Raw genomic sequence first — 144179 nt, forward strand, 5'->3', positions numbered from 1 at the left:
GGTATTCAGGACATAATTATTTGCCTCAATCAAAATGCAAATTCAATAGCATGGGGGGGGGAGGCGGCTTTTTGGTAAAAGCCAACGAATTAACTGAAAGAAGCCCTAGAACAGAATAAAAAGAGAAATAACAATACAGAATGTTTATGATGTTGATAGGCTAACGTGATTGGCAGACTCTATATAGTATTCAGTCAATTTCTCATAAAAGGCCGACACGAAAAAAAGTGAAGAAAGGGGGGTAAATTAACCCCCTAAAGTACTTTAAAAGGTTAATCGTGCTCAAAGAACATTGAACGTATTTGTGAGAACTAATTGACTCTTTTCGCTTTGCCCGTAATAAGGCAAATATTGGTTCGCATTGGAAATAAAAAAAAAAGGTGAGGATTCGGCAGACCAATATTCACATCTCGGTGCAGCCTCTCTTCTCCGGCTAAATAGATATTGATTTCAGCACACATCAAATAATCCAACATGCTGGTCTATATTCCGAGGGTCCAACGATAACATCCCCGATAAAATAATTGTCCTGATTTAGCTATAAACTAAGAAATACTATTGTGATCTTATGAATATTTTTTTACTTTAAAGATTTATTTTGAAGAAAAAAGTACATAAACTGTCTTTTTTATTTTACCATCGTGTAGACCTACAGTACATGTATGTCCAAGATTTAAAAAAAATCCGAATTTAAGTATAAACAAAGAAATACTGTTGTGATCCTTGACTATCTTTTAAAACCAACGGTGTATTTCAAAATAAAAAATAAATCAAGCGTTTATAACAAGCATTTATATTCTATCCTATTTTGTTTCGTATATTTAATGTATTAAGTATTTTTTTACGAATGGATAGAACTCAAGATGTTGACTTGATACGTTAGCAAGAACACACCTTTTTTCCTTATGTGTTGAATTAGGCTTCTCTAAAATAAAATGAATTATCAATTATTGGGTAAAAAGGTGACATGCATGTTTGTTTGGTAAATACTGTGTAATTTTTACCTAACATCGCATTAGAATTTAAGTATAGAACATGAAAATTTGGCTTAATATGGGACAAAATCCTACCACATGCACAGATAAACAATGTTCCTTCTCTACTTAATATTAGGCACAGTTTTACTCAATATTTTGCACTGTTGCACGAGCATTGTAAATTTAGCAATTTTCTATACTCAAATATAGCAGTTTCCATTCACAGGTCACTATGGCAGTATTACAGTCACACAAAACAATATGACGACGGGACCCAGTCGATCAGAGGTATCGCACTAAGTTGAATGATCCACGATTGCTTGTTTTGGAGTCGCTTTCGTTCGCGTGACTGTGATACAAAACCTTTAAGGTATCTTTTCGAAACTCTATCGATTAAACAAAGGTGTGTTTAAGAGGAAAGACGAAAAAAAGGTAGTCCATCTTCTACTTTCGTTTAATAAAGTTCTTTGTAAAGAGGGTTTTTGTTGAATGAATTTTGAAGTATGTACTTGAGTTGTATGTTATTAGTTGTTAATAACGATCCCAGTAAAAGTTCATCTTATCCTATTTTTTGTCGTCTCTTTATTCTCTCTTTCTCTCTCGTTCCCTCTCACATTCTTTTCCTTGAGCTATGAATCTATCTCACCATCACCCTCACACATCCAAACTCACACTTAAAGTGATTGGTTAACATTGGTTTGACTTTTAAAAAATCTGAGCTAGAAGGTCACACTTGTCACCTGTGTCTGTGATATGTTACAAAAATGAAGCCCCCCAAAAATTGCGTTCGAAAATAATTATTAAGTGCTTCAAAAATTGAAATATAAAATGACCGAAAACACCATCTTAATTTCATCCCATACACTTATGTGTACTATTTAGGCGTCTATAAGACGCCTATTTACAAAATCAGGGTTTGCCTTGTAGTTTTAGCTTTTCATTCTCAATAATGGTTGTTTTGAGGGTTTATTAGTTCTAATACATGCACTTGTACACATGTTTCATCTTGGTTTGAGAATTTTTTAAATCGGCTGCTCACAAAGTTAAACAATACCTTTAAGGCCTACACAAACGCCATCATTCCTGGCACGCACAATTATAGCCCACAGAGTCACGCGCCCTCCCCTCCTCTCTCTCATACACACTCACACACACACACAACACCCCCACACCCCCACCCCAGCATCAATCAATCCTAACACGCACACTCATTGGTCACACACACCCATCAATCCTCACACACACTCGAGCATCGCCCCCACACACCCTCCCGAAACCATTCCCTCACTCTAACACGCACGCTCATCACCCACACACGCAATCGAGCGCACACATTGCCACATACCCTCAGGCAACACACACGCACCCTCATCGGTCTATACACACACCATCACCCCCCACACACACCATCTCATCGCTCCAATCACACTATTCCTCACGTTAACTCAATTGCCCTGGAAAGCGGGGGTGAAGCACCCCGAAGATTTTCCTGGGGGTGCTGCGTGTGTTATTCTACGTAGTCAGCACCTTCTGGAATTCTGGTAGGTATGGCAAAATCGAGAAATGTAGCCAATTTAAATGACCTACATTTTGCAGTGACTTGTAGTGAAACCCTTTTTTCTTGTCAAAATTTACATCAGCACCCCTATAAAAAAAAAACAGTTCCCAAGGCCCTGGTAAACTAACCCCTTACATAAGCACTCATCACCCATACAGAGCCATACTTAGACTATATGAACATAATGGAGGGAGGAACGATGAAAAATATGCGCTTTTATGCCTTATCTATTTCTGTTCTATTGCATCGCCCCCGTCGTTTTGTCAAATCGAGACTTTCCCTTTAAAAGTTAAAATATTTACCTCATGGAGGTTTAATTTAAATCGACAATCTTTTTCAAAGTTGAAATATTTACGTCATAGAGGTTTAATTCAATCAATAATTGAATACATACGCTCAGACAAAACGATCAGAGAATAAAATTGATTGCGAAATTCATTAATTCAGATTTTATGATCAACTATGGCTGTACACACAAATTTACCTACCTGCCTACTGTTAAGGAAAAAGAAGTTGTAGGCTAACGATGTAAAGGAAAACAAATTACCTCTTAAAAAATACTATAAGATATATCAAAGAATACAGCAAATATTTTAAGGTTTGTGAATCAATTACTTGAACATTTTACACTTATTCGAAACTAAAACTAAAGTAAAATGATAATGAAAAGTGCTTTTATAACACGTTGCAGCCTGTCTAACGCTTCTGTGAAGGGTCAGTAGCGTCAACTAGACTCGAGTGTCATATCGTGAGTTACAATAGTAATCACTGAATTCCCTTTTTACCCATTAGAATGACTTTTCTTCCGGCCGTGAGGATTCAAATTTAAATCTAGCACGCTTTCTCTTTTATGTTATTTTAGAATAGCCGTTTGATCACTTATTTTGAATATTTAGTCATTGGATATTAGAATTCTACTGACAAAGAGTACATAATAAAATTTCTGACCATTCCATGCTTGAGAAGGTGATTTATAAAATCAAGACAAAAATACGCAGATATTTTATTCTGATCGGCCACAAAATCGGTAAATTTTTCCAATAAATACATTTTTAGTTCATTTCTTTCAAACCACAAACGTTTTGGTGCTCATTCATGTAATCAAGTATTGAAATTGAATAGTGATAAATATTTTTGGAGAAAAAAAAACTTAAGATAGGCTTTTCATGTAATAACATGAAAAAAAGGAAAGTGGGGATGTGACATCATCAGCCCACCTAATGAATATTCATGAAGACATGCCTAGAACTGTTTCACCGGAATAATGCACATTTTAAAAATTCAATAACTTTGTTATTTGTAATCCAATTTCGATGGAATTTTCAGCATTTGCTCTTTTTAGTTTACTCTATTTATTCAAATACAAATATACTCAGCCCGGAGTATCCCTTTAATGATTGTTTGGATAGAATCTGTAATATAATAACTGAGTCATAGATTTTTAATTTTAATTAAATGACGTTAAACACGAACGGCTCTCCCAAATATATTTTGATGTATAAAGAACCACCACTTTTCAGAAAATTGATAATGGCTTTGCAATGGCCATGCGGTATATTATCATGAGAGTGATAAGTCACAATTCACATACGCTTATATGAAAAAGGAAATGTGAAAATGTGATAAAGGAGCATGGGAATTCATAAAAATTATATTACTAATACACGCTAAGTGAGGAAGCTGCTTGCTTGTGACTATAAATGACGTAACAAAATCAAGACAAAAAAAAATCATAGTGCTTAGACTTTGATTGATTGCCGTCAAACCTAAGCTAACACCTTACTCAATTTGTTCTTATTTGATAAAACATTATTTTCAGATTGAATTTTCCATTATATTGATACATATTACTTCCGGTCATCGGATTTTGGTTTGTACGTACACAAGTAGACATTTTCTTCACTCCATGGCGAGCACTCCAGCAATATTTTTGAAGCTCAAATGCTAGGAATACTAGGGAAACTTTTAGAATAATCCCCATGGAGTGGAGAAGGTGCATACATAGCGTGGACATGTCAGAATCAGATGACCTGTCTAACGACACATTTCTGAAAAGCGACATAGACGCAGCGTGGTTGCAATTGCAATAAAAGCGAAATATCATGACTATCATTGTCAAATTGCTTACCACAATTTGGGTAGACAAGAATTAACAAATTAACTAGGGACATTACCGATGGAACAATCATTTAACCTTGCTATCACTCATAAAAATGAACACAAGAGTTTCAAAAAATGTCACTCAAATTCCTTGATTATGCATTGAAAAAAAAAACCTTTCCATATTAACCGAATATCTCCTTTTTAATGGAATTTCGTTATCCAATTCATTATTTTTTTACGGCCAAATCTTTTAAAGTATCAGAAGAAATTCCATACAAAATACAAATTCGTTCTTGAATTAATGTTAAATCATACGGAATCAAAGGAATTATAAATGAAATGGATCCTTCATACGGTCTTTGCTACTCAAAAGAGAGAATTTTCGTCCATCAAAATAAAAATCACTCTGGCTCGAAACAGTTTCAATTTGATTTGCCTGGACATTAATTCCGTAAATGGGGCGAGGGTGTTGATGAAAATGCAATTAGGCTTTGTGTCATCAAGTCATCAAATTGTCAATAGGAATGAAAGTTTCTTAACCAAATCCTCTTTCCCACCCAACCATTATTTTTTGACCCATCACCTCTTCTTTCCAACCACTCTGCTTTTCTCTATTTTTATTTGTTGTTCCTTTTCATGTTTTTGTAGTTCTTCTTTTTCTTGTTCTTACTATTCTGTCGTTGTTCTTCTTCTTTGACTTCTTCTTCTTATTCATCTTCTTCTTCTTTTCTTCTCTTCTTCTTCTTATATTCCTTTCTTCCTCCTCCCCCTCCTCTCATTCCTTTTCTTCTTCTTCTTCTCCCTCATCCTTTTCATCATAATCATTTAACCCCTTTTTTGTTAATTCCTTTTATCTTAAAATAATATCAGTTTTTGTTCTGGTTCTTGGTCTTGTTTTGTTATTGCTGTTGTTGTTCTTCATTGCGTTTTTATTTAATTTTCGTGGCTCTTCCTTCTTACTATTATTTTCATTCTTCTTTATTAGGTATCTTCCACCAAAGAGCTTAAAGATTCTTGCAGATATTATTGAATGAATGTATAAGGGTAACTGGGTTTTTTCTTTCATTCTCCCTCTCTTTATCTATCTCCTACTCTCTCTAATTTCCCCCTCTCCTCTCTCCATCCTTCGTATCCTACATTATCTCTCCACATTCTCTAACTCCCTTTCTCTTCATATGTAATTCAAAATGTTTCTTTGTCAATTACTCTTTGATACAAGATGCAATTTCTCGCAAATAAGATGAGCGACCGAGCTCCCATTGTGTTGACAAAAAAGCATCATGAAGAACAGACAAGATCGGCAACATCTTGCCCCTTTTTATATAACTGTTTCTTTTTCTCTTGTTCTATTATATGACAATGATTTGGTTAGGAATTCGATCTCCTCAACCAGCTATGCTCTATTGACCGGAGGTGTCAATGCAGAGAAGATCAAACCTTTTCAACAACAGAAAGTCGTGTGTTCTTTTCATTTTCCTTGGTGCGAATTTGATGCGATTTGTGTTGATTTGGTGATTTTTATGTGACGCGTGATTATCACTGCCCACCCCTATAATTCCATTGAGGTTAATGAACCCATATAAGATTGATAGGAAAACAGGTAATAATCGAAAGTCACGCCAGCGAAGAGGCGGTATAGAGGTTACAGTAGTTTCGTTCACATTTTGGCTTCCCGTTCCATAACCATGATAACTGAGCGTTTACTTGTAATTTCAGCCCGTGTGAACGGACTGGTTCTAATTCGACAACAAGGGGCCCTGTTGATAAATGACTTATGATTATGGTAACTTAACAATTACGGTAACTACCATGGTAACGGCGCTCAGCAGCCAATCACAATCAAGGTTTCCAGGGTAGCTACCATATCGAGAAAGTTACGACAATGGCAAATACACCCTAATTGTAAGTTATTTTTAATGAAATGGGCACAGGACCGAGATCGAGGACTAAACATGTAGTTTTAAAACACAAGTCCATAAATCGCTCGGGCTAAAGAATGATATTTAATACAATATAGGTTATGAAACTGCACTGATTAAAAAAGTTTAATTTGGTACCTTAAAAAATGGCAGTCCAATGCAACGCTTAAGGGGAACCTTCAATGGGTGCAATACTACACCTTTCTAGTATTTGAGCACCTTTACCACGTTTAATGGTGCAATTCTCCACCTTTCAGACCGGAAAGGTGCAAAATTGCACCTGTAAGAAGTACTCCCATCGGTTTATTTCCAATTCGTCCAATATTGCCAACTCATCTACTATCATTTGGTCTACCATCAGTTCGTCCACTCACCACATGGTCTACTCTCATTTAGTCTAATGCCATTCCGTCTAACAATATTCATTTAGTCCATTTACCATTTGGTCTAATTGGACTAAGTGTTAAATTGTGCAAAATGAATGAAAATGAAATGGATATTATACCAACTGGTTATGAGACGAAATGGTCATAATTATATGAAATGGTGATTAGACGAAGTGATGATTGGACCAAATGGTTAATGGACCAAATGGTTGTTAGACGAAATGTCGATGGACGGAATGGCATTAGACTAAATGAAAGTAGACCATGTGGTGATTTGACGAGTTGGCAGTAAACGAATTGGCAATTTACTCTCCCATCTGACATTACTAACGGTGCGAAGTTTACTTTTTTTTAGAGCGTACGACGGAAAGAAACCCTAAGTTCATGAAGTTAGGATAGTGTCGTGTGAACGTAGCTATGATTTCTCTATTGCACAAAAAAATTTGATAGGAAAGCTCGTTTAATGTGCGTCTAGACATACAGTATGCCATCCTATTTTGGAAAGCATCACTATTCAAAATGTCATTAAAAACACACACTTTCATTACACTGTTTTCTTGTGTTACATACATTCTTCCGATCCCCTCCAATTAGCACTTCGGAATCTACGGTATGTCAGTAGAAAGATAGCACAAGTGTATAATAACCCGTTTAACGTTCCCTGTAAACTGGGGGTCGCCGGGCAAGAGTGGTTTGCTCGCTTCACTCTGGAAAAAAGATTACTTTAGGGGTTCAAATCCCTTTCAAGTCCTCAAAGTCCATAAACAGGGCAAATAAAATTTCTCATTTACAATAGGGTGAAAGGTGGCAAAAATAGACTAATGTCTATACATACACTCTAAATTATAGATCCCTTAGAATGGCGACCAGTCGATTTCTGGATCAATTTTATACTGTTTAAATTTAAAGTTAGATCGTTCAGGATTCAAATAAAATCAAGAAATCGACAATCTTAGGATTTTACAGTTAGAGTCTAAGGCAAGATCTATATTTGCCACTCTTCACCCACGCTAAAGACAAATTAAGCTTTAGAGAGGATTTTTTAGTGCCGATATGAGATTCGAACCCGGGGACTTAACCACCTACATACAACACCACTTGTCAATTAAACAAACATAGAAGTAAATACTCTTGAGGATGATTTGAAAAAATATATATATACATATTCGATCCCATTCCACGCACCTTGCCAACCGTAGTGGTATTAAAAGACAGTTCTTGAATTTGCACGAGAACGAATGATAGTGAAAATTCTCTGTAGCAAATAATAGTGTATCGATATACGTATTTTCTTTTATTTTGGCTGGAATGAAATGATTTATGAACGCTCTGTGGTCACTATAATTGCCTTTAGTAGAAAATGACCGTTTATTATTTGTTTTGTTTGCAAAACTAGAAACTAAGCATTGACATGATAGAAGGGACCTTCATTGGAAATAGAAGTGAAGTGAAGAGTATCAAAGTAATGTAAGAGATTAACAGGGATTATAGTTGAGTAAATTAAAATTAATAATGTAGGTATAAATAAAGAAAAGCAAAAGTAAAGTAAAGTAAAGTTAAATAAACTAAAATAGGGTATAGAAGGCCTAGAGTAGAATAAAGATACCATGGATATTGTTTTACCAAAAAAGATGGATTTTTTTCGGGCATGGGATCGTTCAAATGACCCTTTATGTATGGATAATATTGCACAAAAATCTCTAATGAAATATTTTGAAAGAACAAAACAATCTTCGCATTTGTTAAAAAGAAGTTTATATCTTACTCATCCTCTTATTTTGCAAGGTATAATTATGTTGAATCAAGTGAGTATGAACAATCTTTATTGGCCTGTTTTAATCTTTTCTCTCTTTCGTCAGAATTTTCCTTTTCTCTAAATAAACTACATGGTTCGAATAAGTCCTCTAAATCACCCTCTATGACTCATCTTCTATCTATAAACAGATTTCGATCACCCCTACCAGAAAAGGAGGGAAACTAGAGAAAACATTATACCTCGTCTTCATTCCAGAAGAAAGAAAATAATTATAATTGATGGTTTGTGCTTTCGCAATGCTGCAACTCAAAGCGATTTTTAATCGCCATCAAAAGGGGTCGAAAATGAACTTGAGGGACAGCATCTCTTTTATCTCTCCAGAATCGTCATAAATGTCGTCATAATACGAATCGGTGATAAATACAATAATCAAAGAAATTCACCCCAGTGATAGAAACACGAAATCTTCCTGAATAGCCGATCTTGAAGGTGACAATGAAAAGCTACATGTGTCGCCGAACGACCATCACCCCAAGCTACGGAAAGCCAGAACTCTTCACCGCTCACATCACCCTCTCTTCAATAAAACCAACTACCGATACAATACCTTCAAAAATGAATTTCTAATTGAGTGATAACTGTATTATGAAAACAACCGTCTTTTGGACAAAGGAATCATCCGTCTTGGGAAGGTAATTTAAGGTCAAATTAATCCATTTTCGATAAGTCTCAGATTGCTTTTCTTACCCCCTCTTCTTCTTCGTTTGAGTTGGGATCGGTACAGGTGCTATATCAATGTACTGATACAAAGAAGGATATTTAGAGCAAGACTTGGTCTTCTTTCAGACATGATGGATCAGTCGAAATCTCTGTTGAATCGGACACACATCGTACAATAGACGAACAACAACAGAATCTAAAGTTCATTTTAACCCCCACTTGTGGTGGTTTTTGCGCTCTGGTAGATACCTTTTACATATTGTTCCAGAAAAAAAATGTATGACGACTTTATTTTTCCTCAGTCCACTTCAAAAAATTCAAATGTTAATGGTATTCAGTGATATCTTTAAGATTAAAGTAATGCAAGAGTGGCTACTTAGATTAAAATGATCTGATAAAAATTATAGTTATTTGGGATTTCTTAATTATTCACAATTAAGTCGTCTTCTTGCTGTCTCGTTTTCACTGACTTTACTTGTCTCGACGGAATGCTCTGTTTGCAGTCCAAAGAACAAGGGGGAAGGCGACGGCAGCATCTTCATTACCATTTGTCTCAGCGCCATCTTCATCCATCTGTACACATTGCTCTAGAGACTACTACTCTAGAGCAGGTATACATAGTGGGGCTCTACAGCCACTCTAGAAATTGTAACACCTAGCGTTACACCATTGTCTTTCGAGGCGAACGGATGCCGACGACAACAGATTTGTCTAGAAAATATTCAGTCGTCATAAAAAATATAGAGATACAAACTTTATAAATTTCTAGGTAATAGCAAACAAAATAATAACTCCTTTTGAGAAGAGATATCACATTCATCTCTCAATAAATTCTCGCGCAAATAGATTTTGCAGAAACGACTCTTTGACGTATCGCCATCCGTTCTGTCCTAATCGGGCAGAACGTATTCGAAACATTTTCTTGGAATAGTCTGTAGTCAGCTACAGATGTACTTTTTTATTCTTGCTCCCGAGTCTTTTGGGTATGCTTGTGATGGATTTTGTTTTGCTCACCTCCTGCATTCAGATCGTGCTTCCCTATTATGTCTGTTTGATTTTGACATCAATTACCTCCACTAAAAGATTATCTTTAGAGAGCGCCTTGTTTGATAGAACTCTGACTTTTGGCAAAGTTCACTAGACGGGAGTTCAACACCCCTTCCCTGTTCCCCCTCTTTCAGGGGGAACTTTTATCGTTTCTCTTCCTCAATTCCCCTGTTGTAATGACAAGAGGAGGGGTGATAGAGAATCGGGACTCGAAGGGAGTGGCTTTGGAACGCCTGACCCACAAAAATCTCGCCTCGAATCGAATAAAACGTCGCCCAAAACCACACTGTACGATCAACACACCTTGATCAACTATCAATAAAAAAATCCAACAAGGGTAATTAACCTCAATAACAAAAACTACTTGACCTAAATATGTTAATAACTGTTTAATTCGTTCTATAAGCTGGTCAAACTGTTTACGCGATGTGCTGTTTGTTTTCAGAAGTAGGATAATAAATAAATCGAGAGACAGTTTTGGGTCATTTTCTATCGTATTTTTTGTTGATTTTAAAGGTGCAATAAGGTGGTATCCGTCAATATGTCACAAATGACAAAATGTTATTGATTAGTAATAAAATCCTTTTGATTTGACTAAATCGCAGTGACTAATCGTCCGGAGATGTAGGTTATACTAGTAGTCCGGAGAGTGAGTGTACTGTCTGTAAATTTGTTATGTAAAGTAATAAATATAGGTTAATAATTTGCGTAAATATAGGATGCACTCAGTGTATTTTTTTACCTATCGATTCCATTTCCATTTAACAACTTTTTTTACTGCTGATTTAAATCAATGTTTTAGGCAGATCAATTCGGAGAGAAAACTAAACTGCGCCCATTGGCGTAATTATCCTAAAATTTGGAGGAGGCCGAACCTTTGACTACAACAAACATTTTCTGAAGCGTTAAAAAATACATATAATATTGATTTCGAAGAAAACGTGTATTTTCCCGTATTCCATCCTTGGCATTATTGCAGTCAGTGGGACATTCATCCCCTTCTGCTGCACTCAACCCAGGTGAGGTGAATAGGGCAGTGCCCGGCCGGACGAACCAAGCACTGGAAAGCAGTACCCGAGCCTAGCAGGCTAATATTCAGTGCGTCCAAGAACAATATATCATCATCTTCATCTCCATCATGGCATTCATTTTCACCATTATCACCATCACCCCTTTCATCTCCATCTTCATCATTGTAAAATTATGAACAAAATAACATTTCCATTCTGCTTTATAAATGTATGTAATAATTTAATGAGTTTTATTCCGGGGTTGTCAATTTTTTCAAGCAATCTGCTTAACACTTACAGTTTGCAAGAAAAGGATTGAATCCTTCTCTTGCAAACTGTAACTGTTATAGATCATATTTGTTTAGAATGACTTTTTTATTTTGTATTTTTTCTTTATGATTCATACAAAATCAATTACCGATATATTATGTTTGTTACGTAATGAAAATTGTATTGTATACGAATATTATATGAATGCAGAAGAAAAAAAAAATCAAATCAAATCAAATCAAACAAAAGCCCCAAACCTAAAAGATCAACGATTTATCTTAATCACAAATATAACAAACAAGTGACATCATGTCAGTTCAATGCTTAGCGTATCTTTTTTTTACCTGATGTCACTTATATGATACTGCTCTCATGTGTGAGGAAAGACAATTTTTAGAGAGGCCACAAGAAATTCCATGGCGTATATGAATTTTAAGAAATAAAATTAAGTTACACATCTCGAAAGTTCCATGTAGGTGCTCTTTAGTACGATACCTCGATGAGAGAAAATAACCATGGAAAGACAAATCATGTTCCTTTTCAATCATACTTGCATTTCACTGCTTGCCTATCGTAGCAACAGTAAGGATAACATAAATGTTCATTGATTGGTCGTCAACAAACAGGGCGATGAACAAGACCGTCTGCCCCTCTTTGATTTTTTTTTTTTTTCAAATTTAATTAAATTTTGGAAAAATGAGACCGTTAAAGATTCTGAAATACACTAAGATTAGCAAATATCAACATTGATTACAACATTAACATCGAAACAAATAATAAAATTGAAAAACCGATGATGATATACTTACAAGATGATGATATACTTATATCATGCTGATATTATTGATAACAGTTGTCCATTTTGACATTTTGAACGATGGCCCCCTTATTGTCAACATGCCGTAGTTTAAGAACTTCTCTCACACTTTGGTGACCTAAATATCCAATGGCTTCTTATTTAAGGAGAAAATGGCGTAAACAATTTTTTTTTTCTAACGAGAGAGTTGGAATCGGAAAAGAAGGGGAGGGGGAAGGAGGGGGAGGGGGAGGAGGGGGAAGGTGGGAGGGTAAATACCCTTGATTCTCTATGGGTCGGGTCCCTTCGTAATGGTATTTCATTGTGACATGCAGATACTTATAAAACATCGAGCACAAATAATAATATGGCCTTTTCTTGGGCGGATGATAATAATAAATACCGTAGTTTTATTTAGCAAAAACAATGATAAGTTATTCTTTCAGTGGGAGCTGTATAAAATAGTTACCAGTCCCTTTAGATCTCCATTCTTACACGCCGGGAGCATGGCAGGGAAGGCAGAATGGACCCAGCCGGGGTTCGAACCCACGACCTTTCGTTCATCAGGTGTGTACTCTAACCACTGAGCCCCCGTGGTTAATGGTTATTTTTTTCTTTGAAACTGATTGCACATAATTAATTCCTTCATCCATTTATCCATCCCTATATTCATGCACTAATCATTCAATTAATTAAATATTTAATCAAATGATACATCCATCCATTCATTCATTCATTCATTCATTCTAATTCATCTACTTAATAAATTTAGATATTCAATGACTTCATTTCAGAATACTGATCAGACAAATTAAAATAAAATTGTTAGGTAGGCCTACAGTTTGTTCAAACCATTGAAGATACCCAATAAATAAAGTAGTAAATAAGCAAACAAATAAATGCATAAATAAATTAAAAAAATATATATATATTTTCGCCCATTTTCTTGATTAGTATTGTCACATAATCGAATACTAAAGCCTCGCAAATTAATAAAGGATCAGAGAACGGGTGTATTTTAGGAGTTTTGTGAATAAGACTAGAAGATAAAGAGCACAGATATATATATATTTTTTTTTTTTGGGGGGGGGGGTAGGGATTATGCGACTCTCGACTGCTTTTGCCACATACCCATGCAATTGACTAATAATTATTTTAGCTCTTTTTTGCACAAATGACCAGATAAAACGAAGTAAAGATTATATATGATATAAAGAGATGGAATTCTTTTCATAAAAACGGACAAGGAAAATTCCAAATCATACGACAAAATCTCTGACCATGGACTTGCAAGGGAGTTGTTAGGACCTTACGTACTATGTCCCGAGTTCCGAACATGGCCGTACACGGCACGTGTAAACTTTTTGAAAAAAAAATTAAAGCGAGGGAGCGAAGGGACCGATCTTGTCATTAGGGCGCATTTGCATTTGTACAGTGAAATTGAAGAATTTCTATCGTGCATACTTTTTGTGAATTTTGAAAAAGTTTTCAGCAAAAAATTGAAAGTTTTCAAAATAACTTTCCCCCTGCCCCCACCCCGCTGCGTACATACGGTCATGGTTTAGAGGTGTGAGGTCCATGCTCTGACCGACTGACCGACGGACGGAAAACGAAACCTGGGAAAAGTTACCTCACGCATATTTTATTGTAAATCAGTTTATCGTGCCTGTGAAACATTGCCCCTGATATGAACTCCACACGACCTGACCACCAGGCCACCTTCCATCCTCGGGCCACCATCGGGAAACAAAAATGCGTATATCGCTTACAAAGTGTGTGTTTAGCATTAAATTCTCATACACACATTTCGGCCACGGAATAACTAGCATTGTGCGATAACTGAAGATAGCGACAAAGAAAAACGTTCAGCATTGATCATGTGGTATGAATGGAGGCCAACGCCACACAGTAAATGGTTATTTCAGCGTGAATAATTACCATTGTTCGAGTGTGTTGAAGATTTATTGGTGGCGTATTGTTCGCACTGTGGCTTTTTTGGCGTCCTTTTAGCTTCGTGTCTTTGGTAAATCGTACTAGGATAAAATTGATTCGCTGAATCGAATTATTCTTGCATTATCGAGTATGTATAACCTAGATGACTGACGCATGCGCTGTAGCGAATTCACGATTTTGTCAAGAGGTATAGGCCTTCCAACATCATAAACATGATGCTACCAACATTCAAAATACGAATATGATTTCTTGTTTGCCGAATGACTGGACATATGATGTTGTTGAAAATCTCAATAGATGGAATAATAATGCAAAACACTCTTTTATAGACATATACTTAATGTTGATGATGATTGAGGTAATGTTAAATTGAGTATAGAACGAGTATGTATATTGAGGTTGGATTTCAAATAATAGAATCAATGATACAAGCAAATTTATTTACAAAGTTGTTTTATTGTGAGAAAGAGAATGAGCTGCAGGCAAGAATACCAATAAGATCATTGTCCCCCTTTTCTATCACTCTCAGAAGTTAGATTGGTGTAAATTGAGGCTACGCTTTTCCTGGAAATCGACAAAAGAAGCGCTTTATTCAAATCAGATAAGGAAATAATATCTCATTGATACCAGTCTGTGTCTTTGTTTTTGACTTCCTGTTTTTCTCATGTCGATTCTTTGATTCCACCCCATTCATGCCGCCCCCCTTACCCTCTCCCTTTTCTTCCCCATCTCTTTCCCACCTCCCTCTATTCCATGTCCCGTCCCCTCTCTCTTTGCCTCTCGACTTTTCTTTTCTTTAGGTTTCATACCTGATTTATTTTTTAAATTCCCTTTTGCCCTTTTAGCTTTACCTCCCCTCTGTTTCTCCTGAAGATGTCTCTTTATTTCTCGCACTTTATCACTTTTAGATTTTCTTCATCCCCCATTTTACCCCCTAGCATTAGTTTTCATTTTATGTTTATTTCATCCAATTATTCATCCTCTCCATTTCGTTCTCTTCTATTCCGATTTTCTTTGGGGTTTCTTCTATTACCCTCTGTATTTTCTTCTCTTGCTTGTTTTCCCCATTTTTATTGTTGTTTCTTCAAGTTATGATCCCCTCTTCGGTTTGCATGTGTGGTTTGATTCTTTCTTTCTTTCTCTCTTTTTTCTTTCCTTCATCCTTCCTTCCTTCTTTCTTTTCCTTTCTTTCTTTCTTTCTTTCTTTCTTTCTTTCTTTCTTTCTTTCTTTCTTTCTTTCTTTCTTTCTTTCTTTCTTTCTTTCTTTCTTTCTTTCTTTCTTTCTTTCTTTCTTTCTTTCTTTCTTTCTTTCTTTCTCTCTCTCCCCCCTCTCTCTCTCTCTCTCTCTCTTTCTTTCTTTCTTTCTTTCTTTCTTTCTTTCTTTCTTTCTCTCTCCCCCTCTCTCTCTCTCTCTCTCTCTCTCTTTCTTTCTTTCTTTCTTTCTTTCTTTCTTTCTTTCTTTCTTTCTTTCTCTCTCTCTCTCTCTCTCTCTCTCTCTCTCTCTTTCTTTCTTTCTTTCTTTCTTTCTTTCTTTCTTTCTTTCTTTCTTTCTTTCTTTCTTTCTTTCTATCCTTCCTTCCTTCCTTTCTTCCTTTCTTTCTTTCTTTCTTTTCTCCGCTTCTCTCTCTTTCCCCCTCTCTCAGTCTCAGATCCCTGATTTTTGTTGAAGGTGATACACAGAGGTGTCTTTATAGTCTCCAGCTATTTGTTAGCTTGCACCCCAGCAGTACCTTGTGTGAAAAAGACGGGGTCACCACCGGGCTAGAGCTACTCTGATGGTGACCCTTGTGTCCCAATCAGCCATCGGGTAAGGGAAGGGGAAGGTCTTGTAGCAATCACTCACCTCTAATGAGAAGGGGGATTTTGCTGTTGCGCTTCGAGTAGAGCAACTACTTTTCTGCTCTGAAAGATTGAAAAGAATGCCCAATTCTCAATGAGTGATTTTATTGTCAATTTTGACTGATAGAAACAAGTGTCTGTTTTATTAATTTTAAATCAGCGGTAGGGATTCATCATGAAAAAATCTTCGTATGATCAATTAGATCACCAATAGGTGAAAAATTAACTATTATTCATAAAAAAATGGCTTTGAAAATAACTGAATTCCACTTCTCCAAGAGTGAAAATCTTTACTCATTTTTGTTTTGAGGATGGGCGATATGTGGACGCTTTTAGAACGTCATATGAGTATATGCACGAATTAATTTGAGCGAGTTCCACAGCATAGGCTAGGCCACCTATGTGTGGGTGGGCGAGAATTTCGAGTGTGGGTGAAAAGCGGGTGTACGTTGGTGTAGGTCGATGTCTTCGAGAATGTCGGCCTAATCACACTATAACGTATGTACGTGTGTGCAAGCAAATGCGATCATGTAGGCTACATCCCTACATCACCTTTATAGGTGTGGCCGTGTGGGTGTGTGTAGGAAGGGTTGTGTGTGTGGGTGAAAAGTGGGCGTATACTGGTGTCTTTAAAATGTCACCACACTGTAACGTGTGTGTACGTACGTAAATGCAATCATGAAGCATTAAATTATATACCACCCAGGTGAGGGTGAGTGTGTTGGTTTTGCCGGGAAAGTGTGGGTGTGGGTTCAAGTTGTGTGAAGATCGATATGGGTGTGTTCTAGACTATTATCATACTGTTACAGTGTATGGGCATGGGAGTGCGGTACCACCTAGGCGTATGGGTGGGTGCACGCGCGCGTGTGGGGTGTGTGTGTGGAAGTGTGAGTGTGGGTGTAGGTGGGTGTCTTCAAGAAATTTAATATACTGATGCGTGTGCGTGCGAACACAAATGCGACCATGCACTACATAGCCTAAAGCACATAGGTATGGGTGTGGGTGAGGGTGCGTGCGATAAAGAATGAGTGTGGGCGAAAAGTTGGTATTTGGTGAAAGGTAAGGTGTGGATGGATGTGTTGTAGAACGTTAGATCGTGTGTACAAATGCAGTTTATATATGTGTTGGTGTGCGTTAGCAATGTGTGGGTGAGAGGTGGATGGTGTGGGATGGATGTGTTCTAGAACAAGTGTTGTGGGTATGGGTGTGTGTTAACAGAGCAAGTGTACGTGAGTGAATGGAGGGAGTTGATACATGGATAGTGTCGTACCGTGGGTGGGTGTGTGTGTGTATGTGTGTATTACACAATTCATTAACACATATTTATTTTGTCTCTCTCGAATGTTTAAGTGTGTACATGTAAATAAGTGCTGTAAAACTTTGTAAACATATTTCGCTTTTGTTTTTGGTGTAATATTTGTGTTCCCTGTGAAATATAGATCTTTCATTTTCTCTTCAACAACTCTCTTAAATAATGATAAAGGTGACGATGATGAAGTTGATCATGATAATAACATCAATTATACTTGCTTATATAGCGCTTAACACTTTAACACTATAATTGACGACAATCAAATACGTTCGAGTAAAACTAATTCTTTAAAGAATAATTTTACAAAGAGATACATGAATACCTGATGATATGGATGAAATATATTCAACCCGAAGACATGCATACGAGTACTTTTTGACAGACATTCATTTATTGTTTTCATTTTTAAAAGTTCGAACCTGTAATATGTTTTCCCATTTCTAAAATGCTCTAAAGCGCCTAGAGCATCTTATTAAGAGGGGGTAATGCGCTATACAAGTCTTATGTATAATCATTATTAAATACACAATAATAAATTAAATGAATAAATACATAAATAAATTAATTAATATGTGGGAAAGCAAACATATCTAAAATTCGAGATCAAATAAATAGACCAGTCATTGTAAGTATGGAAAAGAAGTATTATCTTGTAAAAAGTAAGGACCTTAGGAGTCACTTAAAGGGTCACCTACCGTGGTACTAACAGCACTTTTAACATTTGGTGTTTATTATTTTTGTGGTCGGTATCTTAAAACAAAAGGGCGTGACTGAGGCTGGCCTCTCTCCTGATCTCTCTTTATTTCTTTCTCATTCACTTTATGATCTTCTGTTGGAGCGTGTATAAATCCAGGTTCCAAAAAGTCTACTCACGGCGCCACAAGCAATAAGGGGGGAAATGTAACCTATGGCCTATTTCACATTTTAAATATAAAACATAAAGTCCCTACTATTTTTTTTTCAACTTTGCGATAACACATTAAATATATTAATTTGCATTCACATGTACGCGGGGTATATTTTCATTTTAGAAGCAATGTATGTAAGATTAACTCAAAGACAAAAATAAAAATAAAACGTAAGACATCAAAAGGATTCTGTCATATCTCTATCTAAATGTTTAAAGGAATAATTATTAGTTCCAGTTTCAATTTTTTTTCCAATTCCATAAAGTGAAGCAATATCTTGGGGTGATGTTACTTTGATGTTAAAATTCGATTTGTGACAAAAATCATTCATTAATTATCAAAGAAAAAAGTTTCTGTTTTCAACATTATGTTTGCACTTTCATAATTTACTTTGCTCGTCTGACACGAATTAATGAATTTCCCCCACATTCGAAAATAGTGATACTTGATAATGGAAGTTAGACAATGAATATCATATTCAAAGGGAATTGGTCTACATTTCAATTGTGAAGAGGCTTGATAACTTTAGGGTAGTGCTCGAGGCTACTCCCCCAGTCATGAATAGGAGCTTGCTGCTAGAGTTGCTACCAAATTTGACCTTTCCCCGGGTCCTTTGTTCCCCCACCCCTCTCCTTAACGCCTAAAAAGACAGACAGGAAAAGAACCCAATCAAATGGAAAATTCTAGACAAGAAGTAGAAATATAGATTAACAATTGAAAATTTCCGAGATTCGCAGAAATGAAATTTTGAAAAAAAATATTATAAAAGGCATATCAGAATGAAGATATTGAAGTTTACTAAGAAGGTGTTTGCGTTTAGGAATGATATGGACTACTCAAATCTAAAGTTCAAAATGATCATTTTAAAAATAAAACACTCCCCTCTTCTAGGTGTCAAGTCCAATGTCAATAAACCTAAACAATATCTGAAACAGTTAGAAAGCAGACAAACAAAACACCAACCAGCATTTAACTGTTTAACACCTACCAAAATAGAATGAACCTCCCAAAATAGAAAGGATGATATAAAATTAGGATAAAACTGAATGAAAACAAACCGAAACGCAATGGTCTGAAAACCCAATGGGAACAAGCCTACCAGATTTCTATTTCAATGATTAATCAAAAGTTTTGTTTTCTTCATGTTTTCGTTGATTTATTTTTAAACAGTCTTGTTATAAACATATTAATGAAAATACTTTGCGTCAAGCAGACATACCATACTTGGAGATAAAGAAATAGATAAAAGATGATTAAAGGTCAAGTCCACCCCAGAAAAATGTTGATTTCAATAAATAGAGAAAAATCAAACTAGCATAACGCTGAAAATTTCATCAAAATCGGATGTAAAATAATAAAATAATGGCATTTCAAAGTTTTCCTTATTTTTCACAAAACAGTGATATGCACAACTCGGTGTCATGCAAATGAGTCAGTCGATGATGTCCATCACTCACTATTTCTTTTGTTTTTTATTGTTTGAATTTATACAATATTTCATTTTTTGCAGATTTGACATTAAGGACCAAGTTGACTGAACCATAGAGTATTAAACAATGCTATAATTCCACCTGTTCAGGGAGAAATTAATCGTTTCCCTTGACAATGAGAAGAAAATTAGAATATTTCATGTTTCACAAAAGAAATAGTGAGTGAATGACGTCATCAGTCTCCTCATTTGCATACCAACCAGGATGTGCACATAATTGTTTTGCAAATTAAGTGAAACTTTAAAACTTTCTTATTTTAAATCCGATTTTGATGAAATTTTTAGTGTTATGCTTGTTGGATTTTTCTCTTTTCATTCAAATTAACTTTTTGTTGGGGTGGACTTTATTGTTAATTGAAGATATTTCTGTTCATATAAAAGCAAGAGAGGATAGTTTGTGGCTCGTCTTATGTCATGTATGTTTGGAATAAAACGCGAACTCAAACTTGAACTTAAAAAGTGAACAAAGAAAAATCCAGAATAAGTGTCAATTCTTGAACGGAATAGGTTTATTCTCAAATATCATGAATATTGATCGAACAATAAATTAGAGTGACCGATGAGATCCGCACTACTTTGTATCACCATCGCTTGAACGATCATGCCACGGTATAAGAAAAATATGATTTAATTTATCAAATATTAAATTTAAATTCGACAATTGTTCGCTGTTAACTGACCAGGAAGAAGCGAATCAATCATTTTATCATTGACAGTTTTCTTAGTTTTTTTTTTACCAGTGATTTGGAGAAAAGGTACAAAAAGTATAAGGAAAACGAAGGAATGCACGATTCGTTGCCAGTATTCTCCAGAATAGCACTTCCTGTTTGTGTTCTTTGTTAAATGAAATGACATCTTGATCACAACAAATAAAACAAAAATTTAAAGTTAGCGAGCAGCAAATCATGTGTGTTCACATACTGGGAATCGTGGGAATATCAGTGTCGCACAATGTGTTCACATAATCAAAAGATCGCAGTGCGTTCACATAATTATAGTGTAACACAGTGTGTTCACATAGTGGAATGGTCAGGGTGTCACACATTATTCTCATTGTATTCACAGAGTGGACTCTGTGGATATTAGAATATTTAAAATGCGCAACTTGAGCATTAATTTTAACGGTGATTTCACACAGTATTCCACACCGCAAACACATTGTGGAATACACTGTGAATGCGCTGTGGAACACTGCGTGCTTTCCAGCAAAGGGAAAATGATCCTCTTCAGACGTTTCTTCCTTGCCATGCACCTCCTCTCTACTTAGTTGTTCCCTGTTCGGCCAGATATTTGCCGAGCTTCATATTCCTATGCAGAAAGCTTTTCCTATGAACTACTAGTATTACTTCGATGATAATCCAATAGATTTAATATTCTACATCACGAAACCCATTTATGTATACAATTGAATATATAATGGTTCCATGATATGTGCTCCGGTGACAATTGCTCAGATGGAAAACCTGCTCGTTAAGCCAAACATAAAATCTAACCTCCAGAACTAAGTAATCCCTAATCCTCATCTTAACATTATTCTGAACCAACAATGCTACCTCTAACCCTATGCCCTCTGAGATATCAAGAGCGGAGCAGGTATCGTGACACCTAACAATTCGTATTCCTGTGCTTACGGAAGAAAGTTATATGGCAAGCGAAATGTAATTCTGATTCAATACTAATCACATTCATTCTTATGTCTTTCATAAAGATGTGCGAAACATGGTATTGTCATATATTCTTTGCCACGTTTCATCCAGGTGTAGTAGATAAGTACCTGGTAGGAAGGAATTCCTTGAGAGAGCGTCTGATCAGGGCAGCCTTACTAAGTCCATGGCAATAGTATGCAACATACCTTGAACATACATTGAAGTGCCACACTTCCATTTTCACGTAGATAGATAGGGGGGGGGGGGGTCTGTAGCCCATTAATAACCCAATATTGATAGTCTTTGTTTAAAGTTAAGGAGGGTGGACGACGCTTAGAAACGTTGTATAAGCATTACATAAATGTTGCTTATGTTTATCATTTACCAAAATATGAATATATATATTATCGAGAATTAGAAACAAACAAAGAAATATAGCGGGAGAAGGAGGGGTGGATGGTTGATGGTATAAGAGACTCTGCCCTTCCGTAGTTACATCTTTTTTACCCCAAAAATAATTCCCATAACTCTCCAAGGTACGCCGAGGAAGTGGGTACAAACAAACAAGCATCGTGTAAAGACATTGACTGCGGCGTGGCGTGCGATAAAAATCTCAATTATTGAATCGGTGGCAATTCAGAGAAATTGCTTCCAAAGACAGAAGATCAAAAGTTACCCAAACACCACCCCGACCGCAAGTTTGTGTCGTTTCTTTCATCCATCGGATCGTCGTAATTATGACGTGGAGGGATACGCCACTCGTCGACGCTCGAGGCAGCGCCATTTTGACCCATCTCACCTACTCCAGTCATGCCCCCTTTTGAATGGCTAATTAGGTAATGGCTGATTGGCGTTTATCGAAATTAGCTGGACCAGTGCTCTGCTAGCTGCTGTGGTGGTGAAGAATGTCCAGGCGTTTTTTTGTTGTTGTTGTGCCTGATAAAGTTTGAAAGTCGTCATGTATTAGGGTATACTTGGACGCATCCGGTTCGCTTTGATGCCCTCGGGGCAGCGGAAGGAGTCCTCGGATGCATGGCTACTGCTCTCCACAAGGATATACTTTCATATGGAAATATCTTGTATTCAGATTTGAAATATGAAGAAAATCGTATATTACATAACAGATCTTGCAGGTAGAGATTATTATTCCCCTGTCTTTTATCCTAACTTCAAGAATTAGTACGGCTAACTATGGTTAACTTGGGCAACACATTTTATGATGTCAGTGTTCCTTAAACTTTACTGTCTTTTAAGTCATGCACAAATCGTCCCGTACAAAGTTTTACCTGCAAACAACTTCCTACAACTAGGCCGAGTTCTCTCTCTCTCTTCTATTTTAAAGATACAAAAGTATGTTGTTAGGACTAGTAGGCCTATAGATACAATCATAATAATTGTTAGTTGTCGACTATAATAATTATACTTGTTAAAATAAAGCTTAAAATTAATCAGAGGTCTCTAAGCGCTCTACAGTAAGGCAACATACCTGATTTTATAAGAGCATTTGTTACTATATAGCACTATGTGTCAAGGAATAAATTCCTACCAGGTACACTGTCAAAAACGAAGTGCTAATTTAGCACTTACAGTGCTTGTATAGTGACTGCACTACGAGTGCTGATTTTCTAGTTTAAATTTGAACTAGATAATCAGCACTCGTAGTGCAGTCACTATACAAGCACTGTAAGTGCTAAATTAGCACTTAATTTTTTTACAGTGTACCAATTCACCTCACCTGGGTTGAGTGCAGCAAAAATGTGCATATTTCTTGCCGAAGGATGCCATGGCTTGGAATCGAACCCATGTCGCTCAGATTGAAAGACGAGAGTCATAACCATTAGACCATGACACCCCCACATCTTTATAATTGTCAATGTCCATTGGACAATGTTCACAAAACACATAACGTATGCGACCATGTCGCCATTATCACAATTATGCCATATAACTATAAGTCATAGTCATATTAGAAGTCAATTTGGCTATAATGTCGATGTGTAAAAAGTTAAAAGTCGATATAATTAGGCTACTTTAATCGACTTTAAGCGATTGAATATATCAACTCTCATCAAATGGGGTCTGCTTGTCGGGTGGTGTTGGTGTAAAACACTTTGGCCTGATCTCAAGTCCAGTTTGATTTGGTCCTGAATTACGGGAAGCCAGAAATTTTTGTTTAGAAGTAGTAGTAGTAGCAGTTGTAGTATTAATAGTAGTAGTAGTAGTAGTAGTAGTAGAAGTAGTAGTAGTAGTAGTAGTAGTCGTAGTAGTAATAATAATAGTAGTAGTAGTCGTAGTAGTAGTAGTAGTAGTAGTAGAAGAAGTTAGTAGTAGAAGTAGAAGTAGTAGTAGTAGTCGTAGTAGTAGAAGTAGTAGTAGTAGTAGTAGTAGTGGTAGTAGTAGTAGTAGTAGTAGAAGTAGTAGTAGTAGTAGTAGTAGTCGTAGTAGTAATAATAATAGTAGTAGTAGTCGTAGTAGTAGTAGTAGTAGTAGTAGAAGAAGTTAGTAGTAGAAGTAGAAGTAGTAGTAGTAGTCGTAGTAGTAGAAGTAGTAGTAGTAGTAGTAGTAGTAGTAGTAGTAGTAGTAGTAGTAGTATATCAATCATGGCAATGATTATTAACAAATTTAACACGAAAACCAGAGACATAATACGTTTTATAACATAATAGGAAACTGGGAAAGGGTATTAAAAAATCAGTAATGAACGAACAAATAAAGCTTTAGAGTTTGAGTATCATAAAATTTTAAAGAAAAATAATCCCCTTACGGAGCAGTTGTACTGAGAGTATACGAGTATTTCTTGAAAATGTTGTGACACGTCTCACCTTAAAACAAAATATATGAGGAGTTATTTCACTGATCGACTTAACAGAGGAGTTTCACAAGGAATAAAATCTAACGATTATGTTAAGACACATGATAGCTCTTAAAATATTAATATTCTAAAAAGGAAGGGTAGATTTCCGTGGTTATAACCAACCATCAACATATATATAAAATAATCAAAACTTATATTAACAGTAATTTCAAGAAGAAAATACGACGAAGCCAGCATGTCGACATCCATTTTTTTCAAGCTTTAGGCCTTACGCGTCTGTAAGCATGGTAAGGCACGGGTGTTAAAAAATGATTTCAATGCCTAAATTCATTTTTAATAATTTATAAATATATATTGAGTGCCATGTCTATCGAATTCCTTGCTTCTTTGTCTATTTGAATTGTATTTCTTTTCTATTTTATTAGATCATATTGAGTTATTTTAGTTGAATAAATTTTCACTTAGCAATTTACAGAGTAAAGGAAAACTAAATCAATGAGAGAAATATTCAAATGTGATTTAGCCAAGACTTTCAGAGATTTCGAGGCAGCATGGGGCACATTCACATGAACAATTCTACTGTAATTATGTAACATTCATGTAGATACTTTATTCCAAATTGGGAATAAAGTATCTACATGAATATTTAAAAAATAACATAAAAACCAAGACCAGAAGCAATAGGAAAGTAGCATGTGTATGCTAAAACCGTTAACACTAGCAAAATCAATATTCGCGGGGAAATTTACAGGAAGTAGTTTGTAAGAAATTATTCCAAAATACCCAGTTTCACTACGTGGATACTTAAAGGAGAATGAAACCCTTGAAACCAGCTGAATCCATATCAAAGAGAAAAATCAAAGAAACACATTCTTGAAAGTTTGAGGAAGATTGAATGAATAATAAGAAAGTTATGAGCATTTGAATATTGAGATCACTAATGCCATGTAGATCCTCCCATTGGCAATGCGACCAAGATCTGTGATGTCACACACGTACAACTCCCTCATTACTTAAGTACTTATTTCACTTATATTCTCACTTTTATAGAGTCTATCACAAGGTGAGGTGTTCTCTTTATGAGAGGACAAGTACAGAGGTTTCACAACATTATACCATTGATGAATCGTTTGTCATATGATTAGAATGAGCAAAAAGATATGTTTTGGGGTATATTTTCAGTGTCCAAAAGGGGAGAGTTGTTCATCTGTGACATCATAGATCTTGGTCGCATTGCCAATGGGAGGATCTCCATAGCATTAGTGATCTCGACATTCAAATGCTCATAACTCTTCTATTGCTAGTCCTATTTTACTCAAACTTTTGTTGATCTCATTCTTTGATTTTTCTGCTTTCACAAAAGCTAACTTGCTCCAAGAGTTTCATTCTCCTTTAAAGTGTTTCGTTTTCTACTTGTGATCTGAGCACATTTAACCAATAATCACATCGGATTTTAAAAAAGGATAAAAGTAAATAACAAAAACTTAAGGATTTCCTATTGCACAATATGCGATAAAAAAAATCGGTCAAGATTGTATACTGAAAATAAATTCACTAATTATATGATTTTCCAATGAACTAACATAAATCATTGCTTCTATAAGGGGGGGGGGGGGGGGTATCACACCACGGTGTTATATCCAATGTATACACCAACATTCTTATGGCATGTATGGCAAGCTATTTTCTCATTTTAATATTCTTATATGAAGAAGTGACTTTTGGAAACAACGCAAACTGATTTATTGATGTAAAGAAAAAAAAAATAATTTTGTTGATAGAGTCAAGAAATATGATTAAGGGGATGCTCCGGGCTGAAAATAATAATTCGATTTAAACAGATAAAAAAATCAGACGAACAAAACACTGTAAAGTTGATCAAAATCGGACCAGGAATAACAAAGTTATGGCATTTTAAAGATTTGCATTATTCCGGTGAAACAGTTCTAGGCATGTCTTCATGAATATTCAATGAGCAACTTGATGATGTCATATCCCCACTTGTTCTTTGTATTTTATTATATGAAATTATGTTTATTTAAATTTTTTCTACCAAGAACTAAAAAAAATTGATTTACTACTGATTTAGTGCATAAGATATTCATTGTTGCAACTTATTTCATTATAAAAGAGACACATTATTCCAACATGTATGAAAAAAAATAAACGATTAATATGATTTCATGTAATAACATAAGGAAAGTGGTGATGTGACATCATCAGTCCACCATTAATATTCATGATGACGTGCATATAACTGTTTACACAAAGTATTGCTAAACATCAAAATTTAATAACTTCATTATTTGTTATCCGATTTTGATGAAATTTTGGGCGTTTTGCTTTGTGAATTTTACTCTACAGCTCTTGGAAACGGCTTCCGTATGTCGGCATACATTACATTAAACGTTCAGTAGCCCGATGCAGGAACACTTACGATCAAACGCAATTGCCTAAATCAATCGTAACTTGACTTTTCAACCCTAATCATTTAAACTATATTTTCTATAATTGTGCATTCATGTATGATGTGTATACGTCATATAATGATTTTTAAATGATTGAATAAAATTAAATGAATTGAATTGAAAAAAAAGCGCGAATTAGGGACTTGTGCTTGATTTCTTAAGTTGTTATTAAACGCAAGTACGCAACCATATCTGCCACGGGTTCCATGTGTGACAACCCCCTATAACCACATGGCCGACCAGGGGCCCGTAACACAAAACTTAGCAATGATCATAGAACAGTTTCCTACGATTGATTCCATTGACTACAATGTGCAATCAATCGTGAAAATCAAGCGTACGATCAATCGCTAACCTTTGTGGAACGAGATCAGGGGTCCGTATCAGAATGAGTTGCGATCAAACGCAACTTCTTAAATCAAATGCAGCTTGATTTACAACCAATGAAAAAAAACGCAGATAAGGGACTTGTGATTGATTTCTTGAGTTACGTTTAAACGCAACTATTTCTGAAACAGGCCAGGGTCTCGCAACACATTGGTTAGCGATTAGTCGTACTCTAATGTATTACCAATTTAGCCTCGTTATATTACTTTGTTATGGTCTAGCACTTTGTATGGTCTAGCACTTCTTGGTCTATGGTTTGATGCACAGTGAATTAAATTTCCAATGAAAAAGTAAAAAAAAATAATAATAAGTAGACAGTGTGGAAATTAGAGCAAATGGGCTTTCGACTAAATTGTACTAAGTGGGGATACTACACAGAGTTATATAGTAATAATAATAATAATAATAGTCAGTTCTATATAGCGCATACTAGTAAAGCCCCTTTCACAATTGACGTACGACCTGTTTACGACCACCTGCAACAGTTTTTTCTTGTTGTTGCACGATCGATCCCTTGGTGTCTTGCGAGCACTCGCAGTCGTTGTAGACGATCGCACAAACTCGAGGTGGTCGGAGGTGATCGTGACTGGTCGCATCTGAACTTTGAACATGTTCAAAATCCAAACGCGATCAAATACGATTGATTCACTCGCAACAGGTCGTACCATCGGTCGGGCGATCATCGTGTGAGTGTTGTTCAACGTTGTACGACTTGGTGCGAGAGGTGGTACAACTAAGTATAGTCGCATTTAGTCGCCTGGAGGTCGTACAACACTTGCACATGTGCTGGAGACCTACAGAGACCAGTCTTGCGACTGGGTGCGATAATATGAGACTGTTGCAAGACCGATCGAAATTACGGCTTACTACATTCCACTACCGTTGCATTCGCATGTATGCGACCGTTCAGCCCCTTTCACATTTGACGTCCGACCAGTTTACGACAGCCTGCAACAGTTTTTTCTTGTTGTTGCACGATCGATCTCTTGGTGTCTTGCGAGCACTCGCAGTCGTTGTAGACGGTCGCACGAACTCGAGGTGGTCGTGACTGGTCACATCTGAACTTTGAACATGTTCAAAATCCAAACGCGATCAAATACGATCGATTCACTCGCATCAGGCCGTACCCGGGGTCGTACCATCGGTCGGGCGATCATCGTGCGAGTGTTGTTCAACGTTGTACGACTTGGTGCGAGAGGTGGCACAACTAAGTAGTCGCATTTACTTGACTGGAGGTCGTGCAACACTTGCACATGTGCAAGCGACCTACATGTACAGAGACCTGTCTTGCGACTGGTTGCGATAATAATATGGGCCATAAGACTGTTGCAAGACCGATCGCAACGGCTTACAACATTGCACTACCGTTTCATTCGCATGTATGCGACCGTTCCACTCGCAATCCCTCGTGCAACACTCGCATGTGATCGCACGAGCACAATAAGAGCATATGCGACTTTCTCGTGCAACGGGGTTTACTGGTTGTTTTTGTTGTACGACAGCTGTTGCAACTGTGAAAGCCTCTGCGCGATCTTACGAGATGACTAGCGATTGATGCCTGTTGCAGCCTGTCGCACGACCAAAAGGTCGCAAATGGTCGTACGTCAATTGTGAAAGGGGCTTAACACACTATGAACATGATGAATAACGTCTCAGTAGCATATATGCGCTTCCAAAGGACTTGGATATTACACCGGCTGTAGCTCAAGCAGCCTTTCCAGCGATCGGCATTTCAAGGAAATGCATTTTGGCCAGGTACTCATTCACCTCACCTCACCTGGGTTGAGTGCAGCACAATGTGGATAAATGTCTTGCTGAAGGAAACTACGCCATGACTGGGATTTGAACCCACGACCCCCTGTTTCAAAGTCCGGAGACTAATCACTGGGCCACAACGCTCCACAACTCTATGGTATTCTATTAGACCAATTGGAGTGTACATCAAACGGTAATTCAACCAAATGGGTCTGAGCCAGCATGTGGTATTAGGTATTATTAGCATGGCCCTGGGAAGCGGGGTGCAGGGGGTGCTCGGTGAAGCGCCCCCAATATTTTCCCAGGTGGATACTGTGTGTGTTATTCTTCATAGGCAGGACCCCCTTGGAATTCTGGTGGGTGTGGCAAAATGGAGAAATATAACCCAAATGGCCTACATTTGGCATTGAAACCCTTTTTTGCTTGTAAAATTGCTCTGGACCAAAATGACCTTCATTTTGTAGAGAACCCTTTATTGTACTTGGCAAATCACTCGGGACCAAATTGACCTTCATTTGGGAAGGGAAAACTTTTTTCTTTTCATTTGTATTTTTTTAATTTTTGCTTGTCAAATTTCTGGCAATAAAAATGACCTTCATTTTGTATCGAAACCTTTATTTTTTTTTGCTTGTCAAATTGCATCAGCACCCCCTGTAAAAAAAAATCGTTCCCAGTGCCGTGGGTACCACGCTACCATCTGAGAGGTAGCCGAAAAGCGAGTAGTGTACCAAGCGCATTTGAACCGCAGGGAGTCTCATCCTCGAAACAATGCTATTGACAAAAAGGATTTCGATGAACTTATCAACATTCTTGTGACTCTTGAAGACTTCTGAACTTGTCTCCAGAGGTGATGGAAACACAATTAATCGGTTGGAAGTCGCTGTCAATCTCAGATGTATTTAGAACTTTGAATATATGGTGGGGGTTCTTTTTAGGGGGGGTCCTATTGTTTCTTTTAGTATTTTGCATATATGATGTTTTTGCATTCAAAGTCAATAACAAATCTAATTTTAGACAGCCTAATCGATCATCATTACAACAGCAATAATAATTACTTGATATTATTTTCTAATTTTGCTCACTCGCCTCGCTTGCTAGAAATACTAGTGGATTGTATTGACAAAATCAACACACTGATTTTCTGGTCTCATTAGTGATGTTTGGCTGACGCTGTTGGGATCAAGAGGCATATGGTTATCGCTCGCGTTGTTAAAAATACGATGCATGCTATTCATCGCTAATTTACAAAAAAACAACAACAACAATAAAACACGGGGTAATATAAATATCTATTTGACCTCTTTCTTCCCCGATGTCAGCGGACGATTTAGCTGTAAGGGTATGGCTATAGAAACCGACTTGCAACCCAATAGATCGCCTATCAGTCCACTTCCAACTCCAAACAATCCACCAAATCAAACAGACGCTTGAAAACAGCTATTCATTGCAAAATTGTTATTATATAAAGAAGGCAATAAAAATCCATTGTGGGAAAAAGTGGAGGGAAAGGTTTAATCGTCCGGTGGGGGTTGCGCCAAGACCGCGCCGGCTTTTGTCCGGGGAAGAAACGGCGGCGAAAGCCGAAAGCGTTCCGCTGGATTGGTACTAAAATAACAAACATGCTGCCTATTGATGGAATGACGTCGAGCTCTGTCGGGTGCAATAGTCCATCATGGGATTGCTTGGAAGCTAGCTAAACATCATATCAAAGTACTTCTCACAAAAAAATCCATCGCATTGTCCACATTTTGAGTCAATCAGCCATGAAATATCTGGGGTTTCCCAAGCAAATAATAACATGAATTCGGCTTTTCACACCATTTTAAAGTTTTCTTTCATTTTCTTTCATTTTTCTTTCATCATCAATGCTTTTGGAAATAATTGTGAATTTTTTTAGTCAATTTGGGTTCCTTTCATGAACCCCGCTTACCCATGTCATATTTTCACATCGGATAAGTCATATTATCCATGGTATATTTTGTTATATTCAATGTCAAGCACTCGTGTTACACAGCATGTGGGGCTAATATGTTGATTGTTAGTCTATCTGTTGGCAGGATTAGCGCATTCATACTTACTCCGTACATTCATCTTTCAGCTTCATAGGAAACATGAAAGGCACAAAGAAAAGGATAAAGAAAGGTTCATTGCCTTCAGGCACGGAATCAACTTCAAAAGAAAGAAAAGAAAAGAAAGAGAAACGACACGATATTTCCACGCAGATAATTTTCTCAACCGAATGTTTTCTTTTGCAGCGTGAGATTAATATGGATGGTAAATAGCACTCAATAACCCACCATGGAAAGGTAAATAGCATCGAATAGACCATGATGAGGCTCCATGGTGTGGTAGGTTCAGGGTTCGATGCCTAATAACGATGATCCCCTGTGGATAATCACATCACAGGCCATGACTTGAGGCGGGACCGTAAAGGATTTGATTTTACGCATGACTCGAGAAAAAAGTTCAGCTAATAATTATTGAAACAAATTCGGATCCTGGTATTAAGAACTGGGGAAAAGTAGTTCGAAATCGAAAACAAAAGTTCTCACTAAAACTTTAACCATCATCAACCCTTAACTGACTTAACCCTAAAAGGACTAGGGGCATGATGCCCCCCCCCCTCAACGCTTCGCGCGATATTTCCGAAACGCAAAAAGATAAGGCCGCAAAAATTCATGACTTTTTTTTGAAGTCTCGCGCAAAATCATGAGACTAACTGACCAACGTCACATGACTTTTTACGAGACAATGTCATGCCAAAAATTGCTCATTTTCATACTTTGTGTACAAAGTCTGTGGGAGATGAAATTCATAAAAGGGTGATTATTTCTCGTTCTTATTGGTCTGCTTAATTAATTTAGGGTTAAATTTAGTTGTTAAGTGGTCTATAATAACTTCCACTGAAAATAAACAATAAAAAACAAAAGATGAAAAAACAGAGAAATACGTAAGAAATTCTAGAAACAACGAAATGCATAGGAAACATTGCCTTTTACCATTCTTCTTTGTGGAAACCTTTAAATTAGATAACAAAGATGACATCTAGAGAAAAAGAAGAAAACATGAGGTGAAATAGGGTGTTAAATAGGCAAATAATGTTTTTCACGCATAAATTTGCATATTTTTTATTCATAATAAATAAAAAATAATCATTTTCATTTTGTTTTTTATATTGGCTAATCGCTTGTAGTTCATGTGGTAAAGCATGTGCCTGCCAAATTTCGGCACGATCGCGCAAACGGCGGCCGAGATCAGAAGGGGGGGGGGGGGATCATGCCCCCAGTCCTCAATACATCTAAAATAGCCCAGTCCTTTTAGGGTTAATATTCTAGTCAAAGTTGACACTGTAATATATATTCATATCGCAAATGATCGAAATTCTATGGAAACGTCCGATATGAAAAAACAGCATACTGCAGAATAGGTGGGTAACATTTCACTATTCAAAATAAATGAAGCAAATGTGCATGTATCATACTTTCATCATGATATGGTTGAGTACCCCCCCCCCCCATATTTGGTAACAAGTAAACATGCATATTTGTTGGGTAAAATAATAAGTAAAAGCACAAGTATAATGGGTAATATTTCACATACATATGACATTTATTAGAATTTACACAATCTTTGGGGATAATGTTTCCCAACATGAATGTTCCATCTTTGCATGTTTACCCAATAATTGGGTAAGTATATTAAATACAGGGGTGCAACTCTAACCCTAACCCATCCCGATCATGTCCAAACGAAGCATTTGTCGACGAGATAAACTTTGGACCTTGACGAGCACAGCATTGCCCCCCTTTAGGGAAGTTGCACCATTCTAGGTCGGAAAATAATCCACTCACCCTAAGAAGCAGGTCCATAATCTAACCTAAAATTTAAGGATGGGGGCAAGCATGAGCCCCCTCCCCTACAACTATATATTGTCAATATCGACACGAGAATAATATTGAATGTGCTCTTTCGGCGCCTCATAGACGCTTCTTTGGAGTCTCGTCATTGAATTACCGTCATCCCTTCCGACATTTAATTGCTTTGCTGCTGGAGGGAGGGAGTCGAAAGGGGTGCAACTTTGTACCCCATCCGATCAACTCTTTGTGGACAGGTAATACGCCATGTGTTATAAATGGGTAATTAATTCATCATATCTTTGTTATTCAGCTGTTGTTCCTAGAATAAACCGCAATTCGTGGTCAATTATTTATTCAACGACGAATTTAAAGAATCAAGCCAGGAAATGGAGGTTTCTTCAAGTTGAGTTTATAACAATGGAATGGAACTGGAGATCAAAATACTACCGGAAATGCTCATGTCATACGAAGAAGGACGTTGTGATACACATTGTCTGAAAATTAATGAAGTCCTCAGTCATGTCCGCTGGAAAAGAAAAACATTCTAAATCATCTGATGACCCTAATTTTCATAGTAGCATATTGTACTCGACGGTATACGAATCTGATTGGTCCTTATATTACACACTTCTTTTTTAGTTACGTAACAACTAACCACGTAATGTGCTTTTATTTCCTCCGATGTTTAATTGAATTAAAGCATTATGACATGAATAAAAAAAGAAGTAAAGAAATAGTAATAAGTACATAAATAAATAGATAACTAAATAAGCAAGTAAATAAATGAATGAATAAATAAATAAATAATAAACAAATGAATGAATGAATAAACAAATAAATAAATAAATAAACAACTACACCGGGTTGTCATCGTCGAAATTTGCTAAATAATCAGGAATCAGTGGCGCTACCAGAAAACCTGCATGAGGTAAAGGAGCCAAATGGATGGCAAACAAAAATGTTGGGGGCAATGACGGACGAGAGAACAAAAAAATCACGTGTACCGTAGAAGAGCGAGCTCAAAGTTTAGTGGCCGAGACCCCTGGCCATCTGTGCACCCCTTAAAAATACTTTCAGTTATTGTTTTGTTACAATTGAGCGTAGAAACCGAGCAAAAAAATGTGAATTTTCAAAAGGGACACTTGCAAGGCATTCTGAACAACTATACAAGGTAAAAAATCGGATAATCAGGTAATGCAGGAATGGCGGTATGTGACACCCTACCAGAAGCGTAATGAAACAAAACCATTGTATTGAGGGTGGAAAACATGGCGTAGAGGACTTCTTAAAATGTTCTTAAATTTAAGTGACCAACTAGCAAAATGAATGACTCTTTTGAGATTAAAATCGGATTTCGTGGTAGATTCTGACATAATTTTTCACACTGTAATATTTCACCTTTTTCCCCTTTCCATTCGTTTTGTTTCTCTCCCCTATTTTTCCTTGATTATACGTAGAACTATATTATTTCAATGTTTATTGTTATACCGAGGTTTTTTTTACCTGACTGCTAAGAAAGCATGAATGCCTGTGAGCAAGCAACCAGGGGACCAACGGCTTAAGGTCCTCTCCGAGGGACCTGGTAATGAGGATAAATGCCTTATCAAAGGGCACTAGCGCACCACTTGGGGATCGAACCCGGGTCACCGGAATCCGAAAACCCCGCTCTACCGACTGAGCTATCGCGCCTCCTTGGTCATCTTCCAACATTGTTTTGCTTGAAGTGTCATATATCACGATATTTTGATACCATCGTTATATCATGTTATCGAGATGTTGAATCCTGCTTGTACACATGCAGTCATACTAACAAACTGACTGCAAACCGACCGTTGGCATGGCATTTGAAATAACGTAATAGCTTTGATCGGTCTGGCATCCGTTTCGTTGATGTTACCGTAGCAGTTACTTGGTCGGAGTGAAGCCCACGTATCGGTCAGACGTCGGTCAGGAATCGGTCACAGGACGGAGGCACGTCGTTTAACAGAACGGTAACACTCACAATAGCGGAAGGTAAGGACGTGCAAGAATTTGATGCTACAATGAGAAAGAAAGGAGGAAAGGAAAATAGGCTTGTTTGTTGACGTTTTCAGCAGCCCCCGCTCCAATATCACTAACAGGGCAAAGGGTTAGAGTAATTTTCATATCCTCTCTTTTCCCGGGTTTCCTCTCCTTTGATTGACTTTTTTTTTTGAAAAAAGGGGTAACGTTTGGGGGCACTTAGTGGGCACAGGGGCGGCGCCAGTGTATTTTGTTTACATAGAGGGGAAGGGGGAGGGGGTAATACGACCTAAAGATGACCTTGCTATTTCGCTCTTGACATGTTGAGTGGTAGGAGTAGTAGAGTGTTACACGACCAGACCTCTCTTTTTTAGATTCTTTCTTTTTATCTTTATCTCTCCTCCTTTTCCTTCCCTTGTTTCGCTACTTGAAAAAGATTTTGGGGGAGGTCGCCCCGCCCCCTTTGGCGTCGCCCCAGAGTGGCCAAAGGTATAAACGGCGGGCCAGCGTGGCAGAGTCATGTCTCATGTCTTATATTACACCGCCGGAGTTGGGTAAGCATAGTTGGCTTTTAAGCAAATCCACAACAAACCAACCCTCTCCACTCAACCATTGTTGTTTAAAAATACAAAATCCCTAACGAGGGTTCCTTTTTCTTCCCCCTTCTCTTATACGTTCCCATTGGAACCCGAGAAAGTAACTGTATCAATTTTAGGTTGATTTTTTTTTCAAGGGAGTGTTTTTCTATTGAGTCTTTTTTGGATGCAAGACGAAACTCGACTTGCGTTTCCCTTTCCGATCCTAATCCATGCGCACAGGTGAGAATAGAGGACTATATATATATACTCCGACCGGTCGGGGAGCGAGCCCCGGGGGCTGGAGGGGGCTATCCCAGCTACCAATGGACCACGTCAGTCCTGGTTTGTTTTCTTTCGAGATCAGTGCTAGAAGTCGCTCTAAAAAGCGAGGTATTTAGGTAAAGGCAAGCCAAGATCAAATCCGCTATGGGTATTGACGAAAGTAATGAACGAGAGTCAGAGAGAGAGAGAGAGAGAGAGAGATGGGAGGTAAAAAAGGTGGAAATATTTCAAGAAGAGAAAGTGTCCCTGAAAGCGGTAAAATACACCTTCCGAAGTTGAAGTTTAACTTTTCAAGACTTAACACTCCATCGCTTAACAATATAAGCGAAAGCCGGGGGCGACTTCGTGTCACGATAAAGCGGTTTGATTCTCAGCTCCCTGTCACAACGTCAGCTTTTTGAAACCCCTCTATACGCCCTGGGACCCTTCCTGTGCTTCATATAACAACAATAGAAGACCAAGGAACATTTCATGAAACATATCGTCAATGAATTACTGTTATAAGCTATTGAAATCCTAGAATCTGATTGGCTAAGCTTAAATTTGTCCATGAAAATTACTGACTAGGTGCAGCTTCATGGAACATTCCCCAGAAGCATGGAGAGACTTGGTGGGAACTACCCATAAAATGGATCGAAAGTAGAAGCCATTCTGGAAAGGGAGGATACCATCCCTTTTCTTGAAGAAATATGAAACTCTTCTCCCAGTTCAAGGAGGATTTTCCCCCTGATAAGCTTATTTCTTTATTCGTTTAATGAAAAAAATCTATCTTGAGATATTTTTCCGCCAATGAGCGAAAAAGGTACTCTACAATATGTGAATCTGAGGAAGGATTCGCAGCGCCAGTTAAGTTATAAACTGTCGTTGTACACAGTTTAAGCCCCCACTCTAACTACTATTGTTTAACTTTCAAACATGTACTTTGAAAAAAAAAATTGAACAATATTGTTTAACAGTTCATATACTTAGTTTTAGAGTTACAGGATTAAACAATATGCTTAAAAGTTTAAACAGTGTTTTTACCGCGTAAGTGTATTGGAATTTATATGAAATAATATTCTTTATAGGTGTGAAGGCAAAATAAGAATTTTAGAAAGATCAGAGCCTCGTGAAACATAAATAAAAAATAATAATTTCAGTTTTTGTAACAAGTGCACACGTTGATTGGTTGAAAGTGGGTAAGTTGAACGATTTGCACATGCGACAAACATCTTGCCTGGTGGGTGCATTTTACCACTTACTTTTTGTCAAACTTTGTGTTGGAGGGGGTTGGAGGGCCAATGCTGGACGTTAAGAAACTTTAGTGAAATAATCAAGTGCTGGTTGGATATTCTATCAATGCGAACCACTGTGAGCAGACCCAAATTATATAAAGTTATAGAATATAGACAACATTATGTATAACATGTTTGCAGATGGGAGCATAATTACTATACAGTAGCATAATAGGTCCATGGTAGCATTAAGGCGCAGATGTGGTAGGTAGGCCTAGGTCTGTGTTGACCGCTCTCTAACTCTAGGCTTCTGAAGAACGTGACATACTCCTTACAAGCGGCTTTACTCAAGCCTCATTTAACAAACCAATCGTCTTGCAATTGAAGTGGGATAACAAATGAGAATATATAGGAACAGAAATGAGGGGCAAGGATAATAGAGCAGCCTTTTCTCTACAAGTGGATCGGTACTATGTCCCTTTTTTGTAATTCTATCTCGAAGTGTTAAGAAAGTGTTGACATTTTGGTTTACACGACGTGCTTGGTGGGCAAACGGGCCAAAGTGCGATGACTGTGATTTTCACCCTTCTTTTCTCTTTCGTCTTTTTCTATCTCATGTGTGCTTAAGAGGTTTTGAAGGTTTATAAAGAGCATGCTGTCGATCGCAGCCCCCCCCCCCTTATCCTCACCTGCCCTGGTCGGGTCGGAGCGGGCTGAGTGACAGGCGTGTCGCCGCGCAGTCTGTCGAGTACGTCTGTGCAACCCAGGTGTTGGCGGCGGGCGTAGAAGGAGAAGTAGGCGGGCAAACGGCGGCGGTCCGTAAGAGCAAGTGAACGTTCCCCGACTGGTGTATACTTCACCAGTTACAGATATCAAGAGGATTTGGGGTTAATGAAAAATGAAAATGATGCGCTTCGAAAAAAAGAGTGAGAAAACTACGAAAGGCAAATTGACATTAAACGCTTGACTGGTAGTTTTGATGAGATTGGGGCAAACGGACATTAGAGAATATAATTTATGATTCCTTATGTCGTTAAAAGAGGGACTCCTTAGGAAAACATTGATGACAAGTTCAGCCAACATTTGCCTCTAAAAGTAACACGTGTCTCAAACACAATTTAGAAGACTTGGAAAACAACGAAACAAATAAAGGTACCCTCTTTGTCAAAAATTACATAAAGTTTAAAAGACACAGAGAAAGATATATTTATTCAGTTGCCATTACACGACTGTCCCATACAGATATAGATCAAATACAAGATTTAACATCGTTAAATCATTGAACATTGTTGGCCTGCATAAGCGCACTAAATGTGGTGTAGGCCTATGTTTAAATCTTATCAGATTGTTCATTATTGTCAAAAATGTCGTCTGGTTTTATTCGTTTTCAATTAATGAACTTCCATTGTATACGTAATTTATGAGGCTCCCGGAATTTAAAAAGAGAAATAAAATAATACCAAAATATTTTTCTATAAAAGTATTACGGCAAGTAGGCCTAAAATAAAGAGACAACTCAATAAATAAACTAATTCATTATAAAGAAATAAACAAATCGATTGTAAAGGAAATGCAGAAAACAATTGAATATGAGCAACAATCACAGAGTAAAAATACAAATCAGCGCCTAATAAAAAAAAACAGCGATTTCTACAAAACAATGGAAAAAGTGTATTTTCAACATAAGTAAGCGCTTTATCGCAAGATTTTGAAGGGGCTATAAAGTCGCAGGCGAGATAAAGGTAGAAGAAACGCGTTGGTTGGTTCTTACTATAATCTAAATAGAGCGTTCATGGTAAATTTTGACGAAATAGCATCTGGCATAATTTCACGAAATTACGCATTTAAAAACACATTTATTTTACAATGTAATATCGAATGGTGTCAAATCTTTGTCCTCGGTACACTATTTTTTAAGGTAAAACTTTTCTGAACGTATTTCTTTAAAACATCATTTTATAACACACAATGCACTCTTCCGCAGAGTGCATACAAAATTTTATTTAAAAAGCCACCTACCACCCCACACCCCTTGGCCGCCCAGTGTGACGTTATGGAATAGGATTTAGCACCCTTTGAAAATAAACTCCCCGTTTCTTGATTGATTTATTGAAATGTCAAAGTGGGGACAGGTAAGTCAGCGCATGTTCAAAGGACGACTTCCGACAAAGTTAATGACAATTTCAAGTGTCACCCGAAAAGATGAAAGCGGGTATCACCCAAAGAGGATTCGAGCTCCAATTTGACAGATCTATTAACCCGGTTAACCGTTAAACGCTAGTTTCCTATTGTTATCACTAAATGCATACAGAGCTGCCATGTATTTGGCATGTTGAGGGTTAAGGCAACGGAGGATTTCGATGGCGATCAAACTGACACCTTCTTATTCGTTCAAGTGGCGGTTTCCTTTCATCTTGACTTAATCACTGACCGGTTAAACCACCTCCAAACCGTTCAATACAATACCCGGCTTAGACTCCCATTACTCGCGACCCACCTGTTCCGAACTTCTTTGGATTAAGAAAGTTGGTTAAAACACTCTCAATAAAAACACAGTTCAAGAATAAAAGAAGACATACAAAAGTGAGAGTTATTCAACCACGATGCAGGATAATAAAAGCGATCATGTCCAACATGTCCAAGGTAGATGATTTTCAAGTTGTTAATTTATCAGCGATAGGAATAACGAGTATCTGAAGGGGATTGGACAAACTTCAAAGACTATTCAGGGGCAAATCTTGGAAAAGAGACACCTATACAGATGGAGGTTATAATGCAGCGAATTATGAACGGTGCCACATGGATGTGGGGGGGGGGGGGGACTAGTGGCAACCGCCACTTGCTTTTTCAAGTAGTGAAGAAAAAAAGAGGATGGAAATTAAAACGGGGGAGGAAAGAGAGAAAATGTAGAGGTCTGGATCGGATACCCCTATATAATTATTATCATATAGTAAGAAAAATATATGACGTCAACATATCCCGGTGTCGCCCCTGGAGCGAGGTGGGATCAGATTGTACGGGAGGTTAACAGTCGAGATGCTGAGAGGAAAGGCAAACGGTATAAGAAGATTTGAATTTAACGGAGTTGTACATGGGTTCAATCCCCGTTCCTTTTGTGATTTTTGATGTTCTTAAAAGTGAGTCATGGCTTCATGCAGCACGGTCAGAGCGGTGGAACCGACTCCAGACCGACCAAATCTTTTCTGTTATTTCCAATGACATACCGTCACTCGGTTTGGAGTCGGTTTCGTTGCTGTGACCGGGTTTTACATCAGACTTTATGAAATGAATAGTACCTTGGCCCGGCCCGGGACACATGGGTTTGAAATCAATTTGGGGATTGACAGAGCCGTTCTGATTGGTTACTAGCCAGGAAACTGGACAACACGAGCATGCAACATTGCTCGTGATTGGGCATTTGATTTTTAATTGATCGTTTATTTCGTGCTGTGACGTAGCCCTGGGGGCATTTCATGAAAGTTGTCAGCACTGACAATTTCACTGAAAACCTCCTTCTTTCAAAATTCAAAACAAAATGGCCGATCGAGACCGAGCGCTATATAGCGCATATAGACTTGGTCAAATTCGCGCATGCGCCCTGAAAACCTTGGTTTTCATTGGCTAAGAAGTTCTAGCATCTGACTGTTCCACTGCAAAAACCCAGGTGTTGATTTAACACCAGCCCGGAATCTATATTACGTCCACACCACCAGTTTGGTTTTGGTCTAACAACAGATATGTGTTTATATACAACACCAATTAGTATTAAAACAGCATCGGTTTGATTCCAAACTGGTGTTGTTGCAATACTTCTCTGGTGTGGACATATATAGATTCCGGGCTGGTGTTTAATCAACACCGGATTTTTTGCAGTGTATTATGGTATTAGTAACTGTCAGAGAAAAACAACTTGTCACTGCTTACAACTTTCAAAGAAGCGACCCCCAGACCACGGGGGGGGGGGGGGTATATGGGATCATTCAATCAAAGGACAGAAAAGGGTAGAAAATAAAAGTGAGAAAGGCGGATGGACTGAGTAAACTTTTGTTGGAAAGTCTTAGGTAATTTATTCAGTTAGAAAAAAGAAAGGAAGACTAAAGGAATATCAACGACACGATAATATTATATCAATATTTAAATACCATGTTTTGTTAAAAATCAGCGATCAAACAGAAAAAAAATCTTAATAAATAATAAATTTGGGCGTGAATTAAAACTCGCAAATCTCAAGTTTCAGTCAAGTAGCACAGATGCATTGAGAAGAAGTCTTCCCAAACATCAAGTTGATAGGAAAAGAGAGAAAGGAACAACACAGGTACAACATATAATCTCAACTAAAACATACATGGACACAATCGTTCCGTGACGCAAATGTTTCGACATAAGAAAATAAAAGCAAGCTTGCAATCAACGAACTATCGATTTCGATCATCAAGATAAAGTTTGCCGCTATACACGATTCAATTTGTTAAACACACAAGTCGCCATCGGATGATAACACGTTTACAGCGGGGTTTAATAATGAATTTGTCAATTATGCTCCGAGCTTAAGAAAAAAAAATCATCAATAAGCAGGACAAAAACAAAACCACAATTAACCAGCCTGGGTAATTTCAAGATTCATTGAATGAAGGGAGGAGTGGGAGGATATAACACAATTTAACAAATAAATTTGGTTTACTGAAATGTCACCAAACGTCTCACGCCAAGGAAAAAAGAAAGAAAAGGAAAAAAAAAGGAAACTTAAAAGATTGAATTTTAAAAGGGAGAGGGCACTTTATAGGCCAACCCCTCTCCCATCTCTGGAATCCGCATCAGCCGTCATTGAAAAAAAAAATGTTGATGGGTAAATACATGTATAGAGAAAAGGTGGGTGTGCCTTACTGTGATATGTGTGTGTGTGTATAGCGAGTGGGGGAGGGTACCCATAGCATCGAAGTATCCCATATCTTGACTTTGTTTTTATAAATTTAGAATTTGTTAACTGTGAGGTTGGGTGTGTGTGTGGGGTGACTATGTGTTGCCTTGGCTTTTAAACATTCAGAATCCGTTACATGTAGACCTATGTGTGTTTACAGGGGTAAAGGTGGAGAGGTACCCATTGCATCATTTTTTTTAACTAGGCTTAAAGGACAAGTCCACCCCAACAAAAAGTTTATTTGAATAAAAAGAGAAAAATCCAACAAACATAACACTGAAAACTTGATCAAAATCGGATGTAAAATAAGAAAGTTATGAAATTTTAAAGTTTCGATTAATTTCACAAAACAGTTATATGCACATCCTGGTCGGTATGCAAATGAGGAGACTGATGACATCATCCACTCACTATTTCTTTTGTATTTTATTATATGAAATATGAACAATTCTTATTTTCTCCTCATTGTCAAGTGAAACAACAATAATTCCTCCCTGAACATATGGAATTAGCATTGTTTAATACAATATGGTTCAGTCAAGTTGGTCCATATTGTTAAATTTGTAAAAAATGAAGTATTGTATAATTCAAACAATAAAAAACAAAAGAAATAGTGAGTGAGGGACATCATCGACTGCCTCATTTGCATGTCACTGAGTTGTGCATATCACTGTTTTTTGACAAATTATAAGCAAAACTTTAAAATGTCATAACTTTCTTATTTTACATCCAATTTTGATGTAATTTTCAGCGTTATGCTAGTTTGATTTTTCTCTATTTATTCAAATCAACATTTTCCTGTGGTGGACTTGACCTTAAAAAAAAAAATCAAGAATCATGTGTGTATATAGGGTGGTGGTCGGTGGGGGGGGGGGGTAGGGTAAAAATTCCATCGAAGTATCCTATGTTTTGACTTGGCTTTTAAACAAATCAGAAACTGTTACCTGGTAACCATGCAGGGGTGTGGAGGAGCGAGCACAGCTAAGGATAAATCTGAGGTGAGAATAAGCTGACTATCTTCCCCGCGGGCGCTTTGGTTTTGTGGAAAGAAAAGGGGGAAATCTTCTCAGGACTTCGGAAAAAAAAATCAAGGAAAATAGAAATCTGGACCAATTAACTTTTTGCTATATATTTGAGGAACCCCTGGGGTATACTTTAAAAGTTGGAGAGCCCACTTGAAAGACAGAGGAATGGAGTCAGAGAGGGAGAGAAAGAGAGAGATAAAGTAAGAGGGAAGGGAATGGGGGGGGGGGGGGACGGGAGGGGCACTGCAAAACAGTCTACATCAGTTCACATCAATATTGTAATATTTTACATCATTTTATCAATTTTGTAATCGAAAATATAGGCTAAGGCAAGAGCGAAACTAGGGTTTTTCAAGGGGGGGGGGCATTCTTGTACATGAAACATTTGACAAGCAAAAAAACAACAGCAACAAAAGAAACAAAAAAAGGGTTTTTCCACCACAAAATTGAAGTAATTTTGTTCCATAATATGACATACCCCCAACGAAAGTCCTAATTTCCTTATAAATGACATATCCCCTTAAAAATATTTGGCTATATACTCTCAAGGGGGGAGGGAAGGGCCGGATATTCCCCTACTTGGATCCGACATCTATATGCAGCGCAATTGACATAATTTGCAATTAATTTTTGTATGCTTCTTGCAAATTAAAACATAAATTGATTTGCTGTCATAATAAAAAACGATTGAAAATGTGTAAATTTGAAATTTATTGTAAAATGGGTTTCATGCAACACACATAACTGTTTGAAAAGGGGAGAAACGGAGGAAAAAAGAGGGAGGGGTAGAGAATAGGAGCGGGAGAGAGGGGTATGAGAGGAAGAGATTTTTTTTTTTTTATTATTTATTTATTATTAGAGAGAGAAGAGAAAGAGAGAAAAAAAGAGTGAGGGAGAGACAAAAGCGAGAGAAAAAAAAAGCGATGGGAAAGGGACAATGACTGGATAAAAATGCGAAGAAGGCAGAAAGGTCGGAGTAAAAGCGAAAAGAGAATATTGGAGAGAGTCAATCCGTAATGAAAGCACAGGTGTATCGCTTGCAGTCACAAACATCTTACCCACCAATCCACACCTATACAAGAATATTTTCAAGACACAGTAACAATTCATTATAATGACAAGGATAAATACTCAGCCCGCGCAGCGCCTCTTTAAGACTTCAAACACGGGAGAAGGGCCCTTCCAGCGGCATCAACGGCTTGACAAAAAAAAAAGGAAAGAAAACTGAAATTGTTTGGCTTTTAAAATGTCCAGCTGTATATAATTCATTTTGCCTTCGGGGTGGGATCAATATTTTCAAAAGCAATGGCTTTTGATTTTGTAAAAGACGCTGGAAATGCGAGAAAAGAAAAAAAGAGAGAAGAAATAAGAGGATAGATAGAGGTGAGAGAAGGCAACGAGCGGATTGATGATTATGGCGGTAATAGAGTGGCGCTCTTTATTAAAACTTGTTTGAAATGTTAACAATCGAGGTATGGATTTTACGGCGCAATAAAGAGAGCATACTTTCACACCTTACCTTTCTCATCGAAACAAAAAATGCACCGCAAACCTTAAAGTGACTCTTAAATAAAATGTGATTTAGGAGAAAGAAAGCGGGGGTCCTTGGCGATGGATTTAAAACCAGAGAATGCAGTTTTGTTAAGACCTCATGTGAGCATGTTTTCTATGCGTTGCGACTCCCATCTTCCTTAGCTCGAAGCATTAATAGACGCTCTCAATAGTTGAACGGCTTCGCCCTCAGAAATTACAAATGGAATGTGTCGAAGAAGAAAAGAACTAAGTTAATGACGGATTAAACACCGTTAGATTTAATAATCAAATCGTAGGAATTATGGGTAACATGATTTGAGTGAATCGTTTTGTTACAAGTATGCACCGATTGAGGAGGTGGACAATGGACGGGGGCATCGCGTTTTTATTTTCATTTTGTTTTGTTCTCTCAAGGATACATTAAGTAGTGAATAGCATTAACTTTTAATGGATAGGGATGATTTTAGGGTAGTCTAGTGTTACACGGCAAGACGTGAAGGAAATGATGAGAGAAAGGGAGAGAGAGAGAGAGAGGGGGGGGGGGATGGGCAGGGGAAAAAATGCATTGAGCTCTGCCTATTTTGCCCCTAAAGTGCTCAAAAGAGCCCCGGAAAATCCCAGTTCTGTGCCATGTTGAAGCTTATCCAATGTTGCAGATTTAATCAGTAGGTTGTAAAAGAAAACCCTTGAAAAATAAAATAATAAAATAACGGATTTAAGAGTAGTCATGATATATAAGATATCCGTTTGATTAAATAACCCAGCTAATATGCACATCCTAGTCTGTACGCGCACATGACAAGGGAGGGAAACGGTCACGTTGCCGACTCGCTATTTGATTGGTATTTTATCATATGAAATATATTCACTAGCTCCTCATTAAAAAGTAAAACTAATTGGATTCCTCATTAAACATTTGGAATATTGCCTGCCTTTATGATTTGATGGAGTGTTCTTGTTGTGCAATCTGCAAGTTTGAAATATTTGAATTATTCAATAATACATACAAGACAAAAGAAATAACATCACTGAACTTCTCATTTGCATATTACTGTGTTGTGCAAAATAGGTGAAATTGTAAAATGACATAACGTTCTTACTTATTGTAGGCCTACATCTGATTTTGATTAAATTTTTCAGAATTATGATTAATAACAGATTCTTCTCATTAATTCATTGAAATAAAATTATCAATTATATATTTGTATCTTATTTCTGTAATTATTTCATTTATTTATTCATTCATTTATTTATTTATTAATCTATTTATTTATTCATTTTCAGCTTGCTGCTTGATCCTAAGGGGCCCATTGTAAAGAAAGCAGGTTAAATAATGCACAATTTTAATCAGCTGGAAATCAAATTATGTTGATGTCAATGTTTGAAGGCCCAGACATGGTGGCCAGTTTTTACTCATGCAGCAGGACGTTAATTCACACTTTGCTGCACTCAACCCAGGTGAGGCAAATGGGCACCTGGTTGGATTGATTCCTTGAATTCACCGAGCGTTGCTAATAAAGCGGCAACTCAAGCTCATGCTGGGGTAATAACCCGGGGGGGGGGGGGCACTTACATTGACGAGTGGATACCATGCGCGACAAAAAAAAAACACGTAAAAAGGATGTCTTTTTCGAGATAGGGCACGTTACGTACGTAACGTGATAAGGGTGTCAAAAACACCAAAATAATGAAAAAAGGGTATCTATTTTGCTAGGAAAGTTACGTGTTTAGGGTCAAATTTGTGGGGATGATAAAACAATATTAAAATGTTTTATAAAGGATGCCCTTTTTGCCCCAACACTACGTGTTTAGAGTCCGATTTTGCGCGAGTTGTGGAAGGTGGGGTCGTACACTCGTACTAAACCAAATGATGTGTAAAGGTAAAACCGACGACCGAAGGACACGTGACATAACAATAAAATATTCCTGTACTTGTTTAGGGGTTCATTTCACGGAATACTTGTCAACAGTATCGTTTTGTTTCCAATTATTAAGGGTAGCTAGAGTTTCACACGCCAATACTTGTTAAGGGGTGCATTTTCAAAATATGGAAAATACGTGTTTAGGGTGCTTTTCGAGACCCCATGGTCGCGCATGGTATCCACTCATCAATGGAAGTGGCCCCCCCCCCCCCCCGGGGGGTAATAATAGTTACGCTTAGTATCCTCTGGCGAAAAGTGCATGATAAATGCAGCAATTATTATCATAATTATCATTATTAAAACAAATCCATTACTCATTCTGAGCTCAATACACACACAGTATAATCGCTTTATAAAACTTTATACAATACTGTATACTATATGAACCTTCCAGTAGTTGTTTAACCATTTGCATGCTGATGTTGCAATCTTGCAAAGTCGTACAATTAAATTCAACAATAGTACTAATTAGTTTTCTTCCGTAACTTCAAATTAGAGAAGCTAATAAAAGGCAAAAGCTCTCGGATAACATCTATACAATAGCAATAAGTATCAATGGTGCAATATGGAAATCTTGAAATAAAGAAAATAACATTGAAACAATTGTCATTATTATCTCCCAACATTAATTCAGTGTGCTAAGAGTTAAATAGTTTAACCAAGTGTTGTAATCTTAAACATCAACATTTAATATTTAGTGTCAATATATCAAGCATGGTTGTTTAAACTTTTAAACAACTACTGTAAGGTTCATATAGTAATAAACAGCGCTGTATACAATTTTAAACAGCCTTTTACTGGGTAAGATGAGTCTTTACCCCTAAATCAGATAGGGGAAGGGAGGGTGCCCTCATTCTCAACAGACATACACGCACATACAACATGGGACTATGCTATCCTATTCAAATCCATTATATCCCCAAACCAAAAGAACCCAGCACATAATTGCCTTTCAAACAATAAGGAGGATCACAGCCCTGGATACTGAGAGATGAAATTTCAATTACACGCGGCGTTGATGAAAGAAAGAAAATGTTCCTTGATGTTACTTTTTAAGAATACCACCTAGGTGACACACAATTGGCTTGAAAACATTTATTAAAGGATTTATTTTTCTTACAACACCTGTATTTTATTACCACGGGGTCAAAGAATATAGGAAAGATTTTCTTTCAGATTTACAGTACAAGAGGCTACTGTTCTGTTGGGATAGAAGTTTGCCATTTTCTTTTCTGCAGAACATTAATAATCTTTTAATTATACTCACTCTCATTGCATCTTTTTTTTCTTTCAATCTCTCTTTTACTCTTCAATCGTTTTGCTTTCATTCTTCCTTTCCTCTTCTATATTCGTCATGCTGTATGTGAAGACAACTAAAATAAACCGACATATTCAGTTTTGACAGTGTCATCCACATGAATACTGATTAACAGGGATTGAACATTATGTAGCCTTTCCTATAGGCTGCTCGCCCACCAGACTTTTGCAAGCTCGCCAGAATCCTTGATGATAGGCTAAAGATTATTTTGATGGGAACAGAGGGTTTGGTGTTACTTTTACACCAGATCAATATCTACATACGTCCAAACCACATCAGTTTGGTTTGAGGCTGACACCAAACTGGTGATTAAACAACACCAGTTTGGTTTTGGGCTAATACCAAAAAGGTGATTAAACACCAGTCTGGTTTTGGGTAAATACCAAATAGGTGTTTAAATAACACCAGTTCAGTCTTGGGCTTACACCAAATAGGTGTTTGAATAACACCAATTTGTCTTTGTGTTAACAAAAAGGTGCTTAAACAACACTACTCAATGGTAAAAGCTAATGATGTGATTCTAACCCTCTCTCATGTGGCCATATATAGTCATTGGGCTTGTTTTGATACTGGCATTTGTCTAGTGTCAGATAAGATCCCAAATGCAACCATTTTGTTTTCTATTCAGAAGGGGAAAATGCTTAATTTTCATGACATCACTTGCAAGATGTTGCTGTAAGTATTCAGTTATTTCCATAAACAGCTTTTCTTTCTTACATATTCTAAATTACTTTAGTGTGCATCAAATATACCCACACAGCTCAAAACCTACTTCAGGTGGCTAGACACGGTTTCCTGTATTATCCCGAAATAGTCTTTGGGCTTTGAAAATTCAAAATTTAAAGGACAAGTCCACCCAAACAAAAAGTTGATTTAAAAAAAAGAGGAAAATCTAACAAGCATACAACAGAAAATTTCATCAAAATTGGATGTAAAATAAGAAAGTTATGACATTTTAAAGTTTCGCTTAATTTCACAAAACAGTTATATGCACATCCTGGCTGGTATGCAAATAAGGAGGCTGATGATATCATCGACTCACTTTTTCTTTTGTATTTTATCATATGAAATATTCAAATTTTCTCCTCATTTGAAGTGAAACAACAATTAATTCCTTCATGAACATGTGGAATTAACAATGTTTGATACTATATGGTTCAGTCAAGTTGGTCCTTATTGTCAAATCTGTAAAAAAAATGAAATATTGTATAATTCAAACAATAGAAAACAAAAGACATACATGTAGTGAGTGAGGAATATCGTCGACTGTCTCATTTGCATGTCACTGACTTGTGCATATCACTGTTATGTGAAAAACAAGCAAAACTTTAAAATGTCATAACTTTCTTATTTTACATCCGATTTTGATGAAATTTTCAGCGTTATGCTAGGTTGATTTTTCTCTATCTACTCATATCAACAATTTTCTGGTGTGGACTTGACCTTTAAGAAAAAGTCTATAAGAAATAGGGAATTTAGTAGTTAAATTTGTTTATACAACTTTAATTTGAGAGTGGCACTCCACCTTTAAGTAGGAAATGGTAAGTAGAACTTTGACACAGAGGCAAAAAATAGATCAAAGATACATTTCCCAAAGTTGATGAAATGATGTTAACAAAGACAATGAAAGTAAGATGTTATCTTGTTAACAAAGGTAAAACTAGGTATTATATTAGCAATGCATAGCAAGCACTTAACAAACTCTAAGTGTGTAATTCAAGTAGTTTTCTTTCAGTTTCTTATTCCTTATATAAGACTATTCCCCAACATGACCTACTATTCTAAAAATATTACCTCCAACACTCAGAAGAGGCATTATACAAATTTAGCATTATACAAATTTAAGATGAAAGGGAGTATTTTATTACTAGATTTTTATAGTTGTAATCTTGTTATAGATCTGATATGCTATACACTGGAAAGCACTTCACTGGCTATATGAATTGACGGAAAGATGGCCCAAAACAACCAAGCTTAATTATATTTTAAAAAAAATACCTTGTGGGAATATAGAAATTACAATAAAATCAAAATGAATGCAGTTGAAATGGTATGGGCATGTGTGTAGTCCTACACATTCATTTTTGTGCGAAGTGCATACAATACTCAACCAATGCTAAGATAATTATCATTAAGGTGCTTATAGGTGGTGAATTGTGGCACAGTGAATAAGTCATCCGACTTTGAAACAGAGGATCATGGGTTCAAATCCTAGCCATGGTCCAATTTCCTTTGGCAAGAAATTGATCACATTGTGCAGCACTCAACCCAGGAGGGTTTCTCATTTAGATGTGCATTAAGTTATTCATAACTTTAAGCTCAACTGGAACATGTATTAAGGTGCTTAGTCATTCATTGGGGGCGTTGTGGCCTAGTGGAATAGTCTCCGGACTTTGAAACAGAGGGTTGTGGGTTCAAATCCCAAACATGGCATATTTTCCTTCAGCAAGAAATTTATCCACATTGTGCTGCACTCAACCCAGGTGAGGGGAATGGGTACCTGGCAGGAATTTATTCCTTGAAATGTCGAGCGCTGGAAAGGCTGCTTGAGCTACAGCCGGGGTAATAATATCCAAGTCTTTTGGAAGCGCATAGAGATATGTTATGCGCTATACAAGAACTGGCTATTATTATTATTATAGGGATTTTTCCAGGGATATATAATTTAAAGGAAACCAAAACCCAAGAAGAGAAGCAATCTTATTGGAAAGAGTAAAATGAGAACAATTTAAAACGAGTTTAATCAAAATCGATTATGAAATAAGCAAGTTATGGAAATGTAAAAAGTCTTGTACTTTCTATAGGGATCCTCAAATTGGCCTCCATGCTTCAGAATCACAGATCTTGTGGACAATTCTCCATTAATATATACACACTTCTCAGATTTTCCCCAATATCTTTAAAATTGCATTTTGCCTCCTTCTGAGCATAGCATATGTCATGGGAAAATATGATTCACACCAGGTATGTCAAGGTCAAGGGAGATAATGTGAAATACGTATAATAAAGGGGAAAATCTGAAAATTTGTGTACAAAACATATGGAGAGTTGTCCCCCCAAAAATCAGCCATTATGAAGCATGTTTGCCAATTTAAGGATCCCCATAGAAAGTACGACAAGACTTTTCAAACTTCCATAACTGGCTTATTCTATAATTGATTTTCATAAAACAAGTTTTAGATTGCTCCTCTCATTTTATTCTTTCTGATATTGGATTCACTCCTTGTGTTTTGGAAGGTGATTTTTATCAGGTTGTTGCAAGAATCTATGATGTGTTCGTAAACGGAGCCTAACTCCCAAAATCAAGCGCAAGTCTTCTGATTAAACACAAATCTGCAGTTGAACTTAAGTTACGTTCGATCCTGTCGCATGCTAAATTTACGCTTGAATAATCAAACTTTTAATTATTCACTCTGACACATTTCTTTCACAATTTCAACTTGCTACCAGAACTAAAAAAACAAAAACAAAAAAAATCCTTTAAAACGTTAAAATGAGAATTTAACTCTCAAACACTTGCTTCACAAGTATGAGTTCACGTCATTCAGTGTATATCATGTTAGTTTACTTGTATTCCTCAAATAATAACATGCAGTTCACAATCACTCTTGGCAGCATAGCATATACATGTATATACTTTCAAAATAATTTCAGTAGGGGTCCATAAATATACATTTAAAAACACTGAAACAATGATGATTTCAAATGGAATATTAATTCCTTTACAAGTTTAATTTTCTTACAAATATAACTTTTTATATACATAAGGCCGATCTTAATATTTCCTATTTTCAATACTTATTTCTTAGAATTTGTATATGTTAAAAAAAATTATTTCAATTTGAGGTAAGTTATTACTGGTTCATTCCATTAAACTGACAAAATTCTTACTTCTAAATGTAAATTGGCATTGATAATTGGCTTCAGTTATAAAATGCCAGTTGTGGGGATGATCTAAAAATAAGTTTTGCAAATACTCCCCCAAATGACAATCCAGGGCCTCCATCTTACCATGGACCTATTACGAATGGACATTCAACGTATCCCCTCCTTTGACACAGAGACCGTCGCCGCTAATCCTTTTATAAACAGAGCGCTGGCAGCTGACACCCATCAAGCCGGTCGTAAAACATGCTCTCACTGATTGACAGCGGAAATCAATTGTACGCTGCTCCTACCCATTGCGATGTTGTTCGTTCACTTTATCAAAAGCAACGCACAGCAGCGAACGTTAGCGCTATGAAAATGATAGCAGAAACAAGAAAACAGGCGTGCATAAACGTATTTTTTACGTACATCGCTAACAACCGGAAATGAAATGCATTGACATCACCTTGCAGATCCGTATATCTACGGCAAAAAAGCTGTTGAAATTCGACGAAAAAATCTGCGGAAAAACGTTAAAATCTCAGCTTTTTAGGACAGTATCGATGTCGATAGTAGCGCTTACCTTCGGTCAGAAGTTGATTTTCATTTGGGCATAAAATTCCACAGGATTGATGAAATTTAACGGGATTTTTTTTGATGGACAGACGACAATCGCACATTATAGAGAGCCTAAAATAATGTACTGAAAAAACGGATATGAATTGCGCATTGCATTCTAGGTAATGTAAGGACTTTCCCTATTGGCAATCGGGGCTACAACACGACCGTCTTTGGTCGAAAGAGGGCCAGTGATCGATCGGTGACGATCATCGGGCGAAAGGAGCTTGTGTAAACAATCACCCCGGGCGGTCGTTGTAAAAACCGCGTAAAGAGAAAGTTAAGGGTTAGACAGCAATTTTGACAGCTGGAAACAGGTGGTGGTCATAAAATGCTCTCGTTGAATGTCCATTCGTAATAGGTCCATGATCTTACAAAGAGTTTGGGATTGATCCGATCAATCACAACTCTGGACGGCCAGCAACGTCAACATCTACTATGAATGTTTGTTCAAAATATTTTCCAACTATGATATATATTCATGCATTCATTGTTTTCTTGAAAATTCACTATGCTTCTCTTTGTTTACAAAAGAAAAAATTATGACACTGATGGATTTCCATAGAGTTACGATTGATTGGATCAAACGTACCTCTTTGTAAGACGGGGCCCAGGTGTGTGTATGTATAAACAAAATATATGTGCCAACAGATTCCAGTAGAAAGTGTACTAAATGAAAAAAAAAACCATGGTATTCCAGCCAGATGCTGTTTTTTTTAAAGGAATGATAAACAATGTCCCACATGTACTAATCTGTGTTGGCGATCTTCAGTGTGACTGTCCCCCTCCCCTCAGCAAACTCGATACTTTCTTGGACATTTCAATTGCATATTCACTTTAGTTGCGTGCACAGACAGTGTCACATCTGGAAAACACATGTATGAAGCTTGGGTCATGCCTTAAAATCCTGCCCCTCTCAAAATCTAATGCTTGGACGATGAGCTGAAATCGCACCCCTTCGCGACTTTGATGGTGGTTAATTCTCTGATTGGTCATTAGATTGAACATCCAAACTTGTTTTAAAATCTTTTTACCATCTTTGTGCTGTATGGTTATGGGCCTCCTCGTCCTACAGATAAGCCGCTGTTTTATATAGAGCTACATTCTCACAACATCCCATTTCATGGAATAGCCTTCCTGAAGACATAAATAATTATGGTTCTGAATTCTGACTCGTCTTTCTATTAGATGGCCGTGGGTTCATATCCCTACCATGGCGTGATTTCCCTCAGTAAAAAATTTACCCACACTGTGCCACACTCAACGCGGGTGAAGTGAATGGTACCTGGCAGGATTAGTACCTTGAATGCAGTGCTAGAAACAGCAGCTAGAGCGAGAGCCGGGATAATTAGAATAGCACGTCTCAGAATGAATTATTTCTAGATAGATAGATGGCGCTAATCATTATCAGTATATGTCCTTACCTTAATACAGAATGAATAAGAACTTGGGAGAGTTCCATTAAGAGTGTTCAATCCTTCCTAATGTACAAAGACCAGAGGAGATTAACTTTGTCATTGATTTTTAATGACATCTATTATAAGCTACTGATATCCTTTCATCTGATTGGCCAATATTCATTTATGAGATCAAACACAAAATTGTTTATGAAACACTCCCTTGATGTTAAAAGTTAGTAATTAGCCATAAAACATCTCATTCCAAAAAATGTATACACTTGGTTTATTGCAAAATGCAAGGTAAAAGCTGTATAAATTTAATGTTTTAAAATATTCTCTTTAAAAAAATGCTGGAGGATAAGAATGAATGAATGCCCATATATTCCTTATGATGGTTAAAACAAGCCTGGGCCCTGTACCATGAAGTTAAAATCAATTATACAATTAATTGTAAATGACAATCAATGGCAAACTATGTATACAAATTTCAATCAATCATATGTATTGATTATATCTCTTTATGCCACAGGGCCCCAGCAGCTTTCATGGTCAACACATTGCATAAAACCAGGTACGAATTAATTAATATTTAAAATAGATATATTTAAAAATGTCTAGATAGAATCTGATTGCCTGGTTATCGTCATAAGGCCTTCTTCTCTTCTTCTTTAGTTTTCTTTCTTTTCTTGAGTTTCTCCTCTTTTTCTTGTTCCGATATACTCCAGTAGTCCTCCGTCTGCATCTCCATCAGGCGGGAGATCGTCCTCTCAAACGCAAAGAGCTCCTCCTCGCCGGTGAAGATGCTTGCGTGGGATAGTTCTGATCCCTGTTTTATTGATATGTGAGGGAGAGAGAGAGAGTGAGCGTGAGTATTCTTTTGATTTTAGCTTTCTGACAATAACAACATTCCGATTCCGACCTCATATTAATAAAATAAAATAAACACGCGGAATTGGCACGTCATATTTCTTCTTTACTTCATTGTCCAATTCCGTAGGTATCTTTGATGTCTCTTATGAGAGTTGGACATTATTTAATGAGCATTTTTGGCCGCAGCAGGTACAAGTGCTCTCTATGCCTGACTCAACTGACTTTCATATTTTGGAGTTTTCAAAGTGCCTCCTGCAATTGTAAAAAAAGTTGGCTTCTCTTATTCTCCTTTAATAATACACACTTTGCCTATCTTGTTAATCACGGTTTCCTGTCTTCCTCCTTTGCATTTTATTATATCCATATAGAAACTGAGCAATATAAATGTACAAATATTATCATTATTATTATTCCACAATGACAAATGGTGCATGATTCTTCACTGGAAACATCATAGATTTTGGCAAATTAGGACAGAAAATCTTATAAAATCAGTGCAACAAGTTAATTCAGCTTCCGGTTTAAGTGATTACGGTTAGAAAATAAATTTGGTCAGTACTTTAGATAACATAGAAAGAATTTCAGTTGTTTGGAAAAATTAAATCCATAATTTTCAATAGTTTTTTAAAGTGATCAAGTTCCCGTCATCTATCTACGGGGATACAAGATTCCGACTGGATAGACATCATACTGAAGTGTCCTAATGCTTGATGTTTACTTCATAGATGAATAGTATATGTGACCTGCCACACCAAACCAATAATAATCCACCCCGAAACAAGTTTGAGATTTCCATTGAGCTTGAAAAAGCATATCCTAAGCTTTAAAATGATACATAACTTGTCAAAATTGATCGACAATATACTACACAAGTACTTTATTGAATGTAACAGAAATTCAGTACTAAAGAGCTTCAAAAACTTAAGAGAAAACAAGGTTTGAAGTGTGGGGTCACTCAAGCACGAGATATGCACACTTTGTAATCTTGGTGAAATTTCTGAGCAATCTGCAAAAAAAATGTTGTCAAAGAAATTCATGAATCGTGTCGTTTATTCAAGTTTACAACTTCAAATTTTGACAGTATGAGGAGGAAGAATTACTCTTCTAGGAGGCAAATTCTCTAATTTTCATTTTTGCTTTTTGAAGATCAAATTACTATTTTGACTACTTACAGAGAACCCACCCTGGAGACTCATTGTTAGTTTTGTGGTGACTGGTCACATATAACTTATTATGAGTACACTTACCCGTTGTATATTGAGATCGTCCATTAGCATGAAGTTATCTTCCATGTCTTTCTGTGTCATGGCACCTGTTACGAACAGTTCTTCTACGGGTACCTCGGCACTGCAGATCAGTCTTACCTAGAATAGACATCAAGAAGATGCTTAATAGAGACATGTTGTATTTTAACTTCAGAAGGTTTCATTGGCATAAAAGAAGAGTGTGGTGGTTTCATGGTATACCATGTAATCTTATATGGTCTTGTGTTGGTTATGAAAAGGACCACCCAAACTCAATGTTCCGACATGCTTGTTCGTCAAGTTCGGAAAACATGCCCATGAAAGAACGGTGTACTGTTAAAAACCACTTCACACATGCTGCATATTTTTTGTCTTGCAATTATCAAGGCAAACGCTAAAATGAAGGAAGGCAGAATCAAACAAAGCGGAAGCTTAAGTGCAAATATCGTACAAAGATTTTGAGCTTCTATTTTTGCTATCTGTTATTTTTTTATTTTATTCTGATTTTTCTTAAAGAGGCAGTTAACTTAGAAGACATGACGTGGGGGGGGGGAAGTCAGGTCTAATTTGGTACAGAGAGGATTCGTTTGGCTTAGCTTTGATACAAGGATATTTTAGTGCTTAGTGCCATGATTTATTGCTCTTTGTTTCAAACCTTGTGCAATGAGAAATCAATTAAGCAGCTGATCATATGCAGAAGCAATTACAAGGAGCAATCCCAGACGAAGCCTGGATTCGTGTTACTTTATTAGCGTCAGTATGTCAAGGAGGGAAGGCAATAGGTACATGTAGTAGACTAACCTAGCAGAAGTAAAATGCATTTTACATATTACAAGATGCTTGTTTCGGTTCTACATTCATGAGACCTACTCAGGGAGTAGGGCGGACCACTGATGAAAGCTTTGACAACTTTAAGTAGATGATCTGTGAGTTCTGCCAAATTCGTACTTCACAAATTTTTATTTGATAGTCCTGTTGAAGAATGATTAATTTTGCTATAACACTTGTTTTCCACAAACTGCAGCCCGCATATATGCATGCTAAGCCTCCAACAGGTTTATCTGACAGAATTGAACAATGAACAGATTAAAATATGCAAGTGTATTAGCCGCCTATTGCAAATTCTGTACGATTCCATTTCCCCATGATCTGTTACTCGTTGACCACTTTTTCATTGTTTTTTCTTTAATTTTTCTGCTTTTATTTGGACCAACCTGACATCAAAACAGACTTCCCGATTAGAATTTAAGTTGAAACTAACCTTCACATCGTAGAAGTTATCTATCATTGTGATGAATCGCCTCGCTGCTGACTTGGAACTAAGCGACATCTGAGGTATATTGTGAATAAAGACGATATCAAAGTTATGACCGATGGCCAGATAGTCGCCTGCTCCTAATGCCTGAAAACAAAATAATAATGACAATAGTAATAATAATAATGATAATAAATAATAACAACAACAACAAAAACAACAATAATAATAATAACAATACCAATAATAGTAATAATAGTAATAATAATAATTATTTTAATACTACTACTATTACTACTACTACTACTACTACTACTACTACTACTACTACTACTACTACTAACAATAACAATAAACAGTCCTTATATTTCCTGATATAATGTCTCTATGTGCTTCTCAAGGACTTAGATACTACATCCACTGGTTTTAGCCTGGCAGACTTTTACAGATCACAAGCATTTCAAGGAATTAATTCCTGCCAATACCCATTTACCTCACGTAGCTTGAGTGCAGCACAATGTGGATCAATTTCTTGCTGAATAAATCTACTCCATGGCTGGGATTGGAACCCACGATCCCGTGTTTCGAGGTCCAAAGACTAATCAACTGTGCCACAAAGCTCCACATTACCTCAGTAATTGCAAGTAAGCATACAATAATCACTGAAAACTTATCTGTAAACCAGTCTAAGGACTTGAAGGTAAATTGCTGATTGGTCTACACTTGCTTCACCTAATTTCTGTTTGGTCTCATCCCACATAGTATAAATCTATTTTGTCAATTCACCTTCTAACCATGGGGTTGAACTGCCATTGAGCCCATTTACTATTTGGTCTAATTTCCAGTCAGGCTATACCCATTCCATTTAATATCCACTTGATCTAACACCACTTCAGTCTTATATGGTTAGATAAACTGTTATAAGCCAAATTGGAGATTGACAAAGTAAAAATAATAAAATTAGTAGATGAAGGGAAATTAGACCAATGGGGCATTAGAATCGATGGGAAATTGATGAAGTGGGTATAAGACCAAGGGAAGGGTATAGCAAATAGCAATGACACCAAAGTAAGCAGACCAAATTGCCTGTTTTCTCGAAAGAGGTTTCAGTTGCAATATGGTTCAAAACCATGGACTATGCAGAATTTTGTACATAATTACGCTTGTCTTATTACGTACACTAAACAAAAATCCAATTAAATGTGCTATTTTGGCAAAGGGAGCTAAAAGGGGAGCATGATGATACAATAAATCTGCAGAAATCCTGGCTTTGTACCATCGACAATTGAAACCTTTCGGGGATATGGGGGCAATGGGTTAGCCTACATGTATGTAGTATTAGACTACCTAAGAAGTAGACTATTTGTTGAACTGGTTGTTCACTAACTAGGAATAGACCATGTTGGATAAGAGCAAGGTGTTGACCAAGTCAGGGTTCCCAGCTTTTAAAGAAAACAAAATTCCCTGATTTTTCCCTGATGAGGTTTAAAGATTCCCTGATATTTATTTAAACCCATTCCCAGTTTTGCATGTTTTCAAAGTTGTTGCAGTGAATTACATTTATTTTCAGTATAAAAGCATTAATGCGAAACTAATTAGTACCACCAAACCAGTCATTCAATGGATGTTGTTTTGAAATGCAAAAAAAGTATAAAAGCATCTGACTGACTACCGTGCTTTCGACTTTTGGGCTGATCAAAATTCCCTGATTTTTCCCTCATTAGAGGCATTTTCCCTGATTTTAGGTATTTTTTTATCAAATTACCTGATTTTTCCCTGACTGGAAAAAAGTAAAATAATTTTCCCCAATTTGCCTGATGGGCTGGGAACCCAGCAAGTGGCAATTAAATGATTTACCACCATGGTTTACCTTCAAACATAGATCATCGAAAGTGAAGCTGGCTATCCTACCACACGACCTTGGTATCCTTACATCTCTTCCAAGTACTCTTAATGTCATTTCTTTCACTTCTGCCAAAGGATAAGAAGAAAATAGAAACATTTACAAGGTAACAGTGACGGGACAAACTATCATTACCAAGTGTCCTATAAGAAACCCAGAATTACATGCGGGTATGATTTAGTTTGACGAAGTTCATAATTTCTTTTGTATTTTACTCTGACGAGACCATAGAGATGAAGAAAATAAAATAAAAGCTCTCTTTGGGCCAAGACTCAATATCTAGATGGCCCTTGTTATTTTTCCTGTGACACCAAGGTACAGTAATTTGGAGGTAGCTATCTATGTAAACTGGGACTGATTTGTGCTGACAAATTCACGTTGTCTTTTCCCTTCTACACTTTAGTCTTATCATTTGTAAACTTCAATTTCTTTATCTTTTTTGTAAAGTTTTGTAGATACATGTACTTGTAAGTGTGTATACATTTAGATATACATGTAAGCTTCCAATAGGTACCTTAATATATCAGCACATACATATTCAAACTTTATTCACTTATCTCATGATATTGCAGTTTTATTGAAAGGGAGGGTTACTACAGCTGAAGAAAAAAGAAAATGGATCATAAGCGAAGCCTTTACCTTTCCCTTGCTTAGCACACATGTTAGTAAACATTTGTTCACATATATTGGCTGCATCACACTGAGATTGAATGAAATACACTTGACCATCAACAGGAAGACCTGAAGAGAGAAAAAAAGTAGGGGTAGAAAAAAGCAATACTTAAGGTAAAGCAAAAGAAAACACATATGTTTTTTTTTGTTAATGGAGTCAGTTAAAAGTAACAAGACTTTTGTTATTGGCCAGAGCTGAAATATAATATACTTCACATTTCATTCTAAAATTTTACATGAAAATTGAACTCCAAGGAGCTTAATGTCCTCAACCTGAATTCACAAAGGGGGTTTCAATTGTACGACAGTATAAAACCATGATTGAATCTTTCTTACTGTACGCAATCGCGCAATGAAATATAAAGCATAAGTACATATACAAAATCTGCATAGTCGATGATTTTGTTCAATTAAAACCAACTTTGTAAATTCGGGCAAAAATGTTTATTTCATTCTGATTTGAATATGGCCCCATTATAAAATAGGTTCAACAGGCAATTGCATATCAAATGAATCAATCTACTGTCATCAAGGAGTTTGAATAGAATTCTTACATATCATTACATAAGCAAGGGCTTACCTGATAATTTTCTGTAGTCTATTCCAGAGTCTAGATTTAGAACATCACAGTGTTTCTATAAAAACAAGCAAATCAATGATTATTACTGCACAATCAATCAGGAAAATGGGAAAATAACATACTTTCATTGTTCAAACAATGTAGGCAGGAATAGCGTGTCATACATTCATCCATAATTTCCCTCCGAAATCGCGTTTTTTGTACATTTCTAGCAAAAGAAGTCACCACCATATCATGCACTATTTGTTGCCACAGAGGGCGCTGTTCCAATCTCAAATTTATGTCACGATGGACTCACTCTGAACAGAGAGAAACCTCTCCAGACGGGTCAGTTGATTGACTGCACAGAGATCGCTTGTGCCTGCTGCGGCAAAAAAATGTACAACAAATATGGTGACCACCGTTCAAGAAAGACGACACTAATGAATGCTGACGAGGAAGTCAAGAAATACATGCCATAGTTTGATATCATTGATGTAAGGTTTTGAATTCAAATGTCAATATTTTGAGAAAGCTAAAGGAAAAAAGAATACTAAACATTTAACTATCAGATATAATTAATTATCATGAATTATGCTACTGTCAACTGCACAGCTTGTAGCGAGTGCAGCATAGATACATAAAAGAGAAAATCACAAAATACTGAAAAGGCTGGGAAAAAGTACGTTTGTATTTGTATTTTTAGTTATTTATTTATTTCTTAATTTATTTATATTTATTAATTCATTATTATTATTATCATTTTTTGGGGGAGGGTGAGATAATACCTTTAATATTGGTATGAACGGTACAAAGTTGCTTCTCTGAAGACCATTCTTATAAAGGTCATCTGGGTGTCTGTTTGATGTTGCCACGACAACCACGCCATTACTGAAGAGTTGTGTAAAGAGACGTTTGAGTATCATGGCATCAGCGATATCTGTTACCTACAAAGTGAGATAAAAAGTTCAACAAAATATCTCTTTGTTAGATATTGAACAATTCGGTGTGGGAAAAAGAAAATAATACATATAAAAGGAACAAGGCACTTACTTACAATCATCACTTTGTAAAAAGAATTATACTAATTGCTATCTTCAACAAATTGATTTGCATGTATTATATCGCTTTAAATGAAATCTGATTAGTGATGCATTTCGGGGGCCCATGCATTGTTTTTCCAACTGTCATTAAAACTAAAATGTAGTGAAGCTCTCCTAAAAATGACTATGAATATGAGATAACTATGTTTATATCATCCATATATTCACTCCTAGGCCCCGATATGGCAACTTTGCCATCCAATGTTTAATACCATGGAAACATTGCTCAAGAGTCACACAATATCAAGCATTTCAGTAGCTACCATTTCATACCAAAGTTCCCAAGATAGTAAGTTTAATGTAATAGGGCCCTACTCTGGAGGACAGTACACTCTTGCCAGTTTCCATCAACTCCAGGCGCCCATTTAATAAAACCTATTAAAATAACAAATTTGCAATGATAGTTTAAAGCTACTGAAATCTTTCAATCTGATTGGCTGATAACAAACTTGTTATAAAAATTGTGCATTTGTTATTACAAGTCTTTATGAAAAGGGACCAAATTTTTGACACTTTCTTCGGTGGATTATGATTGTATGCAGTCAAATATTTCTTTACCATGCAATCAGTAACAATTAAAATGACTTTTCATTCATACACATTTTGTAAATCTTAGTCTACGTTTATTCCTTTTAAGGAATCACTATCACATTCAAAACAATTTATTCATATTTATTTACTTTTCAACGACATTATTCCATTTCAGACTTTCCGTTAACTCTCTTTCAAAACTAAATGTATTTTTTCCATCTGCCCTGATCAGGAGGAGACTGGTATCCTTTCTCTCACCTGGAACTCATCAAAGCACAGCATCCATGTCTCTTTACTGATATCCTCAGCTACCGGTGAGATGGGATCAAATGCTTGAGGTTTGGTACTGTCCCTGTCTTTGGGCATCTGTTTCTTGATCTCATGAATTCCTGAAAAAAAATCATAAGTATTCTTTTAGGATTGTTGAAAATAAAATGAGTATTTGCAAGAAAAGGATATATTTAAAACAATGTAGTCAAATTCATTGATTTGACTTACATGTTTTCATCAGAAAGTTAAGTCTGATAAGTGCCATCAATTATAAACAGTATTGATAAAAACAGAAAAATAAAGAAAAATGCAAATGAAGGTTTGAACAAAATCCACCAAAAATGCCAGAGATCTGTATTTTAAAAGTTATACTTCTGTGATGACCAATAAATTGTTTTTGAACTTCCTCTTTAAAAAGTTGCAATCATCTTGTTTTATGTATATTTGTATCTATTTCAATCTAATATTTACTTGAACTTACATAGTTATCATAACAAGGCTTAAAAGGTTAATGGCTCCAACTAGAAAGAAGTGATAAGTTTTCACAGACACACAAACTGTTTGTGTACATACACATGCATAATATTTATATGTTTAGTAAAATAAACAGCAAGATGAAATGCCACTAAGCCAGTTATTATATAGTCTCATTTCATGGTCAAAACCATTAAATGAAAACTATAAAAATATTTACAAGCCTATTGTAAATCTGTGAACAAGTAATAGCTTAACAATACCATACATTATTACTGAATAATGTGCTTTATTGTCCCATTTAAAATGATTATAATTTTGGTAATATCCATATACTCTAATCCAAACTATCTCCGGCATTGGGTGCGATTGGTTAAATAAACAAGCAGTTGCAATTTTGCAAACCAATTTGAGTACATGTACATATATTGACAAAGCATCATAACATATTCTTATCAGCAAATTTTATACAAATATCAAACATACAGTTTACAAGATTTTATGAGCTAAAAGAAACAGCACCTGAATCATCACCATAGCATTGAATTTATGACGTGCCAGATGTGTTATTGCTTGATATGCTATCCCAGTTTTTTAGTTTTAGTTTTACAAAAGCACACCACACATGTACTGTATGAATAAAGTTGGAAAATCATTTCCTAGTCTACATACTTTCATTGGTCCTACTGACAAACTATGCACAAGCAATTAGAAAACAATTGAAGAAAAATATGCGCAAGATAGTCAAATGAGGTTTCTTAAAGACACCAAAAAAAAAAGTAGTGAAGAAAGAATGAAAATTCAATCCTTGCCGAAAATGGGTAATGTACATTGGCAAAGCAAAGCCTCAAGACAACAGGTATCATTGTACATGCAAATACATAAGTTGGAACGCTTGCGATGGTCTTTTTCAAAGTGGATTTTTTTTTCAGTAACCATCATGGAGTTAAAAATTTTATGGGGTACATTTGAAGCCCTTAGATATATGCTTCAAGCTGATATATTGATTGTTTCTCAAATAAAATCTATCTGGATTTTACAACCATTTTTGTCAAAAATGTTCCAACTAACCCCAATCTCCCCTACTTACTTTTATGAACATCCAACATGAAGGAATTGAAATGGATCCTCATCTTTTGGTCTACTGCTACATCTTCATAGAACAGGTCCATCAGCATGGTCTTGCCGGTTCCTACACTGCCATACAGGTACAAGCCGGTTGGTGCCGGTTTGGCCTGCTTCCCCAGGACCTGCGAGAAATGTGGAAAGAGCAATGGAATAATTTAGGTTCTTTGGAAAAAAAAAAAAAAATTGACTGGTTTTGGAAATCAAAGGCATATATGGGCAGTATCCAGACTTATCAAACTTTCTTAAATGTAAAAGGGGAATTTATGTAAACAGAAGAGACAAGAATAGTCCAGGGTCTTTGAATTTCTATGTTTATATTGACATGAAATTTACAGCACACATATATCAGTATGCACATCTCACATTTATAACTGGTTGATATGTAAAACTCTATTTTCATTTTTATGCCCAAAGGTAGTATTGTGATGTCATGGTTATATATGATAGCATATAGGATACAATTCCCTGATAGGAACTCTATCAAAGACGTACCTTTAAAAAGAATTTGAAAAATCCATAGAATGGTAGAGCTCTACATGTATTGTAATAAATGACTTTAAAAAACTTTTTCAAGTGTTTTCAACAGTGTTTTCAACAATATTTAATGGAGTTCAAACCCTGGATGTGTCAGACCATAAGACAAACAAAAAGTTGATTTGAATAACAAGAGAAAAATCCAACCAGCATAACACTGAAAATTTCATCAAAATCGGATGTAAAATAATAAAGTTACGACATTTTAAAGTTCGCTTATTTCCACAAAACAGTTATATGCACATCCTGGCTGGTATGCAAATGAGGAGACTGTGATGTCATCCACTCACTATTTCTTTTGTATTTTATTATATGAAATATGAAATATTCTAATTTTCTCCTTATTGTCAAGTGATACAATGATTAATTCCTCCCTTAACATGTGGAATTAGCATTGTTTAATACTATATGGTTCAGTCAAGTTGGTCCTTATTGTCAAATCTATAAAAAATGAAATATTGTATAATTCAAACAATAAAAAACAAAAGAGATAGTGAGTGATGGACATTATTGACTGAGTCACATAGTTGTGCATATCACTGTTTTGTGAAAAATAAGCGAAACTTTAAAATGTCATAACTTTCTTATTTTACATCCGATTTTGATGAAATTTTCAGCACTATGCTAGTTTGATTTTTCTCTATTTATTCAAGTCAGCATTTTTCTGGGGTGGACTTGAGTTTTAAAAAGAATTTGAAAAATCCATAGAATGGTAGCTACATGCATTGTAATAAATGACTTTAAAAAACTTTTTCAAAAGTGTTTTCAACAGTGCTTTCAACAATATTTAATGGAGTTCAAACCCTGGATGTGTCAGACCAACAGACATTAAAAGATGGGAGTTGCTGCTACCCTGTTTGGCGTTCAATGATTAAAGGGATAGAGCCTCGTCAATCTGGCGCTGCACAGCGGCTGCCGGGCCCACAATCAATTGGGCAAAGCAAATTTTCTGAGTATTTAATTTCATATCTATTTCGAACAATGAAATATGGATTTTACCCTGTTTGGCGTTCAATGATTAAAGGGATAGAGCCTCGTTCATTTGGCACTGTACAGCGGCTGCCGGGCCCACAATCAATTGGGCAAAGCAAATTTTCCGAGTATTTCATTTCATATCTATTTCGAACAATGAAATATGGATTTTACCCTGTTTGGCGTTCAATGATTAAAGGGATAAAGCCTCAACCATCTGGCACTGTACAGCGGCTGCTGGGCCCACAATCAATTGGGCAAAGCAAATTTTCCGAGTATTTCATTTCATATCTATTTCGAACAATAAAATATGGATTTTCATGTTTTTTGTTCAAGGGTAGTCCTCTTTAATAGCGTACCTTCTCAAAGAATCCAAGCTCCTCTGGTTGATAGCCACGAACAGAATCATGGAGCTGTTGTAACCTGGTTACGATCTCCCTCTGGTGATCATCATTTCTCAACTCTCCACGTTCAATTAGGCCGTTATATCGAGCGAGCGGACCCCTGCCCCCACCATCCTCCGATGATGAGAGTGGTTCTGTGTGTTGGTGCCTTGTGAGGAGTTGGGAGGCATTCCGTAAGCACCTCAGGTGATCATTCTTGAGTTGGTCTATTATCATAAATTAAAGGAGATTAACACATAAAAAAAAAATCATATGTTCACTGTGTCCATTTCTACATGGATATCATCATTAATGCAACTTTTTTTACTACAAAATATTAAAAGCAGCACTAGCAATATTTTCGTCTGGCTAAAAGCCCTTTGTACCCGAGAGGGAATTCAGGCCAAATTGTGGTTTAGGGAAACTTTAGGGAACCACGACACTAGTCGATTTGTATGCACGCACCAGTTAAGTGAATGGTAGTTACAGTGTACAGGTCTATGTATTTCCCGATATGCCAGCATTCCATTCCTGACTTGTATGATGCACAATTATGCAAGTAATTGAATCGGTATCACTCACACTAGACGAGTGCGAGGTTAGTATTAGAACTGGAATATCAGTGTGTGTATAAACAAATGTCTTAGTAGTACAGTCCCGACTCCCCTTATCCGGATCTCTCTATTATCCGGATGCACACTTGCCGAGATTTTTTTTTTTTTTTTTCAATTCAATCTATTACATGAGGAAATGAGATTTCAATCTAAACTCAATCCTATACACAAACTCACTTTGATTACATATATATTTACCAATATAGTCTACCTACAACAACATTATTTTTCATGAAAATATGTCACCCAAATTATCGAAAGAACTTAGGCAGGATAATTTTCCAGTAAACCAGGGCGCAGTGCAAACATTTCATCACGTTCTCTTTTTGTTTCCCGGGAAAAAACAACACGTCTAGCTAGCTAACGCAAGGCCTCAATAAGGTTAGCGCCATCTATCATGTTTGAGCCTACAGTCATGGCTGACACTGTGAAGCTCCGATACCCGCTGCGATGATCTAATTGTAAAACTTAGTTTCGAGTAATTCTCTTTCTTTCGAGGTACGCTCGGTGTATACCTCAATCATTTTAGCAGGTAAATTATCCAATAGTTTTGGTCATCGATCGATTTCATTTCTGTAAAAATACTGCCTATAATTTGCACTGACACTGCAGTGAATACTGTCTGTACACCCACTACAATAGATAACGTGTAGTCAAGGCTCGACATTAGCAGTGGCCCGGTGGCCCGGGGCCACCAGAAATTCACATCGGGCAACCATTATTGATAAAATGTTAAGTTTTGGTGGCCCGAATCGGGCAACCAATAATTTTCAAAAGTAGCTTAATTTTTCTCCCGATTTTGCACGCATTTATCAACTTTCTACAGTTCAAATTGCAACCCAGTTCGTCATGCGCCCTTTTTGTTGATCTACACACACACAGTTTGCATATTAGGCCTACAGTTATAGCATACAGTAGCTACATGTATTATCTAGCCAGCCGCACCGGCCGGCTGGCGTGAGCTTTGCATGAAGCCACTGCATACAGCTAGCTGTGCTCTAGATCTAGCTCAGCCTATTCACACTCTGGGAGCTGCGAAAAAAATTTTGCTGCTTAGAAATCTTCCACAGAACTTTGAAAATCTGAGTCAAAGTCACATTTTACACCAATGAAATGACATTCTACAGTCTATATTACAAAAAATTTGGTGTACCCTGATTATTTGCAAGCATTAAGAAGAGGAATTATGACCTCTCTTTTGACTACAAAAGACCGATTTCCAAATGGATTGATACACATAAAAACACATAGGCATGTACATCACAGTCCCACATGTGCATTAGTATGTATGTTGATACTTGGTTTCTTTCGAAGCTGTGTCTTTTCTAGCCAAAAATAAACAGAGAGTTTCTTTCTTTCTTGTTTATAAATGACTTCTTAAACCACTCTTGAGATACTTTGGGAAGGCATTTCATTGATATGAAATGTGAATTTTTTCAACATTTTGGCAAATATAGGGAAGGACTTTTCTCACACTTTTTTTCCAGATATAACTATTGCCGTTTTCTTCTTATTTTTTTCTTTCATTTTTTTACAGCACTTGGTTAAACCATTTATACCCCTTCCTATTGAATATACCTGATTAAAAAATATGTTTCTACTGAAAATAAAATAATACAAACTAAAGGATATAAAAATAGAAATGTGCCATTTCCAGAAGGTAAGTGAAAATTATTTGCTTGGCTTTTAATTATATTCCAGTCAGAATAGACTGTTGCCACAGCTGTTAAAAAATATTCGTAATGGCTTCTTAATTTTCCCCTTTTCCCCATGTTTATATTAATTTTGTTTTATTAATTTTTCTTTCACTTTTTTTTCTCTAAATTTTCTTTTCTTTTTTTCCCTGTTCTTTGTTTTTCCTTTCTTCATTTTCTTTCTTTTGTTTTATTTCACTTATTTCTTTTATTATTTTTGTTTTCTTTTTGTAATATACTTTTTGAAAATTATTTTCATTTGTTTCCCCCTTTTATGCATTGTTCTAATTTTTACAACGATAGAAACAATTTATATTTTACCACAAGCCAATTAGCAAAAACAGAAAACAAGGTTTACATACAAGATGATACAGTGAAAGTAACTTAGTGGTAGCGGCTGCAGAATTAATATTTCAGAAGTTTGTTTTAATGTGGAGCCTTGGTGTAGTTACCACCGTTGGGGAGGCAGCAGCTGCATACATGTATTTAATATTGGGTCTCCCAGATCCGGATAAATCCCTTATCTGGATTGGTGCTGGTCCCAACGTGTCGGCATAAGAGAGGTCGGACTGTATGGCAGTAAGTCCAAACTTCGAGTGTGTCCATACTTCGCGGACGGTCATTATCTAAAAAACTAGACAATATTCTTAAAATTTGACATCATCAACGTGAAAAGCGACTTAAAATTACCCTTTGGCGTAATTTTCTATAGGATGAGTTCAGTATTCATGAAAATATTGACAATAGATTGGCAAATTGTCACCGTTAGTGCCCGTTCCGGAGAAATCTGATATTCTCAACAAGCATCACGATATCATCATTTTGCAAGCAGATATCATCAAAAATGTGAGTTAAATGTGGTACTAACCAATTCTATAGCATTTTGTCGTCGATCAGATATAAATATCTTACCTTTTGAGCTAGATTTTCAGTTTAAATTTCCTCAAAAACTTTGGTACGCGAAGTTAGCTCAAACTTTTTCAGAACGGTTTTCCAGCACAGCGCGCATTCGTCGATGGGAATGGAATTTCGAGATCGCGATACCGGCAAAATCCCTTGACCTATTTCACATTTTCGTCAATAATTTTATAGTTTACAATCTTGCCGTCAATGTGGTAACTATTTATTGAATTGGTTTTGTAGAAATTGTGAATATTTTGTGAACAAAATTAAGCCTGAAGAATATTTTTGAAAAGTCTGCGAAGTTTGGACACCCATACATGATACTGATGCAGTACCGGTATTCACACTTTTCATTTACTGATTATTTTAGTCTACATTTCTGTCAATCTGTCATCATGATTCATGACTTTGACTTAGTCTTGTCTTTCCATTGATGCCAACAATCAAAGTGTTGTCATTCTATGGCAAATGTGGCAAATTTATTAAGGTAAATTGATAATCGTTCAATTATCATTCATAATTTGCAGTTGTTAGTTAGGCCTAATTAATAAAAATCAAACATGTCAAATTAAGGCAAAAGCGATTGTAGAATCTAAATAGTAACTTAGATCTAACTTAGTGACATCAAAGTAAAACAAAAGATTACTGTAAAATGAGATCAAAACGAATTTTAAAACTGTGAACAACGAAATGAAATTGAATCTACAAATTGTTAACAAACAATGTCAATTAGAATACAAGTCCGACGTCGACAGCTCTGTGAATAACACCCACATAACATTAAATATGTGGGACAACGTATTGTGACTGGTTGCAGGAAGCCTCCGAATATGAAAATATAACACCTTCTGAAGCACATTCCGACACAAAACTTTGCAATAGTTTATAGAAATCTAACAAAATTCTAAATATTGTACTTACAATCCAAATTCCTCTGCAGTTTTGAGCTGGTAACGATTTGCCGGGCCCTTCTTAGGACGCAGTACGAAACGAATGACATCTTCACATAGAGATGTATACTAACTACATCTCTATGCATCTTCACCACCGGGGTTACGTCACACGTCTAGCCGGAGCGGAGGTCAATAAACTTTATCAACTTGCTCAATTAGTCTGTTTTAGCCATAGAGATGTCTCTATGGTTTTAGCATGGACCTATTACGAATAGGTCCATGGTTTTAGCCTGGGGGAATGGGCAGTGCCGGGGGGCAGTGGCATTTCTGGGGGTCAGGGGCACGTGTCCTGGGCATCAATTTGAGCATGGAATAGGTCCATGATTTGAGCGACGCTTAAGAAAGGCAAAAAGACACAAAGGGAAGAAAATATATTTAGAAATATATATATAATCGAGAGTATAGAGGTCTATGTATATCTTTGATTAAACCTTTAATTAACGTTAGAAATGCTTTAACTTTAAATAAGAAAAAAAAATCTTTAATTCCTCCCATTTCCTAGATTCTCACAAGACTGACAGTAGAGGTATACAATATGCTATTACTGGGATAAAAATCTTTCCTATATGCTGTACGTCCCCTGCCTATCTAATGCATGGGGGTGCATGGCCCAGCTGATCCGTTGGAAAAGACAAATATTGACCAAGCGTGGAATAGTTCTGAATTTTCATTTGCAAAACGAATTTGAAAATGAAAAAAAATCATCATCATCATCATCTGTAACCATCATCATTCTATCATCATCATCATCATCATCACCACCACCACCACCACCACCATCATCATGCATTATCACCACCGGCATTATTTGATAAAAGCGATTCAGATCAAATTTATTTAATTTCAGTATTCATTTTATTTCAAATAGTACATTCAAGATATAGAAGGCATAATATAAGTATAGTCTAAAAATGATTACGACGATGGTATAGACTTTACACCACCGACGTAATCATTTTAGGAAACAACCGTCGGTAGGAAACAACAGGTGCCGTGGCCGAGTGGTCTAAGGCACGTGGCTATACATGGAAAGTCCGGGGTTCGATCCCTGGCCGCGACACCTATGCCCGTGATCAAGGCATTTAATCTACAAATGGAAATGCTATATGCATTATTGGTAAATAGGTGTGCACTTGTTAAGAAAAAAAAAACCGTCATTGTGGTTGGTTTAGCAAGTGTGCAAGTGTGCGCCTATAACAGGCTGCTTGGAATGACATGAATCCAGTGACCACCGGGGAATAATAATTGTGTAGCGCTTTGAACAGTCGTAGATTGATAAAGCGCTATATAAATGCCAATTATTATTAATTATTATTATTTTTATTTTCATCCTTACAAGTGGTAACAATTATCATTATTTTCATTGGCATCATTAACAGACGGTTAATTTCATTACAGAGGAGGCGCAATTTTTACGCTAGTTATACTAAAAATAAAATATCAAACATAAAAAATAATATTCTTTTGACCGCTATAGTATCTTGGGGGGAAAGACTGATAAATGTTGACACGACATTCGCTCCGGCGACAATTGCTCCGTGCTTTATCTCATCTAAGATATGGGGTTAGGGTTGCAATATGATTCATTTTAGGTAAAGGGTTAGGTTTAGAAAAGGGTATAGTGTTAAAAATCTAGGGATGAAGTTGGTCATTCCATTAATGTGTGGAATTTGCAGTTGGGCAATTGTCGCCGGAGCAAATGTCATGGAACCAAAATCACATTAGGCGGACCCCCCCCCCCCCGGAACCGGATAAATAGAACATTATCATTATAATAATTTCTTTTTCTAAAAATACGTCCATGTCTATCGCTGAAAACATATTCTGATTCGTACTTGACATCATTACAATAAAGAGGGGAAAACATGAAAAGGAGACAAAGAATATCATGAACATCACAAGCAAACAAATGACACCAACTCGTACCGATTATTGGTATCCAAAATAACATATTATTTGATTTTATTTGATTTGATGATCTGCCAGCCATCGTTTTGTGTGTGTGTGACCGCTAACATAAGGACAAGAGAATTCTTGTAAGTATAAAATACCACTATTGCCTTTTTTTTCAAAAAAAAAACAACAAAAGAAAGAAATAAATAAAAGGATTTACCCGCCATTTTGTCTTATCTAAATACACTGGTGCCTACCCTGATAACCGTGATTGTGTTCAATCTTCCGCCCTTTCACGTGGTAAAAAAAAAATCGTAATTTGAATGATGATTCCAGTGAAAAATAAGGCTAATGACGAATTTTTAGCACTTGTAAACCAAAAATATATAGAATCACAATCACGATTTCAAATTCTACTCACTCAAATTACGTTACGAATTTTACGTGTGAAAATGACCTCCAAACCATATGGGGGGGGGGGGGGCGGAGCAATTACGATCCGATTATTCTAAAGACAAATTGCAATCATCATTACAATGATGATTCAGGATTCATGTGTGAAATGGCCCCTTGTTTTTTTCTTATTTTTTTTTTAATTCAAATTGTAGACATACATGTAATCATTTCTTTTACAAAGTTATAGCAAAAGTATTGGCCATTTACCATGTTTATTAGAAAATGAAAGTTGAATGGAAACGATTACATTTAGCAGGGAAGCGGGAGTTAACTAACAACCCCCTTCCCTCGGTCAATATGTGTGAAAATACGTCTTGATATCAAACTGCTATTTTTGAAATGGATGACATAGGCCTGCAATAACGCTTCTGCAGAAAAAGGTTTACTTGTGTAATACAGTAGCCTATAAACGTGGTTCATGTAGAAAGTAATCTAATACTTTTACTTCATTACAAAAATATATAAGGAAAGATGAATTTCGGTCCGATTCAAAAGGTCTTTTTCTCCTGATGGACGCAATTGAACAGCTTCTGTAAAAATCTCGTCAGTTTCACTGAAAAAAAGAAAGAGAGGAAGGAAGATGTCATCGTTTTTATTCATTTTATTGAGTTACAAGCAACTTTACGCACAACTTGAGCCGATCCATGAAAATTTCACAACTTTGGTAACTTTGCCACTATTGTTAACTACCATGGAAACTTTCATTGTGATTGGCTGCTGAGTGGCAATAGTGGAGGTGCCGTGGCCGAGTGGTCTAAAGCGCATGGCTTTACATATAAAGTCCGGGGTTCGATCCCCGCCCGCGACACCTATGCCCGTGAGCAAAGCATTCAATGTACAATGCTCTATTATCCTGCTTTCAAATAGATGGAAATGCAAATATGCATTATTGGTAACTTGGTGTGCACTTGTTTAAAAAAAAAGAGAAAAAGGTGGTAGTTGTCATAATCACGGCAAAGTTACCAGAGTTGCAAGACCTTCATTACATTTCATTTTCAATGGATACCAGGTAACCATGTTTTTGGTGTGAAATTAGATTCTCAATAATCTTTATCCCCATCAATTAGTTTTTTACCCTCCAGATTCAATCAGGGAAATGGGAACTTTACCCCCAGTTTGTAAATGTGGTGGAAAATCGGTCAATATATCAAAACCTTCACTTTACAAAAAATTCAGAATAGTCGATTTTTAAGGTAAAAATTAATAAAATATCGAAAAGAAATTGTGCTTGCACTTCCCGCTCGCAGTATTCATGTTAAATTATTTAGATCTGAGATACATCATCTCGTTTGCAAGAATAAAGCTAAGATGTACTTCAATCGATCTCTAGATGGGAATACCCCCTTAAAAACCAACAAAAATCAGCTTTTATATGCCGATCGGGGAAATTCTGGATGAAAAATTTCCGCCCCCCCCTTCTTGGCGGAAACTGGATCCGCCCCTGCTGCTCTTATACACATTATTTGACACTGACCTGAAGTTTTCTTGACCCATTCTTGTTTGAGTTTGTACCGCGGGTGGTAGAAGGCGAAGTAAACCGGAAGCCCGGTTAGTACGACGGCAAGACCGATTGATTTCTTCACGGGATCCAAGTAGAACGCAAGGACAGTAACCAAGACTTGGCCACACATGTAGATAATAGCCAATACCAAGGGGCACTAAAGGTATCCAAGAAGGAAAGGGGTCTTAATGATTGGAAATTATACTTTTAAATGTAATCATCTTTAACTTATACAGGGCGTACACGGCACTGTCCCCTACAACGCCAGGGACAGAGCGCCCTCACTTAAACTTACAATGAGGGCAACAGAGCGATGCCGACTTTTTTCAAGGGGTGATGCAGAGTGCGTGAACGGTAGCCCGTGTGGCCGTGGTGCAACATTACACATGTGAAAGATTTTCAGCCGCTCATTCAAGTATATCATTAATATTTGAAAATCGAAAAAAAAATCAAAAAGCAAAAACAAGCAAACACCAAACCCCCACCCCAACGAACAATAATATTCAATGGCAGGGGCGGAAATCTCTCCCAAAAGGTAGAGGGGACAAGGGGCTGAAAAATTTGACAAGCAAAAAAATATGTTATCACCCCAAATTTAAGGTCATTTCGACGACAATAAATTTGACAAGCGAAAAAAAAAAAAGGTTATCATCTCGTCCTAAAATACATGTTTTATTTCGATTTTGAGTGATGTATTTCTTACCATCATGTCATAAAAGACCACAAATAGTAGGGGGACATTTGATATTGTGTCCCGCCTACTAAAATTTGAGTAGGGGGGACATGTCCCCCTGTCCCCCTCGGGATTTCCGTCCATGTTCAATGGCATCAAATAAACCATACATTTTCGGAAGGGGGATCGTGGGCCTGTTGCAGAAAGAGTAGCGATTAAACGCAACTCCAAAAATAAAATGCAACCTGACTTTCAACAAATGAAATTTGAGTAATACGGACTTGCACTTAAGTGGAGTTTAAACGCAACTATTTCTGAAACTGGTCCCAGTATACCTTCAGCTGTTCAGAACCATTACCAATCGTTCTTTTCAAAGGCAGAATTCATAAAAGATAATTTCTCACTTTAAATTCTCTTTCCCGGTTGGGGTACTTCCATCGATAATAGGGCAATATCGCCACCGTCATCGTATCAAAGATGTTTTCAATGAAACCGACGTAGGCGATGATGCTGAAGATGTCCTCTTCGATTAGGTAGATGAGCCCGATGAGGGTGACGAAGGTCGCTGGGATAGGGGTGAGGTAGTTGACGTTAAGCATTGCAGCGATTTCGGGTAGCACGCCCTCTCGTGCCAAGGCGAAGAGTTGCCTGGTTGGAGAGGTGGTAGGGGAGGAGGGGGGGGGGGGGTGATATCGATGAGAAAGACAAGAGATGTAGTGTCCAAAATTATCATCTCCATCACCACCGTTACTACTACTACTACTACTTCTACTACTACTAATACTACTACTGCTTCTACTACTACTACTACTACTACTACTACTACTACTACTACTACTACTACTACTACTACTACTACTACCACTACTACCACTACTACCTCTACTACTACTACTACTACTACTACTACTACTACTACTACTACTACTACTTCTTCTTCTACTTTTACTTTTACTTCTACTTCTACTTCTACTACTACTACTAATACTACTACCACTACTACTACTACTACTACTACTACTACTACTACTACTACTACTACTACTACTACTACTACTACTACTATGAGGCCTAATATGACTATACCACCACCGCCGCGCCGTCTCCACCACTATTACTCCACAAAGTACCTCTACTACATTGATAATATAATAATTGAGCATATAAATTATTATAAGGGTCGAGATTTGCACTAATTCATTCGTTGAAGAAACAAATAAAGCTGCAATGACGGTTTTCCAGCGGTGGGGAGGGGGTAGCAAAGCAAAGGAAGAAATGTTTTTATCATACCTTCCACGTTTATAGATGGTTGAGTTGAGAGCACCCATAGCTGACATAGAAACAAAGAACCAGATTAGCCAAGACCATCTGCCTAAGGCTTTTACGCTGTAGTCCTTTATGATGGAAGAAAATTAAACAATGCTCATACGTTTCACATATTCATGATAACAAAACACTAATAGTCCTTATTGCAGGGATCCAGTGTGGGAGCTTAACTTCTTTTTGCAAGCCTTGCATTTCATTTATGCTCCACAATTTTTATTTATTTCAATCCATTTTTCTACATCAAAATATATATTCTACATTAAAGCATTTATCTTGTAATGTATTTTAATTATACACATATCGATGTTAAAGTGGAACAATATTCAATAAAGAAAGCAACAAGTTCAATATTAACAGATCCTGCATATTTTAGATTAAATAAAAAAAAAAAAACTTTCGAATATTTTATATATTCATTCGTTTTGAAATGCTGATGAATGGTCAATATAGCTTTTTTTCCTCTCAAAATGAGTTATAATCTGGATAATGTCGTTTCAATTTATTTTAATAAAGTTGATAAAAGTGAAAAGCATTTGATTGACTTGTTCCAAAGTTCAAAGTGATACACTATTAGTGTTGTAAAACCACAGCAACCGTTGGTGCACCAAGCAGCATAAACGCACGTTGTTAGTTCGACATCGATTTGGGTAATTGTTATTGTAATACCTTTCGGTGTTACGTTCATACATCATGATGTTTATTTTAACACTTGATGGTGTTATTTTCCCAGGACACCGACTGGTGTTGAATAGATTCATAGTGTACTTACCACGTAAATTTACAGTGTACACCGTAGTTATACACCGCATATTTACAGTGTACTTACCGCGGCAATTGCTGGAGAGTTGAGCACTTGTTCGGGTGATAGAAGTGTGAAGTAAGCGATGTTGGTTAACACATAGACGATGATAATGATTGTCATGGAGATTAATAAACTAAGAGGGATGTTCCTGGAAAATAAAAGTAAAGGTTTTGTAATAAATCATTACTCAATTCTCAATGAATCATAAAAGTTTGAATCGTTTCTTCAATATTTCTTCTTGTTGTTGCTTTTTTTCTTCTTCTTCTTTTTCTTCTCCTCCTCCTATTCTTCTTCTTCTTCTCCTCCTTCTTCTACTTTTTCTTCTTCTTCTCCTCCTTCTTCTTCTCCTTCTCCTCCTTCATTATCTTTTTCGTATACTTCTTCGTCATTATCTCCTATAATTTATACTTGTTCTTGAATCGTACTCTCCTCCTTCCCCATTATTCGAACTGAAGAACACATAAGATAATTTAATTATTCCTATATGATCTCACCTTTTTGGTTGTTTTATTTCTTCCGTCAAAGCAGCCACAACATCCCTTAAAGAAAACAAGCAAAATATAGCACCATGATTATAAATGTAAACGTTATAGTTTTTACCTCTCCACTTCAATGTCTGTAGGCCTTATTTTTTTATGGTTAATAAATGTAATAAATGTGCTGTAAAATATTGTCCAGGTAAAACCATACTTGAAAAATATACTCGAATTCCGTGATACAAATGAAAATAAACTGAGAGGACTGGTGTGAAACACGTAAACAAATTCTAACCATCAAAGAAAAAATAGGGATCATCAGGACACTCGTAACACAACGGTTAGCGATCAATCGTTAATTTGAAAGAACAATTCTGATTGGCTCCTAGTCCTAGACCATCTCATTTAGCGATTAATCGCTAACCTTGGCCCTGATCTGCAGAAAAAAAACCACACATAGAGCCACCGACAGGAGATGGCGATAATACATTCTTTCAATAAATGCCCCCAAAATGGATCAGTGCCATGAAATGCTTATACATTGTTTGAAATAAGTGCAATTAGAGTTTGGCCAAGTATTGTTCCTGATGGTATCAACTGTAATAACACTGTACAATTATCATTTCATCCTCACCATCCTCCGTAGGCAAATGTTCCTGCGTAGAATGCAATAGGTAAGAGCTTTAGACTTGGAGTACCGGTGCTGAATCCATTTGCTAAGTAAGTTGTATGGCCTACAACAGAGACAAAAATAAATAATATGTTTATCCTTTAAAGGGAAACAAGATAAAAGCAATTCAATCAGATTTCTGATATCGATATTTTCATGAAGTTATTTCGATATTCTCCATCCTTGTGCCAAATTTTATGTTAATTCTAAAGACTGAAGTTTTATGTCTCCATTCAAAGTAACCGAGGCAGATTCAGATTTCATAAGGAAGGGGGGGGGGGGGCACAAGTTATTTTAAAAATTTTATTCTGAAGCAATGCAAACCATTATACTGTTCTTTTAAAGACAGAGAGTGGGTGCTTGGGGCCAATTAGACAACACAATAAAGTCGATTCCTCCTTAATTGAATAACAGAGATGCATGGCCCAAATTGCTTGTTTTGATCCTCATCTTTCTTCCTTTTCTTCTTCCCCTTTTTCACTAGTTAAAAAATGATGGGGGTGGGGGCGCCCAGCAACACCGCATATGTCTACTTACCAGTAGCCAAGTTATACATGCCGCTGGTGATGATAATAATAAGCCCGATGGTCTTGGTGATGGTGAAGAAGCCGGCAAAGCGAGTAGGTCCCTGGACACTCACGCAGTTTATCCCAACTAAGAACACTTTTTTTTCAAAATGAGATTGAATCGAAATCGCAGTTAAATATGGTTAAGCAATAATTCAGAATAAATAAATCCAACTTATATTATCCTTCTATTCAAGCTAATTTCTATCACGTTCTCGTTCCTTTTTCTCATTCATTAATTTCTTGCCTTTAAGTTGGTTGTATCCATTGAAACCCAATTTAAGTTCATTTTAACCGCTAATCGTGCATAGCTACATATTCCCACAACTGAATTACAGTGGGGGTATAATGTACAAGAGCCATGAGAGCGGTCTAATCCACCTACCCGCCATGCATTCTTAAATATTTAATAACTTTATATTCCTTGCTCATTTACTTCTTTCCCTCATTAGATATTCTTTCAGTTTCTTTTGTTATTCATGCATTTGTGGGTGTATCCAGGTAATGTTTTTTTCCCTAGGAAATAAAACAAAAGTATGCTTGAAGGTAATCAATTTAAAAGAAGAAAAAAAATCACCCTAAACACCACAAATTTAGAATGTCATGATACCACCACAACAACAATAATAAGAAAAGTAACAACAGCAACAAAAAAAAAACGTTTTCTGCGGCTCCAGCCTACCCTCCCCCATAATACATTCTAAACATATCGATTAAAATACCCCAATATTCGGTAAGAAGAGAACATTTACAAAGTGTGGTTGTTGGGTAAAACTTCCATGGTAAAGTTTTAGGTGAAAACAACGTTTCAGTAAAGTTTATACAACATTGCGTAAGTTTTACACAACATCTGGCTTAATTTTATCCAACAACCATGTATGTTTTCTCTTAACCATGTCAAAGTCGCACAAGCGAAAGCGACTTTAGACCGACTAGCGGTAGGCTTCAATGGTGTGACTGTATAGCGAAATGTTTAGTAAACTGTAATGGGAGTGTATACGACATTTCTTGCACTTTACCCATCAACCGTGGACGTCCGACAACCGAGGACGTCTCCTATCGAGATACTCATGCAAATTGTTACCTCGAATGGAGGTGCCGTGGCCGAGTGGTATAAGGCCCGGTATAAGGCGCAAGACTGGACACGTGAAGTCCGGGGTTCGATCCTTGGCCACGGCACGACACATGAGATGCCCGTGAGCAATTAAGGCATTTGATCAACAATGCTCTTTTTGTTTACCATACATTCAAGTGGATAAAAATGTTTTACGCATTCTTTTTAACTTTATGTGCATTTTTTAAATCAATATATTCCTCATCTCCTTCCAAACTGTTTCATATATAGCAAACTTTAATGCAAAAAAGATTCCCTTTGGTCAGTTAAAATCATTGTATTGTTTGATTTTGTTGTGCTTTGTGAACGGAAAATGAATAAATCTAAATCTAAATCAAGTTGTGTGTGAAGGGCGGTAGGAAGCGTCCCCGGTTAGTGGACAAAGCTCAAGTTATGTAAAAAACGAGCCCGAATAGTGGATTAACTGGAGTGTGTAAGGCCGCAAACACCACGTCCTCACTTTTGCGACTTATGATAAATGAGTCCCCGATTGTCAAAGGACAATGCTCCCGTGTGTGTACTCACATACGACGCAGATGCCCATGAATCTGACGGCAAGGATGGGCGGATCCGAGCAGGGGAAGAAAGGGGTTAGTAGGTATTCCGGGATGATGATGGCCGTGATGGCCGAACCAGCGGTCAAGAAGAACACTATGATCCAGAGCTTGAGGAAGGCGATGGCTGGACCGTAGGCATCATGGAGGAAGGTCAGTTCACCTGTTACAAAGAGAATTAAACTAGGAAAATCAGAATTATGCAGAGAAAGAGTCCTGATCGATGGCGCGGGGGGGGGGGGGGGGGGGGGGGGTTGCAAGACCTGACATCCTATTTTTCTGCATTGTATTGTTACACGGCCTTCAATTCTGGATTTTTGTTTTGATTTTGCAAATTAGATTAAAGAAGTGTGGTGATGATTATAGCACGCGGGGTCCGTGGAAGTATAGCCTAGCCTGAACTCACAGACTCAAATTAGATACTTTAACAAATGATGCCATGTCTAACGTTAGAGTGAAGACTAGACTCCCAATTACCCTCTATTCCAAATTCATTACGTAATATGCAAAAAACAAAGGTCTGAGCATATAAACTACCTATAGCTCGAGTAAAAATGTGATAATCAAATACACTGTCCACAATGTTTTTAAAAATGCTTTCATGTTTTTATCATACTTTATTCTGTCACAGGTTTGAGGAAAGTTCTTAAAAATACGCACCTCCGGACTTCTTTACCATGACAGCAAGCTCGGCATACACGAAGCTGCCACAGGTCTGAATTATACCACAAACCGGCCAGAAGATGAGTGCCAGCCCCACCGATCCACCGGTTCCTCTGAGGATGCCAGAAGGCGAGATGAAGATGCCCGTCCCGATGATGTTCCCGATCTACATGGCGAAGTTGAAATAATTGAAGAGATATCAATAGGTGAACCATCGCTTGGTCAGATACACTGTGAAACACCGGTGTTGAGTTAACACCAGCCCGGTATCTACATAATATTATATCCACACCAGAGAAGTGTTAAACAACATAAGTTTGGTTTTAGTCTAACACCAGATAGGTGTTTATACATCACCGATTAGTAAATTTATTAAAACATCATCGGTTTGATTCACCATTTATCATGTTTATGATAGATCACAAAAGAGAGTTTTCGCTCAGCGAAGTACAGAGAATTCAAGAACATGTCATATGCCCTTCCTGACAAGGACAACCAAGAAGTCTTTGTCGAAAATTGGTGAATCAAATCAACAGTTTAGTCCTCGCATGATTCTGGACAAACAATCATTAGCAGATTTTCTTCAGCTTTGAAACTAGGACGAAACTGCTGTTCCGGTTCACCAATTTTCGACAGACTTCTCAGTTGTTCTTTGTCACTTGACGGGCACAATACATTTACTTTGCTCTTGAATCGTCCGTGCGTGGCTAAGCAAAAACTCCCTAATGATGATCCATCATCGCGAGTGGAGACTGATCGCCAATCGCGATCTACATATCACCACTCGCGACAACATTGGTCATGTTGGTGTTATGGATAACAAGTCGTGATAACTTCCGAATTATGTTAGTAATTGCCCATAATTATAACTGGAATAGGTGGAACTTGCCTCACATGATTAAACTGTAAAAAAAATATTGGGTAAAATTTTTACCACCACGAGGTGTCCAACCAATTTGGGGCAGTATTTTACCCAATGCGAGAAGCGTATTGTCCAGTAAGGTTAATAAATAGGCAGCAGTTACTTTATAGAATGGGCAAAATTCTCATCACATTGGACAAAAATTCCGAAAAAAAATGCAAAATGTTGGTTGGACACATAATTACCCTCATAGAGCACTTTTACCCAATACTTTTTTAGAGTGGGCAGTGTACAAAGTGCATTAGGCCACGGTTCTGCCGACTTCAAGTATGAAGTCTCAAACTTTTTCGCAAGAGGCGGCAGTATGTGATTGGAATGTTACTGATCATCGGTTTGACCAATCTGATCATTGGTCATATTATCCTGGCGCAAAGGTCATCCTATCCTCCAAACTACTACCCAAACCCGATAACATGGCCAACTCTATCTTGGTCGTTCGATCTCTTCCAATGACTCCTAAACGAGTAGATTTCTTACCGTATGCCACACACATCCCCATAGACCAAGATGCCTTGGAATGGCGACTTTAGAATCAGTGGAATCTCCGTCCTCCCTTGAACCGCCAGCAATTGAGTCGCCATCTTCTGACTCTGGCGGATTGATGGACCTAAAAAAAGTGAGTTAAAGAGAGAAAGAGGGGGAGGGGGAGAGAAATAACGTGTCTTTATCAAAATGGATTGTATACCATTATGGTGATCATTATCACAAAGTAAGAAGATTCAGTTTATCGTTTCAGTTTAATATAGATGAATTTCAATGATTGAAAAAATGCAAATAACCTTTGATGTCTCATTCACTTCATTAATTTAACTTTAAATCAAGAAAATCAGGACATATCAAATCAAATCGTTACATTATATATGAGTCATAAGCCAGAGGCTTGACTCGGGTGACTGCTATGTTGTCTACGAAACAAATAAAATAAATTAAACACATATTTGTCCATAAATATATTTGTTCCGTGATTGTGAAAGATTCACCAGTTTTAGGGTGTGGCCTTTTTGTCCAATGCATTCATTAATCAGAATAAGATTTCATACAGATTCACTTTTATTTGTTTAGCACGTTCTACAGTTATGTTTGTGCGCATCACGGTCTGCGCATATTTTACACTCTGCGCGCTGACGTCACAATGGATGAACTGGTGATTTAATCAGCTGTCTCCTCATAATATGCACTAACTGATGTGTTATTTTATGAAGGTAATAAACTGGAATTATTCCATGGACCATTTTTTTTTAATCCTCTACAATTTCAAAATAGTTTCTCTGCAGTGCCGCAAAGTATGATGAATATGACCCTGAGTTTGAATAAATGAAATAGTGGTTCGGAATTTTCCCTCACATAGATACTGCTTTTGGCGCATTTTCGGGTGTTTTAAGAAGCAAATTTGCTCTAATAAGAGTGCTGATAGTTTGAAAACAAGCACATGAACCCATAAATTTTAATGTTTGCACCTCTTATATGTATACCTTCCTCTACAACTTTGTAAAGTTTGGTCAAAATGACATGGGTTTTGAATAAAGTGCAGCATTTATTTTACTTCTCAAGTTTGTTATTAAAATTAGAAATTTTTGAGGTTGAGTATCTTTCCCGCAATTTCTAAGAACTGAGAGTGTTGTTAGACTTAAATGAGCAAACAGTTGACATCAATATAGATATATTATCCATCTTACGGATACAATTAATAATCATATTGCAAATTTGTTGAAATTTTCATGGATTTTGACTGAGTAATAGGGCTTTGTGACCTCGTGAGGTCTAAACATGCCAAATTCTTTTGGATGCGCAATTCTTAAGAACATCATCCATTTTGGGTTAACTTTGAAGCTCTATAGCAAAAAATCAAGCACATGGACCCATGTTATTTTTTGCATATTTGGAATATTCAGGTGCTAAAGTATCCATGTTCAAAGTATGATGAAAATGACATGGAATTTCAATGTTTTGGAGCAAGACTACGGAACCATTCGCATTTTAGACGGTAGAATTTTGCTTGTTTTCGGTGCATTTTGGGCTGTTTCAAGCCAACTCGCAATACTTTGGACACGGATAATTTGAGAACGAGCACATGGACACCATAGTTTAAATATCTTAACTTCTTTAGAATATATTCTTCTACAAATCTAGAGAGTATGATGAAAATGACATGGATTTTGAATGTTTGGGAGCAGGACTAAGGAACCATTCGCATTTTAGACATTTTGGACGATATTATAGACTTTTGCCCATCTTAGGTGTAGTATAGATTGTTTCAAGTCAACTCGCAAAACTTTAGATACTGATAGTTTAAAAACGAGCACATGAAACCCATGTTTTTAATACTTTAACGTCATCAGAATATATTCCTCTGCAAATCTAGAGAGTATGAAGAAAATGACATGGATTTTGAATGATTGGGAGCAGAATACGAAACCATTTGTATTTTAGAGGGTATTATCATACTTTTTGCTTGTTTTCGGCGCACTTTAGGTGGATTTCAATATTTTCAAGCCAACTCGCAACACTTTGGACACTGATAGTTTAAAAACGAGCACATGGACCCCATATTTTTAATATTTTAATGCCTTTAGAATATATTCCTCTACACATCTAGAGAGTATGATGAAAATGACATGGATTTTGAATGTTTGGGAGCGAAATATGGAACCATTTGCATTTTAGAGGGTATTAACAGACCTTTGCATATTTTTGGCGCTTTTTAGGCGATTTTCAAGCCAACTTGCTACACTTGGGACACCAATAGTTTAAAAACGAACACTTGGACCCCATATTTTTATTTTAATGTCTTCAGAATATATTCTTTTACAAATCTGGAGAGTATGATGAAAATGACATGGATTTTGAATGTTTGAGGGCAAAACTACGGGACCATTCGCATTTTAGACGGCATTATTAGACTTTTGCACGTTTTGGGCAATTTTCATGCCAACTTGCATCACTATGGACACTCACAGTTAAAAAACGAGCACATGGACCCCATATTTTTAACTTCCCTACACCTTCGATATGCATTCCTCTACAATTTGGCCGAATTTGACGAAATTGACATGGATTTTGAAAAAAGTGCAGCTCACAAAATACTTTTTTGATTTTTGAGTAGATTCACGTCTTTGAAGATTTGTTTTTTTTCCGAGTTTTTGCACCATTCTTGCCAATTGAGGACGCTGCTGACTCAAAATAGATATAGTTTTACCAATTAAAAGACTTTATCTTACTTTGGTATACACTTTGTTATATATCTTGGAAATTTGATGAAGTTCGATGCGGTATCCACTGAGTAAAGATGATTTAAACTCATTTGGTGAATTCGTGAGGTCTAAGAGAGGCATAATTCTCTTGATTGCGCAAGATTGCATATCATTCAAATACGGCGACTTTGAAGACCCGTAGAAAAGAAATAAGCACATGAACCTATATTATTTTTTGCATTTTTATAATGCATAGATACCAAAGTAACTCTCTGCAAAATTTGGTGAAAATGACATGGACTTCATTTTAACTGTGGAACGTCCTTGATAACATTTAACGAAGAAAAATGTTGATGAATTAAATATAATATACTCACGTTCGCGAGGAAACCGACATTCGATCGCAGTGTATATTTTTTTTGTTAATCGCAACAATTGAGCCCCGTTTCTTTCCAAATCGAACAAACTGCTAAATGATTTTAGTTCATAATGGCCGATCATTCGTCATATGCATGACATAAGGCAAAAGAGATCAAGGACAACAGTACAAGTTAAAAGGAAAACAGTTGATTAGTTCGATTTTGTGATTTTAACACATTGTCCGGATATGACAGCGGAAGATATACGATGTCAGAAGGCCTGGAGGCCTATATACAAAATAGCGAAATACCCTTGAATGAGTAATGTGAGGGACACTATAGGGTATTGTGAATTAAGAATGAAATCATAAAGAGATCTAGTAATGGGGAATAAAGATACGTTTAATGATTGTAAGTTACGATGACGTAGAATACAGAAAGCATATATTCTGTCATGCATGGTCAAGAACACAGATGGGTATGAAATTAACATAATCACATGAGGCCAAATAGGAAGGCCAAGTTTAAGGAGAATGATACAGAGTGATGTTCTCTGGAAAATCGAAATTACTCTTTTAAAAGCCTTCCAAAAAATGGCAACTTGTTGTAAAAGTATGATGGTAGTGACGATACTACTATTAAATAATATATATTTATATAGAGATGGTAGTTGCTGCAGTGTTTGGCGTTCAACGATTTAACTCTAGAGCAACGTCGATTAGGCCCTGCACAGCGGCTGCCGAGCCCACGAAAAATGGGCAAGATGAATCTTCGGAGTATTTCTATATCGAACCATAAAATATGGATTTTTCATTTTCATTTTTATTTTTATTGAAGCGAGGTGAGGAGCGATAGAGCTGATTTCGAGGCCCGTTTTAGGTTTTTCTGAATTATATCGAAGGATTTTTTATGCACATTTTTGTTGATTTTTGAGAAAATTTGGCTCACCAAAGAGATTCTGAAAATTCGCAGGGGGAAGGGGGAGGGGGCAGCTGCAACTTTTTTCTAACTCAGTAGGTCTATATGCATGTTATAGGCGTCTATATAGATCAATGCACCCCTAAACGTCACTGACAGGAAGTACTTAAGCGATATGTGTCAAGTTCAGCAGATAACAAATGACATTTCATTCTGCTGTTAAAGTGCACTGGATGGACGACACAAGGAAATTTAATATTATTACTATTGGCGATATGTCTATGTGTGTTTTGTGTGTGGAGCAATGGAGGCGGTGGAGGGGGGGGGGGGGTCAAAGGATTTTTTGGGGGAGGCTGGAGCTATTTGAAAATCCAGGTGAGGTATTTCACACTTCAAATTGATGAAACGAATCTCAAATCAACAAAAAGCTAAATTCATCTACTAAACGAATTGATAAACATTGTGCCATAATTATATATGATTGACACTCATGATTCAAATCATTGTACAAGTATTTATTTAATCTTCAACAGAGAAACAAAATACAAACTCCTTATTTTCTATATTGATTGATTGATTGATTCATTTTATTTATTTTATTTCTGCATTCAAGATAAATATGCAACATAACATCTAGATGATACATTTAAGTTTTACAAAACAATAAAGCAATAGTCATAATAAAAGAATGAAAAATAAATATCAACAAAAAGCAATATTCAATTAAAAGAAAATAACATTTTAAACGAATGCAGGAGACCGCCATCGTGAGCGGTTTAAGCTTGAAAATGGTGGCGGAATAAAAAGTGTACAAAAATGCAAAACACAAAATAAGGCACCTTGCTACCAATAATGATCAAGTGTATGGCATATTTGTTTGCTTTACACTCATGCAAAATTTCTACTAAAGCTACGTGGACCAATCTGTTTTAAGTGACTGTCTTGTATTAATGCTTTTAGTGGTGTAATGAGCTATTTAAGCATTTTGAGGGGGCCAGATTTGGCGTCTCGGGCAAAATTTATCAAAAGTTGTGAGCGAGCAAAATTTTTTGACAATTTTATAATTTTATCATATTTCTGCCTTCTTTCTTTCCTTTTCTGTCCTTGTCCTTTTTTTCTTGGTCGTGAAAAGTTGGAAAGGAGGGGGGGGGGAGGTAAGCGCCCCAAGTCTCATCCACTTGTACACCACTGATTGCCATTGTCACTGCTATAGTTTAATTTCAAGTTGACGGAATACTATTATAAAAAAAAACAGGCCACATCGTGGATGGTGCGTATTACAGTTATAATTAATAACACTGAATAATGCTCTGGTTTGAGTCACATTTTAAGCGCTTAACGATATTTCATCCAAAAAAATAAATCCTATATAAGATTTAATCAAACATGGTAATCAGTCTGCTTAATATTGTGAGTAAAATGCAACATACTTCGTTTGGATCATCAGAATTCTATCGCTTCCATCACCACTAATAATTCTCTCCGATGTGATGGATGGAGGCACGCTTGTGTAGCTCACAGGCTGCTCAGGGTCCCAAGAAAACGAGGGAAACATACGCACTCCCAATTGGATAAATCATGTAAATTAGGTGCCTAAGATCGCCGCCCAGAAATCACCGGAGAGAGCAGACGAGAGGTTTGGAGAGCGCAAGGAAGAAAGCTGCAGCATCAGGCACGGGGAACGCATCAACGTTGATTTCGTGAGCCGATGACATCACAATACGACTGCCGCTCCATCGTACCAGTGCTAGCTCGTTTCTCTCTCTATACCTTTCGAGACAATCTTTTGTCCTTTACCCGAAATCGGACATCAAACTCTGCCAATTACATTGCCTCATTGTCATATTTCCATCTCTTTTCTTGTTATATGTGTGCATTCTACCGTTATTAACTCTTTCAAAAGAGGATTTCATCTTGTTATCGCCATCCTCCTTCTCCTTATTTTTTGGCCATCTAAGGAGCAAATCATCTCGCCTCATCATCTTCATCATCTTACATTTTTTACCCAAATCGAATCATCATGGTGAGTGTCATGAGTTTCGTTATAGGTTTAATTAGTTGAATTAATTACCTACTTGGGTGAGAGATATGAAGTCAAAACGATTGCAAGGATTGCGTGGAACATTTTATGCTTTGCGTTCGGGCGTTTCCCCGTATAACCATTATAATCTTCATCGTATAACCACTTGGCATGTCGTTTGTGCAAATTGAATATGTATCATTTCATTATATTCAGCACGTTATTTGCTTGATAGCTTATTTAGTTGGTTATCGATTTGACTCGTTCATTTTGAAAATGTTGATAGCCTGTCATTTCTATTCAGCATCCAGGCATCCGTTGGATGCGTATAATGCCTTTACCCGAACCTGTGCTATAAATAGAGTATGACGTAATTTATCAGATAGCCAAAAATCAATAACCGGTATGGGGATACGAGGACGAATCCAGGACGACCGGCCGAGAAGAATCAGATACATGTATTACGGTTTAGAATCATCAGCTTTTATAGTGCTTTTTTTACTGGCACAAAAATATCCGATTATATTTCTTTCAGTGTGATATCTGAGAAATATAGATATGTGAAATTAGGAGGCGAATATGATATCAAAGCTACTTATTGCTGGGAAATATATTTTTTATTAGAACTCATTTATTCATTAAATTTTCTATCGATTGATTTATTAGTTTATTAAGTTATTTATTGATCTATCCACACACTTATTTAATTATTGATTCATTCATTTTCTAATGATTGGTATACTATTATTTTATATATCTACATGTATTCATATATTTATTTACTTATTTATATATTTACTTATTTATTCTTTTTATTATTCATTTAATATTTTGTGTAGGCGTGTATTCATACATTTATTTACCTATCTATTCATGTATATTTTTCATTTATTCAAATTTTCTTCTGACTAATTCATTGTATTTATGTATGTATCTGTATATTTACCTATTCATTCATTTATTCATCTATTTATCCCTTTCATTTTCTTTTGACCTGCAAGCTTATATATCAATCATAATTGAAAACATTCAAGACCATCCCCGAATTACATGCTTTTGGGATAAATACATAAAATTGGTAAAAACATTACATAATATAAATGAATACTCGATGGAAATCCATCTTTCCTTAATGTTTTCAACATTTATGACGTAACTTGCAATACTTTCTCATTTGTCTACAGGTATTTGTAACGACAAAAACACACACAAAACAGGTTTAAAAATCAAGTTTATCCGTATGTTTCTTTAAAAAAAAATGTCACGATTAAAAAGAGTGAGCAGTTGTCATGGTTATGAGGGGCTTATTCCTTAAATATGTACAAAATTATATCAAAATATTAAATAGGGTTCTGTTGATCGGACAGTATACATTGCTGTCAAACGTTTCTTGATGAAAAAAAAAATTGTTATTTAAAGCGATGTGGCTGTTACTACCATACTTATAACCCTATCTGACAGCATTTGCTCCTTTAAGAAAGGTCCACATCTTTTGAAAGTTCTTTTCTGCGACTGCCCGGTTCCTGATTATGTTTCCGAGATGGCAGTAGATGAATAATAAATGCACCCGTGGTTCGCAGCCACTGTATTATGTATACAGACGATCTTCACGCTCGCCCCCCCCCCTCTTGTATCGCGAAGAAAGGGAAACTCATTCCCGCCATTTGGTTTGCTATCAGGGGCTAACATGGTGTCTAATAAAAATGCGTGTCTCATAGTTTTGGGTGTTTGTTTACCAACACTATCAACTACTTTGAAATTAGAGACCGAGATATCATTTATGTTTTAGTTCATATCTTCAGGTTGGTGTGGATACGTCATAACTGCAAATTAATAGGCGTAAATAATGAAAAAAATATGCAAGCATGTTGTTTGCTTGTTACAATCCCTCTTTCTTTATCCATCTTTCTGACTGCTATCAATCAATGTATTCATCTATTAATTGAACTATCTTTCTATCATCCACACAATCTCCCCCTCACTATAAAGGCTATCAGAGCATCTAATTATCCATCTATCTATTTATCTATCCATCCATCCATCCATCCATCTACATGGTAAAAACTGTGGTGTTAAAACTGACACCAGTTGGTGTTAATAGAGGACCACACCCTGAGGTGTTAAAATTACACCCTAGAGATTGAACATAACACTAAAGAGTGTAAATGTAACAACCAAAGGTGTTGCAATAACACCTATGGGTGTAAAACTAACACCACCAATTTAACACCGGTGTAAAACAACTGGTGTGGTCCTCTATGTACACCGGTTAACACCACAGTTTTTGCTGTGTATCTATCTATCTATCTATCGTTCTATATATCGTTCTATTTTTCTATCTACCTTTCCCTGTGGAATTAATTATTTTTTCGAGTCCGAAAAATATCACCATCATCACCACCACAATCTTTTGAAATATTTTTCCATGAATACACATGTTAATCTACCCAGCATCTCCGTACGTATGTCTATCTATCTCAATTTATTTATTTTTTCTGATGACTCTATTCTACTTCCCTCTCTTTCTTCCCTTCCGTCAATTATGTCTGAGAATTCGTAATTCATTTCAACATTGTTTATAAACGCAATGCTAATTAAACATATTCATGACCTTACACCCGAACACCAATCCCTTTTTATGGAATACCGTGTAGTGTGTGGCGCCTCAAATTACCCTCCGTCCCTCCATCTTATCAAAACGAGGGAATTATTCGGATGACTCATCGATCGTCAAGCTCACTTCGGATTCTCCATACTGTAGCAAATCCTCCTCATTATACAGACAAATATACTATATAGCACCGCAGCTTAAGTTTGGCTTGCTGAAAATTGTTACAGCCACCATTGTTCAATTTAGTCAAATTTCTTTCATTCAGATTTGTTTTCTTCTGATGGTTGAACTCCGTTTTTCCATCTCTGTATTTATTTGCCTCCTGAGTATATTTAGGAATATCTTTAGCTTGAGACGATGATGTCACTAGCTCCAAACATGTTTGACACGGGAGTTGCCAGGATTGGTAACTTCTTTGATTGACCGCAAAACGAAAAATAAATGCACCACGGCTCCAACTGTATTTTCTATTCTTTGTTTTAAATAATGATTATACGTCCAGGAATGGTGATTATATACACGTGTTTCTTCTTTACACACTTCCGATAACTAATTTAAGTGATTTATATTATATCACGATAATCATCATAATTGGCTTCCCATGCACATTTACATAAATGGGATTAATAATTCACATATTTTTCGCAGGGAGAGGGGGGGGGGGGGGGTTCAAATTATGCACACAGTCATTAGCATGGGCAGTGTGTATATGGTGGATCTAATAGTATTCATTATTACTAAATAATAAGATTAGACGAACAAGGAAGAAAAAAAATGAGAAGAAAAAAGATAGAGGAGTACTGAAAAACATTTTTATTCCAAAGCGGGAGAAATAATACGATGGATCTTGAACTCTGTTCTAAGGTAAAAAATATATATATGATATCATGACTTCGCGAATCAGAGACTTTCAAGGATCCAGGCAAATCTATATAAAATGAGCAGTCATTTTAATTTCGGGACATCTGCCGTAACGGTTATCATCTGGAGATATATAAGGCATTGAAGGTCAATTAAATTCTTTCTGTCGTTTAATTCCACCGATATCTGATTTGAGTAATGAGTGAGCAACGAAAATTAGACATGAAATAAAACCATTAATCATGACAATGATGTCATCGGCATAGATATTGCCCATTTATCGAATAGGAACCCTGGTCGTACTGTCTGTCGCGGGTAAATTTCATTAGGGTTAATATGAACGTAATGCACGCGATATTGCTGTGAATATGCTTTTCTAGATGACGTCAGATAAAGTAAAATAAAAAAGACGTTGTTCTTATTTATTGTTTTAATTGAATATTTCCTTCACAAGTTTTGGAGACATGATATCGAAAATCCGTCAATTCACCAATGCACGAATGTGCAACTGGGCGTTGTGGCATGCGCCTGTAATCCAAGCTATGTGGGGGAGTTACAAATTGATGCAGAGGTTCGAGGTTCGAGCCCTGGTCACGTCTTTCGGATGGTGACGTTAAAGGTCGGTCCCAGACGTAAATAATCATATCTGATTGATACACGTCTGACAAAACTCAAATACATACATACATCCCCTAATGCAAGCTCAAGCGCTTCGCTCCCTCGCATTCGAGTTTCTTCGAAATGAAATTATGAACGAGTCTTGCCCCCAGGAAAATTATTATTATATATATTAATTATGTCTGAATATATACAAATAAAAGAGACAATATTATACAAATCAGAGATATGCTTATTGACTGATTGAATAATTGAATGCGAAATATCAATTTTCCTTATATACTTACTATGTGGGCATTTTTTGGTGTTCTCCTTCTCCCTTTCCCATCTTAATATTGGACACATTTTCGATCCCTTTCCTTATTATTATAACCCTCTTTCCATTTGTTCTATTCTCCTGTTACATCATATTTGTTTCGTATTTCTCCCCCTCTTATCGATGACGGCACGAATTAATCTACAGAATTCTTAATGGACGAGGGAGTGGGTATCATGCGACGGCTCTGGTAATGACGTAAATTCTGTTGTCTTTCTTATGTATTGCAGCGTGAATGTATCTCAGTCCACGTCGGCCAAGCCGGAGTCCAGATCGGTAATGCCTGCTGGGAGCTGTACTGCCTCGAGCACGGGATCCAACCTGATGGCAATATGCCCAGCGACAGCACACTTGGAGGTGGTGACGACTCCTTCAACACCTTCTTCAGTGAGACTGGAGCTGGCAAGCACGTTCCCCGTGCCGTATTCGTCGATCTCGAGCCAACCGTAGTCGGTAGGTCCAGCCATTTTTCAAAAGTAATTGTTGATCTTTTCATGTAGAGTGTGCACCTGAAGTCCTTGATGACTCCCCTTGATCCTATGGTTAACTGAAGTTCTAAAGCAGGCAATAGATCTATGCCTTCTTGTTTCGATGACGCGTTTGTCCGGCTTTCCCAACTTACATGGCCAACGGGCATTCTTGATCAATTATTCTCCTCGTCATGCTAGAAATACGCGTCAGTGTTCATCTCTGGCACATTTGCCTTTGATTTTGCAGATGAAGTCCGCACCGGCGTATACCGTCAGCTCTTCCACCCTGAGCAGCTGATCACCGGCAAGGAGGATGCTGCCAACAACTACGCCCGTGGCCACTACACCGTCGGAAAGGAGCTGGTTGACCAAGTCTTGGACAAGATCAGGAAGCTGGTAAGGAACTTTCGAAGATGTCAGATATTCTTCGCCTTCTTCTTCTTCTCTGTTAGATTTGATCTACGCTGTATACTGCAGCTAATTATACATTGTAAGTGAATAAGAGAATCAAGTAGATATTTTGCTCTATAGCAAACGAAATTTGAAGACGTAATACTGAACTTCTGAAAAAGACTTTGAATATTTCGAAATGAGAACATAAGCAACTGAATTTTCAAAGAGACTTTGACGTTGAGCATGGATCATATGCTTTTTACATTTATTTTAGGCGGATCAATGCACAGGCCTTCAAGGATTCCTGGTATTCCACAGCTTCGGTGGTGGAACTGGCTCTGGATTCACCTCTCTGCTGATGGAGCGTCTCTCCGTTGATTACGGAAAGAAGTCCAAGCTTGAGTTCTCCATCTACCCTGCTCCTCAGGTTTCCACTGCCGTCGTCGAGCCCTACAACTCCATCCTGACAACCCACACCACCCTTGAACATTCCGATTGTGCTTTCATGGTCGACAATGAGGCTATCTATGATATCTGTCGTCGCAACCTCGACATCGAACGCCCCACCTACACTAACCTTAACAGGTTGATTAGTCAGATCGTTTCCTCTATCACCGCTTCTCTGCGATTCGACGGCGCCCTCAACGTTGACCTTACTGAGTTCCAAACCAACTTGGTGCCCTACCCACGTATTCATTTCCCTCTTGCCACATACGCACCAGTCATCTCTGCTGAGAAGGCCTACCACGAACAACTGACGGTTGCTGAAATCACTAACTCCTGCTTCGAGCCCGCCAACCAGATGGTGAAGTGTGATCCCCGTCATGGCAAATACATGGCTTGTTGTCTTCTATTCCGTGGCGATGTCGTCCCTAAAGATGTTAATGCTGCAATTGCCACTATCAAGACCAAACGCTCCATACAGTTCGTCGACTGGTGTCCGACTGGCTTCAAGGTCGGTATCAACTATCAGCCACCCACCGTCGTCCCTGGTGGTGACCTTGCCAAGGTTCAGCGTGCCGTCTGCATGTTGAGCAACACCACCGCCATCGCCGAGGCCTGGGCCCGTCTCGACCACAAGTTCGATCTTATGTACGCTAAGCGTGCGTTCGTCCATTGGTACGTCGGAGAGGGTATGGAGGAAGGAGAGTTCGCCGAAGCTCGTGAAGATCTGGCTGCTCTCGAGAAAGACTACGAGGAAGTCGGAGTCGATTCCAATGATGGCGAAGAGGAAGAAGCTGAAATCGAAGAGTATTAAAAAGTATAATCTATGTTGCATTCTTGAATCATATTTCCTCTTGCCGATATGTATCATTGCTTCAGAATATGTGTTCTTTGTGGCAGCATTGTCATTGCCTGTTATTTGCTCGGATCCCCATTGTATTTTGCCATTCAGCTCCAGGTCAAATGAACAATGATGATTCAGTAGTAGGGCAAATGATAATGATGTTGTTAGTCGTCTCATAACTAAAAATTGAAAGATATTTTTCAAAACCCCTAGAGATTCAAGACTACGATCAAGAATATACATTTAGAACCACCATCAATGAATAGATCCTGGCCCCAGGTCTTACACAGAGTTGCGATTGATTCGATCAACCGCAACCGCGTTAAACCATGAAGCTTATAATCAGTAAAACCACAAAATGTATGTCTTGACAAATTAGCGTGCTCCTCCTCGTTTTCAAAGGGATGACATTGATCGACTTCCAGAGCTGGGACTGATTGGATAAATCACAACTTCTTGTGAGACGGGGCCTAGGAATATTCGAACAGTCGAAAGGTGAAACAAGGATTCAAGGCGAGTTGTGGTCTGTCTAAAAGCCATGATTCTAGGTCAGGCCTGAGTCAAGGCCCACCTAGGACCCGTTTCATATAACCTGTTATACTAACAAATTTGCATTAAAAGTTTAAAAACTACTGATATCCTTTAATCTGATTGGCTGATAGTAGGTTTGTTATAGAAACTTGTCTTTGTGAAACGGGACCCAGATTGATAAGACATGCATGAATTGAGGGGTTATAAAAAAAAGACAAGCCAAGGGCCACCTATCAATCGTTGAGTTGTGTCAGTACCTTGCAATAAGTTAACATTCAAAACATAATTATTCATGGAGTGCAATTTATGTACATTACCTACATTTTATGACCAGATGACGAAGTAAATGCTATGTCCGGTGATTGTGTTTTTGTATATCGAAAATCTACAGGGTTCGGTTCTTTTATGCTAAGGTCGTTCTGGACAAGAATGCTTGTAATTCCATGCTGCTTCGCTTTAATGAAAATTACATGTTTTTATAAGCTTTGTGAAACTTAAATAGGAAATACTATCATGAATGACGCAAATGCGCTTGTACATGAAAATGCATAATATGAGTTCGATTTCAACAACGAAATTAGTATGACGTAAAAAAGAATTAACATTGCGCTGACACGCTGAAGCTTTCCAACTTGCAGTTCAAAAAAGAAAAACACACGAATGTATGAACGTACTTTTAACGTATAATCCAGAATTTGAATATCAATCTTCATCTGTATAACTATATGTTTATAGTGAATGTCTCTATCGTGACGTCTAACGCAATTTTCGGTAGGAAAGAAAAAACTTCGAGTTGATATATTTTTTTGTAACTCGATGTCGTATTGCCATATTTAAAAAAAACGTAGTTCTTCCTTATTCAATGATGAAATATAAGGGGCGAAAAAACAAATGAAAATAAAATTGGAAATGAAAAAAAAAATGTTTCGGCTGGTATGCTTCCCTAACTGCTCCATGCAATGACAATGACAAAGTAAAAGCTTCGATCAAAATAATCAGTATTACATTTATTGCAAAGAATTATCTCGACAGCTTCCCATTTTTCAACGTCACGTTGACCAGTGCTAAATTTATTTTGTAGTTCTGTTACCATGGTTATTGTGATAGATTTTAATGTGTATTGAATGTTGCATGTTTTGCATATTGTTATTTATGTTTTTGTCGAGATGTATGAATTATGGTTCCATTCTGAAAGATCATGTGCACAGGCAGCATTTGCTAATAAACCCATTATATGCGAATTTATTTAAGGAAGTAGTGGTTCAAATTGTGCTTTATCTTTTTGTGACCGTTTGCTTTGCCAATGTAAGCTATACAGCGTGTCCTATAAACAATGGAAACAGTGCATTTTAAACATGCTAAAGGGGGGAATTTAAGCAACGTTGGCATTAAGTGTGTTTTTAAAGGGTAAGTTCACACTGAGGAAAAGTCGTAAAATTGGGGGAAAAATAACAATATTGGTGAAGCTTTGAAGAAACAAAAATTATCAAAATTTTAGGTCTTCGATTTGTGGCGTCATAGTGAGCACCTTCCCCTTAGCGTATAGTAAAAAAAATCAATGAAATTTCATTTTCTCAAAATAACCCATTTTTTTCATTGTATCTTCAGTATATCAACAGATACATATAATCTCACACCCGCCGCTCTTGAAAGAAACATTTTTTTGTCATTAAAAAGTCCTCACTTTCAAGGGGGGGGGGGGGGCACACTTGGGCAAAAACGGTATATTTACATTACATATTTAATCATGGCTCTCAAAGTTGGGTGGGGGGGGGGGGGCTCGGGTCTCCCCCTCTATCCGCCACTGTAATGTACCTGATATAAAATCCATAAAATTCCCTGTCATGGGCTACTGGTAATTCACGGATCAATCTTTGAACCATTAAAAATTGAACAGCGCCATCTATGCTATCAGCAGTAACACAGACCATTTTCAGTCACTGACCTGTATCGAAACACATCTGTATACCGGGTGTATACCAGTCTTTACGTGTGATTTGAAGAGTGGAGGAATATGCCTATATTCTTCAACATAATGAAAAATACTATATTATCATTCATCATCTTATTAGTTATTGAAATTGACAAATGGTAGTCAATGTCCTACCACATAGTAATAATTAATAGCAAAAGGATCGACTACAAATAAATCGATACAGAGGTACAGAGCCCGTGTCAAATATATATTCACGTACATTTATGTATTGTATACCAGCCGTGGTACAGTAGAATGAGGCATATAGACCTACTTCTCCAATTTCGGTTACAAATTACAAGGAAATAACTCCCCTGATGTAGCAAAGACCTTTGACAGTCTCTTGTGAGTTTGTTTGCACCGACGGCGAACTGTCCACGTTGTAAATCTCTATTGTCACGTTGTAAATCTCTATTATTATTAATGACATCAATCACTTGTTCCACGCCATCAGATAAACCGTTGGCAGTATGATGAAATATATGTAATTTGTTATATCCATGACGTCATAGTTATAACAAGGGGTTGATATTACCCACGTCTATATAGTAGGTCTAGTTTGGTGTTTTACTCCCTGCTACATGCCTATGGCACATGACTAATATATAAAAAAAAAAAAAAACGCATGCGCGGATAAATAACAATGTTCCACGTGTAAGTTCTGACATGATTATTCACAATACGTCATTTTTGCCCTGCTGGCTCATTTTCACCATTGATTTCAAAACTTATTTCTCGATAACCTAAATCATTTTCCCTACAAAAGAAAATTAAATGGTTATAGACAGGAACTACGATATGCCAAATTGTAGTTTTGTATTTACAATGTACAAATTGTATGTTTTTATGGCCAAATAAGTAATAATAATAATAATGAGGAAGATTAAACACATACAGACAAGGGGGAGTACAGGGGGAAGAGGTGATTGGAGCCCCCCAAGATTTTCTTTTCAAATGATGTTTAAAAAAGAAGAGGGAAGATGAAGGAATAGTCAGGCAATGATCAAAGAAAGTATACGGAAAGTCTCTGGGATGGAAATCATTTTGTCGTGTCACTACAGGCCTACTGTACATTACAAATTGATCGTAATTACCATTGGAATTATGCTTTGAATCTTTTCTTATGACGCGAGTTATAAGTATTATGTATTATTATCACATTCATTATTACTGGCGCAGCTTGTTCCCAATTGACCCCTTTTTTGCACGACCCTGGAAATTTATAGACCTCGGACTAGTCATCAATATCATGCCACTATTTGCTCCACATTCATTTGCCAATCTTAATCTCTTTTCCATAATTTAAGTCACAGTCTTCAGATTTGTATATGGTTTTCATTCTATCTAATTTAATTTCTGATATTTTCCCCTTAAAGGTTAAATACTTAACTCGACAAGACAGTGTAAGAAAATGATTTTCCAATCGTGCAGTGTCATGGCTGTACACTGAAAAAAATCCGGTGTTGATTTAACACCAGCCCGGAATCTATATATATCCACACCAGAGAAGTGTTAAACAACACCAGTTTCGTTTTGGTCTAACACCAGATAGGTGTTTATACAACACCAATTAGTATTAAAACAGCATCGGTTTGATTCCAAACTGGTGTTGTTTCAATACTTATCTGGTGTGGGCCGGGCTGGTGTTAAATCAACACCGGAGTTTTTGCAGTGCATGGCCAGTGTAACTGACTGGTGATTTTATTCCAAATATTTTCCAAAGCTATATCACGATAATGGAACACTCTTCAAATGTTGGGCAACATACTGTCTACACAGCAATTGGTTAAAAAATGTATCCACCTCTGGGTAGTTTTCAACCAATACTGTGTAGTTTTCACCCAAAGCACACATTATTGGTTTAAAACTACCCAGAATTAGATATAGTTTTAACCAGTTGTTGTGGGTACAGTATGTTGCCAAACATTTTTGAGTGTATAAAAAATTAAAAAAATCGCAACAATTGGTCCACACGAACTAATTTTCATAAAAGGAAATAAATTGGAATCTATATTTCCAAAAATGTCGCTGTTGATGTGCAGCGCATAACATGTTCAATGTTCAATAATTACAAACGCCCAGTTCCCTGAATGTATATACTTCAGCTTATGACTGGTGTTAAAGATAACTTTATCCAGATAGACAACAAAACAATCTGTCAAAATTAGTTCGTGGTTTGCAAACAAATTCGGGCATGTGGAAATAAACCTATCAGACTAAGAGGATACGCAAACAAATGAATAAAGAAGAATCCAAATTTTAAAACATTTAAGCACGACTGCGACACTTGACATTTAAAATGGGATTTCAATTTAAACCGCACAAGTAATTAGACAAAGATATGAAAACCCCCAATACATAAAACAAATATACAGGTGCTGCGGATCCAGGGAAGGTGGCTTCGGCCAAACAATTTATTTCACTAAACTTATTTTTAAAAAAGCGGTAAAAATTACAATCTTTTGTGATTTTTTGGCTGGTCATTCATCCTACTATATCTGCACAGCAACTTCCACCTTTCAAAAGCGTTGCGCAGCCCCTAGATCTACCCCCTCCAAACTATTTTTTTTCAACACAGTCTTTGGTAATGTATTGATTTAATTGAACTGTCTACAAGTACCATTTTCTTTTTATTTCTTCCATCCATACATAGTGCTTTAGCGAATATCAAGGACATGATTTAAGATTTGGAAGTGTTAATAAAGTTGTGTTCACATGATGAAATCATTGCCACCACCTTCATCATCATCATCATCATCATCATCATCATCATCATCATCATCACCATCACCATCACCGTCATCATCATCATCACCACCACCACCATCATCGTCGTCATCATCATCATCGTCATCATCATCATCATCATCGTCATCATCATCATCATCACCATCACCACCACCACCACCACCACCACCATCATCATCATCATTATCATTATCATCATCATCATCATCATCATCATCATCATCAGTACCATCATTATCATTATCATCATCATCATCACCATCATCATCAGTACCATCATCATCATCATCATCATCATCATCATCATCATCAGTACCATCATTATTATCATCTTCATCATCACCAATACAATTGGTCATTGTCAATATTATATCAGAGCTATTTATTATAAAATCATCATCAATATTATAATAATCACCTGCAAAAGTTCAAAACCAAACATCATCTTATTTGCCTTTCTTGAACTTGTCATCGAGAGAAATGTCTTTCATCCGGTGTTAAACAACTCTGCTTCTAATTAGCCAGCTAGTCTATATATTCAGCCGTTTGAAGTACACAATTATTTCTTAATACGAGCCAGACTGACCCAATATCTCACCTCCTATAGAAAAAAAACTACCTTGATCACAAAATTATTGATATGAAATATTTTTTACGTAATTCATTTGATCCCTAGTGAATTACACATGTAAAAAAAAAACACTCTACAACTGAGAAAAAAGTCTGGGCCTTTAAACTACCCAATACCGTGATGCGCACGGACCGGGGAGCTTTCTCTGTCGACATCGTTTGCCCATATACGATCGCCAGCTTCTCCCCTTCACATTCTTTTCGTCGGCCGCTCATCGCAACGGACAGCGAAGAGATTGAGGTTCTTTGTCAAAACTGACCAGGAAAACTTTTGTTTTAACTAATTTTATCGTCATTCCACGAATATATATCCATCAGAATGGTAAGTGATGTACTTTCATTATCTCTTCTCCTTGAACTAATAAACATGATAAAATAGCATGCGTAACAAGAAATATGGTGAGACAAATAATAAAATAATGAACTTTGAGCGCTTGTTTGTATAATATGTATATTGTAGATTCCGAAGGCTATATATAGGCCCTACTTTACTTTAGAAATGAATTCAGTTCTTTTGGCGATTGATAATTTATTAAAGATAAAATAGAAATCGTCCGTGGAGCACAAACACAACAGGGGGAGGGGTGGGGGTGAATGGGATCCTTTAAGCGTGCGTATTTACACATCATCTGATACCAGCTTCTATGATAATAAATATTTCAGTCGTTAGAAACCATTAAAATATGGAAATTTGTGGTATTTAATTACTTGTTTTATCGGAGAGCTGTTCACATATGACGTCACAAATAAAAAAAATAAAATAAACAATCGTAACTATCTTATTACTTGACTGATTTTCATCACACATTTACCAAGGCTTTCTGCTTTTATAAGGTCAACTTCCCCTTTAAATGGGTACAATCATTTGCTGAAGAATTAATACTGCTTGTATAATCAGGTTATCGTGATATCATAGACACTAGTCCAATGCCGATCTTTTGATTTTAATCAAGTTGTATAATTTTTTATTTTGTATATACATGTTCTTCCAAATCCTAAGAAGGAATCAACTGACAAATTCTCATTTAAACTAGGCTATGACCTCGGTAACATATGTCTCACCCTCTCTTGTTTTCTTTGTTCCTATTCATTTCCTTGTAAAGTTATAATTAGTACTCTGCATCTTACGATCCTGACGATCGTCTCGCAGTGAATTAAGGAAGTGTTTGACACATTTCCTTGCACAAGATTGTATCATAATTCATTGGAATCACTGTAGGGGGAGGGGATGTCGGACCATGGACCCCCAAATGTTCCAAAACCAAGGGGGGGGGGGAGAGAAAAGAAAAAAAAAAAGGGGGGGGGAATTAGGATAAAATATTGTACTATTTTCTGAATGTTATGTCGAAATGCAAAAAAAAAAGATTTTCACAAAATATTACTCGCTTGCTTCACTTTATACGCTCGATTAAAAAAAAAAAATTTACTACATACACCATATTTTTCCCCCTCATTTACTTTGACTCATTATTCCACTAATAAGAATAGCATGACGATTGAAATCTTAAAATATAAAGAATTTTAGAAATCGCGCCCCAACTATTCCGCTCAACCCTAAACAACAACAATAATATCTCAGACATATGAATTACTTCATTTAATATCATATTTTATATCATATCCTTAATGAATTACCCGAGGTTGGAGCAAATATAAGGGATTCTTGGGGAGAGAACGGAAAAAAACTTAATCGTATATATTATTTCCGTTGATGGCCTAAAATGTACCTCATCACTTATCAGCGCATGGGACACACGTGGGCAAAATACCCTGGACTTGCACGGCTGCGATATTAATTACCCTTGACCCCGTGACATGAGATATAGGCTGCGTTTATGCGACCTCAAGCCAGAATCATGATTTGAATCATGATTTGAATCATGATTCAAAACACAAACATGAATCACAATATCACAGAATCAGCGTTTAGACGATTCTGGTTCGGAGGGTGCAGACAAGAAGACATGAAGAAATTGCAGAAAATAGCCAATTGTGCTGGGAAGATTACTGGAGAAGTGGCAAATGTGACCAATGAATGCGTTCAAGCAATCTTGAAACAGGCCTCACAGATCATACAAAATAAGGACCACCCCCTCCACTCATGTTATATTCAAATGCGATCTGGAAGGCGGTATAGATCAATGAGGGCTCGAACATCGCGTTTCCTTCATTCTTTTGTGCCGCTCTCCATTCGAAAATACAACGAACAACTTCAATCAAGCCTGTAATCTTGCCACTTCGTCAGTCACCTACTATATTCTCACACATGTATACAATTTACTAATATTACCCTGATACTATCGACTGAAATGAAAGCATTGAATGAGCAATTGTCTATTTATAATGATGATTATGATAATAATGATGAATGATAATGATGATAATGATAATTAATAATAATAATAATAATAATAATAATAATAATAATAATAATAATTAATAATGATAGGAAAATTATATTAATGATAATAGTAATAATAATATTAATAATAATGATAATGACAATGATAATAATGATATTGAAAATAAATAACAATAACAATAATTAAGAGCAAAGTTGTACCGATTTTGAGTGAAATTATTTTATATTATGTATTTTCCCCTTATTTGTATGACTGTATGTAGTTTGTTGTATTTCTTTGTATGTTTTTTTTTCTGTATATCCTGTAATAATGATAATGATAATAGTAATGATTGATTATTGATAATTGTAATAATAGAAACAATATTAATAATAATAATAATAGTAATAATAATAATAATAATAATAATAATAATAATAATGATAATAACAATGACAATAACAATAATAATAATAATAATAATACAATTAATAATAATAATCATAATGATAATAATAAGATTGATAATAATAATAATAATGATAATTATATTAATAATAACGATGATTAAGAGTAAAATGTTACCGATTTGATTGAAATGATTTTGTATTATGTATTTTTCTTCAAATATGTGTGATTGTATATATATTCTGTAGAATTCATCTTTACGCTTTGATTTTGTATATTTCTGTGTATATGTAAATGCCAACAAGAATATTTTCCTAAATGGACAGAATAAAATCAATTCTCAATTCTCAATTCTCAATTCTCAATTCATTCCAATGCTGTTTCTCCTCAGATTCGGGCCAATCCAGTGCGCATCACTAGTGCGCAGTTTGACAGAGGAAGTTTTTCGCACGTGTTTCGGCTCTCGAAAAATCTTTTGCTTCCAGAATTCAGTCTATACCTCATTTTGTTTACTTCTATCATATAGGGTCCATATGCTTCTATTCATCTTGTTAGTTTATCCAAAATGGTGTTCGGAAGTGAATTTCAGCGTAGATCCAATTAATATTGATACTGTATACTCAACAACAACTGATATCATTGTCTGTCCAGTTATTCATTTACTAGAACTTGAAGTTGAAGACATGACCAAAAAATTAAAAGTAGTGGACGATGCGATGACCAACACAGAACTTGAACATGACAAGAAATGCATGCTTAGTACATAATCATGTACATACAATGAGCATATAGAGCGCCTTGAGCTTGGCAAGAGTCAAACCGAAAGTAGCCCGACACAACAGTGAGGTCGTAGAATCATGATTGTAATCACGATATCGTTTATTCGAACATTTTCGTACGTGATTCTGCAGAAACGTCTTTCCAAACGCCCCTTTTTTCGTGTTTCATGTTTGTGATTCTAATCATGATTATATTCAATTTCGACTAAACGCAATCGTGATTCTGCAGAATCATGATTTGAATCATGATTCAGATCATGATTCTAGGGTAAAAAAGTGGCGGATAAACGCACCCATAGATGGACGACAATTTTAATAGCTCGACAGAGCTATCCATCAGGTCGATAAGAGGTCAACATGATGAGTGATGACTTTCAAAGGTATACTTTTACACCAAGATTGATTAATGCATGGAGCTGATGTCTTCAAGATCAGTTGCAGGGCCGAAGATGATTAAAAGACAAACCAAACAAGCAGTTCTTTGATATTCAAGGCAATCGACGCTAAATAATAACTTGCAAAGAAATTTGCAATTTACGCCAAAAAATTTATGCCACACTCTTCCGATAGTTGTGCTCACCTTTTCTCCCCCCCCCCCCCGCTCAGTCAGAATTTGGAAATAATATTTTTAAGGTGATTGCCACAATCCATTATTCAACCAGCCTCGGAACCTTTTTCAAACAGTTGAGTGTGGATTGAAAAAAAAAAGAATGGTATACTTCACATCCACCCTGTGTAGTCGGTGAATTGCTCATTCTTATAGAATAGCAGACTGGATCACTGAAATGTAGTGATAAAAGTTGAACGAAATGCTTTACAGAGCTACTTTCCATGAAATATAGCCGAAACAAAGTATTTAAGTCGAATAGTTTTTTTTTTATAAAAAAGGTGCCACGAAAGACCTTTAATATATTATTTTGCACAAATTCACGAAATATTCCCTTACTCATGCCCAGGGATCCCTATGATTACTGAGATTACGGGATTGAAAAAAGATTTGCCCTCTTCCTGAGTGGAAGTGTTGATTGCTAATTTTGCTGAGTCAATATGAATTCCCTCCAAATCCCAGTGTTTCTTTCAATAAATTCATTTTCTCTCAGGTCATTTACTTCAATACTCTCATACCTGAAAGATTTATCTTCAATTATGTGTAAATCCTTTTAAAATGTTGATTAAAAAAATGTAGTACCTAACCTCGGTCGATTCAGTGATTAATTCGTTCATTTATATAATGTGGATAAGGACTGGATATTGTCATTTTCATTTGGTTTTAGTTACAATGGTCAACTTCATTTCATTCAGGTTTTTATTTCCACAAATCCGTAACATTACAAAACTTTGGTCTAATTACTGTACATACAATACATACGATAATAATGAAATATAAAGTAGCAGAAACCTTAGAAGCAAATCTTTGTAAATATTAAATTTTAATACAATAACATTTGAAGCTTCGATTGCCAAACGCCAAAAATATCACAACATCGAGGAAAATATATTCTTGAACACATTTTCTTGGAGAGGGTGCAGTTCTCCTTAAAAAAAGTGTTAATACCACAAGGGCTGGCGCCACTATTATTCGAGGGACAACATAAAATTGATAACTTTTTAATGAAATATTGATTTAAAAAAATTAGTTTACGCCTCTTCACCATCTTCTTCTTTAAAAAAAATGCTATTTATCATTTTTTTAGGGGGGGGGGGGTGGGTATTTAATTTATTCATTTTTTTATCAATATAGGTAATTGCCCCCTAATCCTCCTACAGCGCCTTTGATAAAAAACTGATTTTTTTTTCTGCCTTCTTATTCTAAAATTCTAGCCCAAAGAGTTTAATGTATTTACGTGTTTCTATTTGACATGATATATTGTTTCAAATTTGGTGACCTTTTCCTGGTGCAGCCGACCGATTATTATTTATTTTTACTGTACATGTATTTTAAAGGGCATTACAACATGGATGATCAATGTCGTCATCCAAAGATTCTACCCTGAGCGTCTCGGCAGTAGGGGGGCATATTCCGGATTGAAATGGCCTTTCCAAAATTTGAAGCACATCAGGGGGTTTCGACTACAGGGAAGAGGTTCGAAAGGGTATACAAGGTGGAGGAGGAGGAGGGGGGGGGGGGTTTGGGTGGAGGCGGATGAGAAGTTTGGACGCGTATAAAAGCAGCGTTTAGATCCATGCCACTTTCCCCTCGATTTGATACTATGATTTTTCTGAATAAGATTCGAAGATCCGTGATCGGAAATCCACCAGGAGGGGAGTGGGGATAAGATAAAGAATAAAGGTCACTCCAGTGTGTTTCACATTTCAGTGTTGGATATTTTTATCTGAATTCATCTTTAAATAAAGGGGTACTTCGGGCTGAATATATTCATATCTAAATAAATAGTGGAAAATTCACACATGCTGAAAATTTCATTAAAATGTGACTTCATATAGTGAAGTTATTAAATTTTGAAATTTAGCAATATATTGTTGAAACAGTTATACGCTTGTCGTCATGAATATTCATCAGGTGGGCTAATGATATCACATCCCCACTTTCCTTTTTCATGTGTTATTACATGAAATCATGTTTTCATTTTTTCGTATAAATGTGAATGGTATGTCTCCCTAATAATGAAATAAGTTGCAGCAATGAATATCTAATGCACTAAATCAGTTGTCAATCCATTTTTTTAGTTGTTGCCGGAAAACATTTGAATGAACTTAATTTCTTATAATAAAATACAATAGTACAAGTGGGGATGTGACATCATGGGTTTGCTTATTAAATATTCATAAAGACATGGAAGACATACCAAGAAATGCTTCACCAAATAATGCAAATCTCTAAATACCATACATTTGTTATTCTTAGTCCAAATTTGATCAATTTTCATTGTTTTGATAGTCTTATTTTTAAAAATCTGTTCACATCTCATCATTTTAAGCCTTGATCCCTTTAAGACTTGACCTTAGCTCATTTCTTTTCTCCATGTCATGTAGGCGAAGTTAATAGACTTGAAAAGTTATTTAGGCCTATTACACACTCCAGGAAATTTACTCCTTTTAATGGCAAGCCTTAGCAAAAGCCTTGGCTCTCCGATATATGACTATGAAATTGTCGTGTTATGCATAGTCAGCCCCAACACCCACACGAATTTGGCTCCGCCCTCTCCCATTATCAAAATCGTTACGCGACCCCTGCAATGTCCCACTCATTGCACTTAGAGAACATATTACAATATGTAATTAACTCCTTTGGATCTTTGTGCCTGGTCTGAAAGATGCAAAGGTGTTTTAGGCCCAGTAAGGTACTCCCTGTGAAACGAAGGGTTACGCAAATTGAACCTTCCTTTACACAATTCAAAGTCCTTTCCTAATTGAATCCTCCTTTACTAAGTCGAACCTTACTTTAAAAAAGTTGAACCATCCTTTAAAAAGTTGAACCTTCCTTTACTTAGTCGAACCTTACTTTAAAATGGTGAACCTTCCTTTACAAAGTTGAACCTTTCTTTAAATAGTTGAACCGTCCTTTACAAAGTTAAACCTTCGTTTACAAAGTTGAAAGTTCCTTTACAAAGTTGCCATTCCTCCACAATGTTAAACCTTCCTTTTCAAAATTGATCCTTACTTTACAAAGTCGAACCTTGCTTTAAAAAGTTGAACCATCCTTTACAAAGTTGAACCTTCCTTTACAAAGTTGAACCTTCCTCCACAATGTTAAACCTTCCTTTACACAGTTAAACCCTCGTTTACAAAGTTGAAAATTCCTTTACAAAGTTGACCTTCCTCCACAATGTTAAACCTTCCTTTTCAAAGTTTAACCTTCCTTTACAAAGTCGAACATTACTTTAGAAAGTTGAACCATCCTTTGCTAAGTAGAACCATCCTTTACAAAGTTGAACCTTCCTCCACAATATTAAACCTTCCTTTACAAAGTTGAACCTTCCTTTACGGAATTGAACCTTCCTTTAAAAATTCCTTTACAAGGTATAAAATTCCTTAGCAAAGTTGAGCCTTCCTTTACAAAGTTGAATCCTCTTTTACAAAGTCGAACCTTACTTTAAATAATTACCCCCCCTTACAAATTTGAAACTTCTTCTACAAAGTTGAACCTTCTTTGACAAATTTCAACCTTCCTTTACGAAATTAAACCTTTCATTTTTCTCTAAGCATTCTAAGTGTGACGGTGCATGTTAACATTTTTTTATTCGTCCTACTTTTCTTCATAGCGTGAATGTATCTCAGTCCACGTCGGTCAAGCCGGAGTCCAGATCGGTAATTCCTGCTGGGAGCTGTACTGCCTTGAGCACGGCATCCAGCCCGATGGTCAGATGCCCTCGGATACATCTCGAGGTGGTGGGGATGATTCCTTCAACACCTTCTTCAGCGAGACTGGCGCTGGCAAGCACGTCCCTCGAGCAGTCTTCGTCGATCTTGAACCAACTGTTATTGGTATGTAAATACGGAATGAATATTCATGTCCTTTTGTTCGGTGCAAAAATTTAAGTCAATTTAGTGTTATTACCCATACGCCCCTTGAAACCCCAGATGAATATCAGTCCGGTCAACTATTGATTTCTATTTAGAACCCAATGGACCGACAAGTTTGTTTCCAGCTACTTCATGATTAGTTGAGATCCAAGATTGAACGATCAAAATTCATTTCAAAGAACTTCTCAAAAGATATTACAAACAATAATGTCTAGCAACTCGATGTGATTTGTCCATATTTTATCATCTCATCTGCCCTTCCTTTTAATGTTAATCTCTCAGATGAGGTTCGTACCGGAACATACCGTCAGCTCTTTCACCCCGAGCAGCTGATCACCGGCAAGGAGGATGCTGCCAACAACTACGCCCGTGGCCATTACACCGTCGGGAAGGAACAGATTGACATCGTCCTAGATAGAATTCGCAAGTTGGTAAGTTCTGCTGTTGTACTACGTCTACCCTTTTCTGAATACGAATCAAGATGCATACTCTTTACGGGCAAATTGCCAATTCGTCCACTCACCACATGGTCTACCTTCGTTTAGTCTGATGCAATTCCGTCCATCAATATTTCGTCTAACAACCATTTGGTCCAATAATCATTTGGTCCAATCATCAATTCGTCTAATTACCAGTTCGTCTGTGAAATTATCATCTCATAACCAGTTGGTCTAAAATTCGTTTTTGTTTCATTCATTTTGCCGAATTAACACTTAATAAGTCTAACTAGATCAAATGGTTATGAGACGAAATGGTGAGTGGACGAAATGGCAATCAGACCGCGTGGATATTGGACGAACTGATAGTAGACCAAATGATAGTAGATGAGTTGGCAATTTGACGAATTGGCATTGGATCATATGAAAATAAACCCTCTACATGCTATTGAAAAGTGTCGATTCTCTGTTGTCTGGTGGCTCAGGTCTGGTGGCTCAGTAGTCAAGCACCCTTATCATGAATATGAGGTAATGGGGTTATACAAAAATTGAGTACTAAATGGGTTCCATTGCGGGAGTCCTACCAAGGCTAAAAAAAATGGGCCCTTCGGCCTTCTTAACAGAATGTATCAGAATGGAGAAGGGTGATAATAACTTTATTTTTACAGGGCTCACCAAGAAACGTTTCATAAATCTGAAGCTGAAGTAAACACACTGGATAAACAGAAGTATTTCTATTATCTTAGACATTATCAGAATTGATGACTGTTGATTGACATTGAACGTTAAGTGGAGTTGGTCAACGGGGTTCTACACAAGTCAGCTTTAACTGTCTTACAGTATTAAGTTGAGTTTTCACTACCAGCAACCTTTCCATTTGTGAAGATTAAGAAGGTTCATAGGGATACACTTATATGGAACATCACCATAAAAGTGTAACTAAAGCTGTAAAACGATCTTGAACTTTTAAAACTGGTAGTCTATTAATTCCATGTATTGATTTTCATATTTGAGAAAAGAACAACCGGATATAATCTGCAATCTATAGTACACATGGTACATGTATAGAAATTCATTTGAAAAATTATGTTACAGCATCAAGTCATAATGTAAATACATTTCTGACTTGTACTCAGTACAATGTACGGTACACCACGATCTGAAAAACAAAATATTCACTATAGATCTCGGAACCAGCGATTTAATGAACAACGTGCGTGCCGGAAATGTATTTGCATTATATCTCCCTATTGTTCCCTCGAGTTACGCATTATTCACAACCAAACGAAATTATGATGATTTAAATCGTGTAAAGACCGCGCGAGTGAAATAGAAAACAGACCAACATTATGGCAATTTGCATGTAGAGAGATTAAACAACATACACTTCTTACTCAAGAGAGGAATATAATTGACCTAAATAGGAATGGGTGACTTCTCTAGATACGTGGCCGATAAATACAATACAAATATAAATGTTACGTTTGTCTTCCTTGCAGGCTGACCAGTGCACAGGTCTTCAGGGATTCCTCATCTTCCACAGCTTCGGTGGTGGTACCGGCTCTGGCTTTACTTCTCTGTTGATGGAACGTCTCTCCGTTGACTATGGAAAGAAGTCCAAGCTGGAATTTTCCATCTACCCAGCACCGCAGATCGCTTCTGCAGTTGTCGAGCCCTATAACTCCATCCTGACTACCCATACTACACTGGAGCACTCCGACTGTGCCTTCATGGTCGACAACGAGGCCATCTACGATATCTGCAAACGTAACCTCGACATCGAGCGTCCCACCTACACCAACTTGAATCGTCTCATTGCTCAGGTCGTCTCCTCCATCACCGCTTCTCTGCGATTCGATGGCGCCCTCAACGTCGACCTTACTGAATTCCAGACCAACTTGGTGCCTTACCCTCGAATCCACTTCCCTCTCGCTACCTACTCACCAGTTGTCTCAGCTGAGAAGGCCTATCACGAGCAGTTGACGGTTGCCGAGATCACTAACTCCTGTTTCGAGGCCGCCAACCAGATGGTGAAGTGTGACCCTCGTCACGGCAAATACATGGCCTGCTGTCTCCTGTACCGTGGTGATGTCGTCCCCAAAGATGTCAACGCCGCCATTGCTGCCATCAAGACAAAGCGATCGATTCAGTTCGTCGACTGGTGTCCAACTGGCTTCAAGGTCGGTATCAACTACCAACCACCCACCGTCGTCCCTGGCGGTGATCTTGCCAAGGTTCAGCGTGCCGTTTGCATGTTGAGCAATACCACTGCAGTTGCAGAAGCCTGGGCCCGTCTCGACCACAAGTTTGATCTGATGTACGCCAAGCGTGCTTTCGTCCATTGGTATGTCGGAGAGGGTATGGAGGAAGGAGAGTTCTCTGAGGCTCGTGAAGATATGGCTGCTCTCGAGAAGGACTACGAAGAAGTCGGAATGGATTCTATTGATCCAGCAGATGAAGAAGAGCAGGATGAATATTGAAGAAACGGGGCCATGTGCAGTTCAAAATCTTTCAAAAATACAAACATACAATTCAGAAAATACCTGCATCTATTTCCATAATATAAAACATGGACCCTTTTGCAGAACAAAGTAATACCTTTTTAGATACACACAGAAATTCTGTTATTTTGAAATATATACACTTTTACTTTTAAGTCTTCAATTAAAAGATATCATATCATTAAGATCTATGATCTTCGATACCTCATATGCAATATTTCACGAAGTGCATTATGACTTTAGTTTTGCCAAAATTTAGTAATAAAACATTCAGAAACGAAATTCATACGTCTGTCGGATTCGTGTACAGTTTATTCCTGTAACAATTATATAGAACAAGAATACTGGTCGTGTTGAAAATGATGAAGTTCTAGCTCTATTTTCATGTTATCTTTAAAAATATGTTCATCTGTTTTGATTGTGGGAGTTTTCTTACTTCCATAGGAACGCAACTGTGCCACAGAAGACAGAGAGAGAGAGAGGGGGGGGGGGGAGGTTAGATAGCTAGCTAGATATATGGAAGAGAGGGGGACGGAGAAGAGAGAGGGTCGGGGGGGGGGAGAGGGTCGGGGAGGAGATGGAGGAAGGGTATCGTCGCAGGAATATATTTTTGGAGGAAATGGAAGCCGTAAAATATCTTTAATCTGTCATAAGATGGCGCTGCACTGCGGGAGTCGAGAAACCACATTCGAAACCTATTAGAATTTCGGTAGGCACGTATATGGCGCGCCGTTTGACCAATAATTCAGATAAACACTGTTTATCGCCGATAAACAGTGTTTATCGCCGAAAAACACTGTTTATCGAGCGATAAACACTGTTTATCAAGCGATAAACACTGTTTATCGAGAGAAACTATGTTTATCGACTGAAAAACACAGTTTCTCTCGATAAACAGTGTTTATCGCCGAAAAACACTGTTTATCGCCGATAAACACTGTTTATCGAGAGAAACTGTGTTTATCAGTCGAAAAACATAGTTTCTCTCGATAAACACTGTTTATCGCCGATAAACACTGTTTTTCGGCGATAAACAATGTTTATCAAGCGATAAACACTGTTTATCGAGAGAAACTGTGTTTTTCAGTCGATAAACATAGTTTCTCTCGATAAACAGTGTTTATCGCCGAAAAACACTGTTTATCGCCGATAAACACTGTTTATCGAGAGAAACTGTGTTTATCAGTCGAAAAACATAGTTTCTCTCGATAAACAGTGTTTATCGCTTGATAAACACTGTTTATCGCCGATAAACACTGTTTATCGAGAGAAACTGTGTTTTTCAGTCGATAAACATAGTTTCTCTCGATAAACAGTGTTTATCGGCGATAAACACTGTTTTTCGGCGATAAACACTGTTTATCGAGAGAAACTGTGTTTTTCAGTTGATAAACAGTGTTTATCGCGCGATAAACAGTGTTTTTCGGCGATAAACACTGTTTATCGGCGATAAACACTGTTTATCGGCGATAAACACTGTTTATCTGATTTATTGGGCAAATGGCGCGCACTCGTACTCCAGATCAGTGCAGTGCCGTATCACCGTATGCACTACTACTCCGCATGTGCGTGCCGGTGTACCGGCGGATCCTGCGCCTGGCAGATACTGTTCTAGGCACCAAATCCGCCGGCGGATCGTGTTCTACTCCGGCGGATTCAGTACCAAAAAAGGCCACTCTCTTCGGAAGATATCGTTCTTGCGCTATCGCGATATCCTCCACTCACATACGTGGAGGTGCCGTGGCCGAGTGGTCTAGGCGGCCTGGCTATACATAGAAAGTCCGGGGTTCGATTCCCGGCCGTGGCACCTATGCCCGTGAGCCTGGAGGCATTTAATCTGCAACGCTCTTTTATCTTGCTTTCAAATAAATGGAAATGCTATATGCATTAGTGGTAACTATATAGGTGTGCACTGTTTAAAAAAAAAACGTCTTGTAATAAAAAAACATGCATTTTTAATTTATTTTATACCTATTAAATCCTTCTTATCACAATTTTAGGGATAAATTGGATACAATATGCATCAATTATGATTGATACAGAGTATTAAATAAAGGCAAACAATGGCAGGATTTTGTAATAAGTTTTCTAAAGGGAAGTATAGATAATGATCACTGCAAATGAAATTCTTGATTTGCGAAATTCCTATGTATTATTATTATTTCCTCCACATTTTCTCGTATATTTTTTGTCTCCCTTCCCTCCTCTGTCTATTTCTCCCTTTTTGGTGCTATATCACCCACGCGTATACGCCCCAGATATATTCATAATGTGCCAGAAATGTTAGGAAACTGGAGAAGAGGCAAAAGGGGCGAAATGAGCAGGGACAGAAAGAAAGGCAAAAAATAAAGAGATGAAAAACCAGAAGGGGGTATAGTAAGAGAAACAAAAGATATAAAGGAGAAATTATATTTCACTAAAGATCCCATATTGATCTTAAAATTAGATGACTGAGAGGTAAATTAAGGAGCATACGATACGTGGTGTATCTAACCTTTATCAGGGTGAACTTCCGGTCCCCAAGTTCAGATTCCTTAACAAAAATATTGAAGAAAAAAAGAATTAAAAAAAAAGTACATGATAAATTAAAAATTGGCCTACAATAAACTACATATGAAATAAATCATGTTTTGACATTCTTTTTTTTTTTGATTTTTGTTAAAAATGTCAAATTTATGTTTTCACCCAAAATTAGCATTCTACAAGCAATAATATGAGTTAACAGCAAAACATATTTTCATACACTTATTTGCATCATTTATTTGGAAATATGAAGTTTTGATTTGTTGAAATTTTTCTAAACATTTGTAGTTTCAAAAACCAATATGCCTATACATTGCGTATCGAAAAAACGGGACAGATTTGAAAAGTCTATAAATTTTTTGTTTCAAATTATGACATCTATATATTGGTGTTAATAGGTGCTCTGAGGTCTTATCTTTCAAATGCCATTTAAAAAATAGTTTTGTTCATGCTTGAGCGAACACGGAATGTTTTTGTTTGGGGTTAAAAAGGAATCTTGCGCCAAAATGGCATAACATGATAAATATGATGATCGGACTTCTTGCTATTTAGCAGACTTCCTTTTAACCTTTTAATTATCTTTGACATAATTTTCGAATTATGCTGTTAAAATTCATTTTCGAATCTGTTTATTTGCCTGAATTGTTCTGTTGTTTCTTTTTAATATGTTCTCTTTTAGCATTCAATATTCATTCTATAAGCAAAAACAAAAATTTTAAACCGAAGTATGGGAAAGCGTGTATTTTTTTAATCCTTCCATCGTGTGCTACAAAGGTTATGGTGCTTTTGAACAGGGGCATACAGATGGGTGGGGGCTCGGGGTGTTACCCCCCCCCCAATAAAAAAAGGAAAGGGAATACAAGGAAAGATAGAAAGTGAAATATGATTTATTTTCTAAATATTTTGTCAAAATCTATCACAGAATTGGATATTAAAAAAAGTGGAAATTTTTGCTTGCTCGCTCAAAACTATTTAAATACATTTTATCCGATCTGCCATATCTAGCTCCTTCAAAATTTACTCAATACATTGCCATTGAAAGACATGAATCCTTTCCTGTTTGCCCTGTCAAGCACTTAATTAAACTTGGTCAAGGAATCAATGACCCCTTGAAAATAGGATTCATGTTTTTCTATTATAAAGGTACCATAACGTAATTTTTTCACCTAATAAAATACGATTAGAATAACTACAAGTTCTCCCAATTAACATGATTAATAACGCAAATCTTCTTCCTTGGGTTGACAAAAGTCTTCTTTTCTTACTTATGAAGGAAAATTCAAAGGTTAAAGAAGTTTTAATGAAAAAACAAAATAATTCAAGTATATAAATACATTTGTAAATAAAATTTGGCAGCATAATTCGAAAATCATGGCGAAGATATTGAAAAGGTAAAAAGGAAGCCTGCTGATTAGCAAAAAGTCTGATCATCAAATTTCTAATTTCTGCCATTTTGGCGCAAGCCTCTCTTTGAACCCCCGACAAAAAACGTCCCGTGTTCGCTCAAGCATGAACAATTTTTTTTTAAATGGCATTTCAAAGATAAGATTTCAGAGCATCTATTAACATCAAAATATAGATATCATAATTTGAAACAATTTTTTATAGACTTTTCAAAACTGTCCCCTTTTTTTATACGCACTGTATGGGGGTGCACATTTTCGCCAAACAGTCTGGCAAACTGACACTAACATTGGTGTGAAAAAGCACAGTTAAAGAGATCGATGCATACTGCGGACTGAAAATAGTATACAAATTCACAAAAACAAAATGATGAAAATTTCATCAAAATCTGATAATAATAAATAGCAAAGTCTTGGCGTATGTGCCAGGTCTATGTAATACATGAAATATCGATACATTATTTCTTCTATTAATCCTCACCCCCATCGAGCCCTATGTCGAACGCTGTATGGATCCGCCCCTGAATAAAAATTCACTAAAGGCGGACGAAAATCCCCCCCCCCCCATTGCGATCGACATTGCCAGAGCCGCGCATGCGCGCGCAGCCGAGGTTGTCTGAATTACACGTATAGTCAATAGAACCAAATCCGCCGAGGAACCAAATCTGCAAACATCAAGCCGCGTCAAACCCGGCGGATATGGTTCCGATTAAAAACGATATCGGCCATTTAGAACCATATCTGCCGGCGGATACGGTATCCGCCGGTGGAACCAAATCCGCCGCTACATGCCGGCGCATAGGCGCACGCACGTGGAGATCTAGAGTAGCTAGTGCATACGGTGATACGGCACTGCATGATCTAGAGTACGAGTGCGCGCCATTTGCCCAATAAATCAGATAAACAGTGTTTATCGCCGATAAACACTGTTTATCGAGAGAAACTGTGTTTATCAGTCGAAAAACATAGTTTCTCTCGATAAACAGTGTTTATCGCCGATAAACAGTGTTTTTCAGTCGATAAACATAGTTTCTCTCGATAAACAGTGTTTATCGCTTGATAAACATTGTTTATCGCCGATAAACACTGTTTATCGGCGATAAACACTGTTTATCGAGAGAAACTATGTTTTTCGACTGATAAACACAGTTTCTCTCGATAAACAGTGTTTATCGGCGATAAACAGTGTTTTTCGGCGATAAACACTGTTTATCGAGAGAAACTATGTTTATCGACTGAAAAACACAGTTTCTCTCGATAAACAGTGTTTATCGCTTGATAACATTGTTTATCGCCGAAAAACAGTGTTTATCGGCGATAAACAGTGTTTATCGAGAGAAACTATGTTTTTCGACTGATAAACAGTGTTTATCGCTTGATAAACAGTGTTTATCGGCGATAAACAGTGTTTTTCGGCGATAAACACTGTTTATCGAGAGAAACTGTGTTTTTCGGTCGATAAACATAGTTTCTCTCGATAAACAGTGTTTATCGCTTGATAAACAGTGTTTATCGCTCGATAAACAGTGTTTTTCGGCGATAAACACTGTTTATCGGCGATAAACAGTGTTTATCTGAATTATTGGTCAAACGGCGCGCCATACACGTAGCAATGATCGAAATGTATATGCTGCTTCCAGGAAAACATTGAAAAAGAGTGCTTGTCCATCACTGGCGTAAATCCGTGTTGATGGGTGGGGGGGATGATAAAATTATTTTGGCATTTTTTTGCAATCATGTTTTTAGATATGCAAGGAATTGTCATTGATATGTCCACAGTGGCGACCGTGGGTCACGGTATTGGGGGGGGGGGGGGGCACCAGCAAAATATTTGAATGACTGAGTGAGTGACCTAGAGACATTTTAAGGACAATGTCATTAAACGGATATGTATCTCACTGATCAAATAATGCGAGCGCGAGCTGAAATTTTTTTATATTCACACCTAAAAAGGGACATTATAATCAAATTTGTGTAATCATGATAGGTACCTATCTCGTTTAACAATGCGAGCGCGAAGCGCGAGCTGAAAACTTAGATAATTCAGACCTGAAGTGGGGCATTCTAAGGTTTCTTTGTAGGAATTAACTAGGACCATACGTATTTCATTAACCAAATGATGCGAGCGCGAAGCGCGAGCTGAAAATTTTTGATATTCAGATCAGAAGAATTCATGAAGAGCAGACATATCTCACCAATCCACTAATGCGAACGTAATCACGGACAGGAAATGTTTCATATATACGAAGACCTTAACATGGGGCAATCACTTTTGAGTCATGAAAAAGAAGCATATGTCACTACATAAAACAATGATAACTCAAGTGCTAGGAAATATATTTGGTTTATATTGACTTGAAAACGGGATGTTTTAGTACAACAGGATTATATATCTCGTTAAACAGACAATGCGAGCACCAGGAACAATGAAGACGTAGGCCCTGGGCAAATTATGTTTCATAAAGTTATGATTAAAATGTTTCTTATGTAATGTAACTTAACATAGTTATAATATAATATAACATTCTAATGAATAATATTTTCTTCTTTCCCACTACGTTTCTCTTCCTTTCTCCCTCTTTTCTCCTTTTCCCCCTTTCCCCGTTTTTTGTTTTTTTTTGGTCAGCCGATGGGGGGGATGTGCCCCCCATGTCCCCCGTAGTTACGCCACTGTATGTCCATATGGCAAATACCCCTCCAATATTAATATATTTTTTACCCCATGATGTTTTAATGGTTTTATTAGAGATTACATTCAACAAAATTTTGACATTCCATCTTAATCCCTTCCCAAAGACCCCAACATTGATGAATTGGAAGAAACGGGGGTTTCTCTTCAATGTTATAATAAGGACATAAGTATTTCGTTTGGAAATGGTGATCTGGCTCTTAATTTGCATTTTATGATTCAATAATATTATTTTATTTGTTAAGCGGTATTTTTGGAAGAATTTTCACCAATACAACAATTATTTCTTGTGATTTTTTTTTTTCATTTCTTTCGTAAAAAGTGGGGGGGATGTTTGTACAGGCCATCCCCCCCTCCTCGAAAAGTGGGGGGGATATATCCCCCCCATCCCCCCCGGGATTTACGCCAGTGTTGTCCATAAACCATCACATGGGTTCCCTTTCACAAAGTTGTTGGTATGTTTCAAACCGCCTCGATCACAAGAATCCCCGTTAAATTACGAGAACATTTTTAGGCTAAAAAATACCCATTAATTATTCCTGCATTCAGACCGCCCCGCAACATACACTTCGGGATAAATTCCTGAAGTTAGGAGCATGCGCAGTATGGTCTAATAAGCAGGCAAGGCGCGAGATTCAAAACTACTAGCCCAGCAGCAACCCATGCACGGCGCCGCACCCAACGACACGCTGGGCTAAAAGTTCCCGTAATTTGCTTTCAGACCGCCAAAATACCCACGACCTTGGAAAAATCCCCGCGAAAGTTCTCGTAATTTCGCCAAGTACCTACTATTTATCGGGTATTTTCTTTCGGGGATATTACGCGTAGTTTGCTTTCACACCGCCAAAATACCTGGTATTTTCTGATCGGGGTAAATTTCCCGATCAGAGAATACCTGGAACTGGCGAACTTCGAGGTCTGAAAGAATATTAGAACGTAAAACGAAATTGGTAAGGAATCCCCTGTCGCCGGGATAATTTGCAGATTAAGATTAAATTAAGCAGTGATGACAGTTCTAAAGACTTTACTGTAGGCCTAATGACGCAAATACTTTTAGGGACTGAGTTTAGTGCTTCATTTCCGAAATTTACGGGGGAGAAAAGCTAGCTAACAACATTAAAACAACATCCAATAAACTAATTCCCCAATCGCACATTTCTGTCAAAGATTTGACATAAAAAGGTCACACCTGGCAAAATAATAAAGTGTTGATATTGAAAGCCGCAATTCATTGGCAATGAAATGATTGAGATTTACACTATTGATCTACGTTCCTTGCTACAATAAGAAAGGTACACGATCTGTATAACGGAATGATACCACTGGCACGTGTCAATAATCGATAAATGTAGTTAAATGGAAAATTTATTGATCGCATACGCACGACTATTAATAGTCAAAGGCTTTATTTAATTAATTAATTATTTCATTGGTTTATTGGTTTTCTTTATTATATACTGCAGAGTAGACCTGTTCAGTTATGCAAACTGCTTTCCAAATAACTCAACATCATAGCAATTCAATGTAAGTAACATATAATAAAGTAAAAACGTAATACATTATATACATATAGAGTGAATCAACAATTATCATGGAATCATCATATTATCTACATCAAGTTATTCAGTGTAATTACATGTATAACAGTCAGACAGAATTTTGACGATTTACAGTGTGTGTTTAATGCATGGAGGGACGTGCATTTTTTTTATCACAAGGGAGCGAATTAAATAAGACGACAGCAGCATATTCAAAAGATTTTCTTTTATAATCCGTCCTTGGGCAGGGTATCTGAATGGTACATTGTTCAGAATATTGTGTTTTATAAGTTACATTATGTTTGCAGATAAAGTGGTCCCAGATAGGCTGGAGCTAAATCGTTTTGTGTTTTGAAAGAAAATACACGATATTTGATACATTCCCCATCATTATGATCCTCCTCTATGTGTCTTTAAATCTCTTGGAAATGGTTCTACTAAACAAGGAGCAGTCAGTTTAAGAAGCTTAATAAAGATAGTGCGACTAGATATCGCTCCAGTTCATTTGTACTATATACTAGAATGGTGAGGAAAATATACATTTAATGAAAAAAAAATGTTCTGGTATTAGAATAAAAATAAGGTTAAAAAAATCACTGGTGATCTTGAGTTCCGTTTACTAGTCTATGTCTAGAGTTTGCAACCCCTCACAAACAAAATAAATTTCGGATGAGCTGAGAAGAAAACATAAAATGACAAAAAAGCATATAGATACTTCATAGATTGGAACAAGTTTCAAACCTGTTCGCGCTTTCAAAATATCAAAAGTAACACTGGACAGTTCGCTTCATGCGAAGAGTTTGAAAAGCAATTGAATTGTTGAAAGAACCCGGGGAACTTAATATGTCTAAAATGTGACATGGGGTCAATATATACAAGCCACTGAAGAGTTGAAAACTTGAACCCAGTCTTTCGTTTCATACAGACTTGTTTTAATAACAAATGTGCAATTTCAGCCAATTGTATTGAAAGATTTCAGTAGCTTGTAGCTGTTATTTTAAATTTGTTATTACAAGTTTTGTGAAACGAACCCCAGATCCACCCCTGCTGGGCCATGACCCAGCAATACCCCATACATTCTTGGTCAATGTCACACCAGGTCAATATACCTAGTTACCATGGTAACATTTTAATTGCCAGTCCCAACATTAATGGCATGCCGTGGTATCTCTTGAAGTAGTAATCGTCGGCTGTCTTTGGCCTACACTTAGAATCCGGGAAGATTATGTTCGTCACGAATCCAAGTTTTCTTCAGCATACTGGGTTTAAAAGTTAATACAATTTCCCAAATACTACAAAATAAAGCCTTGATTGTAAAGGAGCGAATTCATTTGCCCAAAGCATGAAAATATCAAGTTGATTGGGAGGAACGTTTTAATTTTTAAACAAAAAATGCTTCGTCAAAACAGACCTCCATATAGGTGCATGGGAAATAACAAATATGTATAGGAACATCGATGTTCTCTTGTGAAAGGGGTATTTTTCATGATACCTCAGTTACCCCCTTTGCGTTGACATGCAGAAATGGAAATATTTCCTATATAGACCATGAACTGCAATGCTGTAATATTCGAAGCTTTTTTTTTATGCCTATAGTATAAATGATCTTTGTTCCATGCATTCATCCCATCTGCAGTATTCAATATATTCGGTTAAACAAATCGAACTATGTCTTTGTTTGCAAACCCATACAGTATTGTGTGGTTAGAAAACAGTTATACCTTTTTGGAATATGTGACCCGCTTCACAATTTCTTTGCTCGACCCTCGGTTCGGCCCTGTCCCAACAACTGAAAATGACCGCCCCATGCCCCCGCAAATATGAAAACGCCCTCCTATTGGCTGAACGGTTGTGGTTGCCATGGAAACACCTCTACGGATATACTTGTTGACGAAGAACAAACCTGAGATATGGAAGCTCTTATAACGAGCGATCTAACCGCCAAAACGACATTGTACACGCAGATTGCTTACGGCACATCATACGTTGCGAGCAGTTAGTGAACACTCTACATTATCATCATGGTAAGTTAGTTTCCTATATTTTTGATATGTAATGATTAAATAATTGATTAAATTACTGTATCCTCATTTTAAAATGAAACCTCAAATTTATCGCTGAAGCTATTTTAGCTGTAATATCCAGAGTTTTAAATCAGAGCAAACTGGGAATTCAACCTCGCACTTTCCAAGCCTACATTCGAGAAAATTCTGATGAAAAGAGAACTGCATTGTTCTTTTTCTTTTGTGCGGATCACCAAAACGAAAAGTATGATTTCATAATGTTGATGATCCCACAAACTCGAAAATATCAAAATTATGAAAATATGCAGTCCGTATGTATTTCAGGTAACCTAAGAATGGGTCAAGTTATGCGTACTACTTTGGTCTCCTTTCCTGCTTACATTTAATTTTGCAGTTTACTTTGTATCCTTTATTGGATAAAAAGAAGCAAGGATCACACAGAATGCAGTTTAATATTGATACATAGAATTATTAAACTGTTATATCGAAGTTATAAATTCCCATTGGAGCGTTCACTTATCCCATTATGGAAGACAAATTGAGACTAATTAGACTGGAACAAATTGGATAATAAATCTAAGCAAATCATGAACCATTTAGATGAACGTGAAACCTGTGTTTATGCGCATTTCTGAACATTATCAAAACATGCATACACTTTACACCTTCATGAAGTTCGAAAAAGATGTGTTTAACGAGAGCTGGTATTATCTTCACGTAATTACTTTCTTATTTTTTTTTCATTTGTGTTACATGACGTTGTAATACATTGTCTCTATTGATATTATCAGAATTATTAATTGCACAGGCATGTAGGGGTCGAGCCAGGATATATTGAGGGGGGGGGGGGGATCTAAAATGGTGACGAATATATTTTCATCCTCAATTGAATTATAGGAGTGGATGACCCAGCGTCCCAAACTTCTCATTTATACACTATTCTTCCTTCCTTCCTTCTTCCCTTTTCTCGCTCTGTTTTCCTTTTCGCCGTTTTCACTACGCTAAAAATCATAGGGGGAGGGGTGGTGGTCGCCCGCCCCCCTGTGGTCTGAACTGAATAGATCGACGCCCATAATGTTTATAGCTCTAGACACTTTTCTGTACCATGCACTACATTTGCCCCACCCAAAATCAATTGACATAATGTATTTTTTTTTAATCAAACAACTTGTTTTTAAAGGCGACCGCACACCTGTCTATTTTATCAGATATCACATGAAATAAATTCAGTACACCAAGATCGGTTGAGAAGTTCTTCCGGAATCCAAACTGCTGGGGTATTAAAATGTTATTGATGGAAAGAAATTTGTAAAGTCTACTGTGAACTATTTTTTCTAACAATTTGGAGAAAAAGGGCAATAATGCAATTGGTCTGTAGTTAGTAATGTCATGTTTGTCGCCCTTTTTGTAAATTGGAATTACCTCAGCTGTTATCAGTTTGTCGGGAACAATACCATGAGAAAGTGATTCATTGAAGATATGACAGAGAGGATTGATAATAGTGTGAATGCATTCCTTGACAACACGAGCTGCTATTGAATCAGAGCCCGGAGCAACTGACGATTTTATGGAAGAAAGAACATTAACCCTTTGCGTGCGGGCCCGCGAAACCGGATACCTCTCCCTGCGGCGGAGCCGTTTTTGTACATTGCTGGTATTTGGATCTGTGGCGGTGTTTTCCTAATCTATTGCTAATTGCGCCAAACTTAAGTATTTTCAGGATTTTTAGTAAATGTAAAGATGAAAGATCAGACATTTTTCTTTCTAGAATTAAAGGTCTCGCTTCTCAAATCAACAGAATAGTTAAGAAATTTACGAGGAAAAAGTCGTGTTATTTTGTAAAATCTTCATTTTTTCCCCAAGTCAATAGGCACTGTGTACAAAATTGCGTAAGGGCAATCAGCACGCGCGGACAAGTCGTGTTCGATCGATACCGCTTTGTTGTCTGCTCTAGTGCTTTATTCATTGCCTATTGTCACGCTACTCATGAATGGTCTCTTTACCTCCTTGTATTCAGATCATTTGCAAAGTGTATAATTACGACGATAATCCATTTTGGGTGAAATCACAGCATACCAAATACCTTTATTTTCCAGAATGAATAAAAAAGGGTGAATATATTCCCTTGCAAGTACGATGATGATGCTGCGCAACGAAAGTCCGAAACTATATTGTGATCTTTGGCTTCTGGGCTTCAAGACGGTGGCCTCAATGTTTCACTAAAAATCGCCCTTGGTTTCTTCTTTTCATAAATTATAGTTTGTGATAAAAAATAATTTTGTTCCTGAAGATTGCATACCAGTGTTGGATTTGTTTTCCTGTTGCAATTTCAAAGAGCGAAGGGGGTAAATGTGACCCAAATCTGAAATCACACCTCCCAACGCTCTCCTCGTCTCGTTCTACGTTTCATTTTTCTCTCTCCCTTTTCCCTCCAAAATAACGATGCTACCGATTACTGTTCGTCACAATGAGAGAAAGTAAATTTTATTATCTATTGAAATTGTAGAATAAACTTTTAGTTCATTGTTAGTTTTAGCGTTTGAACTGATTATGCTTTTGTCGAATTTTCAGTGCAAAAATGTTCACATGGGAGAGAATGAGAGAATGAGATGAAGAGCTTCCAAAACCTAACATGACAAATTCATTCTATAAAATGACGTGAATTTCAAATTGATGTGGGGGACTATAGTATTCTAATTCTTTATAAGTAAATATTTATGCAATAGCAAAAGCGCACATTATGGTTATCATTATACCTTTTTGGTCTATTTCCTCTTTTCCCCTTCCATTCTTTCTGTCGATTTATCATTCTCCTATACATGTATCTCGATTTGCATTTTCTATTCTTTTTTAAAATCTCACTTGCATCTTCTTCCATCCCTATGGGTATCATCACCCAGGGGAAAATTGTATTTTTTGTGAAGAAAGCACTGTCATGCTCAAGAAAATGTTCTTGGCATGTCTTAAGCGCCTGCATGTTTTAAATAAGTAAACATTTACTTTTTTATTGTTACTGTCGTAATCAGTGGCGTACCGTGGGTCACGGCATTGGGGGGGCACCAGCAAAAATTATGAGTCATTTATAGAGCGCGCGAAGCGCGCTCAGTTGCTAGGTATACTGACATAATAGGGACATTTAAAGGACAGTGTCATTAAACGGATATGTATCTCACTGATCACATAATGCGAGCGCGAAGCGCGAGCTGAAATTGTTGTATATATTGACCCCAAACAGACATTTTAAGGACTATATTTTAGGAATGCATTAATAGTATACATATCTCACCATAGTCATCTAATGCGAGTACAAAGCGCTTGCTGATATTGTTAGAATAATATACATCTAAACACATGAAGCACTTGTAGTCATTGTAATCATGATTAACATACGCATCTCACTAATCAAATATTGCGAGCGCGAAGCGCGAGCTGAAAATTTAGGGAAGTCAGACCTGAAGAGGGATATTTCAAGGCTTGTTTGTAGGAATTCACGTAGATCATACGTAGTTCACTAACCAAATGATGCGAGCGCGAAGCGCGAGCTGAAATTTTTGTATATATTGACCCAAAAGAGGGATAAGGACTATTTATTTTTTTAAAGGATTCCATTAAGAGTACAGATATCTCACCATAGTCATCTAATGCGAGTGCCAAGCGAATGCTGATTTTGTTAGAATTACATCTAAACACATGAATCACTTTTGTAGTCATTGTTATCATGATTATCATACGCATCTCAGAAATCAAATATTGCGAGCGCGAAGCGCGAGCTGAAAATTTAGGAAATTCAGACCTGAAGAGGGGCATTCTAAGGCCTGCTTTTAGGAACTCACGAAGACCATGCGTATTTCACTAACCAAATGATGCGAGCGCGAAGCGCAAGCTGAAATTTTTTACATTCAGATCAGAAAAAGGGACATTTTAAGGACTGATTTTAGAAAATTCATGAAGAACAGACATAGCTCACCAATCCACGAATGCGAACGTAAGTACGGACAGGAAATGGTTTATATTAAGACCTTAAAATCGGGCAATCACTTTAAGTAGTCATGAAAAAAAAGTATATGTCACTACATAAAACAATAATAATTCGAAGTCTAAGAAAATATATTTGGTGTATATTGACTTGAAAACGGGAGGTTTTAGTACAAGAATATTATATATCTTGTTAAACAGACAATGCGAGCACCAGGAACAATGAAGACTAGACCCTGTGCAAATTATGTTTCATAAAGTTATAATTTATTTATGTAATATAACATAAGATAATCATAATATAATATAACATTATAATTAACAATAATTTCTTCTTTCCCACTATACGTTTCTTTCCCTTTCTCCCTCTTTTTCTCCTTTTCCCCGTTTTTTTTTTTTTTTTTTTTTTTTGGCCAGCCGATTTGGGGGGCACGTGCCCCCCCATGCCCCCCCCCCCCCGTAGTTACGCCACTGGTCGTAATATAAAAAGCAGTATTCCTAAGAGCTTTTTGTATCGCTAAATACGAGAAGCTTTATGTCATCCTGACGAAATACACTAATCTTCCTTTTATTCAGGGCGTTGGCTATTTGTCCCCTGCTCTTTTTATAAGGAATTTGTTTGAACGTCCGCCATGACTTTCTTTTGTTCATTTTTAAAAGAGCAGAGGATAAACGGTGTTATTAATTCCTTTATTTTGTTTCCTTTGAAATAGAGGACAAAAATAAGAGCAATGTTGGATGGGAGAACGAGAGAAAGCGGGGGGTGGGGGTTCAGAAGTTTTCCAGGGGCTCGTATTATATAAAATTTGTTTACAAATTTTCAATAGCACTTGAAATCTACTGAAACCATTCTATTTGACTGGCGGATGGTAATTTTTTTTTTATTATTGCACATTTTTCAATATAAAATGTGCATGCATAATGTATTTATAAAACGGTACCAATTAAGGATTTCCTCGTTTTCCCTTTTACCTGGTTTCTAACCTGTAACTGAATGCATTATCTACCGCTTTCATTCCCTTTATATCTATCGTCTTTCTTTATCCCCTCCCTTCTACACCTTTTTTCTCTAAGTTCTTCTCATTTAAATTATATCTGTATCGTCTTCTTTCTTCCCGATTTGGATTACGAGGTATATACCCCCATCCCCTCAATCCTTTCTGATTTTTCTTCTCAGTACCTGTCATTTTACATTACATATAACGTCTCCCCCCTCTCTCTTAATCGGAAACGGTTCCGAGAGAATGCCTCGTTTTTGGCAACTTGTATTGATCGGAGATGGTTGCATTTGTGGGCCTCTCGTCCTATTGCATCGTGGTCATTATGTCGAAAATTTTGGTGTTTTTCCCCCCTGTTTCTCAACTAATGACCCGAAAAACCTTTTAAAATTACTATTGTAACTGTCATTTCACAATAATTTCTTATATCATCTTCCATTTTCTATATTGATAACGTGGGTAGATATCTTTCGCAAAAGACAATATGATGATGATAATCGTCATCATCGTATAAAAATGCACGAATAAACTATTTTTTGTGAACTTGGGGCTTAGGGTTATGGCAAGACAGAGGCCTCAATCTTTCACTAAAAGTAATTTTCTTTTTTTAGATTTTTTTCATAAATTATATGTCTCATTTAATTCGATTTCACACGCAAATATTATAATAATAATAAAATAATCTTGTTCCTGAAGTTTGCGCATCGGTATTCGATTTGTAATATCCTGAAATTATTTCAAAGAGTTAAAAGAATAAAAGTGACTAAAATTGTAAGTCTGAAATCATACCTCCCAACTCTCTTCTTGTCACTTTCTATGTTTCTTTCTTTATCTTACTATTCCCTCAAAAAGAGCCAAGCAATTACTGAAAGTAACAGAAAGTATTTTTTTCTTGAATAAATTATAGCATCCGCAATCATAAGTGTTTTGTTATTTCGTTTTGTTCGATTGTCTCCTTCGTTCTGTCTTATTGTCTCCTTGATTTCACAACCGAAAATAAATCATTAAAAAAAAAAAATTCACAATATTTAGAATTCATTTTTGTCTCTATCGTTTTAATCGTTCAATCTAATAGTACAGAGGCGGCGGAGTTGGTAGGAAGTTTCAGTCCTCACCCCTTGCAGCAAACATGTACAAAAAATCCGAAGTCTATATAAATTTCTGATTTTTTTTCGGCCGGTCCACTCCCTACCACATTCAGTAACGAAAACAATTTTTTTCCCTCTATGAATCTTTTCTACCACGCTATTCGCCGGTAAAAAAAAAAGGAGAAAGAAATTGGCTAAAACGTAGGAAATTCAATAAAAATTGGGTCGGTATCAACCTTTTTTTTTTTGGAGGGGGGGGGGGTGTAAGGTTACACATGAATAAAAGTTTGTAGGATTGAGAGGGTTCTATCGGGTGACACGCCAGACAAACGTGTTTTCTTTGTAGGGGGTGCCTTAGCGTAATTTCTCATCCTGTATCATTCTATTTCCTCCAAGTTCGCGCGAGGAAACTTTTAGTTCATTATTGGTTTTATCATTTGAAGTGATTATGTTTCCGTCAACTTTTCAATGCAAAAGTTTTCATCTGGGAGAGAAAAGGAAATAAGATGAAGAGCTTCTAACACCTAACCTATAATAAATTCATTCTGTAAAATGATGTGAATTAACAAATTGTAATATTTTAGCCGCTTCATCCCCGTCCCACAGCTCAACCCCTGAACCATAAAAAACATTGCTGTCCCTGTATAATATCTTTTTCCTAACATTTTGGTTTAGATGCAAACCATGGTAAGCGCCCTAAATGCGATTTTTTTTTTGGGTCGTAACGGGGAAAAAAGGGGCCAGGACAGTCTTCTTCTTATCTTTTCCACCGCGTTACTCGCAATTAAAACACAGAAAATCGGAGAGAGGAGACAAACAAGCAATATATATTAGAGTGTAGGTCAGAACATTTCCATCGGGGGAGGGGGAGGGTCAAACAAGAACAATGATAAACAGTCATCGGTTTAGCAAGGGTCTGAAGACCGAGTTGCAACAAATAAACGTTGTGGGATTTTTTAAGTAATCTAACCAAAAAATAAAGTCATGTTGTCATTCGTTTAAGTAGATATTCATGCATGGAATTTTAGCAAAAGCGCACTTGTCTGTTCCCCCTTTTATCACTGTATCTCATTCTCTCTCGTTATCCCTGACATTTGGACATATTTTTTCGATAATTTCCCTAAATAATTATTCGTTCATCCTTATATGCATCATCACCCAGGGGAAGCGCCTTTATGCAATATGAATCACTGACGGATGTCATAAGCACCTGTGTTGTCGGTAAACGAGACCTTTTTTGTAGATACGGTATGTTGGCCGAAAAAAAAAGATTCATAAAAGCTTTTTGTATTGCTAAGTACGAAAAGCGTTCAATGGGTCATCCTGCCGATAAACACTAATCTTCCTTTTGTTCGGGGCGTTGACCATCTGTATCCTGCTCTTTTCGGAAGGAATTTGCTTGAGTGGCCGCCCAGACATTCTTTTGTTCGGGTAGTGCAGATATCATGAACTACATGGACGTTCCCCTTTTGAAAAAAGCAGAAGATGAATGGTGTGCTAAACTGCTTTCTTTTCTCTTTTTTTTTCATAATAGTAGACAAAAAATAATGAGAAGAAGAGGGATGATGGGGAGGGAAAAAGTTCAAAAGTGCACCGAGATCAGCTCAAAGTACTAAGACATTACAAGCTTTTTGCTTTTCTGAAAATGCAATAAATCGATGAAACCATGGAGATATCATTCTATCTAGAGTGATATCTTCTTGATTAAACAAATAAGACGAAAATGGTGAATAAACGCGTAGCTTATTACGTGACGATCTTGCAGAAAAGATGTTAGCGTATATCTATCAGAACAACGATATGGATCAAATCACGTGATCGGAAAAAAATCACGTGATCAGGCCTTATGCGCGCGCGTACGTGCTCGTCACAAAATTTATCCTTCCCGTCCGACTCCAACGAAAAAATCGGGTAAAGTTGAAATGATTTCCTATTTTCGGGATTTTTCCCCACGTAGCTGTATATTTTTTTCAATCTGTTATCGAAATAGGTTTATAAAGTAAATAGTGGCAGAGGTTTTAGTACATAACAATTACGAAAAAGCTGAAAAACTTCATTGAATTAAACCAAACATTTCTCGGCTTCTGTAGAAGCCCGTCGTAGCTAAGTGAATTACTCGCTGGGCTTCTGTGGAAGCCCGTCGCACGCAAAGGGTTAAGTATTTCGGTATTCGACGTTGGATTAAAAAATTGTGATTTGGGTACATGGTTACATAAGTAATCACAAAAATGCGAGGAAGAAGTTTGAATTTTTTTTATTGAGTTACCTTTCCAATATTGATAAAATAACTATTGAATACCTCAGCAATGGTTGATTTCTTCGAGATCTTTTCCTGATTGAAATACATATAAGATTGTAAGGTGTTTTTTCTTTTACCTAATAAATTGTTTATCCTCGACCAGGTTTTTTTCATATCACCCTTCACCTTATTAAATACATTTTCGTAGTAAATCCTTTTGCTTCGTCGAATAACACATGTTAATAAATTTTTGTATCCAACGTATTTTAATCGAGTCCGAGAGTCACCATTTTTTGTATACCGATAATATAATCTTTGTTTTTTCTTAATGGATTTCAAAATACCATGTGTAATCCAGGGTTTGTCGTTTCTTTTCTGTTTAGATTTTACAAGGGAAAAATGATCATTGTACAGGGAGCTGAACTTTTGAATAAATAAGTTATATGACATGTTAATATCTTCATTGCTATAAATATAGCATTCCAATTAGTTAAACTTAACTTTTGTTTAAATTTTGAAATATTTTCTCTTGTAATTTTACGGATTTTGCTACTGATTGTATGGAAAGGCAGGGATATATTATTACTCAGGCAAAATATAGGAAAATGGTCCGAGAGATCCGAATAAATAATACCACAAGTATTGTTCTTGTGGATACAGTTGGTGAATACATTATCTATCAGGGTAGCAGAATGCCTTGTTACTCGAGTTGGCTTGTTTATACAAGGAAATAATCCATGGGTAAACATTATATCCAAAAAATCATTTGTTTTGCGATCAATATCATGATTGAGTAAATTTACATTAAAATCTCCAACTATGTATAAATCAGTATTAGAGGGATTTATATCTAATAACAGATTCTTAAGTGATGCATTAAATGCGTTAATATCTGTATTTGGTACCCTATAGATGCAACCAACCAATATTGGTTTACATCTATTTTTTAACTGTATTTCAATAAAAATAGTATCACAATGATCACTACTGAGGGATGAATTAGAGCATAGATGGTAATCGACATCATCTCTTATATACAAGGCTACTCCACCGCCTTTTTTGTTAAGTCTGTCAACGTGAATAAGTGAATATCCATCAATATTAAACAAATGAACTGGAATGTTATTTCGAAACCATGTTTCGGAAATTCCAATAACAGTGAATTTGTAATTCAATGAACTAAGGAGTAATTGCATATCATCGTAATTCCGAATGAGACTTCTTGAGTTTATATGGCTCTTATTGCATACCAAACAGGACATTTATGATTTAAAACACTTTTCTCATGTTATGTTTGGAAACTCAGACCGATTTATTCTATGATATCCATTTGTTTTTAGCGTGAATGTATCTCTATCCACGTCGGCCAAGCCGGAGTCCAGATCGGTAACGCCTGCTGGGAGTTGTACTGCCTTGAGCACGGCATCCAGCCTGATGGTCAGATGCCCTCAGACAAGACCATCGGAGGTGGTGATGACTCCTTCAATACCTTCTTCAGTGAGACTGGAGCTGGCAAGCACGTTCCCCGTGCCGTCTTCGTTGATCTCGAGCCGACTGTAGTTGGTAAGAAACAGTTTATTGTGACTTGGGGGAAGATTTTAGAAATATTCATCTTGCTTTGATTCCACTTGGAACAAGAATAGGGTATCCATACCTGCCAACCATTCCGATTTTGGCGGAATTATACCGATTTTTTAGCCTCCATTCCGAATTCCGAATTTTTAAACCGAAATTCCGATTTTTGGGTCAATCAATATAGTGTTGAAATTATTGAAACGGCTGTATGATGCGACTAACGCATAAGCGGCTGTAACATACGACTAACGCATAAACAACTGGAGCGCACGGCTAAGTGCTAAGTGCACAGTTCCATTGCAATTGCATGTGAAAATTACGAGCAGCGCGCGGCCGATATTAGCGTTGACTTCCGGAACAAAATGGCGGCTGACATCGGCTCGCGAAAGTGCCAGTTTTCAGTGAGGACACGATTTCAAAATCCACGAACATCGGAAAAACCGTGAAAAATTCACTTTTTTAGACCCCTTGTTTCCTAACTACGATGTATAGAATTAACGATGGTGATATTTTTGACGCGAAATATGGTGATTTAGTAAGAAAATTTCACTTTTTATTCGAGGTTTTGCCCTTTTCGCCGGATGATTTTGTATTGTGGAATGAGTTAGTGAATGAGTCGTGTTTTGGTGTCTAGAGTGTGTTGGTAATATCATTGATGAGTCTGCTGACCGGCTGCTTAAATTACCCGGCCGCTCGGCCGGCCGCGCCGTGCACATGGGGAGGCTCTGCTGCAGTTACTCAAGTTAGATCTATCACTACGCAATGTTAAAATTGATCTGTACTTTATTTTTTCGAATAATTGTCAAATTTGTGAGAAAGAAAGGAAATTATCAACTTTCGAGTCAAGTTGAGCCATCGGAGCTGAACGCCAAATCTACTTGCTTCGCTTGCCTAAACTCCCGGCGCCCGAGTTGCTGCGCCTCAGCCTCCCAGTCTCACCGGCGCACCGCAAGTGCAGTGGTGGTTGCGGGTCGGGCGTATGCCGCCGTAAGCTTCGGCTCCGTTTTTGTCATGGCTGAAAATCTGCTTTCTTATGCCAACAAGCACTTATCTAATAAAGTTTATGATATAACCTTGTCCTCAGTCACTACTCCTGTGTGGTGAAATATAAACATGAATAAGATGACAATGTTTGGCTTATTTTGATGCATATGATAGACTTGATATAAATGATAAATAAATGTTAGATTTTTTTGCACTCAGTTTTTAATACAGTAGGCCAACTTGAATCTGAATTAATGATACAAAATATCCCTTGGCCCAAAACTCAATTGTATTCTTGAAATTATTTTTTTTCTGATTAAAAAGAGAATCTTTCCAGAAACTTTCCAACAATAGAGGGCCTCACAATTTATTAAAAAATTAAATTATTCCTAAGTCTATATAGATTTCAATGAAAACAAATCACACCTGAATGAAACTGGGTGTATTTTTTGTCACAAACGTGATATCTTCAAGACCTTTGTTTTAATGTTTAATTGACAAATGATATTATATTACATATAAGTAGACTAACGTTACATGTAGGTCATCCTGTGGTATGGTAAATAGGGTAAATTTGCTTTAAAAGGGGTAGAGAAATGCTAATTTTACATGCAGAAAATGCAGAGTCCCTACCATGGGAGGGGGAAACCATCTCGCGCGCGACCCGTTCGGGGCCCTCGTGGCTTTGATACTGATTTTTTATTATCAAAGGTTGGCAGGTATGGGGTATCTATAATTTGGGGTAAAGATGTCAATATAATGATCTGCAAGAGTGCAAGTGACAAGTTCTCAACTAACTCGGCAAGACTGAGCCGATAAGTATGATGGATGTAAACTGAACAATAACTAAAGAGTCGTAGACAATGTCTTACAACAAAGTGATACATTTTCTTTGTAATTCTATTTGCAGATGAGGTTCGTACCGGAACCTACCGCCAGCTCTTCCACCCTGAGCAGCTGATTACAGGCAAGGAGGATGCTGCCAACAACTACGCCCGTGGTCACTACACCGTCGGAAAGGAACTGATCGATATTGTCCTCGACAGGATCAGAAAGCTGGCTGACCAGTGCACAGGTCTCCAGGGATTTCTCATCTTCCACAGCTTTGGTGGTGGCACCGGTTCCGGCTTCACCTCCTTGTTGATGGAACGGCTATCCGTCGACTATGGAAAGAAGTCCAAGCTCGAATTCGCCGTCTACCCCGCTCCTCAGATATCAACTGCCGTTGTCGAGCCTTACAACTCAATCCTAACAACTCACACAACTCTAGAGCACTCTGACTGTGCCTTCATGGTCGACAACGAGGCTATCTACGACATCTGCAGACGCAACCTTGACATTGAGCGTCCCACTTACACCAACCTGAACCGTCTCATCGGCCAGATTGTCTCCTCCATAACTGCTTCTCTGCGGTTCGATGGCGCCCTCAACGTCGATCTTACAGAATTCCAGACCAACTTGGTGCCCTATCCACGTATTCACTTCCCTCTTGCTGTATATGCCCCGGTAATCTCTGCTGAAAAGGCCTACCACGAGCGGCTGACCGTTTCCGAGATCACCAATGCTTGTTTCGAGCCCGCCAACCAGATGGTGAAGTGTGACCCTCGTCACGGCAAGTACATGGCCTGCTGTCTCCTGTACCGTGGTGATGTCGTCCCCAAGGATGTCAACGCCGCCATCGCTACCATCAAGACCAAGCGTACCATCCAGTTCGTCGACTGGTGTCCAACTGGCTTCAAGGTCGGTATCAACTACCAGCCACCTACCGTTGTCCCAGGCGGTGATCTTGCCAAGGTTCAGCGTGCCGTCTGCATGTTGAGCAACACTACCGCCATCGCCGAGGCTTGGGCCCGACTCGACCACAAGTTCGATCTAATGTACGCCAAACGTGCTTTCGTCCATTGGTACGTCGGAGAGGGTATGGAGGAAGGAGAGTTCTCTGAGGCTCGTGAGGATTTGGCTGCTCTCGAAAAGGACTACGAAGAAGTCGGCGCTGATTCCGTCGATGCAGAGGGAGAGGAGGAGGAGGGTGATGAGTATTAAACTTTCCTACGCTCTTCATACCTCTCAGAACATAACCCAGATAAATTCCCATCAGAAACAGAACATGACAACATGTTTTGGAATTGGACGCACACTGCAAATACTCTGGTGCTGATTTAACACCAGCCTGGAATCTATATATGTCCACACCAGAGATGTGTTGAAACAACACCAGTTTGGAATCAAACCGATGCTGTTTTAATACTACTTGGTGCTGTATAAACACCTTTCTGGTGTTAGTCCAAAACGAAATTGGTGTTGTTTAACACTTATCTGGTGTGGACATATTTAGATTCCGGGCTGGTGTTAAATCAACACCGGAGTTTTTTCAGTGCAGTTTAGAACTTAAAACAGTAAAAAATCCATACATGGGACTTTACGATATCGTACGGGAATATTCGGTTATAAGTTATGAAAACCAATCAAACTTTCCTGATAAAGCCAAAAACCGCAGTGGTGAAATATCACCTGCTTTGATCATTGTCATGGAAAGAAAGAACAGGGGGGCGGTAGTAGCCCTGCCAGCATATGCATGACAAATTAGTATTCACTTGAGTTTGGTTAATTTTGTTTTGATCTCTGACCTTAAGTCAAAAAAGGTTCTTGTCCTGAATCGCTATGTCCCTAATCATTTTCAAAGCGAAAACTCCATACAACCCTTATCAGTTTATCATCTATGATGATGCAATATTATCTGCCATTGTTTGTGCGAGCACATCCTCCATTTGAAATAAAGAATGAAATATCAACTTAAAAACAAATGAAATGTCTGATTAGTGGTTTATGGTTTATGATCATCATCCCCTTGTGTCAGCAAAACTGTTACGAAGGAAAGAAATCTATTGATTGGCTAATCGTTTGAAAGATTGATGAGATAAAAAAAAAATGATGGAAAACACCTTCTTTTAAATAAGAGAGGTATGCGGATTCAGTCACATCAAGAAAACTGACTGCAAACCGATCAAAGCTATTACATAAGTTTGACTAGCATAGTATCGGTCAGTTTGGAGTCGGTTTCGTTGGTGTGACTGTAACAGTAAGGGTGCAAAGAGAGTATCTTGTTTATTATTGAACGGAGTATATGACGGAATGAAGTTGATGGAATTATAAGTCAATTGTTGGATTGATGGCATGGATGGAGTGAGTGATCAACATTGATAGTCGCATTACTTGACTGATATAGATTTGATTGAATGATAGATTGGTTGGATAATGGTATACTCTACAGCTGGATAGATCGAGCAGTATCATTGGTTGATTATTGTATCTACAAAATCGTTATGACTGAACGAATGGTTGGTATAACGATAGATGGATGTGTTCATTGATTGACTGACAGACAAGCTTGAATGACTGCTTGATAGATAGGTATAGATGTGGATTGATCGATTGATTGACTGACAAGCTTGAATGACTGCTTGATAGATAGGTATACAGGTGGATTGATCGATTGATTGACTGACTGACAAGCTTGAATGACTGATTGATAGATAGGTATAGAGGTGGATTGATCGATTGATTGACTGACAGACAAGCTTGAATGACTGATTGATAGATATGTATACAGGTGGATTGATCGATTGATTGACTGACAGCCAAGCTTGAATGACTGCTTGATAGATAGGTATACAGGTGGATTGATCGATTGATTGACTGACAGCCAAGCTTGAATGACTGATTGATAGATAGGTATACAGATGGATTGATCGATTGATTGACTGACAGACAAGCTTGAATGACTGCTTGATAGATAGGTATAGAGGTGGATTGATCGATTGATTGACTGACAGCCAAGCTTGAATGACTGCTTGATAGATAGGTATAGAGGTGGATTGATCGATTGATTGACTGACAGACAAGCTTGAATGACTGCTTGATAGATAGGTATAGAGGTGGATTGATCGATTGATTGACTGACAGACAAGCTTGAATGACTGCTTGATAGATAGGTATAGAGGTGGATTGATCGATTGATTGACTGACAGACAAGCTTGAATGACTGCTTGATAGATAGGTATACAGGTGGATCGATCGATTGATTGACTGACAGACAAGCTTGAATGACTGATTGATAGATAGGTATAGAGGTGGATTGATCGATTGATTGACTGACAGCCAAGCTTGAATGACTGCTTGATAGATAGGTATAGAGGTGGATTGATCGATTGATTGACTGACAGCCAAGCTTGAATGACTGCTTGATAGATAGGTATAGAGGTGGATTGATCGATTGATTGACTGACAGACAAGCTTGAATGACTGATTGATAGATAGGTATAGAGGTGGATTGATCGATTGATTGACTGACAGACAAGCTTGAATGACTGCTTGATAGATAGGTATAGAGGTGGATTGATCGATTGACTGACAGACAAGCTTGAATGACTGATTGATAGATAGGTATAGAGGTGGATTGATCGATTGATTGACTGACAGACAAGCTTGAATGACTGATTGATAGATAGGTATAGAGGTGGATTGATCGATTGATTGACTGACAGACAAGCTTGAATGGCTGATTGATAGATAGGTATACAGGTGGATCGATCGATTGATTGACTGACAGACAAGCTTGAATGGCTGATTGATAGATAGGTATAGAGGTGGATTGATCGATTGATTGACTGACAGACAAGCTTGAATGACTGATTGATAGATAGGTATACATGTGGATTGATCGATTGATTGACTGACAGACAAGCTTGAATGACTGATTGATAGATAGGTATAGAGGTGGATTGATCGATTGATTGACTGACAGACAAGCTTGAATGGCTGATTGATAGATAGGTATAGAGGTGGATTGATCGATTGATTGACTGACAGACAAGCTTGAATGACTGATTGATAGATAGGTATACATGTGGATTGATCGATTGATTGACTGACAGCCAAGCTTGAATGACTGATTGATAGATAGGTATACAGGTGGATTGATCGATTGATTGACTGACAGACAGGCTTGAATGACTGATTGGTAGATAGGTATACAGACAGATGGATGAATGGATCAATTGATTGATTGAAAGATAGACTTGTATTACTGCTTGATAGGTAAACAGGTAGATGAATCGATTGACTGAAAGGCAGACTTGAATTATTGATTGACTGATAGGAATACAGGTGAATTGATGTGTTGATTGACTGAAAGGCAGACTTGACTGACTGACTGACTGATTGATTGTATACATGTGGATGGATAGATTGAGTGATAGACATACTTGAATGAATGAATGATTGAACGATCGATTGATTAATTGATTGATATGTAATAATAATAATATTCCGCATTTGTATAGCGCTTAGTACATCGGAACGACGTCTCTAAGCGCTTTACAGACATATTATTACCCCGGTCATCGGATCCTTGCATGCCCGCATACAATGTATGCACCTTCTCCACTCCCTGGGGAGCATTCCAACAAGAGTTCCAAGACTCAATTGCTAGGCATACTACATAATTATAGGCTTTCACATCCTACCGGGTACCCATTTAACACCTGGGTGTAGAGTGGCAAAGTGTGGATTAACGCCTTGCCAAAGGACGCTAGGCCATGGTGGGATTCGAACACACGACCCTCTGATTACAAGAGTCAGAACCGCTACACCACGACGCTTCCATAGACAGGTGGAGGGACTGATAGACATACTTGAATGACTGAATGATTGGATTGATTGTTAAACTGATAGAGTTATGAATTGATGTGCTGGTAGGCAGACTTGAATGAATTATCGATTTGTATGGATGAATGAGCGGCTGGATTGGTAGGTTGACAGATTTGAATGACTGATAGACTTGAGTGATTTATCAATTGATTGAAGTTTGTAAAGGGTTATGGATGGATGGATTGATTTATTGACAGACATACTTTAATGGCCGATAGAATGATCAATGATTGCTTGAATGATGGAATGATTTTACGACAGAAAATATAGGCCTATAAATCTTTGGTTGATTTTGGGGTTATGGGGCACTCACGCTTGGTACGCGAGTATAGAATCTCGTTAAAATAAATGTTAATTTTTGGGAGGGTATGTCTACTACCGAAATGTGTTTGGTAATATAACCATGGACCTAGTAGGTCCATGATATAACGAAGGTGTTATCTTTTTCAATTCAGAGCAACTGATAAATGTAAAGGGAGTTAAACTAAACACTTTTTCCGATTTATGTGAGCTTTGATTTTATATCACTTTGATATGCTTAAAATCACAAACTATTTCTCTTTTATTGCTTTTAAAGCCAACATTTCCTTCCCTCTATATTAGACCCCTCCCTTTAAGTCTACGATTTCTGTCAACGCTGAAGGCAAAAGAAGGCGTGGCTCTTAATTCTGGCACCACTGCACTGCCTCAGATAGCAGACGGCAAACTAGTAAACCCGTCACGCTCACCAGACACCACGTGACCCAGAAACACCGATGACTCATCGGTCTGATGCAGACGACATCTCTTTGGATGATACCCTTCAAAGATTTCCTTGGTCCTCGCAATTTAAGCTTCGCTAAGCATGTATTCTTATCAGACGAGGGAAGGTTTTCTACATTATCATAATAAATTCCATGGCGCTCAATGGGTAGAATACACAGCGCAAATTAAAGTCGGGTCATTGGAAGGAATACAACTCTTCATTCATCTTTAATGTTGTAGGCCCCACCATTTGTTTAATGCAAACTTCTGTCATACTATATGCTGGCTGCTGCTATCATGCTATTCTGATTATGCAGCCCGTTGGCGGGCTCCTCCGTAACCTTTCGAAATGGAATTATTATAAAAGTAATGGGAGGAGTACGTGAGGCTATAAGGTGGGGTTTGGAAGTATCCATACATTTAATACATCAAAATATAAAATATACCAGCCCCCCCCCCCCATCACGGGATCGACCATTACCACCCATTTCATTTTCTAGTATAATCTTGCTGCATGATCATATGGCACAATTAATGCATCTTCGTGACACTTCGGGGTTAAAAACTCTTTAAAAGCTTCCATCGAACTCGAATTTCAGACCGATCGAGTTCTTTGCGTTGAATAGTATCTCATTAAATATTATCAGACCACGAATACAATTCAGAATGATGCTTACTTGCAAGTACTCAATCCAGTCTTGGAATTCAGACTTAAATTCGAAAGTTGGTTTTGGGGGTATAAGAATGAAATTGAGAAAAAAGATACAAATGAACGTTTGACCATAGAGCTATTTGACGAACATCTATTGAATGAAATATATATTCTTTTTTTAATGTGATTTTAACGAGGTCACATGCGAACAGCTCACCACATCTCAAAACCACAGGGGGGGGGGGGGGTTAGGAAAGGGATGGCAAGTGCAAAGGAAATACAATATTTACCACTCCTCTACAATTTTAACGAATGGTTTGCCCCTTCTAAAGTAAATTTTCTTTTGGTGCAGTATAGTTTTTTTAATACCATTTCCTAGCGGGTCAATTAAAATTATATCATTATGTATGTGTGGCATGGCATAAATCAGCAGACATATAATTTCATACAGGCATGATTTTATTTCATATTTCGTCATTATGAACCAGTACGGTAACAAAAGGGCTACTAATGATTTTTTTAAACAATGTCATAATCACAATAACAGGCGTCATAGGCATTCTGCTCTCATAATCTATAATGTCAAGAAATAATAATAATAATAATAAAAATCCTATGTAGATCTATTTCTCTACTACTCTTTGATCGGTTTTCCTTCAAATTTTCATTTATATTTAATTTTCTCTGTTTTTGTTTTAAATAAAATATTGAAACCAATTTGAAGTCAGAAGATGGACTGGGATGATTATAAGAGATTACAAATCATCAAAGTGGTCGCGAGAAATCACATAAAACGAAATAAAGAAATAAAATGTTTCTTTATCATGTCAATCCCTTTCTTATAGCTTTTCATATTTGAAAAGAGTTATATTATTTTCTTTTTCTATTTCCAGCATGTTTCTCGTATTCAGCATTCGCCAATAGGGAGGGGGCAAAAAAATTTTCACCCATATTTTCCCCGCTCAAAGTTGGTTTTTGTTTCTTTCTTTGAAGGGGTAGTCCTAACAGTCACTTCTTAGCTATATGAAACAACATAAATGTATGATAATCTCATAAACCCTAGTGCAAGCGCGAAGCGCGAGCTAATTTTTTTGAAAATTTCATTTTTTTTTTACTGAAAATTAAACATTCGGGGCAATGTTTGTGATCCTGAACAAGATGCGTATGTAACTATATAATTACTGCGAGCAGGAATCGCAAACGGATTTTCTTTTATATACGTTCACGTCTGATCGAGAAGGGACCTGTTAAAGACTGTTTGCAGTTAGCCATAAATACGATACATATTTCAATAATCAATTAATGCAAGCACGAAGCGCGAGCTGAAATTTTTTTACATTCCGATGAACATTCTAAGCACTTTTGCAATCATGAACAGGATAAGTAAATAACTAAACAATGCGAGCGCGAAGCGCGAGTGAAAAAAACCCCTGAGAGTTAGAATTTAAAGCGGGACACTCTATTCATGTTTTGAAAATCATGAAAAGGATGGGTTATTGGGCATGTTCCTACATTAAAAATGCGAGCGCGAAGAGTGAGCAGAAAATGTTAGATATTCTGATCTCGAACTGGGTAATTTAAGCATGTTTTGAATAAAGAACAAGTTGCGAATCTCAATAAACATGTGTGTGCGTATATTTTAGAGTTATAATTAGAACCTGGGCATTTTAGATACTTTTTTTTCATGAAATTCAATAATGAGAGCGCGAAGCGCGAGCTGAAAATATTCGATATTCGGATCTGAAGAGGGGTCAATTTAAGCACTAATTCAAGCTCTTTGTAGGTAAATTGGGAAGTGGATATGGATCGCATTTAATAAATGATGTGAACGCAAAGCGCGAGCTGATATTTTTCATGACGAAATACCTCCATTTGATGACACTATACCCCATTTTTTCTCAATGAATTCTCTTCTCCGAATACGAAAACCATACTGCCACAGGCATGCAATGTAATTATCAAAACACCTGTTTCTTGACCTCGGTCCGAAGATAACACAACAGCCCGAGTGCGGTCCGAGAAAACATGTCGCCATTTTTTATTCACTTACTTTCCTTATTTCGAGGTTGATTTTCTTCGTTCGAAATTGAAAATGGTCTAGCATTGAATTTCTGAATACAATATGCCTTTGAAAACATGATTAAATATCGAATACAATAATTTAATTCCGAAGGTCCTTCTACAGGCAGAGAAGACTTACGTAATACACAGCTGTTGTTTATCATTTCGTCCTTGGCTCAACGCTCATAATCTGGCCTGTGGGGATTACCTGGCCAAGCGGGGTTGATCAGGCGGGTGTTTCATAAAGCTGTTCGTGAGTTAAGAGCGACTGCATGGTGATCATGTCTTGCGGTAAATGGTACAAACCATTGGCGATGATCACCAGTCGTTGTTAAAGTCGCTCTTAACTTACGAACAGCTTTATGAAACGACCCCCAGGGCTTGGAAATGATGTTTTAGATTTTCAAATGCAAAATGGGGTGAAATACCGCAGTTTGCCATCTGATCTGCGGTCCGTTTTCAAACGGGGGTAAGACGTAATGTATTAGAACTATCTGGCTATCATTATTTTTACCTTTATAGGACCGGGACATTCTAAGGACATATTCCTCGGGATAATATAGTCATGAAAAGGTTATTATCTTATTATTATTATTATCTTATTTATTGATGTAACAAACCTAATGAATGCGCAAAATTTGTTGATATTGATACCTGAAAACTGGAAATTTTAAGCACTTTTTAAATTATGAATAGGATGCATGGTTAATATATATATTTTTAACGATTAATGCGAGCGCAAGTCGCGAGCCAAAATTTTCGATGAACTGTCAGAGGTATACATTACACACCAATCAAAATGCGACTACGAAGCGCTAGCTGATAGGTTTTGACAATCATCCTGAAAAGAGATATTTTGAGAACTTTATGGAATAGGTACTTGACAAATCAAATAATGCGAGCGCGCAGCCCGAGCTGTAAATGTTGATACTTAACCGATAAAACGGATTTGACAGAGCAGTTTTGGAAAATCAATATGTAAATAAAACAAACTAAGGAAAGGTCGATGTCCGAGCTTAAACACGTTTTGTATATTGACTTCAAACCTTGATATTTTAAGTTCCACATCAGCCCATTTAATTGAGCAAGATATGTATTTCATCGAATATGCAATACGAGCGCGAAGCGCGAGCGAAAATTGTATATATATAGTTACATGAAAGATTTTGGTTTTCCAAGTTTTTCCCTCACCATCTTTTATTCACTCGTTTTCCTCCTCTTTTGACCCCTTTTTTTTTCTCTTTTCCATTCTTTTTTTTCTCTCTTTCCCCTATTTCTTTCTTTTTGCTCCGCCTAAAAGAGGGGGGGGGGGGTGGAGGGGCGGGCCCCTCCTCCGGGATCCGCCTATGGTATTGATTAAAAATTCAAACAATCTCATTTACGGTGGTATATAATCTGTAGAGCTTTGATCCCTATTCTCTTCTGTATTTTGAAGCAAATTTAAGAAAACACTTCCATTAATCATGTTAATCCCACGAAACACTTACAAATCATAACATACCCGAAAAAAAAAACCGCCAGGTATTTAATGATATCAAGACAGATGTTTGCGGCTGTTAATTGAAAATCCATCACTGTTTACATTATTAATGAGAGACGAGCATGAATATTAATACAGGACATCATCACAGACCATTGCGACGGTCTATAATTGGCAAACCGCTTGATGGTGAGGTTTCCGACGCAGACGCAAAAGGAACGATTTTCGCGAAGGCGGGATAAAAAGGGGAGATGGGGAAGACTTGATTTCACTTTATTGCTTGACGACTGCACAAAGCTCACTTCGCGACGCTTCGCAGCTCGGTCCCTCAATATCCCAAGATGGTAAGTGACTTATCATTTTCTTACATTTTCATTATTTTATCTTTTATCATGATATGTAGTATTTCCGGATTTTTCGGGAGAAAAATTTGCAGTTTCGTGGAAATGAAAGTGCATGAAAAAAAAGCATCTGCGAATATTAGTTTATGCATATATTATAGGGATGCAATTCAAGAAAAATATTTTGGAACATTCAAAAGATACATTTCAAATATCTTATTTCCTTTGTCTAGGTCTATAAATATCTAAAATAGGAATAAACTCCGTTTGTTTGATGAGTATTGATGTTTATTCGAATTGTACTCCCTTTTGTATTGAATGTATGCTATTTCTCCATTTTAATTGACGTTGGTGATGGTGGTGGTGATGATGATGATGAGGATGATGATGGTGGTGGTGATGATGATAATGAAGATAATGATGATGGTGATGATGATGATAATGGTGATGATGATGTTGTTTATGTTGTTGATGATGATGATTACGGTGGTGGTGTTGATGATGATAATGGTGATGATGTTGTTGTTGATGATCATGATGATGACGGTGATGATGATGATGATGTTGTTGATGATGATGTTGATGATGATGTTGATGATGATGATGGTAATGATGGTGATGATGATGATGTTGTTGTTGTTGATAATGATAATGATGATGATGTTGATGATGATGATGATAATGATGTTGATGATGATGATAATGATGGTCATGATGATGATGGTGATGATGGTGATGATGATGGTGACGATGATGGTGGGGTGAAATGTGTCTGACAGTGTGTGGGGGTATAGATGGTGATAATGACAAACTGGTTTATAACACATCGTAAATGAAATGGAAAGTATGAAAGGTTTTTTTTTATCAGAGAGTGGGCGAATCTTGGAACAGAGACAGAGGGTGAGAGAGAGAGAGAGAGAGAGAGAGAGAGAGAGAAAGAAAGAGACTGC

At 37.0% G+C, this 144179-nt stretch overlaps 6 protein-coding genes across 9 annotated transcripts in view; 4 read left to right on the forward strand and 2 right to left on the reverse strand.

Annotated features, from left to right (window-relative positions):
• Positions 1–51238: 51238 nt before the first annotated feature.
• On the reverse strand, positions 51239–69810 carry LOC129258860 (AFG1-like ATPase). Of its 2 annotated transcripts, XR_010293398.1 has the most exons (12): positions 69678–69810; positions 65522–65772; positions 63619–63778; positions 62043–62173; positions 60939–61097; positions 60172–60226; positions 59559–59660; positions 58887–58987; positions 57023–57163; positions 55765–55881; positions 52623–54473; positions 51239–51780 (listed from the first exon to the last, which is right to left on the reverse strand). XR_010293398.1 is itself a non-coding variant. In XM_054897092.2 (11 exons), the coding sequence occupies exons 1-11, from the start codon at positions 69793–69795 to the stop codon at positions 54291–54293; spliced, it is 1518 nt and encodes a 505-aa protein (XP_054753067.2). In that variant the 5' UTR covers positions 69796–69810; the 3' UTR covers positions 51239–54290. The 2 variants fall into 2 exon arrangements, 1 of the variants encoding a protein (XP_054753067.2); XM_054897092.2 differs by having other exon boundaries at positions 51239–54473.
• Positions 69811–70548: 738 nt separating this feature from the next.
• Positions 70549–85030, reverse strand: LOC129259385 (cystine/glutamate transporter-like). The gene is made up of 12 exons (XM_064098974.1): positions 84894–85030; positions 81803–81932; positions 80401–80569; positions 79712–79903; positions 78044–78169; positions 77471–77570; positions 76855–76899; positions 76385–76508; positions 75523–75626; positions 74637–74880; positions 73533–73716; positions 70549–72611 (listed from the first exon to the last, which is right to left on the reverse strand). The coding sequence occupies exons 1-12, from the start codon at positions 84911–84913 to the stop codon at positions 72547–72549; spliced, it is 1503 nt and encodes a 500-aa protein (XP_063955044.1). The 5' UTR covers positions 84914–85030; the 3' UTR covers positions 70549–72546.
• A 2026-nt stretch (positions 85031–87056) lies between these two features.
• On the forward strand, positions 87057–96155 carry LOC129258859 (tubulin alpha-1C chain-like). Its single transcript, XM_054897090.2, has 4 exons — positions 87057–87816; positions 92450–92672; positions 92937–93085; positions 93357–96155. The coding sequence occupies exons 1-4, from the start codon at positions 87814–87816 to the stop codon at positions 94338–94340; spliced, it is 1359 nt and encodes a 452-aa protein (XP_054753065.1). The 5' UTR covers positions 87057–87813; the 3' UTR covers positions 94341–96155.
• A 3142-nt stretch (positions 96156–99297) lies between these two features.
• LOC129258858 (tubulin alpha-1B chain-like) lies at positions 99298–111601 on the forward strand. 2 transcript variants are annotated; one of them, XM_064098601.1, is made up of 5 exons: positions 99298–99460; positions 100301–100576; positions 108007–108229; positions 108551–108699; positions 110205–111601. In XM_064098601.1, the coding sequence occupies exons 2-5, from the start codon at positions 100574–100576 to the stop codon at positions 111183–111185; spliced, it is 1356 nt and encodes a 451-aa protein (XP_063954671.1). In that variant the 5' UTR covers positions 99298–99460; positions 100301–100573; the 3' UTR covers positions 111186–111601. The 2 variants fall into 2 exon arrangements, with proteins under 2 accessions (XP_063954671.1, XP_063954672.1); XM_064098602.1 differs by lacking the exon at positions 99298–99460 and having other exon boundaries at positions 100173–100576.
• Positions 111602–121105: 9504 nt separating this feature from the next.
• On the forward strand, positions 121106–135023 carry LOC129258855 (tubulin alpha-1 chain-like). 2 transcript variants are annotated; one of them, XM_064098603.1, is made up of 3 exons: positions 121106–121383; positions 131024–131246; positions 133153–135023. In XM_064098603.1, the coding sequence occupies exons 1-3, from the start codon at positions 121381–121383 to the stop codon at positions 134283–134285; spliced, it is 1359 nt and encodes a 452-aa protein (XP_063954673.1). In that variant the 5' UTR covers positions 121106–121380; the 3' UTR covers positions 134286–135023. The 2 variants fall into 2 exon arrangements, with proteins under 2 accessions (XP_063954673.1, XP_063954675.1); XM_064098605.1 differs by lacking the exon at positions 121106–121383 and adding an exon at positions 129280–129355.
• Positions 135024–143091: 8068 nt separating this feature from the next.
• Positions 143092–144179, forward strand: part of LOC129258851 (tubulin alpha-2/alpha-4 chain-like) — a 10507-nt gene continuing 9419 nt past the window's right edge. Inside the window, exon 1 of the mRNA XM_054897087.2 lies at positions 143092–143232. Coding sequence (XP_054753062.1) covers positions 143230–143232 — 3 coding nt within the window. The 5' untranslated portion in view covers positions 143092–143229. The remainder of the gene's footprint in view (positions 143233–144179) is intronic.

This window comes from Lytechinus pictus, chromosome 4 (assembly GCF_037042905.1).
Source record: "Lytechinus pictus isolate F3 Inbred chromosome 4, Lp3.0, whole genome shotgun sequence".
Taxonomy (NCBI): Eukaryota; Metazoa; Echinodermata; class Echinoidea; order Temnopleuroida; family Toxopneustidae; genus Lytechinus; species Lytechinus pictus.

Coding starts and splice junctions, on each gene's coding strand:
- LOC129258855 (XM_064098603.1), top strand. Junction 131,247..133,152: donor TCTCGAGCCGACTGTAGTTG/GTAAGAAACAGT, acceptor TTCTATTTGCAG/ATGAGGTTCGTACCGGAACC.
- LOC129258860 (XM_054897092.2), bottom strand. CDS start 69,795: ATGCATAGAGATGTAGTTAGTATACATCTCTATGTGAAGATGTCATTC. Junction 57,164..58,886: donor TCGATGATCTATGTTTGAAG/GTAAACCATGGT, acceptor TTTTGTTTTCAG/GCATTAGGAGCAGGCGACTA. Junction 54,474..55,764: donor ACGATCTCAATATACAACGG/GTAAGTGTACTC, acceptor TCAATAAAACAG/GGATCAGAACTATCCCACGC.
- LOC129258858 (XM_064098601.1), top strand. Junction 108,230..108,550: donor TCTTGAACCAACTGTTATTG/GTATGTAAATAC, acceptor TTAATCTCTCAG/ATGAGGTTCGTACCGGAACA. Junction 108,700..110,204: donor TAGATAGAATTCGCAAGTTG/GTAAGTTCTGCT, acceptor TCTTCCTTGCAG/GCTGACCAGTGCACAGGTCT.
- LOC129258859 (XM_054897090.2), top strand. Junction 92,673..92,936: donor TCTCGAGCCAACCGTAGTCG/GTAGGTCCAGCC, acceptor TTGATTTTGCAG/ATGAAGTCCGCACCGGCGTA. Junction 93,086..93,356: donor TGGACAAGATCAGGAAGCTG/GTAAGGAACTTT, acceptor CATTTATTTTAG/GCGGATCAATGCACAGGCCT.
- LOC129259385 (XM_064098974.1), bottom strand. CDS start 84,913: ATGTCGGTTTCCTCGCGAAC. Junction 80,570..81,802: donor GGGGATGTGTGTGGCATACG/GTAAGAAATCTA, acceptor TTCGCCATGTAG/ATCGGGAACATCATCGGGAC. Junction 77,571..78,043: donor CATGTATAACTTGGCTACTG/GTAAGTAGACAT, acceptor TCTCTGTTGTAG/GCCATACAACTTACTTAGCA.